Source organism: Eschscholzia californica, unplaced genomic scaffold (assembly GCF_041429995.1).
Source record: "Eschscholzia californica isolate CP2 unplaced genomic scaffold, dmEscCali1.0.p SCAF_1, whole genome shotgun sequence".
Classification (NCBI taxonomy): domain Eukaryota; kingdom Viridiplantae; phylum Streptophyta; class Magnoliopsida; order Ranunculales; family Papaveraceae; genus Eschscholzia; species Eschscholzia californica.
In genome coordinates, this window is record NW_028238198.1 from 6709338 (window position 1) to 6853516 (window position 144179).

General features: G+C 36.4%; 5 protein-coding genes and 1 pseudogene across 7 annotated transcripts in view; 2 read left to right on the forward strand and 4 right to left on the reverse strand.

Annotated features, from left to right (window-relative positions):
- Nucleotides 1-9919: 9919 nt before the first annotated feature.
- Nucleotides 9920-10606, reverse strand: LOC147563665 (putative inactive receptor kinase At1g48480 pseudogene; annotated as a pseudogene).
- Nucleotides 10607-15421: 4815 nt separating this feature from the next.
- Nucleotides 15422-17206, reverse strand: LOC147563666 (uncharacterized). The gene is made up of 2 exons (XM_086664976.1): nt 15958-17206; nt 15422-15661 (listed from the first exon to the last, which is right to left on the reverse strand). The coding sequence occupies exons 1-2, from the start codon at nt 17057-17059 to the stop codon at nt 15627-15629; spliced, it is 1137 nt and encodes a 378-aa protein (XP_086521102.1). The 5' UTR covers nt 17060-17206; the 3' UTR covers nt 15422-15626.
- Nucleotides 17207-39832: 22626 nt separating this feature from the next.
- Nucleotides 39833-42017, forward strand: LOC147563667 (PKS-NRPS hybrid synthetase cheA-like). Its single transcript, XM_086657220.1, has one exon. It carries the CDS (start codon nt 39894-39896, stop codon nt 42015-42017), a length of 2124 nt encoding a protein of 707 aa, XP_086513346.1. The 5' UTR covers nt 39833-39893.
- Nucleotides 42018-56689: 14672 nt separating this feature from the next.
- LOC147563668 (uncharacterized) lies at nt 56690-69437 on the reverse strand. The gene is made up of 10 exons (XM_086639536.1): nt 69346-69437; nt 69124-69228; nt 68408-68488; nt 68242-68293; nt 67956-68067; nt 67788-67842; nt 67642-67716; nt 57077-57130; nt 56908-56982; nt 56690-56814 (listed from the first exon to the last, which is right to left on the reverse strand). Exons 2-5 carry the CDS (start codon nt 69216-69218, stop codon nt 67969-67971), a joined length of 327 nt encoding a protein of 108 aa, XP_086495662.1. The 5' UTR covers nt 69219-69228; nt 69346-69437; the 3' UTR covers nt 56690-56814; nt 56908-56982; nt 57077-57130; nt 67642-67716; nt 67788-67842; nt 67956-67968.
- Nucleotides 69438-122613: 53176 nt separating this feature from the next.
- LOC147563669 (uncharacterized) lies at nt 122614-127150 on the reverse strand. Its single transcript, XM_086657389.1, has 8 exons — nt 126894-127150; nt 126769-126801; nt 126602-126645; nt 125811-125896; nt 125529-125560; nt 124869-124934; nt 123813-123871; nt 122614-123126 (listed from the first exon to the last, which is right to left on the reverse strand). Exons 1-7 carry the CDS (start codon nt 127148-127150, stop codon nt 123862-123864), a joined length of 528 nt encoding a protein of 175 aa, XP_086513515.1. The 3' UTR covers nt 122614-123126; nt 123813-123861.
- Nucleotides 127151-138944: 11794 nt separating this feature from the next.
- Nucleotides 138945-144179, forward strand: part of LOC147563670 (uncharacterized) — a 7108-nt gene continuing 1873 nt past the window's right edge. Inside the window, exons 1-5 of one of the 3 annotated variants that reach the window (XM_086639547.1) lie at nt 138945-139133; nt 139197-139243; nt 140897-140965; nt 142292-142407; nt 144099-144179. The exon at nt 144099-144179 is cut by the window's right edge and continues 175 nt beyond it. In XM_086639547.1, the coding sequence (XP_086495673.1) occupies nt 144109-144179 (71 nt within the window). In that variant the 5' untranslated portion in view covers nt 138945-139133; nt 139197-139243; nt 140897-140965; nt 142292-142407; nt 144099-144108. The remainder of the gene's footprint in view (nt 139134-139196; nt 139244-140896; nt 140966-142291; nt 142408-144098) is intronic. The other 2 variants (XM_086639556.1, XM_086639563.1) reach the window with 2 other exon arrangements.

Here is a 144179-nt window from a genome sequence, read left to right on the forward strand (position 1 = left end):
AAGGTCCAATTGGCGGCGTTGCTGGTGTATGTGCTCATCAATTCATGCGTTTATTTTAATATGGTATCTTTGTGATTTATCAATGTTATACAATTAATATAATAATTCTCAAATACGTGTGCGAAAGAAAAATGGGAATGTCCCATTGTCCCAATTGAATCATGGGTTGTCCGCCTACATCACTTGTAATGTAATTCAGAACACTACAATAACAAAAGTTAAAAATTTGTGGTAAAAAAAGTTGGGCAGCAGCTTTCGAGTCGACAGTAAGTAAGACCTTAAGAAAAAACTAATGGATGTACAAAATAATATATAAACATGATGTACTAAAAGAAAATTTTATTTGGACGAAATCGTAGTCATGATGTTTTTATGACGTTTTTTCTTATGTATGATAATATACTTTACCTTAATGGCCTAATATAATTATCATGAACTAGAAGACATGAGTTTCCATTAGTGAGTAGAAAGGAATTAGGAAACCACTTTAAATTGGTCCAATTTAAGGCTTTTCATTTAAAAAATTGAGCAAAGTCAGTGGAAGTGAGGAGTACTTTGAAAAGCTCAGCTGCTCAGGCAGTTAGTTGGTCGGGAAGAGAAGAAATCCACTTGAGAGTCTCTGTCCTGAATTGCGTGTAAAATGTTAACCTATATAAGCCATTAATGATTAATACTGAGGTGTCGTTTGGCAATCAAAAGTAGAAGTACTTTTGCTTGTAGTAGAAGTTCTTTTGCTTTAAAAAAGTAAAAAAGTTTCAAAAGTATATTTGGCAAAAATGTTACTTATAAGTAAAAAAGTAAAAAAGTTAGTTTGGTAACTCAATTTACTTTTGATAATTTTATTTTCCTTTTTTATAGAGATACCTGATTTTAATTGAATTTATTTATGATTTCCACGATTACTCTTGTATGCAATGTAGTAGTGATATTGGTGGTGCCATGAAGGTATGGTTATGGGGTGTGCTGGTGGTTGAGGTTTGATGGTGGTGGTGGTGGTGGTAGAGAGGTAGGTGGCAGCGGTGGTGGTGGAGGTATGATGGTGGCGATGATAGTGGAAGTATGGCGGTGGTGGAAGTACGGTGGTGGTGATGGTGGAAATACGGTGGTGGTTGGGATACGGTGGTGGTGGTGGATAAGGTATGTGAGTGATAGTGACGGAGTTATGGTGGAGGTGGTACGGTGATGGTGGTAAAGGTGGTGGATAAGATATGTAGGTGGTAACGATGTAGGTATGATCGTGGTGGTGAAGGTATGTTGGTGGTGGTGGCGGTGAAGGATGGTGGTGGTGATGGTGGTGGTGGCGGTGAAGGTAAGGTGGTGGTGGTGAAGGTACGGTGATGGTGGTGGTGGTGGAGCTACGAAGTAGTTATTGTCGAGGTGTGGTGGTGTATGGTGGTGGTGGTGGTACGAATGTGGTGGTGGTGGTACGAATGTGGTGGTGGTAGTTGAGGTAGGGTGGTGGGGGAGGTGCAATGCTTGTTGTGGTGGTGGTGAGGGTAGAATGATATGGTAGAAGTTTAGTTGTGGTAGTGGAGCGAGATAGACAAAAAAAAAATTCGTCAAGTAAAATTCATGCATGTTTCAAAGAAAAGTTACTTTACTTTGAAGTCAAAAGCCAAAAAATTTAACTTCAAAAAAAAGTCAAATTTTAACTTAAATGAAGTCGATAATTTTTGCGTACCAAACTAACTTTTTGACTTTTCTACTTAAATAAGCAAAAAAGTAACTTATTTTAGTGTTGCCAAACGACACCTGATCATATACGTGATCTTGTTAGATTGTTGTCTATGTAACAAGAGCGGAATGGACATGATCCAACCAATTGTGCTTCGCCCCGATGAGTATGAGAGCTATATAATTGGAGTAATGGTAGGGAACAAGAAAAATTAGACAAACTCTGTGCAGAAATTCGATGTGGTTTGCTGTGATTTATGGTTCCGGGGAATGGACGCACGAATCACACCAAGTAACATAAGATTTGTCTGTAATCTATCTAGTTTTTTTTGTTCCAATGTATTTTTCATATAATGTATCCCATTTCGTCTTGATTGATCCAAGTTTGATTGACTAGCGAAAAACAAGTTCCTCAAACATTACAAGTGTCCAGTGTTCGAAAAATGGGATCCTACTTTATGACCAACTTCTCGCGTAGCTCCCTACTTTATCGAAAATACTCAGATGACCCCATTTTTTCGTTACCGTCACATGTCCGTTAAATTCTTTCTCTCTCTCTCAAAACTACCCTTCCGCGTGTCATCTCCCACACCTCCGTCTCATCACCTCTCTCTGTCACGTCATCCCTCTCACCACCTCATCATCTTCTCCGATAAAGTCGCCGACCAATCAAAATTTTCGGTGGCCGGTCGACGACCTTCATACTTAAATTTTTTTCTCTCTCTTCTTCTCCTTCCTTCTTCTCTTCTCTCTCCTCCTCACCTTTTCTCTTTCTTCCTCTCTTTTCTCACTCTCGATCTATTCTGCCTTCAGTATGGGAAAACTAGACCTTCGAGAAGAAGAATATAAATTACTCCGATTACAATAGCAATAATGGAAGAGACTATAAAGATAGACTTATATTACAATAGAAATTAATTGTCAGTAGAAACTCTGAAAGTGAAAAAAATCTATCAGAAGGGAGGAAAAAGAAAGGCCAGCGCTTTGGGGAAAGCTAAATAGTTTCCGGGGTGTGAAATTTTAAAGGGAATATGTAGAATTTTAGAAATTTTCTGGGAAAATAAATTTTAAGGGGAAATAAAAAAAACACTTCACCTCACTCTATCTCCACCTCACCTCACTCTCTCTCCACCTCACCTCTTTGTCTTCTCCGATTAGGTTGCCGACCGGAAAATTTTCCGGCCGGCGACCATGAAGACAAAAAAAAAAAAAAATTCACTCTCTCTCTCTCTCTAGAAACTCCGGCGAAGGGGTTTCCCTTCGCCGGAGTTCCGGTCTGTTGAAGAACAGACCGAAACTGGTCTGTTGAAGAACAGACCGGATCTGTTCTTCAACAGACCGGAACTCCGGCGAAGGGAAACCCCTTCGCCGGAGTTTCTAGAGAGAGAGAGAGTGAAAAAAAATATATTTTTTTTTTTATGGTCGCCGGTCGGCGACTTAATCGGAGAAGAAGAGAGAGAGTGGTGGGTGGAGACAGAGTGAGGTGAGGTGGAGAGAGAGAGAGGTGAGGTGGACAAGTATTGTGCTTTCCCCTAAATAAAATTGTCAAACAAAATTGACCAATTTTTGACCAAGTCTTCACACCCCGGAAACTATTTAGCTTTCCCCAAAGCGCTGGCCAAAAGAAAAGGTTTACTCAAAAATAAAACTGTTTACTAAATAAGTTATTGACTAGTATTATTTCTAAGAACAAAAAAAAAATTATTGACTAGTAGTGTTCTTCTGAGAAGGTCAGGAATTGCGAGGGGACCACCACCAGCGATTTCCGAAAATAAGGACCGGAGGAGTACTTATTAACCTGTAAAAGAAGGGGCACAGTTAGGCGGGTCCCCATGGGCCCGACTTTTTCCCGTATGTATTCTTTAATCTTTGTAGCTATTTCTCTGGAATCTGTGTCACCCCTTTTCCTTAAAAAAGAACAGGGTCGGTCCAAGATGTGGGTCACCCTATCTGGATCACTTTAATATCTCCTTCAGCCTTCTCAAAAACAGTGTAATTTTATGAGTTAATTCCTATATGGCCCCCTACTTTGTGACCAGCTTCCTTTATGACTTTTTTTTTTCGTAAATTCAAGTATGACCCCCTATTTTCAAGTAAATGTCATTACTACCCTTCTTAATTCCAAATTTAAAACATTAAATAAAAGTTATTTCCACCTCACCCCTCTCTCTCTCTCCACCTCATCTCTCCCTACACCTCACCCCTTTCTCTCTCTCTCTCTCCAATTCACCCCTCTCTCTCTCCAACTCACCTCTCTCTCTCCAACTCACCTCTTTTTTCTCCGACAAAGTTAATTTTCCGGCCGGCGACCTTCAAACCTAAAAAAAAAAAAAAATTCTCTCTCCTCTCTCTCTCTAAATTTTTTTTAAAAAAAAAAAATCTCTCCACCCTCTCTCTAAAAACTCCCATTCGCCTTCTCAATTGATAACCAGAGAAACAACAATCTTAAGACATTTTATAACGATTATTTCTCTGGTTATAAGATATTAATTTGGTTTACTTTCTGTGTGTAGAGGTGCCCATAACATTGCAAAAGATACTTCTACAATTTATCAGTTGCATTTAGCAAACACATTAACTGACACTAACATTTTAACTTGCGCATTTTTCAATTTACCTTGAGAAAAATAATGATTTCTGTATTTTTTTTTTGCTTTTGATAAACACTTTATTGTTAGGTTAATCCCACTTTAGGTGTGGAAGGGACACAGGATGTGTTAATAAGTATAGGAGAGACCTTACCTCTTGAGCTAGCTATTGGAGTGAGAGGGGCCTAAGACCACCCAACACTGGTATCAGAACCCGGGCAGTGGCGTGGCTGAACATTTGGAGGCCTGGTGCGAAATTTTGATCGGGGCCCTTTATATCGCAATAAGACGGTAACAAAAATATCACACGCCCCAAACAATAAATATTCATTATAATAGTTTCCATAGAACAAACTAAACATATGACATCAACAATAAACATCAATTATTTTTGCTGAAGGATTAATAAAAAAGAAAAGAAAAAAAAACTAATTTGATATAGAAAAAATTATACCTATTAAATCAAAGGAGTGAAAGAGAATGAAAGATAAGAGGATGTCGAGGAAGAAAATATGAAATGTCAAATATTTAGTTTCCACAGAACAAACTAAACATATGACATCAACAATAAACATCAATTATTTTTGCTGAAGGATTAATAAAAAAGAAAAGAAAAAAAAACTAATTTGATATAGAAAAAATTATACCTATTAAATCAAAGGAGTGAAAGAGAATGAAAGATAAGAGGATGTCGAGGAAGAAAATATGAAATGTCAAATATTTAGTTTTGTTATTTTACTAGGCATAACCCGTGCCTTTGACACGGACGGGGTCGTTTTGGATTAAACTTTGAACCGGTATAAAAAAAAACTGTCCTTACCAGTTAGCAACTACCTTGTCACATTGATGAGAAGTGTCAAGAAATAACAACCAAAACCCAACTACATCAGTAAAAGAAATCAGTCTATGATCGTAAGTATGATATTTAGGTTTGAACTGACAAATAACTATCAGAATCAAAGATAAAAAACTAATAAATATTTATAGGTAACAACCATCAAATTCACATAATTTGTTTTTTTCATGCTTCTGGACAACGACCAATAAAATTATTACAATATAAACTCAAAGTAACGAGTGAATCATCACTGAAACTTTTTACCCGTCATAATAACTTAACCCCTACCTAAAGAAGACTCAAATCATACAAATCAGAGAACTCTTATGTTTCTTGTTATTGTTTTTTATTCCTTCACTCAACACCAACAACGCATTTGTGATTCTTAGCCGTGAACATATATTTCGAGAGAGATCCACAATGATGAATACGAGTTTTTGCTATGAAGAAATCAAATGCAAAGAAAGATGAACTTCAATAATACATTTAGAGTCACCCTTCCCCCCTCTTTTCAAGTAAATGTCATTACTACCCTTCTTAATTCTAAATTTAAAACATTAAATAAAAGTTATTTCCACCTCACCCCTCTCTCTCTCCACCTCATCTCTCCCTACACCTCACCCCTTTCTCTCTCTCTCTCCAATTCACCCCTCTCTCTCTCCAACTCACCTCTTTTTTCTCCGACAAAGTTAATTTTCCGGCCGGCGACCTTCAAACCTAAAAAAAAAAAAAAAATTCTCTCTACTCTCTCTCTCTAAATTTTTAAAAAAAAAAAAAAAAAAATCTCTCCACCCTCTCTCTCTAAAAACTCCAGTTCACTGGAGTTTTTAGAGAGAGAGGGTGGAGAGATTTTTTTGAAAGAATTTTCAACACTTAGTCACTTACTAAGCTTTAAGTGTTCAACTTTGACATAGTGGTCATGCAACTCAAAGCTAATCGGTAATGGGTAAAAAAACATTGACATTATACTTCTTATTACTAGATCACATTTTTCTACATGCAACTATTTTCACACAATCTGCCTATTTAGCTGCCTCCATAACCAACAAGTCTATCAAAAAAGCATTATATTTTTTCTTATTTCTTCCTCCTCAAAGAAAATCAATCTGGCAAAAGAGTCCCATGGCAGACGCGAGCCGAATGGGAAGTTCCATTTGCCAGCTTAAAATTCAGTACAAGAAATTGTAGTTGAGAGACAAGTAGAATATGAAGATTAGGATGGTAGTGAGGATGATCCAATATCCATTGACAGCTTTGGTTGCCATGTGCCCTAATCGAATTTCATCTTTCATCTCTTATGAGGTCGGCTCCACCTAAAAGAAAATTGTACATAATGGGATCAACTTATTAATGTTTGTTACCTTGGTTTTCCAATATTTTATATATTTCCACCACACTATAAGTAGACCACATCACATGAACTTATGAAAGTAGGTGCAACCGACAGATGCTTCACCTTTTCTTCTACATGGAAAAGCAATTTGGTTTTATTTTCATCCAATTGTATTAATACTAGGTTTGATTCTATTCCTAAGATTTTTCTTAATCAAATGTCTAATGGAATACGTTCATCAAATTGAAAAATGAAGTTCTCAACGGTTTTTGTCGAAAACAAACAATGAAGGAATCGAGTACCATCGAAATCACTACAAGCAAGCTGGAGTTGGAGCTTGACCCAATCTAGTAATGGTTTTTTTTTAAAGTACTGTTGTTCCTATGGTTATCAATCGACAAGTCGATTTCTCTCTGTCTTGGCTTGATTTAGACAGAGTTTCATTTCTCTAACTTATAGAGAGATAAACTATTAAAGAATAATGATTTATCAATTTTCCTTCTTTCGGACTAACCGAGATAGATGTTAATGTAGTCGAGGCAAGAATAAATTCTCTTTCCTTAAGACATTTTACGCCCCCGTAACAATACCAAACGTTAGGGTGTATACCTTCGGGATACAACGACTTTCCTTTCAAAGTTTTAAGATGATACTTCTTTATTCTGAAAGCGGACGAACCTTTATAAGTATTATGAGCTCTTGGACTAATGCGGATGATCTTCTAGATGCTTCGGAAATTCAAACTTCACTCGAAACTTCTTTCTTCCTTTTCTAGATATTCTAGTCAAACCAGAACCTCTAGAAGTACTTCCTAATTAGATATTCTAGACAAACCAGAACCTCTAATTGTTAGAAGGGAAGAGAAGAAGAGAATGAATTGAATTGATGAAAAATGAAGTGGGTTTGGGTTGTTTATATAGGAGTTGAATGGATACATGTGTCTCTTGGTTTGAAGGGACATATCACTTCATTTTGTGGACTTGAAACGAAATCTGAGTTAGTTATATAGTCGGTTGGGTTATAGACCGTCAGATCTTGGTCAAATTCTCGGAAGGAACGCGCACCCTTAGATCACTCCCGACGCGCGCCCAACAAATCGCGAGAATGACCGTTAGATCAGAGATCTGGGCTTAGCCCACTGGCTGCCCGAAGCGGACGAGACCCGCGCCGTTGGATCGCTCAGATCCAACGATTCTCGACGCCTCCCGAAATCATCCCGAAGACCTAAACGCGCGACCGTTAGATCGCGCCAAATCCCGCGCATCGAATGCGCGCCGTCCAGATTTGGATGCGCGTGGTTCGCTCAAACGACCCCTGATCTAACTTGTCCCGTTTGACGTTTCAGACCCTAACTTAACCGATTTTTCATCCAAATTTTAAACTCGAATTTCTCATTCATCCGGAATCGGATTCGAGTAATTCTTTGCTCTAAATTGAAGAGCTCGACGAGACGAGCGCAATGGCGCATTCCGTTTCTTAGTTTGACGAGTCGATTCGGGCAAAAAAAATGTCTCCGATTCCAACACTTTGACTAGTACAATTTCTGTTTAGGCCTATACAACACAAGTCTGGGTCATTTATTTCAACAAAAAAAAGGGCCGGTAATTATAAGGCCCAAAATGAAGAAGTTAAAGAGAATCAGGCCCAATACCAAATAATAATGAGGAAAATACCCAGTAGGTAAAAATACAATTTTACCCTCCAAAATGAAATTTTCCGCCCAAATCAACGTCAAAAAACAATTTTGAACATTTCTGAACAATTCTTGGTTTGCTCTCGACAATTTTGTAAATTTCTGAACAAATTTTAGTTTGTCTCAACAATTTGTAAATTTTTGAACAAATTCGTTTTTGCTTAGACATTGTTTTGCCAAAATATTTCGCATTTTTTTCTTTTCCATTTTACATAGACAAACTAACACAAACATTTTGGCTACAACATTTTTTGATTTGTCTTGTGAAAAAATAAATGGTTTTCGCATTTTTTGTTTTGCTTTCGACATAAATATAAAGACTAAAGCATTTTTTATTTGTCTTTTACAAAAATTAAAATGTTATGCATATTATCCGTTGTATTTAACAAATCCGTTAACGAACAAATAATATCTTGACTAATACATTATATATGTTGTTAAGAACATAATTATATATGACGCCAACATTTTATAATAAGTCGGGACATTATTATAGATATTGTCAACATTTTATAACAACACAATGATATATGTTGTCAACATATAAGGGTAAAAATGGAATTATGAAAAAATATGTTGTTTTGTTAACAACATAATTACGTATGTTGTGAACATTTTGAAAAATGTTCAGAAAATGGGTTTTTTTGACATTATTATTTTTGAGTGGATTTTTTTCCTATTAGGGTCTAGATTTTTGGGTTTTTCACTCATTTTTTCCAAAAAAAAAGGTCATTTATTTCTTTTAAAACCCTAGATTTTTTCTAGTGACAAAATCCGAAACCCGTGCGCTCGAGTCCGTTAGAGCCCGATCTGTTATCGGGTAAAACCGGGCCGCGGGTACTAAATAGTGCGTATGTGTTCGGCCCGATCCGCCCGATAGGCCCGATCTGACACAATCTCATAGAACCCGATCGGCCCGAACCCGCGCACAAAAAATCCGAGCCCGACCGAACCCGCCCGATTCCCACCCCTACTCTGATGGAACTTTTTTTTCTAATCTCCCCGCAAATTTAAGTCCAAAAAGAACACCTTTCTTGTTATAAGTTCAACGGACAAAAGTCTTTAACCAATGCCCAAGTGGTGGGAAGAATGATTGTAACAATTTTTATGACATCATGACTTTAGATAAAACGTGCTAGATGTTTGCTTAATTTAGAAGCCGATATGAAAAAAAATATATGCCCAATGTAGAACATACAACAAACAAGTCAACAAAATTAAAACATCTCTCGTCAATTGGATAAAGGCATTTTTATGACATCTGTGACTATGATATATTCATCAGAGTTCTTTCATGACAAAATAAAAATCTGAGTCCAACCTAAGCTTATGAACAAAACTTAAAAATCAAAACCGAGTAAATATGAAAATAAAAATCATTTGAGATTTTGATGTTAAACTCCTCACAATGTTTTCATTTGCACCTATAATCATGTAGTGCTTGAAAAACATAAATATTACACTAATAACTAGATTTAATTTGCAACAACAAAAACAATTTATTATTCTCAATAATACGTATAGACTATATCTTAAACAATCGCAAAATAACAATTATGGAAGAAGCAAATACCAATTAGTAACTAGATTAATTTGAGGCAAAAGAAAAAGAAATCTTCTCAAGACAGAAGAGAAATAGAAAATTCATTATTCTCATGTCAAACTCAGTATCTACAAAACACAAAAGAAAAAGGTCGGAATTGATGTGGGCGTTAACGTATGACACGAAATTGGATGCCAACTAAAGCCCGACCGCAAACCTGGCTGGTCTGTAGTCGGTTGAGATTTTACAACTAAGGACAAGGACTAAGTGGTGCACCACAGAGTGAATTCCCTTCGAAAGCAGATGGTTTAAACGATCTTAGTGAATCCGGAATGGGACCTTTCAAATTATTGTGAGACACATTAAATTGAACCAGATTTGGTAGTTCCAGTTCCGGAATAGAACCAGAAAGTTTATTTACCTCCAAATTCAAACTCCTCAACCTTTTCAAATCACTAATTGCCGGAGAAATAATACCAGCAAAATTATTCCGAGCTAGATTCAATCGAACCAGGCCACGAATTCCAAACAAGAACGACGGAATCACGCCGGAGAAATTGTTATCGTGTAAGTATAATCCCCGGAGTTCAGTACAGAGAGAAAGGTCAAAGGGGAGTTGACCAGTCAAGGAATTGAAACGTAATGAGAGAAAACGTAAGTGGGTTAGATTTCCGATCACGCCAGTTGGAATTGAACCTTTGAGTCCGGCGCCGGGAAGTCGGAGACTTGTGACTGTGTTGTTTTCACAATTGACACCTACCCAAGAACACGGGGTTGATGAATTTGTTGTCCATTTATTGAGATGTTTACTACCTCCCCCAAGTGCTGATTTTAGAGAGAGAAGTGCTGATTTTTCTGAAGCAAGATCTGATTTTACCTGAGAGAAAAACAGAAAAGCTAGAGAGAGAAACAATATCAAGTGAGATTGAGATGCCATTTTGTAGGTGGGTTTTTAACTATCAAGGATTCAAGCAAATTATCAGGTTCAAGTTAGAAAGAGAGAGATGATTTTGTTGAAGAACTTGAAATGGGGAACCAGGAAAAATTGCTAATAAGTAAATGGATTCAAAGTCTTTTTCTATTTTGTAAATTGGGTTTTTAGTGTTGATCAAGTCAAGCTGAAAACTTCTTGAATTTTACAGATCCAATTGGAAATAGTAATAGAGTGATTAATTGATAATTAAAATCTTCAAGAGGCAAATACTTTTATTTTTCTTGATTTTACAATTGAAAATTTTAATCTAGCTAGAAAGAGAGTCCAAATGTGGAATAAGTCTGCAGTTGAAGATTTCAACTCCAATATCCGAAGGGATATACAATGTTAAGAACAACGCGTCAATGAATTCTGATAGAATTATGTGAACTCTCTCTAAATCCGGTCCACCCACATACAAATCCAGTCCACCCACATACAAAATCAGAAATAAACGAAGACGGTGGCCGTCTAGGCTTATTTTCCTATTAAGAATCCTCACATGTTTATGGAGTTCTTACTTCTTAGTAATTGTTAAGGGACATGTGCTGTAAGAATCAAATAAGTTGTTTAGAAATGTCTATTTTATAATGTCTTGAAAGCTCAATGAACAATTTACATGACGAAGACAGACGACATGTCTTAGAAATTGTCCAGAGTTATAGAATACTTAGTATAAGTGTATATAATACAAATGTATTTTGTTTATTTGTTAAAGGGTAGTTTAATACATTCACTTGTAATACTTTGGGTATATAATAGAAGTGTCTGCCCTTGTTTTAGGGCATCTTGACCTATTTCATCTACATGGTATCAAGAGCCTCCTATATAATAGAAGTGTCTGCCCTTGTTTTAGAGATCCACGTCAGGTCTGTGTGTGCTATTAGGCCCCAATATGCTTAGTTGGACCTCAAAGACCCAACCCACGGTATCCAGGTCCTCTACCGAGGCCGAATACCGGGCCATGGCCCATACGGCTGCTGAGGTTACTTGGATTCACAATCTGTTATGTGAACTTGGTTTTTCTCTAGAGGCACCTCCGGTGATTTTTTGTGACAATATAAGTGCTACGTACCTAGCAGTCAATCCTGTCCTTCATTCACGTACAAAACATGCAGCCATTGACTTCCATTTCGTCCGAGAACGAGTCAACAATGGTCAACTTCGTGTTCACTACATTCCTGGCGATGCAAATATGGCGGATGTATTTACCAAAGGTCTTCCAACTCCAAGATTCAACATGTTACGAAACAAGCTTACACTCGATAACCGATGTTCAGCTTGAGGGGGGATATAAGTGTATATAATACAAATGTATTTTGTTTATTTGTTAAAGGGTAGTTTAGTACATTCACTTGTAATACTTTGGCTATACAATAGAAGTGTCTGCCCTTGTTTTAGGGCATCTTGACCTATTTCATCTACACTTAGACTACCTTTGGGCCCTTGAGAAACATGAGGGCCGGCTTTGACCTTGATATCCAAATCTTACATCTTTTTTCTGACTAAATACAAGAGATGAAGATTGACTCAATTGGCTTTCACCCATTGATAATGTCTACATTTATCTCTGATTAGGAGTTAAAAAAGTTATATGCCATACATAAACATGTGATCAACCAACACATAAATGAACCAACTCATGTGAAGAGGATTCACCCTCTTAGTATTAATGGTGAAACCGAAAATAAGAAAGAGATATGGAGGAGAAGCCGAGAGACAGAGAGAGAGATAGATGTGAAAATATATTCTACTCACTTGATTTATTTGTATATGATAAGTACAATATATATAGATTACAAGGTGAATCAAATTCAAATTAGAAAATCTTAACCAAAAGCTATTAATTAGACTATTTACATTTGACCAACTCAAACCAATTCAAACTAAAACTTCTCATAACCGAAAGATGCCTAGTGAGGCCGAGTAGGGTCGGGTGGATCCATTCGTGGATCCTAATACTCCCCCTCAAGTTGGAGCGGCAATGGAGATGACGCCCAACTTGCCTATGAGCTTTTGAAATTGTTCTGCACCCAACGGTTTAGTAAAAATATCTGCAAGTTGCTCATTCGTTGGTGTAAATTTAGTCTCGATCGTGTGATTTTGTATCTTCTCCCGAACAAAATGGCAGTCGATCTCTATATGCTTCGTTCTTTCATGAAATACCGGGTTGTCAGCAATGTGAAGGGCTGCCTTGTTGTCACAATAAACGGTCATTGGAGAAGAATGATCAAAACCCAAATCCTTGAGTAAGTATTTTAACCACTGAAGTTCACAAGTAACGGTAGCAAGTGCCCGATACTCGGCTTCAGCTGAAGATTTCGCAACAGTAGGTTGTTTCTTGGATTTCCAGGAAAGAGGACTGGAACCTAGAAGAGTGAAATAACCGGTTGTGGATCTCCGAGTGGTCGGACAACCGGCCCAATCAGAATCACAAAAACCAGAAAGATGTAATGAACTTGAAGCAGATAAAAAGATCCCTTTGTCAAGGGAACCTTTTAGATATCGAAGAATACGATGAGCAGCGTCTAGATGAATTTGACTTGGAGCTTGCATAAATTGACTTAGATTGTTGACTGAATAAGCTATATCAGGACGAGTTACTGTTAAGTATAGTAATCGACCAATAAGTCTACGATATGGAGTAGGGTCGGAAAGTCTATCATTTTCCGAGGGTTGGAGATGTAGTCTTTGTTCCATCGGAAAAGGAGAAGGTTTAGAGGCAGTTAATCCTGAATCCTTGAGAATGTCAAGAGCATACTTCCTTTGACATAAAAATATGCCCTTAGAAGAGCGGGAAACTTCAATGCCTAGAAAGTACTGAAGACGACCTAAATCTTTCAGAGAAAAGGTGTTATCGAGAAATTTTTTGAATTTAGAAATTGCTAAATTATCATTTCCTGTGATGATAATATCATCGACGTAAACAAGAATGTAGATGGAAGTGGATCCAGAAAAGAAGGTAAAAAGGGAATAATCAGACTTGGATTGAGAAAAACCTTTAGAGATGAGAGCGGAAGAAAATTTCGAAAACCATTGACGAGAAGCCTGTTTTAAACCATAAAGGGATTTGTTTAGACGACAAACACGAGGCTCCCCCGTACTAGAAAATCCTGGAGGAAGTTTCATGAATACTTCTTCATCCAGATCACCTTGAAGAAAGGCGTTGTTAACATCAAGTTGATGTAATGACCATCCTTTGATGGCTGCAATAGACAGGAGAACCCGAACCGTAACTAATTTAGCAACGGGAGCAAATGTGTCGTGATAGTCCAAGCCTTCAATTTGGGTATATCCTTTAGCTACTAAGCGAGCCTTGTAGCGTTCGATAGACCCATCGGGTTTAAACTTTACTTTGTAAACCCATTTGCATCCAATGGGTTTTTTATTTGATGGAAGAGGCACAATAGACCAAGTGTTGTTTGATTCTAAAGCTCTAATTTCATTAGCCATGGCCTCACGCCAGTGAGGAAATTTCATAGCCTGAGAGAAACACGTTGGTTCCGAAGTGGATAGAACCGAAGATAGGAACACCCGATGATGTGAAGAGAACTCATTAATTGAAAAGGAATTTTCGAGTGGGTAAGTGACTGTGGAACCAGCAGCACATATGTAATCTTTTAAGTGGGAGGGTGGTCGTCGGTTCCTGTTTGGCCGCGACGCTGGGATGATTGACGAATCAGGAGTGCCTGAAGAGGAAGACGCGGTGGTGGGCTGGGAGCCCAAGTCAGGAGCGTTGGGAGTGGGCGAAGAAGATGGGGGTGCCTCCAGAAGCTCGGGAATGGATGGTGAGTTAGTACCCGAATCAGCGGCCCGATTAGAGGAAGAAAGCGCTGGGGGCACCGCATGATGAATGGGAGAACCGGACAGAGAAGGATCCCTCGTTGGGACAGTAGGTATGTTGAGGGGTTTGAAATGAAAAGAACCATTGTCTTCGATAGAGACAAAAGGTTTAAAAATATCGGAACGAGGTGACGAAGAGGTAGAAGTCATTGGAAAAACATCTTCGTGGAAAGTAACATCACGAGATGTGTATATTCGACGAGAGTGGAGGTCAAAAATTTTATAACCTTTTTGACCATGTGGGTATCCAATAAATAAACCCGGAGAAGATCGAGCGTCCAATTTTGTCTTGACTAAGGGGTTGCGAGCGTAACAAAGACAACCAAATACTCGCAAATGGTTCAAATTAGGCGGAGACCCGAGTAGTTTTTCATGTGGAGATAAACCACAAAGAATTGGGGTGGGAAGTTTGTTTATGATGTAAACGGCCGTGAGTATACACTCTCCCCAAAAGGAGAGGGGAAGATGAGCTTGAATACGTAAAGAACGTGCCACCTCAAGAATATGACGGTGTTTACGTTCTACCACCCCATTTTGTTGTGGGGTATACACACAACTTCTTTGGTGTATAACACCATGGAAGTGAAGAAATTCGCGTAACTCTTTGTTTAAGAATTCGGAACCATTATCCGTACGTAATGTTTTAATTTGGGAAAAGATAGGATCTCCATTCCCGGATGTGAATTTGGAGATATTAGAATTAAATTGGGTGAATACATAATGAAAGAAACGAATAATGTATTTAGTAGTTTCCGATTTGTTAGATAAAAAAAATACCCAAGTACATCTCGTGAAATCATCAACAATTGTTAAAAAATAACGACATCCCGTCATTGAAGGGATGGAAAAGGGACCCCATAGGTCCATGTGAACCAGTTCAAATGATCGAGAAGAGGAAGAGGTGCTTGTAGGAAAAGGAAGACGAGTTTGTTTAGATTGTGGACAAACATAACACGGAGTTTTATTCATACTAATTGAGCGCATACATGGGAACTTAGAAGAAAAATACTTGAAACGAGACAAAGAAGGGTGGCCTAATCGCCAGTGCCATACATCAAAAGATAAATTATTCGCGCAATTATTAATGGAAACAAAAGAGATTCTAGGCTCCGTGCGAAAGAAATATAAACCATCATATGGATCACCAAGACCAATCGTCTCCTTCGTTGCTCGGTCCTGAAATATACATGAATCAATGTCAAAACTAACACGGCAAGAGAGGGAGCGAGAAACCTCAGAGACGGAAATTAAATTGAACTGAAATGATGGAATATGTAAAACGTTAGATAAATAAAAACGTTTAGAAAAATAAATCGAACCAATGTTCATAACTCGAACCCTCGAACCATCGGGTAAACGCACGTAGTAGTTCGGTGGTGCCGGGATGTAATCACGGAAACAAGTAAGGTTAGAACATATATTCTTAGCTGCCCCGGAGTCTATTACCCACGGGTAAATGTAAGTTGAATTACCTGTGAGATTGATATGTGGGTCAGCAGGAGTGCCTACAGAACTGTTGACGTCAGGGAGAGTGCCCGAAGTGGAGGTGCCTGCAGCAGATTTCTGTTGGGCCAGCAAGGACAGCAACGTCTTGTACTCATCGGCTGAAAGAGAAGTAGCTAGGGGCACCTTTGAGGCTGATGAATTTTCTGAGTTACCAACAGAAGCAGTGACCGGTCCATTGCGATTTGGATTGCGAGGACGAAAACCGGTCTTTGGAGGATAACCATTTAACTGATAACAAGTAGTAACAGTGTGGCCATGAACTTGGCAATGATCACAGAAGGGTCTCAAACGTTTGGACCTCGGTTTGTCAAACCGAGAGTTGTTGTTGGTGTTTGGATGTCCAACCGCGAGGGCAGCAGCTTCAACTTCGATGGAGGGAGAGGAGACAATGTGTTGCTGGACTTCCTCTTGTTTCACGAGGGAATGTATTCGAAGTATGGAGGGAAACGGATCCATGATAAGAATTTGACTCCTAATGGCCGAGAATCGATCATTGAGGCCTTGGAGAAATTCCATGGCTCGTTCTTGATTCGAACGATCCATGATTGATTTTCCGTGTCCACATATGCACGGTTCGATAGCCAAAAGAGAGTTAAGTTCATCCTGCAAGGATTTCAAATGAGTAAAGTAAGACGACACATCCGAATCATTTTGTTTGAGAGTTGAAATAGCACGCTTGAGTTGATAGATTTTGGGTGCGTTTGTTTGATAAAACCGATCATGGAGATTTCTCCAAATGTCAGAAGCACTTTCATCATACAAAATCGATGATCGAATATCGGTAGCAACTGAGTTCATGATCCAACTTGCTACGAGATCATTGCACCTTTCCCATGAATGAATCTCATTGGGAGATGTTGGTTTTGGGATGGAACCATCCACAAATCCCAACTTATCCTTTGCTCGAAGTGCCATTGTCATAGCTCGAGCCCATGATGAATAGTTGTCGCCAGTGAGTGGAGGGGTTATGAGGACAGTGGTTGGGGAGTCGGAATGATGAACATCAAAACCTTTAGTGTTTTGAGTAGGAACATTAGTAGTTTCGGAAGATTCGCCAGGAGTAGTCATAGTAGAAAAAAAAAACCAAATAGCTCTTATACCATGTGAAGAGGATTCACCCTCTTAGTATTAATGGTGAAACCGAAAATAAGAAAGAGATATGGAGGAGAAGCCGAGAGACAGAGAGAGAGATAGATGTGAAAATATATTCTACTCACTTGATTTATTTGTATATGATAAGTACAATATATATAGATTACAAGGTGAATCAAATTCAAATTAGAAAATCTTAACCAAAAGCTATTAATTAGACTATTTACATTTGACCAACTCAAACCAATTCAAACTAAAACTTCTCATAACCGAAAGATGCCTAGTGAGGCCGAGTAGGGTCGGGTGGATCCATTCGTGGATCCTAATAACTCACACCATGACACCACTAAAACAAAAAAGCAAGAAAGATAAAGATTGATCCACCCTGTGAATGAAATGAGTAGCTCATTCATACTTGACCCAACTTTCTTCTCTCTCCTTACTGCCATTTCACGTTCTCCTCACCTCTCTCTCTTTATATCTCCATATGACCATATATGTGTATATAAAGCTTACTAAAAGATAGAAAGCTAAATGAAGACTCCAACAAAAAGAAACCCCTATATGATTATTAATTGGAATTTGTGAATAAGCAACAGAAAACATTAATTCCAATAACTTTAATTTGTTATCCCTATCCGTCTAAAGTGATGAATGATTTGGGGAATTCATTCTTATTCTCAAAAGTGGATAACTCATAGATGTAGTTCTAGCAGCAATGGGGACTCCAGAATAAAGTGAAACCCCACACTTGAAAAAGATAGTAGTTTTCTATGTGCTTTATTTAAACTTCTTTGGGTTTGCCCCAAAACTAAACAAGTAGAAGGTCTGCCGTTTCAGTTTCATGTTTTTTTGGTGGAAATAACAATTTCCATTCGACAAGATTAGCTTATGTAAAAGAAAAGAGGAAGTAGTGCCTATATCTATTTGATCTTCTGGGAGACTGGGAAGCTTGCCTGCTTATAGTTGGGGTCCAACTAGGCTGGACTGCATAAGAGTTTAGTTGGACAATAGGATAATTTGGGGCCCAACTAGGCTGGACTATGGAAGAGTTTAGTTCGGGCTGAGAAAACGGTCCGAAACCCCGCGATCCGACCCGAACCGTGAGAGACCGATGACCGAAGCCAACCCGAGCCGGGCTTACCCGGCCCGATATCTCGGGCTTATAGGGCCGGGACTCGGACATGGACTCAATTCCGAGTCCCGACCCGACACCCGAGCCCGATATCCGAGCCCGATTAAAACCCGCCACATTATCCCTTCAGATCTAGGGTTAGAGTATATAAGCCTTTCTTTTGCCTTACCCCTCATTAGGCCTAGGGTTTTTTTTCAGTTTCCAACCGAGAAAGAGAAACTCTTCTACCACAGAGAGAGAGATGGACACTTCTAGAGAGAGAGACAGAGTCTTCTACTAAGAAAAAGAAAGAGTATTATGGAAAGGAAACCAAAGAAGAAGATCCAAAGATGAAGACCCTTGCTTTCTCGGTTTTGATGAGGAAGAAAATTTTATCTTGACCCTTGCTTTCTCGATTTTGATGAAGAAGAAATTATATCTTGCTGTATCTCTATCTTTATTCCCTTGTAGTGTGTTTTTACATATGTTCTTTTATTTCTCTTTCTGCATTTTTTTTCTGTAAAAGACATGTTCATAGATAGTGTGTTCATAGATAATATGAACCAGTTGATGGTAAGTAAATCAGAGATATGTTCTCTCTCTCTCTTCGTGTTCTCTTGCTATTTCTTTATCTCTAGAATGTATATTGTTTCAACAGATGTGTTGAAATCATGAATGGATACCTTCATATCATTTATAGATCTATTCATTTCATCTACCCAGTAGATTTGGACATATATATTAATTCATTAAAAAAAACTTAGTATTGTTCATCTACAAATTTTTTTTTGTTACTAGATCTGTAAAAGTTAAGATCTATAGATTTAGGTGCTTCCTCATTAACTCAGGTAAAAAAAATCCTAGAATTTTTCACTTTTTTTTAGTCAAGTTCAAACCCTAAAAGTTCACGGGTAGCTCGGAGCCCGACCGGCGGAGTCCGCCAAAGCTCGATCGGGCAGCCGGGCTCGGACGGGCTACGGGCTCTGGATGGGAGTTTTTGGTCCGGCCCGATCCGCCCGGAATCTTCTCGCGGGCTCGGCTTACTCGAGCCCGATCCGCCCGAGTCCGGCTAGGAGTAGCCCGAGCCCGTCCGAACCCGTCCGATTCCCACCCCTATTAGTTAGATACTTGGATAATTTGGGGTCTTACTAGGCTAGAAAAAGACATGGGGCAATGCTTCTTGGCCCGATAAACGTGGCCCGACAAATCTATAGCAAGTTGTGGGAAAACCTGAGATATTAAACTTAATAAACCACTCTATCGTTACTGCCAAATAATTCAAATAACATAGAAAATAATTGTAGGATACATGAAAACACAAATGTTTTTTCACAACAACTCCAAGGGTTTGCTATTTTTCAATGGGCAAATATAAAAGAAATTACATACAAAAAATGAAATATTACCAAAGTTGTTATGTACATGGATATTTCATGAGCAAAGAACTCATAAATAAAACACAACCATTTTTTGGTCCTGTAAATTTATACCCAATTTATCATGTATATAAAGAGAAATTTGTTTCTCATCTATCAGTGCCCCTAGGTTTGTTATTTTATACTATGATTTTTATGATGAAGTCATCAAAAATAAGATATTAGAGAAAACTAAAACACACTGTCAAAAATCTATACAACCACGGTAACTTGTCGATTCTAATTATGTAGTTTTTAGTTAACGTGTCTATCAACAAACCTAAAACATACTATCAAAAATCTATTCTACCATAATCAATTATTTTTGTTAATTCACATTTGGTGAGGGAAAAAATTATAATGCCAACCTTTGGAACTCAAAGAACTAATAACAACCGAATGGAGGATTTTTTGGTTATTCTTTAGATTATTTGTGTTTGGATGAAATAAGCCATACGACCAAAGCTTATTTAAGCCCAAAATATTATTTGTGAGTTTTTTTTTTGTTGAAGTATTTGCGGGTTGACGGTTCTATATATTCACCTATATCACTCCATTATATTATGTACTTCATTGACACCAAAAGTTATGCTAATCTGTTTAGGATATTCCTAATTGAATTCGATTTTGTATAATCAAAAATACAAATTGCGAGTGAAACAAGCTCTAAGAATAACAGTATGCACATGAAAGACGTGAAATTGTAAGATACGAAAACGGAAAAAAAAATATATAATAATCCAATTTTTGCCAAGGTCTCGAATAAATTTTGAAAAAAAAAGCTTTTTTATTATGTTATTCCAAATAGTTTAATACCCGTAGTGCGAAACACTTTTATTTAAGGGTTTTAAAATAAAGTTATTGAGATAATATGTGTATTCAAATGAGGCCTAATTATAACAGGTATTTTATGCGTATAAATCCGAAAATCAAGCCTTCATGCGTACACTGCCAATTTAGATGTTTATATTGTAAAGAATCTAAGATTATGGAATACAGATGTCCATAACATCAACTATTTTCCCAACCCAACGGTGACAAAAGCATGTAGAATTTATAGATTTATAATTTTGTTTTTATATTTTGTGACTTTTTGAAACAAAATAGTTTCCGTCCTACTTCTTACCAATCTTCTTCAACACATCAAATGCCTTATACAACTTCACTTGGACACCACTACTATAATAAAAGTGGACGAAATTCAATATTTTTTCATGTGTTATTATTGTTTTTGGAAATTAAAATGATAAATTTAACTAAGAGCATCCCCAATGGTTAGCACCAAATTAGTCACCAAAAAGGAATCTTCACCAAATTATTTGGTGTTTTTAAATTCTTGAACCCAAAGGCAAACACCAAAACTCCCACTAAATCACTATTCATCACACTAGATTTCATTTTTAATACTCATTTTTTTTAAAATAAAATATGATGACAAATAATTTATTAAAATAGTAATTAAAATTATAAGATTTAAATTACAAATTAAGATCATTACGACATTTTATTATTTTATGAGGACCAAACAAAAATATTTTATGGACCAAATACAAACACTAAAATAAATAAAGGGACTAAATGAAAAACAATAACTTAAAAAGGATGAATTATATATTAAAAATTATGGGACCCACCGCACGCCAATTTAATGAAAGGTGAACAGTAGCCGGCCATATCTGGCCGGCTACTGTTCATGGCACGGGAGATCTTTGATGATCTCCCGTGCCATTGGGTGCAATATGCCTTGGAGATCACCAAAATTTGGTGATCTCCAGAGCCGTTGGGGATGCTCTAAGGAACTCATTACTCAAATTACTCAAAAGACACCTACAAAGTTAAATTGAAAAACTTCAAAGGGCAACAAGCATCAACACGAAAACCAAGAAGGAATATCAAATCAAATGTGGGAATCCTAAAAGAAGCTGTGAAATACAACTCATTTTCAATTGAAAAAACATGTCTTCACGGAAAAAACAACCTCAACTCTTCAAACTTCAACACATCTAATAAGCTGGTCACGAGGAACCCAACAAAGCAAAGAAGTCAAATTGTCAATTTTGCTTTTATTGAACAACCATCACCTTAAATCTCTCACTTCTCCAATCAGTGTCGAGGGATTCTAATTAGAGCTAACAACGTATCTGTTTAATAGAGCAAGATTGATTTTGAATGATACTTTATTCATCTCATATGAGGAGTATATATAATGTTACATGATAGACAGGAATAGAAATAGAGATTAGGTATATGTTAACAATTTCCGAATACGGGTAACTATATATTTACAGATAATACTATTTCCTATATAATAATATAATTTCCTATGTAATAATATTCTTTCCTATATGATAATATTGAGTGATTCACGTTTCCATGATTCACGCCAACACTCCCCCTCAAGGTGGTGCATAGATATCACCAATGCCCAACTTGACAAGTGAATCAGTGAAACTTTTACTGGGTAACGCCTTTGTTAGAATATCAGCTAGCTGTTCTGTTGACTTAACATAAGGAATTTCAATAATTTTTTCCTCTATCTTCTCGTATATGAAATTCCGATCAATTTCAACATGTTTAGTTCGATCATGTTGTACTGGATTTTCTGCAATATTAGCAGCAGCCTGGTTATCACAATATAATTGCATAGCTTTGTCAGGAGGAAACCCAAGCTCCCCCATAAGTATTTTCAACCATAACATCTCACATATACCTTTAGTAATTGCCCTGTACTCAGCTTCTGCACTTGACATAGATACGACCTTTTGTTTCTTACTCTTCCAAGTGACTAAGTTACCACCAACAAATGTGAAATAACCAGAAGTAGAACGCCTTTTTTCACCTTTGCCACCCCAATCCGAGTCTGTATATCCTATAATATTCGCGTGTCCATGGTTAGAAAACATAAGACCCTTTCCTGGAGCTGATTTTAAATATCTTAAGATTCTTACAACTGCCTCCATATGAACTTCACTAGGATTGTGCATGAACCGGCTAACAACACTAACTGCATATGCAATATCAGGCCTAGTGTGAGATAAATAGATCAAACGGCCAACTAGCCTTTGATATTTCCCTTTGTCAGCTGGTACTTGATCAGGAAGCTCTTCCATCCCATGATTTTGTTCCATGGGTGTACTTATCGGCTGACAATCAAGCATGCCAGTTTCTTTCAACAAATCAAGGACATATTTCCGTTGAGACAAAAATATTCCCCGTTTTGACCGAGTAACTTCAATACCGAGAAAATATTTTAAACCTCCAAGGTCTTTCATATCAAACTCAGAAGACAAGTAGTCTTTTAGCTTCCCTATTTCTTCATAGTCGTCACCTGTCACAATCATATCATCAACATAAATAATCAACGCAGTTAGTCTACCATCTTGTCTTTTTAGAAACAAAGTGTGATCAGCATTGCTCTGAACATATCCATACTTTTTCATAGCTAGCCGAAATCGGCCAAACCACGCTCTGGGTGACTGTTTCAAACCATACAATGCTTTCTTGAGCTTACACACTAAATTAGCATCTTCAGTAGAACTGTAACCGGGTGGGAGACTCATATACACTTCTTCATGTAAGTATCCATGTAAGAAAGCATTCTTCACATCATATTGTTGTAAAGGTCAGTTAAAATTCGCAGCAAGTGACAATAATACTCGAATTGTATTAATCTTTGCTACTGGAGCAAAAGTTTCCTGATAATCAACACCATATGTTTGAGTGAAACCCCGAGCAACTAGTCTAGCTTTATATCTATCTATGGTTCCATCAGGTTTATGCTTGATAGTAAAAATCCATTTGCAGTCAACTGGCTTCTTTCCTTCTGGAAGTGGTACTAAATCCCAAGTTTCATTCCTGTCAAGGGCACACATTTCTTCACTCATTGCCTTTCTCCAAGTTGGATTTGCCAAAGCATCCTGAACTTTAGTTGGAATAGTAATATCACTCATTTGATTTACGAAGGCCTTGACTGAAGTAGGTAGATGATCTGTTGACACATAATTAGCTATGGGATACCTCGTACTCTTTGAGTTGTCAGGTGAATATCTATCTGGAGGCTTACCTCTAGTGCTTCTAGGTGACAAACTATACCTGTCATTACTTAGAGCAACTGATATGTCATTGTTAGTTAAATTGTTAGTATTAAGACTCGGTTCAGTACATACCTCAGTTTCAGGAACAGAAGGAGACTCATTGGATGGTACCGCAGAGAAGGGAGTAGTATTAGTAGTGGATATATGAGTACTTGGTTCTGAATGAACAATCATAACTTCTTCTGCAAGATTCGATGCTAATAAATCTGGTATCGCAATATTAGAATCTTTATTTGACTGTTCTGGTTCTTCAATGAAATCTGGAAGTAGCTTCCTCCAATTCATCTCTTGGATAACAGTAGTCTCCCCCGGAAGAGAAGAATTGGATATCGATGAAGAAAAATACATCTCATGTTCAGAGAATGTTACATCCATAGTGACAAACGATTTACGAGTAGGTGGGTGATAACACTTGTACCCTTTCTGATGAGGAAAATAACCGACAAACACACACTTCAAAGCACACGGATCTAGCTTTGTACGTTGATGTTTAGGAATGTGAACAAATACTACACATCCAAACACTCTAGGTACCAAAGTCAACTGAGAAGGTATAGACACATATTGAGAAAGTTTCTCTAGTGGTGTTTTGAAATCCAACACTTTACTTGGGACACGATTAATTAAATAAACTGCAGATGTTATAGCGTTCTCCCAGTAAGTTGGTTGCATACTAGCACCAATGAGACTTGCACATGTGTAACGCCCCAAATCCAGATTTCCACGTCGGCCGCCATGAAAACCTAAACTTAAAGCATTCCTTCGCAGAACAGTAAACATATACGATATACTCATCAAGGAGACAAATAGTATCGAACATGAAGCTCAAAAAGTAACAATAAATCATCTACTGAAACTTTATCAAGTTTCTCAAAACTCATAGGATGTCTCTAAATCATCGACACAAATGTCGGATAAGATAAAACATAAATAACACCAAGTGTTTAGGAGATACAACTCCAAAAAAACTACCTAAAGAAAGGAAGAAAATCACTAAAGAAACTCCTCCCAGGCTAACTATGACTCAAGCAGGTGGCACTTCCCGATTTCCTTGTCCTGAAAAATAAAAGGTTGGGTCAGACCCCAACAAGTAGATTTCGAAACCTCTAATGCCTCAATAGACAGTTTCAAGAGCTACCAAAACAAAAAAGACAACCACTTATCATGAGGAGATGTCCCAGTATAGTATCCGATTGGTGACCATTAGAAATAAAATGTACCACATATGTAACAAACAACAAAAGCGACATGACGAGTTGGTGTCCACCTTATGTAAGAGTGTGGCCCACAAGGTCATCCATTGTGTTAGCGCCGACCCCATACGCTCCATACCTATATCACATCCGGTAGAGAGGGTCGAACCAACCACAATACTCTTACAACCCTTCACCAACTCCATCACATCACACATACATAATATCACACCATTTATAATAAACAACCAAAAGCAATATGACAAGTTAGTATCCACGTTGTATGAGAGTGTGGCCCACAAGGTCATCCATTGTGTTAGCGCCGACCCCATACGCTCCATACCAATATCACATCCGGTAGAGAGGGTCGAACCAACCACAACACTCTCACAACTCTCCACCAACTCCATCACATCACACACATATAATAGCATCACACCACAACATACATAAATCAAAATCATATTCGATAGCATATTACGACATACGAGTTCCATATTTGTAATTTTGCAAGTAATGAATCAATGATGATAATAGCCTAAAATTCTCATATCATGTTGAGTTCTAGGGCATGTTCATGTATCTATATAAAGAGTGTTGTCCAATAGTGAGAGACATATAATTATAGGAGCTATATACTAAAATCATGGCAAATAGAGAGGTTTAGCCCTAAATATCATTGTAATACATGAACCTAGCATGGGAATGTAAATGAAGGTTGTATGGTTCATCAAGTATGTCATTATAGCAAATATCCTCAAAATCTAACACATAGATGAGATTCAAAGTGACCAAGAAATGAGTTTGTACAACTATAGATCTACTACTTCTAGCATATATATTCATGTCAAGAACCCTAATCTATGTTCAAGTAATACTAAAATCTAGGGTTTGTGGTGTTATCTAGTTTGTCTAGGTTTTCTATAAAAATGGCTATTCAAGCCCTAGAGGAGTAGAAATCTACCTTAGTCCAAAGCCAAACAATGAAGAGAACCCCCACACACCAAGAACAATAAACAAAAGATGAAGAAACTCCAAGCTCCAAGCCCCAAACCCTTCTTCTTTCTCCCCTTCCTCCTTACTTTCTCTCACTAAAACCTAATACCCTATCCCTTTCTCCACTCACGGCTGTATGGGAAAGAAATGCCATACCAAAAGTGTTGGCAGTAGGGTATTAAAGGGGTAATAGGTATTGGTGCTAAAGGCACCCCGAAATTTGTTTAGGGGCACTACAATCTCCCCTCCTAAAAGGAAATTTCGTCCTCGAAATTGGGCGTACCTGATGAGAGGAAAAGATGGGGATAACGAAGTTGCATATCATCCTCGCGCTCCCAAGTAACTTCTTTATCATTGTGATGATTCCACTGAACCTTGACCATGGGAATAGTCTTCCGGCGAAGCACATGTTCTCTACGGTCAACGATGCGAGCGGGTTCCTCCTCATATCCTGCATCTGGTTGGAGTTCTAAGTCATCGTAACCAATAACTGAATGTTGCTCTTCATCTCTCACATGCTTCCGAAGCATCGATATATGGAATACGTTGTGCACTCCTGCCAAGCTTGCCGGCAAGTCAAGACGATAAGCTACTTTGCCTACCTTTTCAACTATTCTGAAAGGTCCAATGTATCTCGGAGCCAATTTTCCTTTCTTACCAAACCGTAAAACACCCTTCATAGGTGACACCTTCAATAACACCTCATCTCCAACGATAAACTCCAAATCTCTACGTCGTTTGTCAGCATAACTCTTCTGACGACTTTGAGCTGCTTTGAGCCTACTCCGAATTAATGCAATCTTTTCAGAAGTATCCCGAATCACCTCTGGTCCTTCTAGTTTAGCATCTCCTGCCTCTGTCCAACATAATGGTGATCGACAAGGCCTCCCATATAATGCCTCGAAAGGGGCCATGCCAATGCTAGATTGGTAACTGTTATTATATGCGAACTCTACCAAAGGCAAGTGATCTTGCCAACTACCACCAAGATCTAGTATCGAGCACCGTAACATATCCTCGAGTACTTTGTTGACTCTCTCTGTCTGCCCATCGGTCTGAGGGTGAAAGGCTGTACTGAAGTGTAATGATGTTCCCATAGAAGCTTGGAAACTCTTCCAGAACCGAGAAGTAAAGGATGAATCTCTATCTGACACAATAGACACTGGGACTCCGTGCAGCCTGACAATCTCCTTGATGTAAAATTGTGTCAGTCGATCTCCACTATCTGTCGTCTTCACTGGTAAGAAGTGAGCCGACTTAGTCAGCCTATCAACTATCACCCAAATGGCATCAAAGCCTCGACTCGAACGCGGTAAACCTGTGATGAAGTCCATTGATATGTTCTCCCATTTCCACTCTGGAATAGGCAACGGTTCTAAAAGTCCCAATGGATGTCGATTTTCTGCTTTCACCTTCTGACACACCTCACACTTCCGCACATGATCAGCAACATCTTTCTTCATTCCGGACCACCAATATTGCCTCTTCAAGTCTTTGTACATCTTGTTACCACCAGGATGAACAGTGTACTTACTCCGATGTGCCTCGTCTAATATATCCCGTCTCAAGATCGGATCTGCCGGTACAAATAACCTCCCTCGGAACCTCAATCCTCCGTCCTGTCCTGTACTGAACTCAGTTTCAGTTTCTTGCATTAACGAAACCTGTTTCTGGCACCACTCATCGTTAACTTGTGCATCCACCACACGGTTCAGCAAGGATGGCCTAACAACCATACTACCCAAAAATAACGAGTCAACTCCTGACCCAACCATATCAATGTCATATGTTGCCACATCCTCCAACATCTTCCACTGATTCATCATCAATGCGGCTATGATACCCCTCGGTTGTCGACTTAATGCATCAGCTACTACATTAGCCTTACCCGGGTGGTATTGTAGCGAGAAGTCATAGTCTTTCATCAACTCTAGCCATCTGCGTTGGCGCATGTTCAACTCCTTTTGCGAGAATAGATACTTGAGGCTCTTATGGTCGGTAAAGAGATCAAACTTTTCACCGTACAAATAATGTCTCCAAATCTTCAAAGCAAACACTATAGCTGCCAACTCTAAGTCATGAGTTGGATAATTCCGCTCATGCGGTCTCAACTGCCTCGAAGCATACGCAACCACCTTATCACTTTGCATAAGAACACAACCCAAACCCTGAATTGAAGCATCAGTGTAAATCACTAACCGAACACCACCCTCAGGAATGGTCAAAACTGGTGCAGTAGTCAATCTCTTCTTTAGTTCTTGAAATGCCAAGTCACACTCTATAGACCATCGAAATGGAACTTCCTTCTTAGTTAGGTTCGTCAAAGGACCTGCAATACTCGAGAACCCCTTGATAAATCGCCTGTAATATCCAGCCAGACCCAGAAAACTGCGAACCTCCGTCACTGAAGTAGGTTGCTTCCAGTTAAGCACTGCCTCGACCTTAGAAGGGTCGACTGATACTCCAATGTTAGATATAACATGACCCAAGAACTTCACTTCTTCTTGCCAAAATTCACACTTCCCGAACTTAGCATACAATTGATGTTCCATCAGTCTCTTTAGTACCTGTCGTAAGTGATCCTCGTGATCTTCCTTAGTTTTGGAGTAGATAAGGATATCATCGATAAATACAATGACAAACTTATCCAAGAAATCCCGAAACACCCGGTTCATCAAATCCATGAAAACTGCCGGAGCATTAGTCAAACCGAAAGGCGTAACCAAAAACTCATAAGAACCATAACGTGTCACAAATGCAGTCTTAGGAATGTCTTCCTCTCTGACCCGTAACTGATGATACCCTGATCTCAAGTCAATCTTCGAAAACCACTTGGATCCTCTCAGTTGATCGAATAAGTCATCGATCCTCGGTAAAGGGTACTTATTCCTCACAGTAACCTTATTCAACTCCCTATAATCAATACACAACCTCATCGACCCGTCTTTCTTTTTAACAAAAAGCACAGGCGCACCCCACGGGGAGCTACTCTGACGTATGAAACCCAAGTCAAGTAACTGTTGAATCTGGTCCTTGAGCTCACGTAGTTCAACTGGAGCCATTCGGTAATGAGTTCTAGCTATCGGTGCAGTACCCGGTTCCAACTCTATGCAGAAGTCAACCTCTCTGCGTGGTGGCAACCCTGGTATATCGCTGAACACCCCATGGTACTCACATACCACATCAATCATCTCTAGCGTCTTACCCATCACCGGATGCTCTATCAGTTCCACGTTACCCAAGTGCATCTCCCTCATCTGTCTCGTAAGTCCAGACACAACCAACACCTCTTCGCTCGGAAGAGAAAATGTGACCGTCTTGGCAAAACAGTCCACAAGTGCATGATATGAAGCAAGCCAATCCATGCCTAGGATGACATCATAGTAAACTAACTGAAGTACAAAGAAGTCTGAAGCAAACTCTCGTTCACCTAACTTAATAATGCACCCCCGACAAATGTGGTCTATCACTATAGACCCACCCCAAGGTGACGATACAACAAAAGGGCTCACACATCGATCTAACACAATAGGCAAAGTGCGTACAAAAGAAGTAGAAATAAATGTACCCATGGCACCAGGATCAAATAATACTCTTCCCAGATTACTATGAATAAGAAATGTACCTTCAACCACCTCAGCAGGTGCTCCAACATCCCTAGGAACTACGGCATTCAGCTGCAGCTGCTGACCCCGTCCCTGCAACCTCCCTTGTTGATTTTGATCATGTTGTCGCCCTTGATTACCAATTCGAGTCTCATTCTTCCTAGGACAATCAATTGCTCTATGACCCTGCCCATGACAAGTGTAACAAATTCCCTGGAAAGCTCTTTGTCTTCCCCAGTTGCCATTCAGTGGTTCTGGTTGTCCACCCGTTGCTACCACTGCTCTATCATCCCGATCTGTACGAGGCCTCTTGCCATCACGTTGTCCATGATAGGGGTCACTTCGATTCTTACCACCGTTCTTGTTGTTATTACCACTCCATTTCTGGTTATGTCCCATCTCTCCCTTGACACTCCTCTGCTTCCTCATCTCTTGAATGTAGTCATCTTGTGCCTTAGCACATGTCACCACTTTCTGATAAGTGTCAAAACTAGGTTGCCCAATGATTTGTCTCGCAATGTTAGGGAGCAACCCATTCACGAACCTCTCAATCTTATACTGCTCAGTAGGGATCAAGTGAGTTGCAAACAATGACAGTCGATGAAACTCCAGCTCATACTCTAAAACTGTCTGATTCTCTCCCTGCTTCAAATTTTGAAATTCTCTTGATACTTTCTGTTGTGTTGAATATGGAAAGTAATTTGCCTTGAATACATCCTTAAACTGTGTCCATGTCATAGCCATAGGATCTACTAACCGAGCCTCTGTATCCCACCAAGAAGCGGCATTTCCTTCCAACTGAAACACTGCCATTCTCTGCTTATACACATCTGAGCACTCGAGATTCTGCAAAATCTTATCCATCTTCTGGCACCATGCATGTGCTCCTAAAGGTCCCGCGGTTCCATCAAATACAGGTGGCCCCATCTTCTTGAAATGGTGATAATGCTGCACCCAAGTCATCTCAGTCGGTGGTCTCTGATTCACCATAGGTACCACAGGACCTCCTGTTTCCCGTGTTGGAACCTGAACCCGATCTCGCTCCCGCATTTTAGCCTCCGCTGCAATGTTGATCAAATCTTGCAATGCAGTTGCGTCAATAGTCACCGTTGCCCCTCCATTCGGATTTTGAACTGGAGTTGCACTGCTCTCAACTTGCGCCGTTGGACCCATAGTTTCTGTTGATCCTCTTTCCTCAACAAAGACTCCTCGACCTATTGCCCTGCCTGTGCCTCGGCCCGTCCCCCTGCCTACACCTCGGCCTGTACCTCGACCTGTACCTCGCCCTCGGATGCGAGCACTACGACGTCCCCTACCAATAACTCCATCTCCGTCCATGAATCTAATCAAGAGAAGAATAAGGAGATAAACTAAATTAATGTCACGCACAAAAACCAAGGAAAGATCAAAGTGCCACTACTGCTTCTAACTGTCTAATAGCCCTAGACACAATCCCTAGGATTTATGAACCTAGAGCTCTGATACCACTTTGTAACGCCCCAAATCCAGATTTCCACGTCGGCCGCCATGAAAACCTAAACTTAAAGCATTCCTTCGCAGAACAGTAAACATATACGATATACTCATCAAGGAGACAAATAGTATCGAACATGAAGCTCAAAAAGTAACAATAAATCATCTACTGAAACTTTATCAAGTTTCTCAAAACTCATAGGATGTCTCTAAATCATCGACACAAATGTCGGATAAGATAAAACATAAATAACACCAAGTGTTTAGGAGATACAACTCCAAAAAAACTACCTAAAGAAAGGAAGAAAATCACTAAAGAAACTCCTCCCAGGCTAACTATGACTCAAGCAGGTGGCACTTCCCGATTTCCTTGTCCTGAAAAATAAAAGGTTGGGTCAGACCCCAACAAGTAGATTTCGAAACCTCTAATGCCTCAATAGACAGTTTCAAGAGCTACCAAAACAAAAAAGACAACCACTTATCATGAGGAGATGTCCCAGTATAGTATCCGATTGGTGACCATTAGAAATAAAATGTACCACATATGTAACAAACAACAAAAGCGACATGACGAGTTGGTGTCCACCTTATGTAAGAGTGTGGCCCACAAGGTCATCCATTGTGTTAGCGCCGACCCCATACGCTCCATACCTATATCACATCCGGTAGAGAGGGTCGAACCAACCACAATACTCTTACAACCCTTCACCAACTCCATCACATCACACATACATAATATCACACCATTTATAATAAACAACCAAAAGCAATATGACAAGTTAGTATCCACGTTGTATGAGAGTGTGGCCCACAAGGTCATCCATTGTGTTAGCGCCGACCCCATACGCTCCATACCAATATCACATCCGGTAGAGAGGGTCGAACCAACCACAACACTCTCACAACTCTCCACCAACTCCATCACATCACACACATATAATAGCATCACACCACAACATACATAAATCAAAATCATATTCGATAGCATATTACGACATACGAGTTCCATATTTGTAATTTTGCAAGTAATGAATCAATGATGATAATAGCCTAAAATTCTCATATCATGTTGAGTTCTAGGGCATGTTCATGTATCTATATAAAGAGTGTTGTCCAATAGTGAGAGACATATAATTATAGGAGCTATATACTAAAATCATGGCAAATAGAGAGGTTTAGCCCTAAATATCATTGTAATACATGAACCTAGCATGGGAATGTAAATGAAGGTTGTATGGTTCATCAAGTATGTCATTATAGCAAATATCCTCAAAATCTAACACATAGATGAGATTCAAAGTGACCAAGAAATGAGTTTGTACAACTATAGATCTACTACTTCTAGCATATATATTCATGTCAAGAACCCTAATCTATGTTCAAGTAATACTAAAATCTAGGGTTTGTGGTGTTATCTAGTTTGTCTAGGTTTTCTATAAAAATGGCTATTCAAGCCCTAGAGGAGTAGAAATCTACCTTAGTCCAAAGCCAAACAATGAAGAGAACCCCCACACACCAAGAACAATAAACAAAAGATGAAGAAACTCCAAGCTCCAAGCCCCAAACCCTTCTTCTTTCTCCCCTTCCTCCTTACTTTCTCTCACTAAAACCTAATACCCTATCCCTTTCTCCACTCACGGCTGTATGGGAAAGAAATGCCATACCAAAAGTGTTGGCAGTAGGGTATTAAAGGGGTAATAGGTATTGGTGCTAAAGGCACCCCGAAATTTGTTTAGGGGCACTACAACATGTCACTTCAAGTAATTGACGATTTTTCCGTTCAGCTACACCATTCTGTTGAGGGGTATGTGGACACGTGGTTTCATGAATAATACCATGTTCTTGAAAATATTTTCTTAACTCATGATTAACAAATTCACCGCCGTTATCCGAACGAAGAATCTTAACCGTAGTAGAAAATTGTGTTTGTATCATCTTATGAAAAATTTGAAAGCATTCTTGTACGTCATTTTTGTGTTTCATAAGATATAACCATGTCATACGGGTACAATCATCAACGAATATTAGAAACCAACGATAACCAGATACTGTAGATACCGGAGCAGGCCCCCAAACATCAGAATGAACTAACTCAAAGGGTAACAAAGTTTTATTTTTACTAGAGTAATAAGAAGCACGATGGCTTTTTGCTAAAATGCAAGTCTCACAATTAAAATTTGAAATATCACAACCCGAAAATAGACGAGGAAATAAATATTGTAGGTAACCAAATGAAGCATGACCTAACCGCTTGTGCCATAACCAAATCTGATCTTCCTTAACATGAGATGATCCTGTTACTGCTAACCCTTTTCTGATGCAGACATCATCCACATAATACAACCCCTTTCTCTTAGTACCACGCCCAAATATCTCCTTGCTGTTGAGATCCTGAAGTAGACAAAAACGAGGATACATTAATACTAAACAATTTAATTGCTCGGTCACTTGTGCCACAGACAAAAGATTATTAGATAATGAAGGAACCAGTAATGTGTGCTCAAGTGACAACGAGGGTGTTAAATTAACAGTTCCGGATTTAGTAACGGGTACAGATACACCATTAGCATTATCAATATGAGAACAGTGAGGTGCACCAGGATTGAATAATATATTAGCATCATAGGTCATGTGATCCGTAGCTCCAGAATCAATGACCCAGCCAGGATCCTTTGAAGCATCAGAGGAGAGAAGAGCGAAACTACCTGATTGTTGTATCAATTTTGGATCAAGAAGAGAGACACCAGAAACCGATGGTTGTGTATCAGAAACAGAAATCACTTCTGGATATAATTGATGTGGTGTTGTTGCAAGAGCTGCTTTTCCTCCACCCTTCTTATTTTTCCCTTCTCGTTTCCGTTCATTGTAACTGTCCCACCAGTCTGGATACCCGTTCTTCTTAAAGCAATTTTCAATTACATGCTTAGAACTACCACAATGTTTGCATCCTCCTGACGGACCATTAGGTAAAGATGGCCCTGAAAGTTTAGCAACCATAGCCATATTAGTATCAACATTTAGCATCGTGTTTCGGCGTTGCTCTTCACCCCTAACAATTGCAAAAGCCGAATCTAAATTCGGAAATGGATCTGTACGAAGAATATCACTTCGAACACGATCATAGACATCATCGAGGCCTGCAAGAAATACATAAACTCTATCTTCCCAAATTTCCTTCTGTCGAGCAAGAACAACATCTGGTTGTGTAAATTGAATTGGTTTACGGTAATCCAATTCATCCCAGATAGCACGTAAATCAGCAAAATATGTTAATACAAGTTTACCAGTCTGTCTCATCTGCATAGATTTACGTGTTAAATTGTAAATTACTGACCGGTCTGCTCCTTCAAAATAAGTCCGAGAAACAGCTTCCCAAATGGCCTTAGCTGTTGGTAAACGAATAAATAAATTCATCACATCTGGTTCCATAGCACCAATAAGCCATCCTTTAACAATTGCATTTTCCATACACCATTTATCATAAATAGGATCTTGTATTTGAGGTTCAACATTTCTTCCATTAATATAACCTAGTTTACCTCGTCCAGCGATAAACGTCTCAACCACTTGTGACCAAAGTGAATAATTGATACCATTCAATTTTACACCATAAGGAATAGACATAGGCTCACTAGTATAGATAGACGATTGTCCGGTGGTCATAGTCTGAGAACCAGACGGAACTGTCATTGACATATCTGATGAACCAGACATCTTATAATGTAGGAAGTATATAATATATATTGATAATAATAAAAGATGATTTATAATCAATATATAACACAACTAACCTTAATAGTAGAGATAATGGATGACAAGCACTGTCAACGACACCAAAAGAAATTGAAGATGCCAAAAAAAATAACTTCGTACCTAATCAAGATTAATACAACCTAGATCCAGAAATACTCTAGATCTGGACACAACCAAACCTTGATGTTATGATAGTAAAAGTGACCGTTGGTGATGTATTCTCCGATAGTCGACGTAGCGGAAGCGTAAAATTTTTAAATAACCTGCACTGATGCCATGTTTAATAGAGCAAGATTGATTTTGAATGATACTTTATTCATCTCATATGAGGAGTATATATAATGTTACATGATAGACAGGAATAGAAATAGAGATTAGGTATATGTTAACAATTTCCGAATACTGGTAACTATATATTTACAGATAATACTATTTCCTATATAATAATATTATTTCCTATGTAATAATATTCTTTCCTATATGATAATATTGGGTGATTCACGTTTCCATGATTCACGCCAACAGTATCTATATTCATACTTTTGTGGTGTTTTTTTTTCGCTGCACTAACATATAAATCAACATGTAGTGAATTTCATAAATGTCGCAAACTAGTGTTGGTTTGAAATTGCAACTTCTCAATAAGTAGAAATTACTCCTAGTCACACCATAAGAACGTGTTGGATGTCAATTTACTTTTCGCGTGTATAAAGTTTTCGTTGCTCCACTGGGGTATCTCTTTTTTAGGCTTGCTAAATATATTGGATGGTGTTTCCTTTTTTCCTTTTTGTGTCGGTTGGGTTGACAGGTAGTTTAATTGTTTGTGAAAATCATAAAAGATAAACTCTCAGACAAAATAACAGAATATTTAGTATAAGTGTGTAACAACTCCAAAGAGTATGCCACACTTTGGCCTTTTGGCAAATCAATTAAAATTTAACTCATGCTCTCTGCGTTCATACTTGAATATGTCATGAGCACAAAACCCATACAAACATTTTCTTTTATCATGCTTTAAGTTCATATCTAACTGATCTATATAAAGAGAAATCATTTTTCATGTGTCTGTATCAATTCCCTTGTGTTTGTTCCTTTATAATCTGAATTCTACCATTAAATCTAAAGTGGTCTTATGAAATTAAGATATTGAAGGAAACTAAAACATTTTGTCAAAGACTTTTTCTTATCCTTCATAAAACTTTACTTTTAACTATTAAAGAACCGAATTTCTTTATCATATCCGTATAAGCTTTCACACATTTGAATGGAAAATTAGGATTTAAGAAATCATTAATAAAATCACATTCTCACTTTTACAACGAAAATGGTTGTGTGTAATTTATAAGAAGAAGAAGCAAAATAAAAAAAAATGAAGTAAATTTATTTTGTATTGATTGTCCAAAATGTTTATGTCAATATTGTTTATGTTCTTCGTATTTATTTTGTAAGCATAAGTGGGTGTATGGTAAGACATATTCATCGGGAAGCAAAGCAAGCGGCGGGATTCTTATCTAAAATGAGAATTCGAGATGTTGAGACAATCCTATTAAACAATTAATTGCCGGTGGAGCTTACTAATATAGCTAGTGGAGATACGAGAGGAACTGCACGAGTGAGAAAAGGGATGTGGCTGGTGGAGCTTACTAATATAGCTAGTGGAGATACGAGAGGAACTGCACGAGTGAGAAAAGGGATGTGGCTAATTAAGCCGATTGTATTTTCTCACATACTATTTTCTTGTATATTTTGTGTTTTTTGATTTTGGGGTTTTTGTAACAGGTCCGGCCCTTAACTTGCTTATGAATTAAAAAAAAAAAAGCATAAGTTTGTTCAAATCACCATATATGTTTATCATGATGTGGTAGAGAATTCAAGAAATGTAAAATCTTATGGATTGCTCCAAATCATACACATTAAATTTATCAAAGTCTATATTCTTACAACCTCCATTTTCAAAAGGATTTTTGAGTCAACAGTCCAAAATCTGGGGGGTACAAAAAAAAATCCACTCTTGCCAAATTAGTTGCAGGTCCAAACGTCAGTTTTTTTTTTATTCGCCTCTTGCCCTTGGACGGGACATGCTGACGTTTTCCTGAAAAAAAAATGCCTGGTAAATAAAATAGTTTACCAGTACACGAAAAATTCAAAGTTTCAAAATTTTTTGAAAATTTGAAATTCCCGCCCAGCAAACATCTATTACCGGTAAATAAAATAATTTCCCGTACACAAAAAATTCCAATTTTCAATTTTTTTTGAAATTTTCAAACGAAATCTTTTTTTCGAAATTTTGAAATTTTTTTGAAAATTTTAAATTCCCGCCCAGCAAAAGTGTCTAGTACAGAAAAAAATTTCCAGTAAATAAATTAATTTCCCGGTCACAAAATATTTTTTTTCGAAGTTTTGAAAATTTCAAACGAAATTTCAAATTCTGGCCCAAATTTTCAAATTTTTTTACGAAATTTCAAATTCCCGCCCAGCAAAAATGTCTAGTACAGAAAAAAATTTCCAGTAAATAAAATAATTTCCTGAAAAAAGTTTCGTTTCCTGGGAATTTTTCGGTGGCAGTTCCGTAAATTTCTGAACAGTACACATTCTGATGGACGGGTTGTCAGATTATTTTTCAGAAAAAAAAATCGTTTCCCGAGAAATTTCGATGGCAATTTTGTAATTTTTAATGGCAATTTTGTAATTTTCGATGGCATGAACGGTAAATACTTTATTTTCTAAGGGTCCTTTACGTAATTTTGACCCCCAAACTGACACATTGGACCTCCCTTTCATTTTTAGGCAACTTTGGGTGGGATTTTCATTTTGGTCCCCTTTTTGGACCAATGGCCCAATCCCTATTTTCAAAATCACCAAAATTGTTTAGTAGTGGCCCTGCGCCAAAATATGCAAGAAAATCTTATTATATCAAAATTAATATCGCTCTTGTTTAAAGTGTCTTAATTATGGATTGATGTCTTCGCCGGTCCATATTGTTTATCTCTACTCTATTTCAGTTGCAATTGTTTCTAAATCTAGATCGTTTCTATTCACCCCCGACATGTCTTGAAATTGTCCAAGAGTTATGCACTAACATTAAGTATTAAGACTACCTTTAGGCCCTTGAGAAACATGAGGGCCGGCTCTGACCTTGGTACCCAAATCTTACATCTTTTTTCTGACTAAATACAAGAGATGGAGATTGACTCGATTGGCTCTCACCCATTAATAATGTCTACATTTATCTCTAGTTGAAGTTAAAAAAATTTTATGCCATACGTAAATATGTGATCAAACCAACCCATAAATGAACCAAGTCACACCACTAAAACAAAAAAAGCAAGAAAGATAAAGATTGATCCACCCTGTGAATGAAATGAGTAGCTCATTCATACTTAACCCAACTTTCTTCTCTCTCCTTACTGCCATTTCACGTTCTCCTCACCCCTCTCTCTATATCTCCATATGACCATATACGTGTATATAAAGCTTATTAAAAGATAGAAAGCTAAATGAAGACTCCAACAAAAAGAAAACACTCTATGATTATTAATTGGAATTTGTGAATAAACAACAGAAAACATTAATTCCAACAACTTTAATTTGTTATCCCTACTGTTCTAAAGTGACGAATGATTTGGGGAATGGAGATTTTAAAAGGCCTCCCCGTTTTTGTTAAAAGACCTCCCCATGGTTTCGTTGACTTGGTAAAACACGTTTGACTTGGCTTGGTTAAAAGGCCCCCTCTTTGAATGGGTGAAAAAAACCCCCTTTAAGGGTGTATTTCACCCACATTAAGATTTTAGTTGTTAATTATTAAACTTCCTAAAACCCAAATCCCTAGAACCCCAAATCCCTAGAAATTCCTCTCTTATATTCTTCTTCCCTCTTCTTCCACCGGAATTGTCAACATCACCGGCGACCATCATCGACGGGGAAAGTTCATCGGAGTTGTGCAACAATCTCACATTGTTGTTGCACTCCTAAACCACTTCTCTATCCCTTTCTAAACTCTTAAACCACCATGGATGAAGCAAGTTTCAAAAGTTTTGGAGAAACATCAAAGGATCCTAAATCATCAATTTCTGGACAAGATTCAGTCTCCCAAGAGGTATATGAACATATCCTAACACTTTTTTCCAAGTTGTATGATATATTCGTTGGTTGTATGAAAATTTTTTGGTTGTTGAACACGGAGGGTATTTTCGGTCTGGTCCAACCGAATTTATGCCATTTTACGGCTCGAGTCCGCCGAAAATATGCACAGTAGCTACTGTGCAAAAATTCGGTGGGCTCGAGCCGAAAAATGTCAATTAATTCGGTTCGTGCCCACCGAATTTATGCATAGTAGCTACTGTGCATATATTCGGCGGACTCGAGCCGAAAAGTAATACATAAAACGGTGGTCTCGGGCCGTTTTGACTAAAATTCTCTTTTTTCCTTATAGGGCTTTGCTGTTGTGGCTTCTTCTCAACTTCCATCTCAAATTACTACAGACACTTGGGATTTTGGAAGTTCTAATACACAAGAAAGGTGGCATGATGCAGTCGAAGAAAACGAAGCATCATCGGAATTTGGATGTCTTAAAATTGTAAATCGTGAATGTGGAGAAGAAGAACCCAACATTGAAGTTCCAGATAAGAAAGAAGAAAATCAAGAAGAAAACAGACCATATGAAGGTTTTGTCAGCATTAATGTTAGTGAGTATTTTCGAACTGAACAAGTGTTTGAAACGAGAGACGAGTTAGTTAAATGGGCAAAAGAAATTGGTATAAAAAACAAGATGGTTGTTATGATTGGTAAGTCTGCTGCGCGGAAAGGTGGTAAAAAACCGAAGATGGATTTACGATGTGAAAGAAGTGGAGAGTATCGTTCTCATCTTAAGGCAGAAATAATTCCTAAAACAAAAGAACCGTCCACCAAAAAGAGAAAAACGAGTACTAAGAAATGCAATTGCCCCTTCAAGTTAAAAGGAATACCGATAGACGGAGACAAGTGGAAGGTGGAAGTTGTGTGTGGGATCCATAATCATGAACTTGCAGAGACCTTAATTGGGCATGCATATGCCAATAGATTGAATAATGAAGAAAAGGCTTTTGTTGAAGAACTATATGAATGTGGTACAAAACCACGACAAATTCTTTCTCAAATAAAGAAAAAATTCAACGATAATACCTCGACAATGCGTACCATATACAACGAAAGGATACGAATCCGGCATAGTCAACAAGAAGGTAGAACTCCTATGCAACAATTGATGAAATTGTTAGTTCAACACAATTATGTTTATTGGCATTCAATGAAGAAGGAAACAGGGGAGATTACTAACTTATTTTGGGCACACCCGGAATCTATCCAATTGCTGAAGTGCTTCCACACGGTGTTAATGCTTGATTGTACATACAAAACAAACCGATACGGGAAACCATTGCTTGAGATTGTTGGGATGACTTCGACTATGAAATCATTCACCGCGGCTATGGTTTTTATGGATGGAGAGGCAGAACATCTATACACTTGGGCTTTGAATCGTTTGAGGACATTATTTCCTCCTAACTCTATGCCGAAGGTATTTTTGACTGATCGGGAACAACCATTAATCAATGCAATAGGTGAAGTCTTCCCACATGCAGATCGTTTATTATGTACTTTCCATATAGATAAGTGTGTGGTTGGAAAGGTTAAACCACACTTGAAAAACAAACCATTCCGAAAGTTCATGTCAATGTTTCGACTAATCATGTTTGCGGAAACCGAGGCAGATTATAATCGCGCTGTTGAAGATTTCGTCACAACGTGGTCGAAGAGTAACGCCATTGATGTTATTTATGTTCAGAAGACTTGGTTGCCACTTAGGAAACATTTTGTAACGGCATGGACCGATAATGTGATGCATTTGGGTAATACTACAACGAATAGGGTTGAAGGTGCACATGCGAAGCTGAAAAGAAACTTGGATACATCCGAGGGTAACTTCGTCACATGTTGGGAATCTATACATTCAATGACTGAGACAGAGATTGTTGCGATTAAAGCTACATTCGAGAAAAGTCGTACATCAGTGAAGATGTCTCATCAAATCAACGCCTTTAGGGAACTCAGGGGTTATGTCTCACACAATGCACTTGACCTGTTGGCAGATGAGGTGGAGCGGGCAAAAACTATAGGAATTGATTCAAATTTGTGTGGATGTGTGTATAGGTCTGTGTATGGTCTCCCTTGTGCTCACGAGATGGAAATCATTATGAGAAGCGGTGAGGTGATATCTTTGTCACTCATTGACCCACAATGGACTAAACTCTCAATTATTCCTACTCCTGAGGTATATAACGAACTTCAGAGTTCTTACGAATTAGGATTGTTGTACTCCATGTGGGATATGTCGACCGGTCCTGAGAGAAAAGCCATATTAGAAAGGTTGAGGAGTATTGTTTGTCCTTCAATGACATCCATGACAGAACCTTTGGCAAAATTGAAAACCCGAGGAGCCCAAAAAAAACCAAGAAACAGAAAAGAGAAGGAAGCAGCCATATCTACTAAGAGAGATCCTTCTCGTTGGGAGTATGCACAATGTATTCCGGAAACATCGATTCCATCGGTTAAAAGTGCACGGAAAGCCAACAGGAGATCTCGCGGTAGTGGTGATTCATTTTTACGTCTAATGCCTGAGGTGATTTATCCGTTTATCAGTACTATTACAAACGTTCCAGGAGACGGTCATTGTGGTTTTAGAGCCGTCGCTCTTGGTCTCGGGTATCCCTCGGAGGTAGGTTGGATTGAGATCCGAAAAGGTGTTCTTAATGAACTCGAAACACGTCCAGAGTTATACAAAGCCATGTTTGGGTCTTTTTATGACGAATTGTTGGTTTCGACCAACAATTTTGATATACCAGCTGAACATGAGTTTTGGTATACTCACGGAGAGACGAGTTATTTAATTGCCACTCATTTTAATATAATGTTGATTCATTTGGCGAAATATGATTCAACGACATTTTTACCTTTAATCACCGGTCCACCAACACCATCTTCCGAAGGTTTGTCTCAACCACATACAATGGTATGCATTGGTTATGTAAACAATTGTCATTTCCTTAATGTTAAGCTACAAAACGAAACTATACTTCCTCCGATTGCTAGGCAATGGGCTCGATACGCTACTTCAGATGCAAGAAGGTGGTTGACTATTTGCGAACATAAAATTGACAGTGGCGATAATTTCAATCCGCAATTGGAAGAAACTCCATCAAGTATAAAGAAGGAAGGGGACACATCATCGAATGCAATAGCAATAGATATGGAATGAAAACTTAGTTGAAGTTGTTTTTTTTTTAGTACTAACTGTTAGTTGAAGTTGTTTTTTTTTAAACGTAAAGTTTTTTGATCAAAGGTAAAGTTTTATTTTTTAAAATAAGAACGGCTCGAGCCGATAATTTCAGCACCTACTGTGCAAAAAAACGGTGGGCTCGAGCCGTTTATGTTGCTCCTCCCTCAATACTTGGTGAAGAATTTCTTCCTGAACCCTCTGGGGTGCCTCTGGAAGTTGCTCCTCCCTCAATACTTGGTGAAGAATTTCCTTTCCTGCATCCACCCCAGACAAATCTAGTGCAGCAAGGGCATGCCGAATACCCTCTCTCTGAAAAAAAAATCAAGTCTGTTAACATGTATTTCCATCAATACTAAATAAAGTAGATTACATGCTTTATGTGTACTTACGTAGTAAGCAATCGAACCGAGTGAGCTTTGTGCTTGGTTCGTCTTCCGATGGTTTGGGTTTTGGACCTTCGGGTGTGAAATTCGACTAAACCACTCAGCATATCTATCATCGACCTCCCAAGCTGAACTAACCCGTTGCGACCTATCTTTCTCGTTGAGGACATGATGTTCCCAGTTCTCCCAATACCATGTATGTTCTCCATAATCCTTTGCTTCACTCCTTCTCTTCTTTGTTGCTCTCATGGGGGCAGACGGAATATGTTGAACCACACCAAATTGCCTCAACACCCTTTCGGGTTGATACGGCTCGGCAATATCATCAAATACGATACAACCGCTGTAGAAGGCGTATAGTGGGGGAGATGACTCACCAATGCCCATGAGTCTATATGGGTCCCAAATAACCTAAATAACACAATTATTATACTAGATGCTCATTCAATGTCAAATTAACATGCAAAATACCATAGTATATAGAATTTTACCTCTCGCTCCTCTAAATCGTCGATCATCTCTCGAAGGTTAACCAGTCTGTCATCTAGATTTCCATGTGCATCATGCTCCGTCCATCTACCCATCAGAGGCAAATCCGGCCTAATGTCGAAATCCTTTTTCAAATCCGACAGACCAAGCTTAAAGTGCTCGTCAATCCATGCCTAAACAAGAAAACAATTATTACTACCAAGAAGATAGACTCCTAAATTAATCAACTTATAATAATGTGAGAAATACCTGGAGGAGGGGCAGATAACCCGCCATTTGTCCACCCTTAGTGGAAGCATGACCGAGCTGCCTATAAAGATAAGAAAGTACAGCCGTGCCCCACGAATATTCAGGGACCTTCGTCAAGTCCATCAAATATGTAAGGTAGCAAACAGGCACCTTTGAACCACTCTTGTCACAAAAAAGAGTCGAGCCTATAAGATGGAGAAGGTACCCTCTGACGCAAAAGTCTTTCTTCCGTGCGTCATCTTTGTCTAAGCTACCCGAACAGATTTCCCTCAACCACAACATTCGGACACTCTTGCACTTAGTCGTCTTCAATTCTGCTTCCGCAGCCTCAGGTGTCACCCCTAAACCTTTCACCAGAAGATTGCATTCATTTACATGATCATTATCAAGATGAACCGAGTGACCTGTAATCTGAAGTCCTGTAATACGATGCACATCCTCTAGTGTGATCGTCATTTCTCCAAATGGCATGTGAAAGGTGTTAGTATCTTCATGCCACCTCTCCGTGAAAGCCGTGATAAGAACCCGGTCAAGTTTCTGGTAAGAGTATTTAGCGATTTGCAGAAGTCCTGATGCTTCCACCTTCTCACGAACTACTTTACACTCGAGTTCTATGTCCCAGACATGTTCCTTCTTTGAATCCCGTATACTTTTACTTTCAAGGGCCCCCACTTGCACACCACTTGCGTGATTATGTAGTTTCAAAACAGGACGATCCTACGTAAACAAACATAAAAGTTACGTTTATTGAAAGTTAACAATATATTATTATATTAAACATTGATAAGTGCGAAAAATAGAAAAACATACACGTACCTTGCCATTCCAAATCTGGTAAGCAATATGGTTCTCATAGTTCTTGAGAACGCTACGGTCCGTCGGCCCTCCTGGAAAAGGATCCGCACCTGCTTCACTTGTCGAACCGTCGACAATCTGCTTCCTAGCATCCTCCTTCCTCTTTCTCGCACTTACAGTTTGTGCGACACGTTGAGACATGACTAAAGATAAAATAGGATATATAAATAAAGTCAAACAACTTGAAAAAAAGAAAAAAGATGATTTATTCATTCTGAGGAGGCAAGGTTGATGATTCATATAGAGAGAGTGGGAGATTTTAAAGAGAGAGAGAGAGAGAGAGAGGAGAGATGCCTAAAAATTTGACCTACTGGCCAAAATACGGTGGGCACGAGCCGTGAGATGCCCAAAATTCGGTTCGAGCCCACTGAAAATATGCACAGTAGCTACTGTGCATATTTTCGGTGGGCTCGAACCGAAAATGTGCACAAAATTCGGCTCGAGCCAACCGAAAATATGCACAGTAGCTACTGTGCATATTTTCGGTGGGCTGGAACCGAAAATGAGCACAAAATTCGGCTCGAGCCCACCGTAAAAATGCACAGTAGCTACTGTGTATTTTTACGGTGGGCTCGAGCCGTAACTTGTCATATTTTCGGTCTGGTTCGACCGAAATTATGCTTGGTGAAGATAAAATTGGGGGTTTTCTATCTCTACGGTCTGGTACGACCGTATTATGATTTTTAAGCATTAAAATTACTAACTTAAACTAAATTAAACAAAAATCATGAACATTATAACAACTAATACAATCCAATCCAGAAATCAATCCAATCAAAACCCTATTACTAATATAAACTAACTATACTATTGGGTATGTAAAAATCAAACTTTCCCTAAATCAACATCAGAAATAACAGAACCCTATGTATTATGAAACTATCCCTCCTTCAACAAACCGAAAACCCCTTTCAATAAAAACCCTAAATTCAGAAATCAAATCTAGAGACATATATACAGAGAGAGAGAGAGAAAGATATAAGGAGAGAGAGAGATATACTAACCGTTGGTACAATGGTGAAGAATGAGAGAGAGGGCGAGAGACCTAGAGCACGAGAGAGACCTAGAGCACGAGAGAGAGAGAGGGAAGGCGGGAGATAGAAAGAGAGAAGGGATGAAACTGGTTGGGACTTGGGAAGGAGATGGTCTTTTAGGGTCAATTTTGGTCTTGGGTTAAGTTTGACCTAACGGCGTTAACTTTGCCGTTAGGTCAAATATAGAAGAGGGGGGTGCTCCTTTGCAGAGGGGGCCCTATAACCAAATGGGTTATAATGAGGGGCGCTTTTAGCGGGGAGGCCTTTTAACAAAAACGGGGGGGCCTTTTAAAATTTCCCTTTGGGGAATTCATTCTTATTCTCAAAAGTGGATAACTCATAGATGTAGTTCTAGCAGCAATGGGGACTCCAGTGCGTGAATAAAGTGAAACCCCACACTTGAAAGAGATAGTGGTTTTCTATGTGTTTTATTTAAACTTCTTTGGGTTTGCCCCAAAACTAAACAAGTAGAAGATCCGCCGTTTCAGTTTCATGTTTTTTTTTGGTGGACAAATTCCATTCGACAAGATTAGCTTATGTAAAAGAAAAGAGGAAGTAGTGCCTATATCTATTTGATCTTCTGAGAGACTGGGAAGCCTGCCTGCTTATAGTTGGGGTCCAACTAGGCTGGACTGCAGGAGAGTTTAGTTGGACAATAGGATAATTTGGGGCCCAACTAGGCTGGACTATGGAAGAGTTTAGTTAGATACTTGGATAATTTGGGGTCCTACTAGGCTAGAAAAAGACATGGGGCAATGCTTCTTGGCCCGATAAACGTGGCCCGACAAATCTATGGCAAGTTATGGGAAAACTTCAGATATTACACTTAATAAACCACTCTATCGTTACTGCCAAATAATTCAAATAACATAGAGAATAATTGTTGGATACATGAAAACACAAATGTTTTTTCACAACAACTCCTGGGGTTTGCCATTTTTCCAGGGCCGTGTGGTGGGGGTGCGGGCAGGGCGCCCGCACTGGGCCCCCCACCACCAAGGGGCCCACTTTCCGAAAAGACTAAACGTGCTATATAGGTGATGATGGCTAGAGATAGATATAAGGCTTGCTAGCTCCGCTGGTAAACTCTGCAAGTTTCACACACCTGATACAGGTTCGAGCCTCACCACCATCGAAGGTGGTTTAATTTTTTTTATTTTTATGAGGTTAAGAGTAATATCATTAAATCAACCTCTGTTATTGCTCCGTTGCACTTTTTCTTTGTCTTTTAGGTGCATTTTTTAATCTTCTAAAGTGATTTTAAGAAATAGTGGAGTTTTTTTGTAAAATTTCAACAATAGGTATATATATATATATATATGTGTGTGTGTGTGTGTGTGAAAATCATGATACGAAAGATTCCATGTTCGAAAAATCACCTTTAGATTCTAAATTTTACATTGTAATAAGATATTGTTTTGTTTTGTTTCTATCGTTTTAAGGTTGATATGCTTGCTAAAATCCTTCGTTCACACCTAGTCATGTTTGATAAGTTGGAAACTCAGTATTCAATATGGTTTTATGTTAAGATCCAAACATTCTATGAAAATTTAGAATTTCATTATGTTAAATGTAGTTATAAGTATAATTTAAGATAGAATAATATATGTATTTTTTGTTCACAAATCACAAGTGATAGTGGATCTTTAGACTAGATCTCTTATAAAATGATATTAAAAAAGTAATTTTTTTTCCTACGATTATTTTCTTCAAAATACATTTGGATTCTTCTGTAGTTTTCATCTATCTACTGCGCAACTATCTTGCATTTTGTTCACAATTTTTTATTGTACGACAAGCCGAGAACCAAATTTCGCACGGGGACCCGAAATTCTCAGGCACGGCCCTGCATTTTTCAATGGGGAAATATAAAAGAAATTACATATAAAAAATGAAATATTACCAAAGTTGTTATGTACATGGATATTTCATGAGCAAAGAACTCATAAATAAAACACGACCATTTTTTTGTCATGTAAATTTATACCCAATTTATCATGTATATAAAGAGAAATTTGTTTCTCATCTAGAAATTTTATGATGAAGTCATGAAAAATAAGGTATTAGAGAAAACTAAAACACACTGTCAAAAATCTATACAACCACTGTAACTTGTCGATTCTAATCATGTAGTTTTTAGTTAGTGTGTCTATCAATTATTTTTGTTAATTCACATTTGGTGAGGGAACAAATTATAGGAGTAATTCCGGCCATTCGAAATGAAAGAACTAATAACATTTTGAAGAGGCCTAATGGGGGATCTTTTGGTTATTCTTTAGATTATTTCTGTTTGGATGAAATAAGTCATAGGCAAATTCCTTCAAAATTTTCACGTATTTTTTCTTCCACTTATACCCTCATTTAATGTTCAAGATTTGTGTGATTCTTTTTTTAGACTAAATCTAAAATGATTTTCTTTACCGAAAATAGGTGGAGGAAAATTGGATTTCAATTTAATGGTCAAATTATTTTGGGTAACAATATAAATTGTTCCTAATATTAGATGATATTTTTCTTTTAAATTGGATGGTATTTTTTTTTTCCAAGTTAGATTGTTACCAATAATCAAGCAAATACAAATAGACTTCTACAGAATTCCTCCATTGACACAAATATTTTCACAAAAAAAATTGTTGAAACTTGAAATTTTTTTGGAGGTAAATTTAGATCCAACTTAAATTTAAATCTTTTGGAGGTAAAATTTGGTTGAAACTTAAATTTAATTTTTGAGAGTAAAATTAGATTTAATCAATCAAAAAGTATGCCGCCAAAACTTGATTTAGACAAAGAATACAAAAATTTGAGCTCTATATATGTCATGACTTTCATCTTCATACACAGTGTACCCTTTAGCTAGAGTAGTTTTTTGTTTACCAAACTGGAAATTCAAGTCCATACTTTCTAAATCTCTTTAGTTCTCGATGTCCGATCTCCACTTGAATCCCTCTAACTTTGGTTCCAAGAAAAAAGTTTCAAATCAAGAACGTCAAAATATTCTAGATTACCTCTGGATAAGAAGTGATAGTGGCAAACTACGGAAAGGTACAATTAGTGAAACGACAACTTTATTCTCGCGCGATAGAAAACAATGGAAATCTTCCTTCTCAACTTGAATGTGACCGTCTTTTACTAGATAATGTCTTAGAATTTCTTCAGAATCAAGTTTGAAACAATGGTCTGACAAAGTTCTTACTTCCACGTATTTGTTAGTCAATTTTTAAACAATTAATGTCATTGTTTTTTAATTTCATTTGTTTGTTTCTTTTTAATTCTTGTATGTATTAATCGAATAAAATCAAAGAACAAAATATTCATAGTAAAAAAAAAATTAAGTAAGTATTCTTAGTTAAGTAATTTTGATTTAGTTACCTTTTTGGTTGTTGGCCAATATATATTTGAGCACAAATGTGTAATATAGAGGTAAAGGTAAATGTTGGAAATTTAATGAATTTTATATGATAAAAAGGGAAATGAGTCTCTTATTTTGAGACAAACCAAAAGGGAAACTGGGTCTCTTAATTTGAGACGGAGGGATACTTCATTTACACCAAAAGTTATGCTAACTTGTTTAGGATAGTCCTAATTCAATTCGATTTTGTATAATAAAAATTACAAATTGCGAGTGAAACAAGCTCTAAGAACAACAGTATGCACACGAAAGACGTGAAATTGTAAGATACGAAAACATGCTCGCAGAACAAGTTTTATCATCAAAGTTTGCTTGAGTATGTAATAGAAGAAAAACAAAAATACATAATAAACCAATTTCTACCAAGGTCTCAAATAAATTTTGTCAAAAAAGGAAGCTTTTTTATTATGTTGTTCCAAACAATTTAATTAGCGTAATGCCAAGTACTTTTTTTTTTTATGAATAAGGCGACAACCTTAACATTTATTCATTGATTGGATCAAAATAAATGTTGGTTTTGTCTGTCACCAACTGGCTTACAATGCAATTTGGGATCTGGTGAAACTCCCACGAATTAAACAAGCCTACCATGATAGCTTCTTTCGCTAATATATGCGCCGCACGATTTAGATCTCGTGGGCAAAATGAGAACATAATATCATTCCGTAAACTACGTTCGGCATGAATTTCGGTTATTATTGACCTTATTTTCCAGGGTGGTTGTGTTTCAAACGACGAGCAGGATTTGATCACCCCAACGCATCTCCTTCAATAATAATTGGGGTTTGATCATTTTTCTACAGCTAGTCTAGCTGCCTTCCCCTCTGCTTCAAGTGCACTTGATGCCAATATGCTTTTTGTCACGACCAATACAAATTCTCCTTTGTGATCTCGAAACACTTTTATTTAAGGGTTGAAAATAAAGCTATTGAGATAATATGTGTAATCAAATGAGGCCTAATTATAACAGGTATTTTATGCGTATAAATCCGACAATCAAGCCTTCATGCCTACACAATGCCAATTTAGATGTTGATATTGTTTCAAGATTATGGAATACAAATGTCCATATCATCAACTATTTTCCCGATCCAACGTGTAGAATTTCTAGATTTATAATTTTCTTTTTATATTTTGTGACTTTTTGAAACAAAATAGTTTCCGTCCTACTTCTTACCAATCTTCTTCAACACATCAAATGCGTTATAAAACTTTACTTGGACACCACTACTATAGTAAAAGTGGACAAAATTCAATATATTTTCATGTGTTATTGTTGTTTTTGGAAATTAAAATGACAAATTTAACTAAGGAACTCATTACTCAAAAGACACCAACTAAGTTAAATTGAAAAGCTTCAAAGGGCATCAAGCATCAAAACGAAAACCAAGAAGGAATATCAAATCAAATGTGGGAATCCTAAGAGATTAGAGAAGCTTTAAAATACAACTCATTTTCAATTGAAAAACATGCCTTCACGACAAAATAATCTCTTTTCAAATTTCAACACATCTAATAAGCTGGTCACGACGAACACAACAAAGCAAAGAAGTCAAATTGTCAATCTTGCTTTTATTGAACAACCATCACTGTAAATCTCTCACTACTCCAATCAGTGTGGAGGAATTCTAATTAGAACTAACAACATATCTATATTTATGTTTTCATGGTGTTTTTTTTGCTGCACTAACATATAAATCAACATGTAGTGAATTTCATAAATGTCGCAAATTAGTGTTGGTTAGAAATTGCAACTTCTCAATAGGTAGAAATTAGTATTAATCACACTATAAGAACGTATTGGATGTCAATATCCTTTTGCGTGTATAAAACTTTTTGTTGCTCACTAGGGTATCTCTTTTTTAGGCTTGCGAACTATGTTGGATTGTGTTTCCATTTTGAGGTTGGTTGTCGGTTGAGTTGACAGGTAGTTTAATTGTTTGTAAAAATCATAAAAAATAAACTCTCGAGAAAATAACAGAATATGTAGTGTAAGTTTGTAACAACTAACAACTCCAAGAGTTTGCCACACTTATGGACTTTTGGAAAATGTAAAAATAATGGCAAATCAAATTTAAAACTTAACTAATGCTCTCTGCATTCATACGAATATGTCATGAGCACAAAACCCATACAAACATTTTCTTTTATCATGCTTAAGTTCATATCTAACTTATCATGTATATAAAGAGAAGTCATTTTCATGTGTCTATATCAATTCCTTTGCGTTTGTTCCTTTATAATTTGAATTCTACCATTAAATCTAGAGTGGTCTTATGAAATTAAGATATTGAAGGAAACTAAAACATTTTGTTAAAGACGTTGGAGCTTACTAATATAGTTAGTGGAGATAGGAGAGGAACAACACGAGTTTGAAAGGAATGTGGCTATACTATTGTTCCTTTATAATTTGAATTCTACCATTAAATCTAGAGTGTTCTTATGAAATTAAGATATTGAAGGAAACTAAAACATTTTGTTAAAAACGTTTTCTCACCCGCTAGGGCGTCATAATAATTTACTTTTAACTATTGAAGAACCAAATTTCATTATCTTTATATCCGTCTAAGCTTTCACACATTTGAATGGAAAATTAGGATTTAAGGAATCATTAATAAAATCAAATTCTCAGTAACACAGCGAAAATGGTTGTATGTAATTTATTTGAAAAAAAAGAAGCAAAATACGAAAAAATGGATATAAGTTTACAAAACAATTTTCTGATTCCTATTTTTGATCATAAACAAATAAAAAAGGATGAAGTAAATTTACTTTGTATTGATTGTCCAAAATGTTTATGTCGATATTGTTTATGTTTGTAAGCATAAGTGGGTGTATGGTAAGACACATTTATCAGGAAGCAAACCAAGCGGTTGACTTCTCCAGATGTTGAGACAATCCTAGTAAACAATCAATTGCCGGTTGAGCTTACTAATATAGTTAGTGGAGATACGAGAGGAACAACACGAGTGTGAAAGGGATGTGGCTATACTATTTTCCTGTATATTTTTTGGTTTTTTGATTTTTGGGCTTTTGTAACAGGTCGGTCCTTAACTTTTTTTTTTTGTTTAAATGCAATGCATTAAAATATAGAGTCTATTACAATAAACAAAGTAGAAAACAAAATTACAAGAAACAAAGTAGAAAAGCAAAATAACAGAATTGAGGAATTGCACAATATAACTTCTATTTGTAGAGCGTTCTTCATTCTGTAGCTTGCAAGTCTGATAGCTCTTCTTGAGAATGATATGAAATTTGACCTTGCGAGTCTTTCTGGTTGATTGACAGATGAAACTTGTACCTAACTTCCTGTAACATTGAAGATGTATTAAACATTCACCCAAAGTTTCAAGAAGAAACGAGGATGTCTGCAAGATGGAATCAATAGATGATTCCGGGTTACCCCACCAGTATTCTCCATATAAAGAGACCATATCCGCTCAAGTTCTACAAAGTATACCAAATTCTGTCAGGACACGTGGTTAGTAGAACTACCTCTATGTGTGGCTTTTCCTATTTTATTTCGAGTTTGTTCGAACAAGGACGGGATGATTACCGATTTCTATGATCCCGTGGGAGGGGTATGGACAATTCCGTTGAGGCGCAGTCTAAGAGATTGGGAAGTAGATGACTTCAATCGTTTAATGGGGTATTTGGGTAGTTTCTCTTTATCCAACGAGGCAGACACAATGGAATGGATGAACTCGAAGAATAAGAATCTATCCGTTAAGTCTTGCTATGAAGCCCTGTCTAACTTCTCACACCGAGAGGCTAAGGTGTTCTTGGATATATGGAAGCGGACCGTTCCTCAGAGGGTATCTTTCTTTCTTTGGGCGGCGTGTTTAGATCGGGTTCCTACTATTGACTTGTTGAGAAAGCATGGATGTTCTACCCCTAATAGGTGCCCAATGTGTAAGATAGATGAGGAGTCAAGCTCGCACCTTTTTATACATTGTGATATGTCGTACAATGTTTGGCGGTACTTTTTAGCTTCGGTGGGGGTGTCGTGGGTTACCCCAGCTTCCGTTGTAGATCTCTTGGCTGCGTGGGGAGGGCTAAAAGGGAGAAACCCGATCATAAGCATGATACCTAAAGCTATTCTGTGGGCAATTTGGATCTCTAGAAACTCAGTCATCTTTTCCGACAAGCAGGGGTCAGTGGAGGACATAATTTTTTCAGCTAAGTGCTTTATCTACCATTGGAGCCGTAACAATCCGAAGGTTAAATATAGATCGTTTTCGGACATAGTGGGGAATTGGGGGGCTTTCATTTCTTCGATGTAATATCGATGGGTTTTACTTTCTTCTTTTTTAGTTGTTTCTTTTTTCTTGTTTCTTTTCGGCCTTTTGGCTTGTACATAATTCGTTTTTCGTTCGTTTTATAAATTCAATCACATTATTCAAAAAAAAAAAAAAAAAAAAAAAGTTCTACAAAGTAGAAACAAGCCAGACACCTGGGATCACAGTCATAGCCCGAGTATAAATACCCAGCTAATCCGACAAACAATCGCAAATGAATTGCGAAAAGGGGTGGAAGTGAAAATGTTACGGAACTTGGATAAAGAGTTAAATCTATCTGATCACCAAAGACAAAAGTAATCAACAAAAAGTGAGCTGGAAGATAAGCAATAAAAACTGCACAACAAAGGTGGAGATTAATATTCGAAATATAGTGTAGTCCGGGTCGAAGGTAAAGTTGAAATAAGTGCTTTTTATTACTGGGTTGATTGAGAGGCAAAAGTGGCAAGCAATTGGATGATTAATGTTCCTAAACTGATTTCGGTTAAAGATGGATGAAACTAGAATGCATAGCTGATCGTTAGCGGGTGGACAACAAGGTAACACTATATAACGAGGAAAAGAAATATGAACGAAGTAGGCATTAATGTTTAGCATGACTGGTACACAAACAAAATCGAGATAAAGAAGTCTAGACCTCCTACCAAAATATTCACCTAATGTTTCTTTTTCTATGGGTTGTCTCAGAGATGATGAAGATACTAAAGTCTCTATTGGAGTTATTAAACTGTCAAAGATGATGATCTTTGAATCTAAATCAAACATTTGAGCCCAATATATTTTGAGAAGACTAACGAGTTGCTAATAAGACTTAGAAAACAACCATCGCGCCTAAATTAAAAATTAACATAGTTTAGAGTTTTTCCTTGGTAGAACGATTCAAATTATGCTTTGCATGTACTTCTCCTGTGCTCCTTTGCCTATGGTTGGTTGATTCCTTGTGATCTGCTTGAATGAAAGAAATAGAGTCTATGATTTGATATTTCGCGATCAAGCTTCTCGAGTCTGTTAGGTAATGGAGAGCCTTGGATCTAGGTTTTTGATTAAGTGTAATTAACGAAGGAAAAGTTGATCTGTTGAGGAATAGATTAAAGTCTTAGGTGTCTATGATCTTGAAGATGAACAAATAGATGAAGATGAAAAGGCTAGTGAGATGTTTATCCATGAAACCGATGAAGTAAAAATTGGGGGATCTTGAATCCTTATATAGAGAGGTTATCAACATATCTAATAGCAAAAAGAAGCTGAAACGATAGAGGGATTTTTATTTTTCCTAAAACCAGATGAAATAAAATTAGGGATCTTGAAGCTTTGACTCGGTAGATCTGAGTGCTAGAAGAAAGAGTTGGAATTTCTTCTCTCCGATCTCGAGTTACCGTAGCTTCATGGGTTAAGTTATGATCAGAAATTTGATATGTTATTGGGCTGAAACTCTTGTTGTGCCTTCTTTCTATTGATTAGGTTTATGGTTACTTGTGTAAAAGGTTAGGTAGAGAAAATCTCAATTGGATTACGAGGGTGATTAGGATGGAGTTCGACAAAAAAAAAGGTCGATTTAGAATGTTGAAATTTGTTTCTTCATTCTAGGTCTATGGGAACTTGAAGATGATGTCGTGGTGAGAGTCTTTTGGTCCTTAACTCTACTTATCAATTAAAAAAAACATAAGTTTGTTCAAGTCACCAGATATGTTTAATCATGACGTGGTTGAAAATTCAAGAAATGCAAAATCTTATTGATTGCTCCAAATCGTATACGTTAAGTTCATCAAAAGTCTATATTCTTAAAACCTCCATTTTCTATATTCTTAAAACCTCCACCTTCAAAATCATCAAAATTGTTTAGCAGTGGCCCTTGCTCCAAAATATGCAAGAAAAATCTTAGGGTTTTTTGGGCTTACACCCTTGTCACTAATTGGTAATTGAGTTTACCCCCCTCAATAATGGGTAATTGAGCTTACCCCCTTCGATTTACTATTAGTGACAAAAATACAAAGGCTATGTTTGGCGTACGTGAAATAATTGCCACTACCAAGAACAACTATTCTTCAATATGATTCATATTAGAGATTCTACCTCATTTTATTGTTTGATTTGGTCAGGAATATGATTAGTAAAGATTGATTTTGTTTATATGTTACTTTACTTTCTGACTTTATTATCACATCTTAAATATATCCTTAGTAGTTTTGACAAAAATTCTAAATTCAAGAAGGTAAGCTCAATTACCAGTTACTGAAGGGGGTAAATTCAATTACCATTTAATTCTGAGGGGGTAAGCTCAAAAAACCCAAAATCTTATTATATCAAAATTAATATTGTTTTTCGTTTAAATGGATTGATGTCTTCGCTGGTCCATTTTGTTTATGTCTGGTCTATTTCAGTTGCAATTGTTTCTATATCTAGATTGTTTTCGGTTCACCCCGATTTATATTATGCGATTTGAATAAAAAATCTAACTATTTCAAAAACAAAGCTTTCATTAGTACCAATATCCTTACTATTATCAATAAGATAACGTTTAGGCTTGTCATCCAGGAACTTCTTCGGAGAAACGGAAAAAATTGTTTACGAAAAAAAAATTGAAAAACAGTTATAAAAAAAAATTATGAAGAAAACGAAAGGTTCTCAAATGAAACGATATTTGAAAAAAAGAGTTTCGAGAACAAGAATTATTCAATATTTTATTTAAAAAAGCGTTTAAAAATACTCAAATAATAACAAATCATAGGATTTTTATTAATTTCCAAACAAACCAAAAAATATTACTCTACTTGGATTCATGATTCGGTCGTCCAAACACACCATCAAATTAAATTCTTTTGACACTGAGTCGTTATAGACTGGGACAATATTAAGAAAAATTATCAATTAATCCTTACAGAAATACGTGGAGTCTCTCTTTGAATCATGTCCGACTGCATACTTAACTAGAATTTAACGATTAAAATGGTTGAGCCGCTAGGATCCTTTTCCTAGTGAGCATCCTCAAATTCAAGTATTGCCTTAAACTAGTAATTTATGGACTTCTTACTTCTTAGTTATTAAGGGACATGTTTTGCAAGCAGAATTGAATAAGTTGTCTCCAAAATGTCTATTTTATGATGTATTGAAAACTCGATGAACAATTTAAAAACGCTAACTTTTTTACAACTTGTCCATGGAGAAATGTAAAACAAATCACATATAAAAAATAAAATATCACCAAAGTTGTTGCATACATGAATATTTCATGAGCAAAGAACTCATAGACAAAACACAACCATTTTTTAATTATGTAAGTTTATGAAATTGTAGAATTCTCTGATGTCAAAATAGGTAGTCAGATTTATATATTTATAGACTTTTAATAACTGATTTACATAGATAAGATTTAGACAGATATATACTTATCAAATATAATAGAAAATAAATTTAAACTTATCTTATGGGTTGAATGAGTCAATATGCTCTATTAGCCCCCCCCCCCCCCCCCCCCCCCCCCCCCCTCAAGCTAAACTTTGGAGTCGTAAAGTGAGAGCGTGCTACAAAGGAATTGGTGTCGAGATTTCACCAAACCTTTTGTAAAAATATCTGCAATCTGGTTTTGCGTTGGAATGTATTGAACTCGTAAAACACCTCGATTAACCTTTTCTAGAGCAAAGTGATTGTCAAGCTCCATATGCTTTGTTCGAGAGTGCAAAATCGGATTGTCCGCCATATACGTAGCGCTTATGTTATCACAATGAAGAGTATGAGAAATCTTCATAGTAATACCCAAATCACGAAGTAAAAACTGAAGCCATGCAATATCAATCGTTGTGGTTCCCATAGATCTATACTCCGTCTCAGTGCTAGATCTGGATACCGTCGGTTGTTTCTTCGAGGACCAAAAAATTTGATGTAAAACAAAGTAAACACAACCACCAAAAACTGGCCTAAGCGTGTCGGGATCACCCGCCTAATCTGCATCGGAGTATGCATTAACTTAAGAATTGAAATCCCTTACTTGAGAGTGTGATTGAGTGCCAAAATATAAATCACGACCAAGAGTGGCCTTTAAGTGTCGAAAAATCCGTTTAACTGCAACAAAAGTGTTGATCAGTTAGGACATTCATGTATTGGCACACTTGATTCAGAGAATAACTTGTATCTGGTTGAGTTAAGGATTAATACTGCAATCCACCAACTAGAGATTGATATAGGGTTGCATCGCCAAGAGGCTGACCATCAGTAATTGATAACCTTTTCCTGGTTGAACAAGGAGTGAAAACCGGTTTGGAATTAAGCAACTCAAGCTTATTTAATAACTCGAGTGTATAACGAGTTTGAGTAAAAGAAAGACCTGATTTCGAGCGATGTATTTCCATACGAAGGAAATGATGAAGCTCCTCCAAATCTGTCATAGAAAATTGTTGATGTAGGCGTGAAATTAATTCAGAAATCACTAATTAATCAGAGCCGGTAACTAAGGTGTCATCAAAATATAATAACAAGATTGTTATGGAAGTAGCAGTTCTGTATTTAAACAAGGAATCATGAGATTTAAAGGCCGTAAACCCAATTTAAAGAATATATGTGGTGAAACGATGAAACTAGGCCCTGGGAGCTTGCTTGAGGCCATATAATGCCTTGTTTAATCTGCAAACATGATCAGGATAATTCACATCAACAAAACCAATTGGCTGATTCATAAAGACAGATCTATCAAGTAACCCATGCAAGAAAGCATTTTTGACATCTAGCTGGTTGATTTTTCCAACCTAAAGTCACTACCATACTAAGTACCAATCTGATCGTGGCAGGTTTAACAATTGGTGAAAATGTTTTATCATAGTCTATACCATGTTGTTGGTTGAAACTTTTTGCAACAAGTCTCGCCTTAAATCTGCCTATCGAGCCGTCACTCTTGGTCTTAATACGAAACATCCATTTTGAACCAATAAGGTTCATAGAATGATCACGCGGAATCGAAGTCCAAGTCTTATTTTTCATCAAGGCATTAAATTCATCTGCCATAGCTTCACACCATCTAGGGTCCTTCCTTGCTTCACTTTAACAACTCGGCTTTTTTGGCAACTCAAGTAAAAAGCAAAGCAAAGCAAAGCAAATGAAACAGAATGCTTAGTTGCAATCATAGATTTCAAAATTTTGGGTTTCACCATACCTTCCTTTGACCGAGTGACCATAGGATGAGTTGGAAGGATCAGTGGTGGAGATTCTGATGGCTCCGTCGGTGTTTCCAGCAACGGTGCTATATCAGTGTGAGATTCAGATTGGGATTCGTTAGAAGATGACATAACTCTATCAACGATAGCATCAGGAACTGTTGAGGGAAGAGACATTATTTGGTGGTGAAAAAGGAAGTTGATTGGTAACCAAGGATTGTTGGATAAAAATTTCAGTAGGTGGAAGTGATGTATCTAAGAAAACCCATTAAGGACCTTCACTAACCGTAACTTCATTCTTGATATTTGATAAATCAGGAAGATCATAGAGAAATAAGGTTTCATCAAATAAAACATCCCTAGAGATATAAACGCGTGAAGTTTTGGGTTCTAAACACTTATATCCCTTGTGCGATTCACTATAACAAGGTAAGCTCTTATATTCAAGCTTATTTTTACGATAAGGTGTTAAAAGAGGGTAACAAAGAGACCCAAATACACAGAGAAAACCATAGTCAGGTTCACGTTGAAATAGTGTGTGAAAAGGCGATTTGTTTTGTAAAACAAAAGTCGGCATCCTGTTTATTAAATAGGTTGCAGTACTGAAAGCTTCGGGACGATAAGATTTTGGTAAGTGACTTTGGTGTAACAATGCTAGACCAAATTCAACATGTCTAATATTTCTCTCTGCCACCCCATTTTGTTGTGGGGTGTTAGGACAAGATAGATGTTGAAGAATTTCGTGTGTTGGAAGGTAGTTTTGAATACTATGCGAAGTGAATTCCCCACTACCATCACATTGAAAGATTTGAATTTTTGTGGGAGATTGTTTTTCAAGTAGATTATGAAAGTTTTTAAAGCAATCAAACACTTGTGATTTAGCATTAATAAAATACAACCATGTAAACCTCATGAAATCATCGACGAAAATAAGAAAATAACGAAAACCCAAGTTTGAAGTCACGGGTGAAGGACCCCATAAATATCCATGTATTTTTGAAATATGAGTCTTAGAATTATGAAAGAACGATTAAACGATAAACAATGATGCTTAGCCATATACAACTTTGATATAAACCATTTGAAATCGAAGGAACATGACTTTTATTAGAAATGATGCGAGAAAAGGCACGAGAATGGGGATGACCCAATCTCATGTGCCATACATTATTTTTGATATTTGAACCTTTTTTTTTTGTTGAAGAGTAATATATTAAGATAAAGAGTCTATTACAACAAACAAAGTAGAAACACAAAATTACAGTAAGTAAAGTAGAAATACAAAATAGTAGAACTGAAGAAATTCATAAGATAACGTCGATTTTTCGAGCATTCTTCATTCTGTAGCTTGCTATTCTGGCAGCTCCTCTTGGGAATGATATGCAATTTGATCTTAAGAGTCCTTCTGGTTGGTAAAGAGATGAAACTTCTATCTAACTTCCTGTAACATTGAAGATAGATTAAGCATACATCCTCAGTTTCCAGAAGAAACGAGGATGTCTGTAAGATGGAACCATTAGATGGTTCCGAGTTATCCCGCCAGTATTCTCCATATAAAGAGACCATATCCACTCGAGTTCTACATAGTAGAAACAAGTTAGATACCTGGAAAATGGGATCGCCGACATAGCCCGAGTATAAATACCCAGCTAATCCGACAAGCAATCGCAAATGAATTGCGACAAGGGGGTGGAAGTGAAAATGTTACGGAACTTTGATAAAGAGTTAAGTCTAGTAGATAACCAGATACAAAGGTAATCATCAAAAAGTGAGCAGTGAGATAAGAATTAAAAAACAACATGGCAAAGGTGGAGATTGATGTTCGAAATATTGTGTCGTCCAGGATCGAAAGGTAAGTTGATACTTATATTAAATCTCTTATATGATAAACGATATGAACTCATAAGCCACAAGGTTAATCGATGGATCCAAATAAATCTAATTTGATTCCGGGAGTTGTGAACTTTTTGGGTGCAGTAATGGAAGTTGGTAAGGTGATATCGAAGGTTGAATATATGTTTAGTTGAGATCGAGGAGATGTGTGAACCTAGGGTTAGGTCATTGGTTATTATGATAGGGATGAAAAAAACTGCTATTTGATGAGCTCTAAGCTCATCCACTATCGATGCACTGCTAATCGCTAAAAGAGGAAATAAAGTAGCCCTGCAAGATTGATTTAAAGGATATTTATGAGTCGAGATAGAGGTGTTGAAAGATTGAAAGAGAAAGACTTCAAATTGGTAGCGAGATGTGGTGTTTGTTCTCTATTGGCTAAAGATGTTCAATGAACCAGATCTGAGAACAGTGTTTCTGTGGTTCGTATAAACTAGTTGGAAGAAGAGAGAGATAATAAAGACAATAAAATTAAGAAAGTTAAAATTAGATTGACAGCCCTTTATGACTGAATCATTGAGGCACACTTTAACCCACGAGAAGATTAAGCATAAGAATGTTTAATAGGTGTAAAGTTGAGAAATTCTTCCCTGATTTCTAGATCCGTGCCAACTCCAACTGCCGATTCTAGAGTCTCACTGCTGCTGGTGATGCTTTGTTCTTGTCCTGTGTATTAGTTTTTTGTGAGATTTGATGATAAGTCTGAGTGGGTAGAGCTTTGATTTGGTGTTTTATGGATTTATTGAGGTATGCAGTGAGTAAAAGGTTAGTTGCATGTGAGATTTAGTGGTAGTATTGGTGGGATTTGGTGGATGTTTTAGTGGATTAGGGTTTCAATTTGGGGGAAAAGAGGGGGAGTTGATCTTCTGTTGTAGTACTAGGGTGAAATTAGTAGGTGGAAATGATGTGTAGAACTATATTTTGCTGGTTTTTTATGATAGATCAACTATGAGAAGGATGAAGATTAAGTATAGTGTTGGATTGAGCCAAGGGTTTCAGATGAGAGGAGAAGAAGAAAAAAATCGCCTGATGGGGAACTTCTCTCTCCTCTCTCTTCAGGAAGTTGGAACACTGATAAATACCACCTTTGTTAAGACCGTGAAGGATCAGCTTCCCCGTTTCCTGATCCTGCACAAAGAACATATCTTTATAAAAAATAACGAAGCAATCTTGATCTTTTGTTAACTGTGATACTAAAACTAGATTCTTTGTAAGAGATGGAACATGGAAGACATTTTTTAAAGTGATGGTGGGAGATGGAGAACAAAGTGTAACATTACTAGTGTTCGCAACGGGCAAGAGATCACCGTTTCCAATCGATACCTGGTCTTGTCCATAGTATGGATTCATATTTACCATCATTGTAGAATCACTAGTCATGTGGTTTGAAGCACCCAAGTCTCTATAATAATTAGGATCATATTATTCACCATTTGTTGATAGGCGGCGAATGTTTGAGGAATATCATTTGGCTGGAAATTCTGATCTCCTCGATGATCACAAAAGAAGGCAGTGTGACCACCCACATCCACAAATTTGACACACAACCTGCTGAAAAGATGAAGGTGAACCAAGAATTAATTTTTTTTGAATAGGCTGTGATTTATTTCCTTGAAATTGATTTCGCCATCTGCCTCTGCCACGACCACCTCTGTTAGTGAGCCGTCGCCCTCCATGACCTCTGCTCGAGTTATAATATTGACGAGCAAGGGTTGAATGTGTTGAAGCAGCAGGAAGAGACTTAGCTACTAAAGCTGTTAACTGCAATGGAGGCGTTTGTGTTTGTTGAACAAGACGCATTTCATGAGTAAATAAGAGAGGTAGAAGTTGAGAGAAGGTTGGTAAGTTATCTCGTGATTCAATCGCAGTCACAAAAGCTGCATAATCATGACCCAATCCTCGCAATGTATGCAACACTAATTCAACATCTGGTACTGGAGTATGGGAGGCAGCATTTGCATCGGAAACTTCTTTGATCACTACGTATTCCTTCATAGATAAAGAGTGTTTTTGAATAGTTTGAAGATGGAAGAGGTGTTGAGACTTACAGCACTAATCATAAAACTCGTTTGCAAGCTGAAACTCTAGAGTTTAAGCAAGAATGGCTGGGGATAGTGTTGTGTTTAACCAACTGATAAGGGTTTGATCAACCCTTGTCCGTTTCATAAATTCTGGATTAACATCTCTGCCTTGAGATTTTGAACTCAACAAGAACATATGTACATTATAAAGATAGAGATAGATAGAGAGAGACCAAGAGAGATAAAGAGAGACCAAGAGAGAGAGAGAGAGATACCAACAAGGATTTGCTAAATTATATATATCGACTATCAATAGTGTCGACCTTACATACCAAGCAAACTATAAATATAACTTACCACTTCAAATCAAAACTTAGAAAAAACCAACTACTTGATGTGTATAAAATTCATTTGACCACCTTCCCCCTAGTTCTAGGTTAACTAGTAACAGTTTCCCCACACCATCTTTTCTGCTTCTAACTACAACACCCAACCAAAAATCATCATGAACAAACACAAAATACCTCCTTTCCATATCACTTGTCAAGTCAAGACGGATTTTACTGAGCATTTGGTTCAACCCCTGCGAACCTGTCAGGACTTCGACTCCGACTACGGCTCCTCCTGCTCATGTTATAGCCTCCCCACCCGCCATTAACTCGTCACGGAGTGCTAAAGCAAGTGTAAATACTATTACCAACAGACTAAGCTTGAGAAACTTTCAAACCATAGTCAGATTCTTCTTCGGTTGTCTACTCGTGCTTTCTTTGAGGCTTGCCCAGTTTCTAGAAGGGCACTATTGTTGGGAAAAACGAGCACTTAGGCCCAGCGAAAATATAAGAGTTTTTCCCTTTTGTGTTAGTTACGAGGATAATATAGAAGAATAGTGGGAGCAATGAGCAAAGAAATTAAAGTAAATAAGACAACGATTTTTAACGTGGAAAACCTCCTCAATGTGAGAAGTAAAAACCACGGGACTCGTAGTCCAACCAAATCAACTATAATAAGCAAAGTAGTTACAGACTACGTCCACCCGAGACTCAGACCCTTCAGAAAAGAATCAATCTCAAACACGAAGAAACACGGAGAAACCCTCACAAGAAAGAACAAAACAGTCCAGAAATCTACAGCCCAAAACGACCCTAAATTCACTAGGATTCCGGTGACCAATCAACGATCCCTCCGTACAAATACTAGACGAATATGTCAAGAACAGTTCTGCCAAATTTCAGCTTAATCGGAGAAGAACTCACCGTCGGATTTTTCGAACAACGAAGACTGCGCGTGCTGAAAAAGTTCTGCCCCGCTCTTCTCGACAACCTCCTTCTCTCCCTTCTTCTCTTGTGCGTTTCTAATTGTGTTGCATACTTCTAATTAAGATTAAGGAAGTATTTATAGACTTACCCTTAACCCTAATTCCACCGTCATAAGTAACCGACCCAAAGAAACTCGACCCAGGCCCGGGTTTGGTTTCCTAATCCAAACCCAACTAGGTTTCCCCACTAGGAGGAAAACCCAACAAACTCTCCCTCCGACTAGGTGGGAGAAACAGCCAACCCTGTTGTCCCCTTGACAATCCTGAAAACAGCCAGCTCCGCTTTCCTCGACAGCCCTGAACAACTAGCCCTACTTCTTCTTGACATCCCTGGAAACATCCAGCCTTGCTATCCTTGACAATCCTGTAATCAGCCAGCCTTGTTGTTTCTTCCTGAACAACCAGCACCGCTATCCCTTGGCATACCTCCAGCTTCCCCTTCGGCAGAGCCTTCGTCATCATATCAGCTCCGTTATCGTCTGTATGAACTTTAACCAGCTCTAACTCCTTGGAAGCAACCACATCTCGTATCCAGTGATACCTCACATCGATGTGCTTCGAACGCGAATGAAACGTCGAATTCTTGCCGAAATGTATTGCACTTTGACTGTCACAAAGCAATACATACTTATCTTGATTGAATTCGATCTCCTCAAGATAATTCTTCATCCACAACAACTCCTTACAAGCTTCAGTTGCGGCTATAAACTCAGCTTCAGTGGTAGAAAGTGCAACGCACTTTTGCAGCCTTGACTGCCACGCTACAGCTCCCCCTGCAAATGTTACCAAGTAACCTGAAGTAGACTTCCTGGAATCAACATCCCCAGCCATATCAGCGTCAGTGTAACTGACCAGTAGTGGTCCATCACCTCCGAAAGTAAGCTTCAAACCAGAAGTCCCTCGAAGATATCTCAAAATCCACTTCACTGCAGCCCAATGTTCCTTCCCCGGATTAGAAAGAAACCTACTAACAGTACCAACCGCATGAGCTATGTCAGGTCTGGTGCACACCATAGCATACATCAAACTACCAACTGCAGAAGCATATGGAACCCTCTCCATAGCTTCCAGCTCTGAATCTGTACTCGGACTATGTTGACTGCTCAATCTGAAGTGTCCAGCAAGAGGAGTGCTGACAACTTTAAATTTGTCCATGCAAAACCTTTGAAGTATCTTCTCAATGTACTTCTCCTGAGATAAGTGAATCAACCTGTTCTCTCTATCTCTAACAATTCTTATACCAAGAATCTGCTTCGCTGGACCCAAATCTTTCATGGTGAAAAACTTGCTGAGCTGCTTCTTCAACTCCAGAATTCTCCTCGAATTCCTCCCCACAATCAACATATTGTCTACGTACAACAGTAAGATGATAAAATCACCTTCACTAAATCTATGAACAAACACACAATGATTTGAAGTAGTCTTGTTATAACCATGCTCCCCCATAACTGACTCAAACTTCTTATACCACTGTCTCGGTGCCTGTTTCAATCCATAAAGGCTTTTCTTCAAGCGGAAAACATAGTCTTCTTTGCCCTTCTTCACAAAGCCTTCTGGTTGCATCATGTAAATCTCTTCCTCCAAATCCCCATGGAGAAAAGCAGTCTTTACATCCATTTGCTCCACCTCTAGATCAAGGCTCGCTGGCAATTCAATTGCAACCCGAATAGATGACATCTTCACAACAGGAGAGAATATTTCATCGAAATCAATTCCCTTCCTTTGGCTGAATCCTTTCACAACCAACCTAGCCTTGTATCGAGGGAACAACATGGTCTCCTCATGCTTAACTCTATACACCCACCTGTTAAGCAAAGCCCTCTTACCTTGAGGCAACTTCACCAGCTCAAATGTATGGTTCTCCTCCAGAGAATCCATCTCGTCTCTCATGGCCTTCCACCATTCATGTTTATGTTCATCTTCCAAAGCTTCGCTAAAGCTTTCAGGTTCTCCTCCATCAGTAAGTAACACATATTCACTAGGATCATACCTTGTCGAACGTCTCAGACCTCTCTCAGATCTCCTAACAGTAAGGAGGTTCTTGGTAGTTGGTGTTCCATCATGATCGTCACCATGACCACCGGTACCATCTTCTTGTGCGGGAGCATCAGCACCGGGTGTATCAACTTGAACCTCAACCTCGACATGACCATCGACAGATGTAGAATGAGCAACCTCCAAATCAATCAAACCTTCATAACCCTGAGCTGGATTTCCGGACTTGTCAATGTCCTTAATAGTTTGATCTTCCATGAACACAACATCTCTGCTCCTGATGAGCTTCTTCTCCACTGGGTCATAGAACCTATACCTAAAATCATCCTGACCATAACCGACGAACACACACTGTCGCGATTTCATCTTCAGCTTCAACCTTTCATCTTTGGGAATGTGGACAAACGCCTTACACCCAAAGACCTTCAGATGACCATAAGAAATATCCTTACCAGTCCATACCCTTTCTGGACTAAAACCCTCCAACGGAGCACTGGGTGACAGGTTCAACACATGAACAACCGAGCTCAAAGCTTCTCCCTAGAAAGCCTGCGCCAAGTCTGACTGTGAAATCAAACACCTAACTCTCTCGACAATCGTCCTGTCCATCCTCTCAGCCAACCCATTCAACTGTGGATTCTTGGATGGCGTCTTCTGATGCTGAATACCGTGTTCTCTACAGTAAGCATCAAATGGTCCAGAATACTCTCCACCATTATCACTGCGAATGCACTTCAGTTTCTTACCTGTCTGTCTCTCAACCGATGCCACAAACTGCTTGAAATAACTCAAAACCTGATCTTTGGACTTCATAAGATAAACCCACAACTTTCTAGAGTGATAATCAATGAACGTAACAAAATATGATGCACCACCAAGAGATTTTGTCTTCATTGGACCACATACATCTGAATGCACCAGATCAAGTATCCCGGGTTTTCTAGAAGATCCAGAAGACTTGAACGAGACCCTGTGTTGTTTCCCTGCAAAACAATGTTCACACTTTTGTAATTGCAAACTAGAAATACCTGTAATGGCATCCCTCTTGGATAACACAGACAATCCCTTCTCACTGATGTAACCGAGTCTCTTATGCCATAACTCCATGGCATCATCATTCTCCACTGCATTAACTGCATCCATGGAGACCTTAGCTTTCATCCAGTAGAACGATGATAACTTATCACCTCGAGCTACCACCATAGAACCTCGTGAAAGTTTCCAATTACCCCCTCCGAATAAGCTATAGAAACCCTCATCATCAAGTCTCCCTGTAGAAATCAAATTCAACCGAATGTCTGGGACATGCTTAACTCCTTTAAGCAACAACCTAGTACCAATACTAGTCTCCAAGCAAATATCGCCAATGCCAACAACCTGAGCCAAACCATCATTACCCATCTTCACGGAACCATAACTACCCGAAGTATAGGAATAGAACAAATCCCGCTGTGATGTAGCATGAGTAGTTGCTCCACTATCAATAACCCAACTGGATTCATGACATGCAACATTAATAGCATCACTCTCACAGAGTATAAGAAACTCATCTTCAGTAACAGTTACTCTCTCTCCACTATCTTCTTGCTTCTTTCCTTGCTTACTCTCTTTCTGCAACAACCAGCAATTCTTCTTTAAGTGCCCTCTCTTATGACAGTAATAACACTCCATATTAGCAAACTTGTTAGATTTGCTTCTGCTTCTGTTCTTCTTCGATTCTCTATGTGAACTTCTCCCCCGCGATTCAGTAACCAACACATCTGAACTCAAAGAACTAGGATTTGACTGCCTCCTAGCTTCTTCATTCAAGATACTGTTCTTCACTAAATCCATTGAGATAACTCCTTCGGAAGTAGAGTTACAAAGAGACATCCTGAACACCTCCCAAGAATCTGGTAACGTACCAAGAAGCCATAACCCATGAATCTCCTCATCAAAGTTTATTCCCAAAAGAATCAATCTCAAACACGAAGAAACACGGAGAAACCCTCACAAGAAAGAACAAAACAGTCCAGAAATCTGCAGCCCAAAACGACCCTAAATTCACTAGGATTCCGGTGACCAATCAACGATCCCTCCGTACAAATACTAGACGAATATGTCAAGAACAGTTCTGCCAAATTTCAGCTTAATTGGAGAAGAACTCACCGTCGGATTTTCCGAACAACGAAGACTGCGCGTGCTGAAAAAGTTCTGCCCCGCTCTTCTCGGCAACCTCCTTCTCTCCCTTCTTCTCTTGTGCGTTTCTAATTGTGTTGCATACTTCTAATTAAGATTAAGGAAGTATTTATAGACTTACCCTTAACCCTAATTCCACCGTCATAAGTAACCGACCCAAAGAAACTCGACTCAGGCGCGGGTTTGGTTTCCTAATCCAAACCCCAACTAGGTTTTCCCACTAGGAGGAAAACCCAACAACTACTTGATTGTATCTAACGAAAATATGAATGGTACAATTTTAGGATAATGCTGAAACTCGTAGTATCAGAAGGGGATGGACATTCAGGGATTTGTTTACCTTATCAAGCTTATTCCGCACAAACTGATCTGTCGCGTTCATTGATTGTGATGGGAAGTAATCCTGAAAAATCACCTACACATACACCAAAGAAAATCGAAAAACAATCGCCGAATTGACAGTTCAATAACAACATAAGCACTAACCTCATTAAATGACACTGTTCTGAATGTAGTGTGATGAACTTGGTTCACGAAATTTCTGCGGAAGTAGGAAAACAAGACGTTAGTACCATCTCGACTTCGATATCACAACGGAAGCACTTGAAATGCATAAAAACGTTCTCAAAGTTAAAGTTGAACAAAATCACTAACCTTTCCGTATAGTCTATCTGGGTAAAAGTACTGGGCTGTGCTGGAGAAGGAAGCAACTGAGGCTTGAAGAGGTCATCTTGGTTGTGAGCTTTAGACCCAACGGTTTTTCTTGCTGCAATTAGGAAATATAGACATTAAGTAAAAATTTAAAAGCTTCTCAAATAAACAAAGATTGTACACCCAAAGAAGAAAACTCAAGATCCAATCGTGATAAAACTTCCTTTCTCCTGCATTCCAGTTTTTCCTTTGTGTCTAAAAGGGTTTCAAACTGAGGAGCATATGATACCTGTAGACAATTTCCAAGAAAACTGAACTCATCGAGTTTTCTCTTAGCAAATCTACAAAAGAAAAGATGCCCAGCATAAGATGAGAGGCGGGAAGCAGTTTGCACCCTAATGAGCAAGAATCTGGTCATAAATAACAGGGAAATATGAAGCTCCAAATTGTATTACCTGGCGTTGCTTACGTGTAAAAGTTTGGTCCAATAGACGTCAGTGAACGGTTCACAATCCTCTCCATCCATCGATTTACACCTAACAAGTTAACAGAATATGTTCGAAACACGACCCTGAACATGTTAAAAAATAAGACCCCATGTCAACTCAAGATCAAGCTCCGGGGTAACAGAAGTAACTACTTTAATCGATCAATAATCATTCGAACGACTCAAATCTAAAGTTTGGATCTACAAATCAGATTTTTCACTTCCTGTATCTTGGCCATAAAGAGACGTCACATAAGTCAAGACATGTCTTATATCACCTAAAAAACACCTAGAAGAGATTCATTTCTATTAGATGCAAGATCTTTATCTGAAATTTGTCAGACCATTATCTGTTAATCCTTGCTTTGTTCATAATTAAGAAGAAATCCTAAAAAAACTTTGTAAACTAATATTGTTCTTTTACTAAGTCACACTCCAAAGTCTAAGAAATTGTTTTAACATCATACTTAAGCTGCATTTTAGCCAAGCAAACACAAACTTTCGTCCCCCACATCAATAAACATGATTTCTTCTCTTCCAGACGGCACAGACACGATAGATCTACATTTGCCCATATAGTTTTCTTTACGTAAAAAAGGAATAAACTAATTTTTTGTTTCCTTCTCTTATTTGTATGAAAAATGTTAGGAAACAAGAGAACCCAGGTAAACTTTGGGCAGAAACCTTTGTAGGTTGGCGTGATTCGTGTTTCCAATGATTGTGATTTGCTGAACTGCTGATTGAAACAAGGTAATGTCGTGGTGTTCCTTAATAATCATACTAAAATCACTGGAAAGAAGAGTATTAAAAAATTTACACAATTAAAACAGTTGAACAGCATAAAGCAAACTCCGATTTTGTAAGTGAACATCATACTAAAATATCCCTATCTCATTAGAAAATTACCCGAACTACCCCTGGCTGGCAGTCTCCAAGTGCCTCCCCGCCCATTAAAATAGAATATGTAGTGTAACACATCCACGAGTTTGCCACAGTTGTGGTTTTTCTTTTTTTGTTGAAGCACATTTGTGGCCTTTTGGAAAATGCAAAAATAATGGCAAATCAAATTTAAAGTTAGCTTTTTTTTTTTGGTGAAGGAAATTACCATTAAAACCAAGCGTCTATTACATACCAACTAGAAATCCGAATAAAAAGAGACAACATCACTCCAAAGTTTCTTACACCCGTGAGCACGCCCCCATTTGGCTAACGCATCTGCATAATTATTACCATTCCTAGACACATGAGAGAATATAATTCCTGAAAAATTTTCCTTGATGTCTTTGATCTGTCGGATGATACTTTGAGATTGCCATTGAATACATCCTTCCTCACCATTGAGAGCTTGGATTATTGCTTTATTATCACTTTCTAAATGCACATAAGATAGTTGCATTTGCATCGCGCTAAGTAGTCCATATAATACCGCTAAACTTTCACATTCTTCAGCATTTTGCCCTCGTACACTATCTGCTACAGCCATTATAAAGTTGGCTTCTGCATCTCGCATAATGTAACCGATTCCTGCCTGTTCATGTAAATTAACAAAAGAGGCATCTACATTGATTTTAATATAAGGTGTCGATGGAGGTCTCCATGTTTGAATAACCGTTTGTTCTTGACCCTTCGTGGTAGTGCTATTCTCAGTTCTGAGAGGAGTAGTAGTGGTGTTGTTTATCCTTTCTATCATTTGCATTGGATTTTGTTTATTCGTCGTAAAGCAGTTTTCACATCTGGCTTTCCACAGAAACCAAAGAATTTTAGCATACAGATTAATAGTTTCTTCCTCAAGGGATTTCCATTGGTGTATCCATTGAATAGTGGTAATTATGTGATCAGTTCTAACTTGGTAATGAAACCAAATTGCTTTCGCAAACGGGAAATGCAACATAACATGATCTATGGTCTCCTCATCATTACAGTTCACACAGGAGTAATTATTACCGATGAATTTGCCAATCCTTGATTTTACTGGTAAGCTATTCGTACAGCATTTCCAAAGAAATAGTTTGATCCTAGGAATAGTATTCATATTCCATATGAAAAACCAATCCATCTGGTCATGAGTATTATAGAGTGTATTAGTGCGTAAAAAATTGTACATGGATTTAAGAGAGAAGTTACCTGATTTTGTCAGTGTCCAGATAGCTTTATCCTCATCATTCGGATTAAGGTTGATGCTAAGTATCGCCCTGCAAATCTCATTAGTAAAGTACATATTTATTTCAGTTAAATTCCACGTACCGTTCGTGATAAGTTGAGAAACCCGATCATAGTTACAACCTCTATCGTTCTGAATAGGTGGAGGATGATTAGGTATCCAGTAGTCAGTCCAATTATTGATTAGTTCTCCTTTGTTAATGTTCCAAAAAATCAGACTCTCACTTTGATCATAGTATTTCGATATAGATTTCCACGGCCAAGAATAATGATTCTTGGGTGGCTTAGGTTTATGAGAATTATGAAAATACTTCCCTTTAAGCACTTGGACCCAAATAGCTTTCGGGTTGCTGATAATACGCCAGTTCAGTTTGTGAAGGAAAGCTTGATTGTCGAGTTGAGGAAGACGAAGCCCGAGACCTCCATATTTGCGAGGCTTGCAAATAGAATTCCAGTTGATAGTATGGAAAGATTTAGATTTTCCCCACCAGAAAGTCCGTTGAATAGACTCAATGTCGTTGCTAATGCCTTTAGGAAGAGCAAAGCACTGCATTTGGTATCGGGGAACAGCCGCTGCGATGGTTGATAGAACTACCGAGCGGCCAGCTTGCGAGAGGAGATGAGTTTGCCATTTGGCAAGTTTATTTTTGATTTGAGTGACAAGGGAGTTGAAAGCTTGTTTCTTATTACGATCAATGAAAAGTTTAGTACCTAGGTATTTATCCCCAGACGAAGATTGGTGAACCTTAAGTTCTCTAATAATCATCCGTTTGAACTTAGGATGCGAATTTTTCGAGAAAAAGATATTCGACTTAACGTAGTTAATCATCTTACCAGAAGCTTCACTGAATTCCTTAAGAATTTGTTTAAGATTGAAAATATTCTCAAGAGAGTTTTGTCTGAAAATGATGCAGTCATCCGCAAAAAGGAGATGTTTGATCGAGAAGTTCGCGTTGGGGATGGGAAAGCCAATGAAAGAGGAAGCATTTTGATTCTTCTCTAGAAGTCGGCTAAGACCTTCCAAAGGAGAGAGTGGATCACCTTGCCTAATACCCCTGCTCACATTAAAAGTGCTACCCGGACGCCCATTGATGAGCACCGCCATCGAACTCGTAGAAAGACAAGTGTTAATGAGATTGGTCCATTTGCTAGAAAAACCCATCAGTTTCATAACATTCTCCAGATAACTCCATTCGATTCTGTCAAACGCTTTAGACATGTCTAACTTTAACCCAAAGTAGCTTTTGGCTCCCTTAACTTTCTTGAATGAATGGATAATCTCTTGACTGATTATAATATTATCAGTGATTTGTCTGCCAGGGACATAAGCTCCTTGAAAAGGGGAAATGATATCAGTCAGAATGGGTTTCAGTCTGTTAGCCAGGATTTTGGTAATGATCTTATACGTGGTGTTCAGTAGGCTAATAGGACGGTAGTCGGCCGGCGATTGCGGAGTTTTGGTTTTGGGCAGAAGGCAAATGTGAGTGTGGTTCGACATCTCAGGTAGAGTAGAGTTCTGAAAGAAGGAGTTAGTCATGAGATGAATGTCATCCTTAACTGTTTCCCAATTAGATTGGTAGAAATAAGGAGGGAAACCATCTGGACCTGGCGCCGCCCCAGGCTTGAGAGAGAAAGTTGCCTTCCGAATCTCATCGGAATGCGGAATCGCAGTAAGAGACTCATTTTGCTCATCCGAAATCTGAGGGTCGAAGCAACTAGTAATAGTCGAGGAGATAGTAGATCCCGCTGTGGTGGAAATCTGCTGAATATGTTTCGAAAAGAGCGTCGCAATTTTCACTTCATCATTCACCCACGTATTATCCTCCTTCTTAATGGCCAGAATCTTATTCTTACGAAGTCTAGTGGTGGCCTTGGCATGGAAATACTGAGTATTTCTATCTCCCAAGTTGATATTAGCAATTCGAGATTTTTTCCTTCCAAAGACTCTCTTGCTGAAGAAGGAGATGTTCGATTTGGGAGTAATTAGTTTTGAACTCTTCAACATTATTAATTCTCTGAAGATTCTGAGTGAGCTGCTTAATAGTCGTCTCCAGATTACCAAAGACTTCTTTGTTCCACTTAGAGAGCTTAATGGCCAGGGAATTAAGTTTGAGTTGAATCTGATTAGGAAGTTTAAGCCAATTGGTATTGATAAAACTAGCGCAATTGAGGCGAGACATCCAAGTGCGAATGAATTTGAAGGGTTTACGGCCTAGAGCCGATTGATTCTTGGTCGCAAGAAGAATAGGTTTATGATCAGATCCCAGAGTATCTAGATGATGAATTCTAGAATGCGGGTAACTGCTGATCCAATTATAATTTGCCACTGCTCTATCCAGACGCTCTTCAATCAGATTCCCTGTAAATTGTCTATTAGTCCAAGTATACGGATAACCAACATAACCTAAATCATGGAAGCCCAGATTATTAATCATATTCTTATGCAGTTGAATCGTAGGAAGATGAGCCGGTTGCCCACCCAACTTTTCCGAGGGATCAAGGATGCAGTTAAGGTCTCCTATAACTAACTACGGGAAATTGCCACTAGGGGCCAGACTAGCGAGATTTTCCCAGGGTTTCATTTTATTGCTTTTATATGGGCAACCATAGAAACCCGTGAGAAAAATCTTACTACCCGAAACCACCTGCGTAATTTTGACATGGATCATATTAATATCAGCATGAATAATATCCATGTCATAATTGGTATTCCAGAAAAGGGCAAGGCCGCCAGCTTTATTCACCGGATCAACAACATGCTTATTGTATATATTATTGGTATTCACCATTTTGTCTATATTAACGTTCATGCATTTAGTCTCAGAAAGGAAAATTATGTCCGGGTTGTGATCTTTGATAAGACTAAGAAGATGTTTTCGATTAGCAAAATTATTGCAACCACGTACATTCCAGGCCAACACCTTTAAATCCATAATGCAATGACCTCCCAAACAGACAGCAGGCTAGAGCCGAAACTTAAAAGCGCCTCTGACTAACCTACCCCACAGAGCAGCCTAAAACGACACGAAATAACCTCAGCTCTACTGGCACTCCTAAGACCCTACTAACTTAATATCAGAAGGGCGCCTATAAGATCCTACTACCTCACAAACAAACTAAGACAAAACAAAAACAGAGATGAGGCTAATAAACAATGATACTATCAACAGTGGAATTATGACACTTAGGGTTAGGGTTGCCGTCATTGCGACCGCCATGCGAGAAGGAAGCAAAGATACAATAACGGATCGGAGTAAGATATAAACTAAATTAACAAGAAACCGATCACATTAAGATTGAAATAGTAGAGTTGAAGAGATTGACTTCCCTGATTTCGGACTTAGATTTTGAGCTTTGTATCAGACATCCGATGGTACTACCTTGGCTATTGGATTGATCCTCTGGTCGTCTATGAGTAGAGAGATTTGGATGAATCCCATATGAGAGTTTCCCTGTCCAGATCCAGATGAGTAGCAGCTTGGTGTGGGAAACCCTAGTTAAAATTTCTTGGATTGAAACAAAATTAACAATTTGTAGGAGGTGATAATGATCTATGTTGTTGGTATGGAAGATTTTGGGTACTCTTGAAGCAAGAAGAATAGGTTGATTCGCAAAGTGAATAAAGATGAAGATCAGATTTGGGTACTATTGAAACAAAATTCACACTTAGTAGGAAGTGATAATGATCTAAGTTGATGGTATTGAAGATTTTGGGTACTGTTGATACTAGAAGTATGGGTTGATTAGCAAAGTGAATGAAGATGAAGATCAGATTTGGGGGTTAGGTTGAAAGGAAAGGGAGAAAAAAATCGCCAAAGATGATGACGTCACGGGAAAAATAGCCAAAGATTTTGGGTACTGTTGATACTATAAGTATGGGCTGATGCTCTCTGCCTTCATACATGATTCATGAATATGTCATGAGCGCTGGTTGGCGGAACCCATACACACATTTTCTTTTATCATGCTTAAGTTCCTATCTAACTCATCATCATCATGTGTATAAAGAAAAATCATTTTTCTTGTGTCTATATCAATTCCACTGTGTTTGTTCCTTTATAATGTGAATTCTACAATTAAATCTGAAGTGGTCTTATGAAATTAAGATATTGAAGGAAACTAAAACGAAAGTTGCTATCTTTATATCCCTCTAAACTTTCACACATTTGAATGGAAAATTAGGGTTTAATAATCATTAATAAAATCACAACAAAAATGGTTGGGGTATAATATATATGAAGAAGAAAAACCAAAATACGGAAAAATGGATGAAAATTAAAAGAAAAAGAAATTCATTCCTAGTTTTGATCATCAATAAATAAAAAAAATGAAGTGAATTCGTTTTGTATTGATGGTCAATATTGTTTGTGTTCTACATATTTATTTTGTAAATATAAGTGGGTTGTGGTAAGACATATTTATCGGGAAGCAAATCAAGCGGCAAACTTTTAATCTAAAATGAGAATTCGTGGTGAGACAATCCTAGTAAAAATCAATTGCCAGTGGAACGTACTGATATAGTTAGTTGGAGATACGAGAGTAACCGAGTCAGAATGGGATGTGACTAATTAAGCCAATTGTATTTTCTTACTTCTTTTTGGGTTTTTGTGACTGGTCCTTAACTCAACTTATCAATTTACACAAAAAAGAAACATAAATTGCTTCAAGTCACAACATATGTTTATCTTTTTTCTTTTTTTTTTTTTTTTTTTTTTTGTTGAGAATTCAATAAATGCAAAATCTTATTGATTGCTTCAAATCACACATTAAAATTGGTCAAAAGTCTATTTTGTTAAAACCTTTCAAAATCATCAAAATTGTTTAGTAGTGCTCCTTGCTCCAAGAAGATCTTATTACATCAAAATTAATATTGCTCTTGTTTAAAGTAGGGTGCTTCTAAAGGTACTGAGTCAAAAGGTTGTTAGCATCCATCTATGTTAGCACCAGGTCCAACCGCTTCTTTCTCTATTAGCACCAACCAACTATGTAGGCACCGGTCCTTTCTCTGTTAACCCTAACCCCTCCATGCATCTCTCACAAAACCAACTAGAAATCCCAATTTCAAACTTTCTCTCTCTCTAAGCAAACCGAACTCTACTCACCAAATCGCTCCTAATCTCACGAAGTTTGAAATTTATCGACTTCGTATATTTATTTCTTATGCTGGATCTCTTAATATCTATATGAGTTTCATGTACTATTTATACCATCCATGACAAGTAACACATGCTTAGTTTCAAAATTGTACTTAGTAATACTGCTCCAAGAAATTACTTCAAAGTAAAATTAGCTTCTACTCATGTCTATGCTGATTTGCTAGTTCTACTGACAATAACCAGGAAGATGTCTTTGATTTGGTAACTGTAATTAAGGGTGCTGCTTTATATCCGCGTAAAAGGAATTTTGACCACATACCAAATTTTGTTATTCCAACTCCTTCTGAGATGGAACTGGAGTACATACGATTCAAGTATCACATGAAATTCTATTTAGTGCAATATTTTTACTCTTAGCAATCTTAGTCAGAATAAACTGGGAGTGTGTTTGATAACCTTCATTTACATGGAAATAACAGTTTTTTAAAGAAAGAAACTTTTCTGATGAATCTGATATGAATTTTGAGGTTGGTTAAAAAATTCATATCAGAAACCCAAGCCTCAAACATCATTTGGTGGAGACGAAGGTGAACGTCACCCACATTAAAAACCGGTGCTTCTAGAGAACTCGGGTCAATGAGCCATTGACCCGAGTAAATAAAATTTCTGGATGCTAACAGCCTTTTGACCTGGTGCATTTAGAAGCACCCTTTAAAGTATCTTAGTTATGGATTGAAATCTAATTCAATTTGCGTTTTGAGAAATCGCTTTTAACGAATTTTTGTTTTGCTTGTCCATTTTGTTTGTCTGCATATTTCAGTTGCAAACTTTTCTAAATCTAGATCGTTTTCAGTTCACTCCGATTTATATCGTGCGATTTGAATCAATAATCAGACGATTTTAAAAACAAAGCTCTCATTAGTACCAATATCCTTACTATTATCAAATAAGATAACGTTTAGCCTTGTCATCCAGGAACTTGTTCGAAAATATCAAAATGGAAAAAGGTTCACAGGTCGTCACTAGGTATTTAAGCAAATATGATAGTTCCAATTCATGTAGAACCTACCACTACAAGTACCCCCGGAGGCAGATTGGACCTAGCGAGGCTATTTTTTTTTTCGTAATGTGGGAAATAGAAAGCCGTGCTTTGATATAATAATCACCATGAGTAAAACTTACAAAAAATTGATCCGTCTTTTTTACTACCTCCACAGAGAGCTGATTTTAGAGAGAGAAGTGCTGATTTTTTGTGAAGCAAGATCTGATTTTACCTGAGAGTAAAACATGAAAGCTAGGGAGAGAAACAATAGCAAGTGAGGTTGAGATGCCATTTTGTAGGGGGGGGGGGGGGGGGGGGGGGGGGGGGGTTTATAAAAATCAAGGCTTCAAGCAAATTATCAGGTTCAAGTTAGAAAGAGATACAGAGATGATTTAGTTGATAAATGGATTCAAAGTCTTTTTCTATTTTGTAGATTGGGTTGTTAATATTGATCAAGTCAAGCTGAAAACTTCTTGAATTTGACAGATCCATTTGGAAATAGTAATAGAGTGTGATTTAATTGATAATTAAAATCTCCAAGAGGCAAATACTTTTGTTTTCTTGATTTTACAATTGAAAATCTTAATCTAGAAAGAGAATTGTTGAGCTGCTAGGCTTCTTTCCTATTGAGCATCCTCAAGTTTAAGTATTGCCTTCAACTAGTAATTTATGGACTTCTTACTTCTTAAGGGACATATTTTGCAAGCCAAATTGAATAAGTTGTCTACAAATGTATATTTTATAATAATGTCTCAAAAGCTCAATGGACAATTTACATCACGAAGATAGACGACACTAACATTAAGTAACTAAACTACCTTTGAGCCCTTAAGAAACATGAGGATTGAGGGGTGGCTCTGACCTTGATATCCAAATCTTACATCTTTTTTGGGACTAAATACAAGAGATGAAGATCAACTCAATTGGCTCTCACCCATTTTTTTTTTTTGATGAAGGATGCTCTCACCCATTGATAATGTCTAAATTCATCTTGATTAGGAGTTAAAAAAGTTATATGCCATACATAAAACAAAAAGCAAGAAAAATAAAGAACCAACTCACACCGCTGAAACAAAAAAGCAAGAAAAATAAAGATTGATCCTCCCTGTGAATGGAAGGGTTAGCTCATTCATGCTTGACCCAACTTTCTTCTCACTCCTTACTGCCATTTCACGTTCATCTCACCTATACATCTTCATATATGTATAAAGCTTATTAAAGGATAGAAAGAGAAATGAAGACTCCAACAAAAAGAAAGCCATCTATGATTATTAATTGGAATTTGTGAACAAACAACAGAAAACATTAATTCCAACAACTTCAATTTGTTATCCCTAGTGTTCTAAAGTGATGAATGATTTGGGGAACAATAAGTCTAGACGACCAGTCATGGGGAACCGTCTGTTGGACCGTCTTGTCCACGTGGACAAGACAACGACACCCCACATGACGGGTGAGACTAATTGTATTGTAAAGAGAGTAAAAATGGAGAGGGTTTTCCTGTATAGAGACTAGAGAGAGAGAGAGTAAAACTTAATGAAGCTTCTTCTTTGGGGAAGAAGTTCTGCCCAACAAGATCTAATGATTATGTGTTCTTTCTTTGTGAGCTTGGAAATTGTTTTTTTTTTAAAGATAACTTGGAGATTATGGAGGGCGTTCAAATGCTATGGGGGTTTCCACTCGTGCAATTAAGAGAGAGAAAGAAAAATGAACAAGGGAAGTTAGCCAGTGCTATGATCACTAGTACTCTGGGTAGATTGGGTCGAGTTGATCTAATAAAGAAAAATTTGGAGAAGGCAAAGTTTGAAGGATATATATTGTAAACTTGTTTACTAATTTTCAGCTTTGATTAGTGCTGATGGGTGAAATTTGATTAGTGCTTATTGGAGAATGCAAATTTTGAAATAATTAAAGTGTTAGAATCCATGAAGGAATCGGGTTTGAAACCCATACTTGTTGCTACATACATGAAATTTTCATGTGCAAAGAACTCATACATAAAACACGAACATATTCTTATCATGTAAGGTTATATCCAATTCATCCTATATAAAGCGAAATAGTTTCTCATTGGTGCATATCGGTTCCCTCTAGTTTTGTTTTAAGTACCATGAATTTTACAATGAAGTCAAAAAGTAGCATTATTAAAATAAGATATTAGAGAAAACTAAAACATACCGTACGTTTTTTATAATACTAGTATACAAGAGGAGGCAACATGTGGCCTACCTATACCAGTGCCAAAAGCAATAAAGGAGGGTCAATGTGCCCACCTCCACCCAAACGTAAAGAAATGAATAGAAGAATAATTTCATTTTAGTGTAGCTCGAAATTTGGCTTGATCTTCATGCACTACATGAATCCATGCATCACTCACCTCTTCTGGTCCCAACTCTTAAGTCCCCAAGTCACTTCTCATTTTGGAAAGGTAGTCCACTGCCATGTTACATTCTCGAAGTTTCTATTCTACTCTTGTAATATGTCTGTGAGAACTAGGGTTTCGACTGAGAGAACTAGGGTTCGGCAGTAAGAGAAATGAGAAGATTAGGGCAAACTCTAATCACTTATATGGTCAACACCAAAGACCAGTCAAGTCAAGTAAGAGAAGTCAGTCAAGATGTCAAAGGCCCGTGAACTCAGCCCAAGCTCAAGTCCTATCACTTCATCACCTGTTAAAGGCAGCCACAACAAATAAAGATTAGTTAATCTTTCTGTTATTAGTTAGTTTTCTGTTATTCTGTTATGAAAACAGTTTTCTGTTTTCTCTTCTCTTTGAACTCTATATAAAGGAAAAATGTAATGAGAAAAGACATTGATTGGAAAATAAAATTAGAGTCAAGTGGAGTTTCTTACATGGTATCAGTTAGGTTAGAAAGATCCAACAAGCTAGGGTTTCTTCTCTTGAGCTCAAGAACAATCATCACCATCTCATTCATAACATTGAAACATCAAAACATGACAGAAGATTAATATTCAAGAAGATTAAAGATCAAAGATTTCTCAACATTACAAATTCAAGGAATTCAAATAACAATATTCAAGAAGATTAAGAATCACTTACTGTTTTTTCGTGCTGTTCTTCAAATTTGGCTTTCTTTTTTCATCATGGCAGCACAAATACAAGGTAATCTCCCTCCCATTTCATCTGTTACTAGCTTTATTACTGAAAAACTTGATGACTCCAACTATTTGATGTGGAGAGATCAAGTTGAGACCTTGCTAGCAACTTATGATCTATTAGGGTTTGTCACTGGTTCTATAGAAGAACCTCCTCAACTTAGAATAATTCAAGGTATAGAACAAGTAAACCCAGACTATCAACTTTGGAGATCAAAAGAAAGTTTTGTAAAATCATATCTTAAGAGTACCTTATCAAAATCTGTGTATTATGACACATATGGTCTGAAAACTGCTAAAGATATGTGGGACTATTTAGACCTCACAAACAATGAGGGTCTTGAGTCAAAAAAGGATCAATTAAGAAGGAAATTGCAGACTATAAAGAAAGGTAATGCCTCTATTGCTGAATATCTCAGAGAATTAAAGCAGATTGCTGATGCTTTAATCTCTGTTCATGATAGAATAAGTGAGCCTGAATTGGTAAGGCTAGCTATTCAGGGTCTAGGGTCTGATTATGATCAGTTTATCATAGTAATAAGAGCCAACAATGAACATTTAACACTAGCTCATCTCAAATCAAGACTCATTCAGCATGAACAGTGGTTACTTCAAAAGGAAACTGATCAAGAAGCCTATTATGTTAGAAGATTAAACCCAAAACAGTATAATAGACCACCAAATAAGCCTGCACCTTCTTACTACAGGAATCAAGCTTATATAAACAATAATGGGCCTTCTATGAATAATCAGGGTAATAGTAGTTCTTTGACAAATCAAGGAAATAATTTCATGAATAATCAGCAAAAGGGTAGGAAAGCTGATGATTTTGATTTCTCATCTGTTCCCTGTGGTCTGTGTAAAAGATGGGGACATGTTCCAAGTGTGTGTTATTTCAGATATAGACCAAATAAGTTTCAATCAGGATATCATACTGAGTCACATGATCATCAAGAAGAAATAATAGAAAATGACAATGATAATGCAGCATTCAAGTCCTATCTATATGAGGAAGAATCTATGTTAGAATGTAATAATGCAATTCTACTACCACATGAGCACAGTGATGATAATGATGATTTTCAGGAATGTCATACTGCCATAGTTATTGAGGATGAAGGAGAAGATGATATCTTTTATGACTGTTTATCAGATTATGAACAGTGCTATGTGTCTACAGTCTCAAATACAACACATATCAAAGATAAATCATGGCTTGCTGATACAGGGGCAAGTAGTCATATGACTCATAGTGAGGAGAACCTTAGTTCTGTTCAGCCTTATATAGGTAAAGAGGCTGTTATGGTTGGAAGTGGTAAATTCTTACCCATAACTAGTACAGGTACTTCTAAACTTGCAACTTCCACACATGAATTTGGTCTAAGCAAGGTTCTCTGTGTTCCTCATCTAAAGAGGAATCTATTGTCTATATCAAAGTTCACAATGGACAATTCCTGTTCAGTAGAATTTTTACCTTGGGGTTACAACATCAAGGATATTCATTCTCAGAAAATACTAGCTGAAGGACCTATCAAAAACAATCTATATCCCATTGAAGTTCATGTTCCTATGCTACAACAAAGGACTATCTCTGCTAATTTAGCTCAAACAGGAACAACATATGAAACTTGGCATGCAAGATTAGGTCATACACATAGTGGAGTCATCAAACAACTATCTCATGAAAATAAGATTACTATATCAAACAAAGTTGAGAATACCTTCTGTCAATCTTGTGAATTAGGTAAAAGTAAATGTTTACCTTTTGAGAGTTCCTCAACTACAACAACTACTCCTCTATACTTAATTCATTGTGATATTTGGGGACCAGCCCCTATATCAACACCTAATGGAGCAAAATACTACATTCTGTTTCTAGATGACTATAGCAAATTCAGCTGGATATATGCAATGAAAGTCAGATCTGACAGCATTAAGTGTTTTACTCATTTTAAGGCAACAAATGAAAATCTCTTAAAGGAGAAGATTGTCTATTTTCAATCTGATGGAGCTCCTGAACTAAAACAAGGAGACTTCAGGGTTTTTCTAGACAAGAATGGAATCATTTTCAGATGTTCTTGTCCATATACTCCTCAGCAAAATGGAAAAGCTGAAAGGAAGCATAGACACATCACTGAGCTAGGTAATACACTATCTTTTCATTGTTCTTTACCTAAAAGTCTATGGTTTGATGCATTTAGCACTGCAGTTTATGTCATAAATAGACTACCCACAAAAACTTTACAAGGAATATCACCATTTGAAACCTTATTTCATGTGTCTCCTGATTATTCCAATCTCAAAGTGTTTGGTTGTGCATGCTATCCTCACCTTGGTGAGCTTAGAACAGATTAACTAAGTCCCAAGAGTATACAATGTGTATTTCTAGGATATAGTAATGAACATAAAGGTTATAGGTGCTATGACCCTATATCCAAGAGACTTTATATTTCTAGGCATGTGATCTTTGAAGAAGACAACTTTCCATATGTCAACCTCTCTAAAAAACAGCCTAGTAGTGATCAGATAATGAAACCACATATTTCATTACCCCTGCCACCTATATGTCATTATCAGGATAATACTGAATTTGGGACACCTAGTATGCGTACTAGTTCACCAGCAAATTCAGAAAACAGGTGTTCTTCTACAAGTGTTTTGGGCATTACTAATGATAGCACACCAGCAAATTCACAAGTACAGAGACATCCTATACCATCTGATCAAATAACAACAAGGAGCAGGAATGGTATTATCAAGAGTAAACAATTACCTAGTGATTTTGTTGCACATTATTCATCACCTCACATTTTAAATGTTGCTTTTCTATCAATTTTGCAACTACCAATTGAACCCACATCTTATAAGGAGGCAGCAAAGCATACTGAATGGGTAAAGGCCATGAATGAAGAATATCAAGCTTTACTTGATAATAAGACATGGTCTCTAGTTCCTTATGCAAATCATATGAATATACTTGGGTGTAAGTGGGTTTTCAAGATAAAACAGAAAAGTGATGGCTCTATAGAGAGATATAAAGCAAGATTAGTAGCAAAAGGTTTTCATCAACAAGAAGGGGTTGACTATGAAGAAACCTTTTGCCCAGTGGTAAAGGCAAATACAATAAGGATGGTTCTCTCTGTAGGGATTTAAACCCTTCTACTAGTGTTTATAGCGGAAATAAGACATCTAATGTCTACACTAGTATTCCCAGGATCACATGCAAAACTAGTAATTAAACTAACGGAGATAGTAGATTACCTTAATCGCTTTTCCCTCGAACTAGTTGAATTGATTGAAGAAGACCAAGAGCTTCAAGTATAGCTCCTCTACTTGGGACACGAGCAATCAACTTGATCTCCCACCTTGTTGTATAGCTAGCACACCAATGGTGGTTGGATAGAAGAACACCTTCTTCTTTGACTAGATAGATAGTTAATGGGAATTAGCTCACTTTCTCCTCTCTACTTGATGTGGTAGAGTAAGAAAGCTTAGAGAGAAATTCCACACCTTATTCTCTGCCCTAAGAGTGTTTATATAGAACCCTAATAAGAATCCACCTCCTTTTAGGTTTCCCAAAACACCCTTTAGAATAAGATTTAGGGAAATAGTCGAAAATAGCAACTATTGGTATTTTCTCAATTCCCTAAGGAGATGACGTCCAAACCCAGCCAAAATTTTCAGATTTAATGTTCATAACATAAGGAAACGTTCCTCCAAAAATCAGCCCAATCCGAGCCCTAAAAGTGCCCGAATCGGCTAAGGCCCAAAAACCCTGTTTTTGGCCTTTTTGTACTATCTTTGCCTAATTCCTTTTTAGGCCTATGAGATATGTTTATGGGACACTCCCATGATTATATCTCACTCCCACTAGTCATATCCTAGATCAATTTGACACTCTTATGTGTAACCCGTTGTAGGATCCGATCGAAGTTAGCCGCGAATTACTTCGTAATTCGACGATCGTAGTTGGTCTCTAGCTACAACTCTAGGATCCCTAAATCAATCGGACTTGATGATCTTCCACATCAATTGTCCTATCCGACAAATTGTTCGCATTGTCACCTTGGTCGAAGGGCATCTCCTTCAACTCCTTCAGACTCCCACTTGGACTTAGAACAAGTGCAATGCCTCGATTCCCGTGTCAATTTAGTATCCCATCTGATACGTCACGTCATTCAGACTTTCTTGATATCCGAGTACAACTGTAAAAGACAAATGATTAACTTTTAATCCGTTTGAGCGCGGCCACGCATTTTCAGTTGCTACTCATCAAGTGGCCTTGAGACACTTTGTACCTAATGTGATTAGGGTGACACAATCCATTCTTGCGCTCCCACTTAACTTCATGTCTATCATGTCCTTCCCAGTATCCGTCTTTATAACCTCCTTTTACGGCGCGGCGTTTAACGGAACCAAAGTCGGGCATTCCTTACATAAGATGAGTGGAGCACTCATGTTTTGAGGAATCTCTCCAATTGTCTTTATGAGAAGTATTGACGTTCATCACGAGTGATGTACTTCTCATTTGAGGGTTATCCAGTGTATAAACCTTTTACACACCCATGTAGTCGAATAGAATATACTATTCCTATAGCCCATGAAACTGCGCTATCCCATCGACTCCAGTGCTAGTCTTCGTGAGTCACTGTTGTCCATGCAATGACCTGGACCAGGGATTTGATAATAAATATTCCAAGTTCACTTAATAGGGTTTCATTCATCAGATCACGTATCTGACAAACCTATTCGGAATGTTTTATCATCAATGGACTGTCGTTTAAACACTAAACCAAATTTAGACGACTGGTGAAATAACTCTATTATTTCTGATAACGAGAGTTGTAAATCTGAGCCTCTTCCGTAAAACTCTTTTTACCCACTCAGTTTTACTTGTCGAGGTTTAAAATTATACCTCATGCCTTAGACTGTGTATGAATCTCATACTATGTCTTAGGTGACAGTTTAGTTTGACTACCGTGGTAGTCGGTTTTAAACTTTGCTTATTATCAATTAATTTGAAGATTGCTATCTTCAACCTTGATAATATCTAGTAATCTTTTACTAGAGTTAAGGCCTTTAATTCTTTGTGTAGTATTTGCAACAGTTCCCGGCTTAAAACACTTTTAGCCTACTTTCCTTCCATGTCTGAAAGTTTGCTACGATGACATGTTCAACTTTTGTACTACTTCATCCTTTAGCCTTTTAGGATGTTTCTAAGTAGTGTTTCGGTTTTCAAATCCGAATTTGGATATTCAAATGCTAATCATATCCAATATGATTGACTTTATGTATTCGAACATAAATCTCTCTCTCATGCTTGTTTGCTACGTCGGTGTCTTTTCAAACTCCGATTTAGCAACGCTCTTAGTCATGAGTTTTGGGTCGAAATTCTTTTAGACTTTCCGAGTCTTAGATTTTCTGTTTCGGATCTCAAGCATCTCAGCGTACTGAGTCTCTCTAATCCCATCATCCTTTTGATCTATGCTTATAGATCTTCAGATGCCCAAAATGGCATTTTATCCTTTTGTGTGTGGTCCTTTATTGAGTCAGTTCGTTACTGTTATACAACATCTTATGTCGTACTCAATCTTTTGTATGTACTCAGCATACGGACCCGGAAGGTTTGTTTCTCCCACTTACCTTCTTGAAACTCGTGATTCAAGATTTTCTTCATTCCTCAGGAATCAAACTTCTTTGATTTCCTTTCTGAATCGAAGATTCTAACTCTTGCGTGCTTTTAATCTGTCGATAGATTTCTGAAGCATACTTATGGACATAACTTGATTGGAAGAATCTTATTCTTCTTGTCTAGTTTCGGGAAACATGAATGTTTCCATCCTTCTCAATTTTCTATTTTGGAAAACCAATTTAGGTCTTCTGTTGACTTAAATTATCAAGCTTCATGTCTTGACGAGATATGGATTCCACTATGATTTTGGCTTCTTAGCAAAAATCTAGAGTCAGTTTCCGTTTCTGCGCAGGTCTTTTATCTCTTCAGAAATAACCTTTATTTTCTGAGTCTTTAAGATTTTATTTTGACCTTTCTAGGGCTTTTGAACAACAACTTGGAGTTATCTCAACTACTTTGAGATATTCCTTTAGAGACACTTTCACTCGCTTTGAGAGTTCTCCTGCGAATGACATTCGCTTTTGTGCGGTGGGTTTACAAGATCATATCTTTAACCTTTCCTTTTCCGAGGAGCCGCAGTTTGTTGCTCTTGGTCGAATTTAATCGTCTTGTACAAGTTTTCATGATTGTTCTTCATGACTCTTCATGATTTTTCTCATGATCGAATTAAATCGACTTGTACTTTTTTCTCCCACTTATTCTTGTAATAATTAGTGCTAATTATTAGAAGAATACTATCATGATCAACAAACACTTTGTTCTCTTGATTGGTTATGGAAGAAACCCAAATTTCTTCTAAAGAAATTGCGTCAGACTTTAGCTAGTTTTGTAATGTTTTTACAATTTTTAGCTTTAGACGGAATAGGTTAAGTGTAAAAACAATCGTGTCTAGACTATATCCCAAAATATTCGGAAGACTGGCTTAAACCCATCTTTGATCGAATCATGCATAGCAATGTTCGATTACTCCCACTGAATCTACCATCCCACAGATGTGTTCCATGGAGCGAGTTGGGAATCGGTTTCTCAACTCCTTTGATGGTTATCAAATGTTTGACTCAAGTTTTTACCACTCCAATCTAATCGGGTGACTTAAACTCTCTTGTCAAAATGATTCTTTACTTCGGTTTGTACTTTGTTTGAACCTTTCAAACATTCTGACTTATACTTTATGATTTGTACGTTTCCATACTTCATGAAGTTATCAGCGTACATATTGGAGTAGCTCTCGTTAGCTTCTGCAAGTAAACTTATAGGTCTGCATAACACGGTATGAGTCCTAATAGATTACTAGTCTCTATGCCTTTTGAAAAGGGTGACTTAGTCAATTCAGTCTTTAAGACCTAATTGACAATGCTGAAGTTTAATGAGTTTGAATCTCTTGATTTTAGCCATTATCAATGTTAACCTTCAGTTAATTTTACCACTGGTTTAAAACATCATGTGTTTCTAGAAGAACAAAATAATCACTATTAAGTTCTAAGCTAGATCAGTGTCTAAAAGAAGACTTTCAGCATCCCTAGCATTACTGCTTCTACTCCCTCTTGGATCGTTACTTCTTTTAGTCAAGTATGTAATTCCCTTAAGCTCCCACTGAGCCACTCATCTGGTCTTAAATACCTGATGAAGGAATTTTACGATACTTGTTTTTAACTTTGTTAGCAAGGATACGGAACCGGAATTCATAATTCCATTCCTTTTGTCCTCCAGGTGCTAAAGGTAGTTTCCTTTTAAATGGTATAGCCATTGTTTTAGAAACATTCACAGTAATGAGGAATACTCTTGATCATGTACTCGGCAACTGCTTTTCTTTGATCAAATGTTTGTCTCACTTGACTGATCCTTTTGCCCTTTTGAATCTCAAGATATCTTTCTTAGATTCTTTGTACCAAATCTCAAGAACCTTTCTTAGACTGGATATTCCCGTATGTTCTGCTCAGTTTGTTTGTAACAACCTGAGTGACTCATCTAAGGTCTTTATCAATCTTTGTTCAATCGATATTGAATTGGGTGATAGATGTATTCTGTTGTCTTCCCTTAGGATGACTTTCAGATTGCCTTGGAGGTCTCGTACCTCTCTATTTATGACTTCTGTAGGAATTTCTTCCTTAGTTTGTCTTAATGGTTATGCTAGCATTCATTACTCTTCCAAAGAGAATGTTATACGATTGCTTGCAAATGGCTTTTGACCTTCTCTTGTATGAGTCAACATTGGGATTGGGTATTCTAGTGACCTTCCTTTTGAATCTGAGAACTATTCTCGGATTCATTCTTCCATTCTAGGAAGTGGATCAGCACCTCCCTTAGGTGTGATTCAATGTTGAAATCGTTTGTGTCATCTTAAAACTTCATAAAGAAATGGCAAAGTTTTAAAACTCGTTATCGTTTTTGAAAAACTTAGTTTTCCCACATTATTCAATAAAAATCGTCCCCGATTGAATAAGTGATTCCAAGACCCCAGTTATTCGGACTAAAGCGGACGAAGGCCCTACCCTTTGACTCCGTCGTTCCGGGTGAGTGAACTACTTCACTGATCATACCTTATGACTCTTGGTTGATAGATTTCATTAATGAATGACTAATCTATCCTTTTGCCTCGAGTATCCAAGACTCTCTTGCTGATCTCGTTGAGTAGAACCATTTAGACGTGTAGGCCTCTTCTATAGACCAACCCGCATTGTCCCAAGGTAGAGGAGGTACTCTGCGAAGGCCGACCCACCTTCCTCGAACAAGGGCGCAACGAGTGTCTTAATCTGGATAGGCGATTACTCAAGATTACATTTTGGGGACTTTTACGCTAGTCTGGCGTTTGTTATAGTGAACTATTTAGCCTAACTAACATCCACGACATAAAGCGTAAATAAGTAAGTAAATGCGCGCGAGAAAGTAAATCAAGCAGACATGGATCCTAGTATGGCCCCTAACCTAGAAGATCTAATCTCCTTTGGTTTTCTTCTTGTTTCGCCTTTTGGTTCATCTTAGATCGCCATCTTTGAACCTCCATTGATTTCTCCCACTCGCCTTTGGATTTCATCCTCGAGTTTCTTCAATGGACTCATAGACCCTATACTCTAATTACAAGACTCTAACGATTCGCAGATCGTATAAACTTGAAATTAAAATTAATTACAAAGCATGCACCCATCCGTGCTTAAAACAAGAATAAAGATATAAATCTATGGCCATACTAGTTTCCCGCATTCACATCACATGCAATCATATAATATATCAAGGCTAAGAATGATATAAATCTTGGGAGATACTTTAGTTGACATCACATGTCACATTACGGTCCTTAAGTCTAAATTCGAAGAATTTAACTAATGGTGCGTTCCGGTTTTATCTTTTATGATTTCTAAAATCATCTTTAAGAAAAACTCCGTTTTGGGTTCTGAAAGCCCGGGTCAATTTCGGAAAAAATATTGGTTCGATTCTTAATGATTTCATAAATCAATTTAAAGAGAAATCCGTCTTGGCCTTCTGGATGGCCCGGATTGATTTTGGAATTATTTGGTTGGAATCGGAAGAAAATTTGGCAAAAACTCCCACTCGAATGATGGTTCCTATTCGTGGTCCGAAAAGCCTCGAAAAATCCCGGGACAAGTCCTAGACAAGTCCCGGCCCAAGCCCACAAAAGGGCTCGGACAAGGTCCGGACATAGCACGGCCCATAGGGCCGGCATGTCCTGGCCGAGGCCTACCAAGGCCTGGTCTCGTCCTGGCCCGGAGCCAGGATGCTAGTCCATGCACCGGACGCGTCCTAGACGTGTCTGGTGCTGGACCGGACCAGCACTAGGTGTCTCGGACCAGTCCGAGACACCCAGAACCTCAGACGCGTCTCCAAGACGCGTCTGGTGGTAGCTACTGGACGCGTCCCAGACACGTCCTGGTATAGCTACTGGTCGCGTCTGGAAGACGCGACCACATTAGTGGGACGCGTCCTGGTCGCGGCCTTGGACGCGTCCTGGCCTGACCAGGACAGCAACCTTGAAGTTTCTAAAACTTCAAGTTTCCACTTTTTTTTTTTTTTTTTTTTTTCTTATGCAATTCTAAGTTGCTATTTTCCAATTTTAAAACTTTTCTAAAATTTTGAAATTCCTTTTAGAACACTTCTAAAATTTTTTCAAAACTTTTAGAAACTTTTAAAATTTTCCAAATTTGTTTTGGGAGTTTCCTAAACTCAAAACAACTCCTTTTAGAACACTTCTAAAATTCCAAATTTTGTTTTTCAAAAGTTTCCAAAACTTAAAAACAACTCTTAATCAAACCAATTTTGGATCAAAATCTAGGTTTTTGAAACTTTTGAAATAACAATTTTGAAATCAATTTGAAAAATCTTTGAATCCAATTCAAAATCAATCAAATTCTTATGTTTAAAACTCTTTTAAACATAACTATCAACTTAATCAAGCATGGATTAGTCCGAAATTCAATCAAATTGAGTTTTTAAAACACTTTCAATCATCAATTTGATTCTCAATTTGAAATTCATTGAATCTCATTCAATAATATCAAATTGTGAGTTTAAATAATTTTTTTTTTAAAATACTTTTAAAATACTTTTATAAACTCAATTTATTAAACTATCAATCATATCCAATATGAACTAGTTCAATTCTTAGCAAAAACTAGTTCATTGCAAGAGGCTCTGACGCCACTGTAGGGATTTAAACCCTTCTACTAGTGTTTATAGCGGAAATAAGACATCTAATGTCTACACTAGTATTCCCAGGATCACATGCAAAACTAGTAATTAAACTAACGGAGATAGTAGATTACCTTAATCGCTTTTCCCTCGAACTAGTTGAATTGATTGAAGAAGACCAAGAGCTTCAAGTGTAGCTCCTCTACTTGGGACACGAGCAATCAACTTGATCTCCCACCTTGTTGTATAGCTAGCACACCAATGGTGGTTGGATAGAAGAACACCTTCTTCTTTGACTAGATAGATAGTTAATGGGAATTAGCTCACTTTCTCCTCTCTACTTGATGTGGTAGAGTAAGAAAGCTTAGAGAGAAATTCCACACCTTATTCTCTGCCCTAAGAGTGTTTATATAGAACCCTAATAAGAATCCACCTCCTTTTAGGTTTCCCAAAACACCCTTTAGAATAAGATTTAGGGAAATAGTCGAAAATAGCAACTATTGGTATTTTCTCAATTCCCTAAGGAGATGACGTCAAACCCAGCCAAAATTGGCAGATTTAATGTTCATAACATAAGGAAACGTTCCTCCAAAAATCAGCCCAATCCGAGCCCTAAAAGTGCCCGAATCGGCTAAGGCCCAAAAACCCTGTTTTTGGCCTTTTTGTACTATCTTTGCCTAATTCCTTTTTAGGCCTATGAGATATGTTTATGGGACACTCCCATGATTATATCTCACTCCCACTAGTCATATCCTAGATCAATTTGTCACTCTTATGTGTAACCCGTTGTAGGATCCGATCGAAGTTAGCCGCGAATTACTTCGTAATTCGACGATCGTAGTTGGTCTCTAGCTACAACTCTACGATCCCTAAATCAATCGGACTTGATGATCTTCCACATCAATTGTCCTATCCGACAAATTGTTCGCATTGTCACCTTGGTCGAAGGACATCTCCTTCAACTCCTTCACTCACTATTGCAGTCACAAATTCATGGCATATTAAACAACTTGATGTATCAAATGCTTTCCTACATGGAACTCTTGATGAGGCTGTCTATATGATACAACCACCAGGTTTTGTTCAACCAGGGAAGGACAGCCATGTTTGTCACCTTCATAAGGCTTTGTATGGACTCAAACAGGCACCAAGAGCCTGGTTCAACAAATTTGCAACTTTTCTGTTGGAGTATGGGTTTAAGAAAAGTAGGTCAGATCATTCCATGTTTGTATATCATACAGAGACAACCAAAATGGTCTTACTTCTATATGTGGATGATATCATCCTCACAGGCAACTCACTGTCCCACTTATCAAGTCTCATAAAGGATCTAGGCAACAACTTTAAGATGAAAGACTTGGGTCCTTTGGCTTATTTTCTAGGGATTGAAGTTACACATGATCAATCCAAGGGTACATTACTACTCACACAGAACAAGTACACATTACAACTTCTACAGAAAGCAAATCTCCTAGATTCAAAACCCTCAAAATTGCCAGTATCAAGTGGAAAAAGGGTTTCACTTACAGAGGGGGATGCACTTTCTAATCCCACTGAATATAGAAGTTTAGTAGGAGCACTTCAGTACCTCACTCTGACTCGACCAGATATCTCCTTTGCAGTTAATTATTCAGCTCAGTTCATGCATCAACCATCAACAGTACATTTGGTCATTGTAAAGAAGATATTAAGATACTTAAAAGGGTCAATGGGGTCTGGAATCAACCTTTCAAAAGGTGATTTGTCTGTTCTTACAGCCTATTCTGACTCGGATTGGGCTGGATGCCCTGACTCAAGAAAGTCGACTGGGGGATATTGTATTTTCTTAGGCTCAAGTCTTATCTCATGGAGCTCAAAGAAACAGGCAACAATAGCCAAATCATCAACAGAAGCAGAGTATAAATCTCTATCAAATGCAGCCACTGAATTAGTTTGGATATCATACCTTATGGATGAACTCGGTTGTGCTCTCTCTCGTCCTTTTCACCTCTTCTGCGACAATATCAGTGCGAAATATCTAGCCTCAAACCCTGTTTATCACGCTCGCACAAAACATATAGAGGTGGATTTTCATTATGTTCGTGACTTGGTTTCGAATGGATCGGTGAAGATAACTCATATTTCCACCACAGAACAGTTAGCAGATATCTTCACAAAAGGTTTATCAGAAGATATTTTCAAGAAATTTCGAGACAAACTGATGGTTTTTCGTTCCTCATCACCATCGGTTTGAGGGGGGCTGTGAGAACTAGGGTTTCGACTGAGAGAACTAGGGTTCGGCAGTAAGAGAAATGAGAAGATTAGGGCAAACTCTAATCACTTATATGGTCAACACCAAAGACCAGTCAAGTCAAGTAAGAGAAGTCAGTCAAGATGTCAAAGGCCCGTGAACTCAGCCCAAGCTCAAGTCCTATCACTTCATCACCTGTTAAAGGCAGCCACAACAAATAAAGATTAGTTAATCTTTCTGTTATTAGTTAGTTTTCTGTTATTCTGTTATGAAAACAGTTTTCTGTTTTCTCTTCTCTTTGAACTCTATATAAAGGAAAAATGTAATGAGAAAAGACATTGATTGGAAAATAAAATTAGAGTCAAGTGGAGTTTCTTACAATGTCAGATTTTAACTCTTTAGTTTTTAGTCATATGTCAAGAAAATAAAACAATTAATGGTAGATACAAAGAATTACATTGAATCCGGGTTGAAGCTTTAAGACATCATACAATAGCACAAATTTGGATTTTGTGCTTAGTGTAGTTGACCATATATAATCAATTATTCTTTTTAACTCATATTTGAAACTCAAACAACTCAAAACACCTTGAAGGTGCCAACTGATGTTGGTTAAAAGGGAACAACTTATCTTCACAGGAGGAAACTAAACTAATGATAAGTTACCTATCAATTAGAACAGTACAAATTAAGTGATTTTATTACCCATGGGCTCCATTTTATGAATTTTAGATTAGTCTGAATTTTTTTTTTATATGAAAGGAGTGACATCTTCACTATGTTTTACATGACATGCCGACTAGGTTGGCACATCATGAAGCATCTATCATTAGATGTCATCATCTGATATTATTAATAAATGAAAAAGAATCACAAATAGAAGTGAGGACTTAAAGCCTGACCCTGATAACAAGAGATCTCATAACACACCTAAGAGTCAAAGTCATCTAAACCTATACGAAGAAATACCATTTACATCTTTGTGGACATAGGGTAAATTAAATTAGGCGCAACACTCCACCAATTAGCATTCGGCAATGAGCAACCTTCATTTGCTAGCCGATCAGCAACAACATTTCCTTTTTTGTAAATATGTGAGACTCGAAACTACATCTCTCTAATCCGATCTAAAATGTTCCTCCAATGGTTCTGCAGGCGCCAAGGAACTATGGAAGTGTTACTAAGTGCATGCAAAACTAACATTTGATTTATCAATAAATAAGATTGAATTCAATAGAACTAATGTGTAAGCCATCAACGAAGTTCACTCTGGTTAGTCATTCAATAAATAAGATGGTCAACATCATCGAAGTCTATATAGTTTGAATTCAGAACTAATGTGTAAGCCATTCATTCAAACAAACTTTTATGCTGACTGGGACAAATCGAAAGATAAATCCAGCCGTCATTGCGTTTTCGATAGCATCCTCCCCCTTTGATCGGTTACTTACCCTAGAAATAACAAATTTAGTAACCCACTAAACGAAGGTAAGTAAATAAAACCCTTAATCTACACGGCTAGTATTAGATAAATCTAAAATACACCATATTTTAGCTGGTGGCACATGCAGTACTTGCATTGAGTCAGGGTTGAAAATTTTAAGACAACTTTAGTACAAAATTCCATTTTAATTTATGTTTTTCAATGGTGTAAATGACCATAATCATAAGTTTGTAAACCTATCTATGTTATAATGTCTTGAAAGCCCAATGAACAATTTACATGGCAAAGACAAACGACATGTCTTGAAATTGTCCAGAGATATACACTAACATTAAGTACTTAGACTACCTTTAGGCCCTTGAGAAACATGAGGGCGGCGTTGACCTTGATATCCAAATCTTACATCTTTTTTCGGACTAAATACAAGAGATGAAGATTAACTCAATTGGCTCTCACCCATTGATAGTGTCTACATTCATCTCTAATTAGGAGTTAAAAAAGTTATATGGCATACATAAATATGTTATCAACCAACCCATAAATAAACCAACTCACACCACTACAACAAAAAACCAAGAAATATAAAGATTGATCCTCCCTGTGCATGAAATGGGCAACTCATTCGTACTTGACCCAACTTTCTTCTCTCTCCTTACTGCCATTTCACGTTCACCTCACCTCTCTCTCTCTCTCTCTACATCTCCATATGCATATATAAAGTTTATTAAAAGATAGAAAGAGAAATGAAGACTCCAACAAAAAGAAAACACTCCATGATTATTACTTGGAATTTGTGAACAAACAACAGAAAACATTAATTCCAACAACTTTAGTTTGCTATCCCTACTGCTCTAAAGTGACGAATGATTTGAAGAATTCATTCTTATTTTTTCAAAAGTGGATAACTCATTGATGTAGTTTTAGCAGCAATGGAGACTCCTGTGTGTGAATAAAGTGAAGCCCCACACTTCTATGTGCTTTATTTAAGCTTCTTTGGGTTTGTCTCAAAACTAAACAAGTAGAAGATTTACCATCAAATTCATGTTTTTTTTTGGTGGACAGATTTCACAAGATCAGCTTATGTTAAAAAAAATTGAAGTAGTGCCTAGATCTATTTTAATCTCAGGGAAGCATGCGGCATATTTATCTAAGATAATTTGGGGTCCATCTTGGGTGGACTATGGAAGAGTTTAGTGATATACTAGGATAATTTGGTGTCCAACTAGGCCGGGAAAGGACACGCCCCAGTGATACTTGGCCTGATAAATGTGGTCCGATAAACGTGGTATATCCATGGTAAGTTGTGGGAAAACCTAGATATTAAACTTCTACCAACATAACACCTCCTTGACCTTTAGGTCAGAACAAAATATGTAATAACAGTTGAATACATGAAAAGTGAAAACACTAATGTTTTTCCTCAACAACTCCTAGGGTTCACCAATTTTTTAATGGGAAAATGCAAAAGAAATGACAATAAAAAATGAAATATTACCAAAGTTGTTACATACACGAATATTTCATGAGTAAATAACTCATAAATAAAACACGGAACACTTTCTTTTATCATGTAAGTTTATCCAATTCATCATGTATATAAAGAGAAACGGTTTCCTCAAGATTTGTTTTTTTATATTATGAATCTTAAAATGAAGTTATCAAAATTAAGATATTAGAGAAAACTAAAACACACTGTCAAAATTCTATTCTACAGGGTTGAAGCTTTAAGAAAAGTTCAATTTTTTCTTATATCTGATTTTAGTAGGCAGGATTGCCCAGACTGGAATTTGTAGTTTCTCTTGTAGAAATATAACATAAATATATCTGAATTTGAAGCTTAGTTGTTGAGTCCTAATGTGGAAGATGTTTGAGTTTTTTTGAAAATAATTAGTATAAGAGTTAATTTCTGTTTGGCCCCCTACTTTGTGACCAGCTTCTTTTATGACCCCCTCTTTTCTTTAAATTCAAATTTGACCCATTTTTTTAATTCGGTCAGTTAACTTTAATGTTTCACATTTTTGTTACCAAAATTACTCCTCTTATAAATAACCATATAAATTCAAAATTGGCCCCCTTTTACACATAAGCTCATTCCCAAATAATTAGTATATATCTTTATGATTTATAAAAGCACCACCTCATCTTTCTCTCTCTTCCATGTCATTATATCCATCTTGCAGACTCATTACTCTCGCTACATCATCATCTTCTCCGGTAAAAGTCGTCGGCCGGCAAAATTTTCTGGCGACCATCAAATAAAAAAAAAAACATTATTCTCTTCTTCTTCTTCCTTCCTCATCTTCTTTTTCTCTCTATTCTCTTCTTTTTTCTCTATTCTCTCTTTCTATACTCTCTCTTCACTCAATCTATACTCTCTCTTCACTTAATCTATACTCTCTCTTCACTCAATCTATACTCTCTCTTCACTTAATCTATACTCTCTCTCTAAATAGCTCCGGCGAAGGGTCTCCCTTCGCCGGAGAAACCAGACCTTCATGGTCTGGTTCGAAACCAGACCTTCATGGTCTGGTTCGAAACCAGATCTCGATCTGGTTTCACATAACCAGATTTTGGTGTGGTTTGATTTTACCTCAAGAAGATATGAAATCATGGCGTTGTACGGACTTAGCCTGGTTTTTTCGTTTAGGAAGAATGGTTGGATTTGAAACTGTTTTCGTTTTCCATGCTTCGTTGATCTCAACCTGAATAAGAAATTCGAAATCATGATTCATTAATTAATAAGAACTAATTAAAATCGATCCACAGAAAGTAAGAAGAACAGAATTGAACTTGGTAAAATTTGAATTAGTACCACTAATCGAGTCACGTCATTTGTATTCAAAAATGATGAAGAAGCAATTAATATGGAGTGTTATTGATGAGGGGAGTGGTAGAATGAGGAGGAGGAAGTTGGTGTGTGGCAAGGAGTGATGCAAGTGAAAAAGAATTACATAGAGGTTTAGATTATGCATGTGGAGCTGGAGCAGATTGTATACCTATTCAATGTGTCTCTGTTTTCATCGTAATACAATTCAAGCTCATGCTTCTTATGCTTTTAATAGTTATTATCAACGCAACTCTATGTCTCCTTCTGCTTGTGTTTTTGCTAGTTCTGCTACTATTGTTGTCACTGATCCTAGTAAATTACTCTCTCTCTCTCATCCTCTCTATATCTCTCTAACACTCTTTCCTGTGAAGGGTTATAATTTATTTGTAAATGGTGTCATATGTTGTAGGTTATGGATCTTGTGTGTACCCATTATCTCCAAGGTATGGATTATGGAACTTCCTTATTTTGTTCATTATGGGTTAATGAAGAATTGGGGATTTAAAACAATTAAGTAGTTCAAAAGATTGTATTCGTGAATGTTAAATCTCAACAATTATGTACCAGACCATGAAGGTTTGGTTTCATTTTGAAACCAGACTAGACCTTCATAGTCTGGTTGCTCCGGCGAAGGGAAACCCTTCGCGTGGAGCTATTTAGAGTATGGATTGAGTGAAGAGAGTATAGAAAGACAGGAGAGAGAGAAAAAATAAGACAAGAGAGTGAAAAAGAAGATGAGAAAGGAAGAAGAAGAGATTAATGTTTTTTTTTTTAATTTGATGGTCGCCGAAAAATTTTGCCGACCGGCGACTTTTACCGGAGAAGATGATGATGTGGCGAGAGTAATGAGTCTGCAAGATGGATATAATGACATGGAAGAGAGAGAGAAAGATGAGGTGGTGCTTTTAAAATTTTTAAGATATATTTTCATTTTCGGCCCTAAATTAATTTTAAGTTGAGAATTATTTGGGAATGAGCCCATGTGTAAAAGGGGGCCAATTTTTTATATGGTTATTTATAAGAGGGTAGTTTTGGTAACAAAAATGTTAAACATTAAAGTTAACTGACGGAATTAAGAAAAGGGAGCCAAATTTGAATTTAAAGAAAAGAAGGGACCATAAAGGAAGCTGGTCACAAAGTAGGGAGCCAAATAGGAATTAACTCCTAATAGGCTAATATAACCATTAGGGAGATTTGCTGTTTGGACCCCCTTTCGTATAATTGACTTGCTGTTTGGACTCCCTTTTTCCAGAGTTGCATTTTGGACTCTCTTTTAACGGAATCATTTGAGAATATACCGCCTCTAAAGTTATATTTTAAAGAATTCCTAGTTTATCCTTATATCATCAATATTGCATTTTAGACCCCCTAGTTTATTTAACTCATCTTCTTCTTCTTCTATCTTTAACTCATTTTCTTCCTCACAAACCCTAATCCCTTAATTACTTAAATTGATTTTTAGGATTTGCAAAATATGTAGATGAAATAATGAGATAATGGTCTTGCCCTATTTGATGATTATCAAGAACTTTTTTTTTTTTGTTAAGATGATTATCAAGAACTTTTTTTTTGTTAAGATGATTATCAAGAACTTGGGTATTTGAAATTAGATACTCAAGCAACGACAAGAAAATCTCGGTTAGGCATTCTGTGTGAAACACTCCTCTCATTTCTAGAGAGAGAAACTAGAGAGAGAAAGAGGTTGGTCATCCTATTCTAATTCCCATAAGCACCACCACCCAAAGCCGAAGCTACTCCTGATTCCGATCAATTTTATTCACGGAACTTGTTGTGTGGATAATCAATAGCAAATTGAAATTACAAATTCCGGTGATTCAAAAATTGTGGGTGGTTTTGATTTTAACGCGAATTTGAAATCCTCCATGACTGCTCATCCTAAGGTTGACCTAGAATCTGTGAATTATTTTCTCTTAGTTATGATATTGTTCACAACCCTTAATTAAAATACTTCAGATTCTCTAAAAATGGTGAAAAGTAATCTGATATTGAAATCCCACTTCCTGAAGGCCATGAAATTACAGTTAGAAGCCATGTTTCAGGGTTTGCTAAAGGGTATTGTGCATTTGAATCTTTTAGTGATAAGGAAACAATTTTTATTTCTTCCATTTTGCTTAACAGTGAGAACTTCTTCCATTTGCTATAGTAAACCATAGCTAATGAGAGATAGTTTAATTTCATTAGGAGAGGATAAATATCAAGAAGAAGTAAAAATTGGATCCAACCATTGAATGGTACAGGTGCTATTCATCTCTCTCTCTCTAGAAGTTTAATTAATGGGTGTTTTAGTAGGAGGTGGGTTTGCCATTTATTCAATTTGGAATGAAATGATGGAATGAGTACTTAGATTTGAATCTCTCTTTTGTTTTCTTTCTTGTTCTCAAGATCATTTGAATTGTTAGTGAAAAAGAAATCATTTGAATTGGTTTTTTATATATTGGTGCATTGAGTGGAGGATAAAATAGTAATTTTCCTTCTAAGAATGTTATATTTAACTTTCTTTTTGGAAAAGGGAGTCCAAAGTGCAACTCTGGAAAAAGGGAGTCCAAACAGCAAGTCAATTATACGAAAGGGGGTCCAAACAGCAAATCTCCCTAACCATTACTCATTGATTCAAAACATCTATTATATTAAAACATGTCAGTCAGTTATCTAGGAGATAAGTCTCGTCCATTTTATTTTAAAGATTTGGTTGGGAACACATCCGACGGATGATATAAATTTTTTTTATGTAAATAGACTCCAAAAAGAAGGATGTAAATCAACTAAAATTGCTTAGAGTAACTACTACCCTTATATTTCTCTCTTTTTCTTTTTCTATTCAGTAGAAAAACGTGGGAGGATGAGAAATTAGTGGGGAGAAAATCTCTCTTCCACATTCTTGATCTATTTTTTTGTGAAAAACTTTCCAAAGTAACTACTTCGAAAAATATATAAATAGGACTCTTGCCAGACTGATATCTTTTCACTGTAAGAAAAAAATAATCTCTCACATCTATTTTATAGTTCAGGCTTCAATGAAATATTATTTTTCTTTTTTTAAATGTAATTATCTTTTTTTAAATGTACAATGAAATATTATTTTTCTTTTTTAAATGTTGTTCTCTTTTTTTAAATGTAAATAGCTTAGTATTTGATTGCTCCTCTTGGTTGTTTAATGTACAATTATTGTTAAACATTAAAGTTAACTGACGGAATTAAAAAAAGGGAGCCAAATTTGAATTTAAAGAAAAGAAGGGACCATAAAGGAAGCTGGTCACAAAGTAGGGGGCCAAATAGGAATTAACTCCTAATAGGCTAATATAACCATTACTCATTGATTCAAAACATAAAGTCACAAATTTAATATCAATAGCGAGAATCTGAAACTATTAATACTAAACAAATTTTTTTTTTTTTTTTTGAGAACAAAAGAAAACCTTTCAAAACAATTAATCTCTTCGTACTGTAGTGTTTTATCATATACAAAGGTAATCCCTTTCATTCACTAATTGCGTGGGTTAACAAAAGATGTGTCTTTTCCTTTAAAAGTGTCTGGCTTACCAAAGATAGTGTCCAAGCCTTTGGACCAAGTCTTGGTGTGTGCAGCTGGTAAAACTTATGGGAAATGATAGAGTGTCCAGCAATTTTGCCCATTAAAATGCCCAACTTTCCTTATTTAGAAATAAAAGCGGTCCCTACCGTAGTCAAACTTTGAAAAACCCTTGTCTTTTAGTGATTCCACATCAGCTGGGCAATTTAATGGGCTAAAAACTGGGCACTCTAGCATCTCCCAAAACTTATTGTGTCCCTAACCCTTACACTTTTTGGGGTTGACTAGGCTGGCTCATGAAATAGGTTAACTTGTTCAATGTGAATTCTCAGCCTACAGTTAATCAGACATCGAACTTTTACGAGTTGCAGTATATAGGAGATCTTCTCTTAAGAACTCGAGAGAAATAAATGTCTCAATTCCTAAGTTATTCCAATGTGCTCTCTAAGAAAGAACAAGTAAAACAAAAAAATCCAAGAAAGCTAGAAAATTTAGACCATGAAATTCGAAGATGCTACATTATATTTGAAAAAAAGAAGTTTAAAGACTAACTTTGAGGAACACTAAAACTTTCCTGACATACACCTAAGTTATCCAAACTTTGAGCTAAATTTCAAAAGCGAAACAAGAACGGAAACTCCCTATTATAGAAAAATGACAAAGTCTAGACTCACCATTAAACTCAATACACATGACTGACCGTGTTGAATAATCCAGAAAATGTGGAAGAAGATAACATTGATTTTATGGGAAGACTAATACAGATAAAAAGAAAAAAGTATATAGAACTACTTTCAAGGGACAAAACATAGTAGCAAGATTGAACCTAATAAGATCATCTCTAATGATTTGCATTTTCCCCAATGGCAAATATGGAAATTTCACTAATGTTACTGCATTCACACTTTGAATATTCCATGGGTAGAGAACTAACAAATAAGAAGTGAACATTTATTTCATGCTTAACTTCATATAGAAATCATTATCTATATAAACACAAGTATTTTCTTGTGAGTGCATAATCATAATAATGAAATACTAGCGTTCAGAAAATAAGATTTTGGAGAAAACTAAAATATGATTTTTTTTAATTTCAAGGTTCCCTATTCCTCTCTGTATTCTAGCAAAAATTTCATCTCTTTACAAGATATGTTTATTATGATGTGGTGAGAATTAAGAACTACTAAATCTTATTGATTGCTCCAAAATTCATACACATTAAATTCTTCAAAAATTATCTTTTTGAATAGCTATATCGCTATAAAGTTTCAATATTTTGGATAATTCATAATAAAATCAAATCAAGTTTTAGTATTTCTAGAATCCATTTCTAGAGTTTAGTAAGATTCGTAAAGATAATGAAACTTTAGATGAAAAATCTAGGTCAAACTATGAAAACTATTACTCTTCTGCCAGTTGTTGCAGCAATCAATATCTTTTCTTCTTTCAGATATCAATATCTATATCGATTCTTTCCTAATATTCATGTTTTCTCTAGTAATTATCTTTTTTTTAGTGAATATAACAAATAACAAAAATGTATAATAGATTCAAATGTAAAATAGTCCCAAATTAACAACTATCAATAATGAAAATTTGAAAATATTAACACTATTCAAAATTAAATGGGAAACCTCTCCACAACATTAGAAATCAAAGTGAAACAAATGAATGTAAAAGAAAATACTTATCTTTAATATCACAGGGTATTGAGATTTCAATTGATTAATTTGGTCTCTTCATCTTCTTTATACTTCCATTAAGTTGTTCAAAGACAAACAAGGTTTGTCACAGAATAAAGAAGCCAGTCGAAAACAAGAGCAACAACTATCAAGACACCGTTCCTTGGCCTATTCACGATGGATTTCTGGTCCAAGTATGTTCACTAGAAATGCATGATTGTCCTTTTTTTTTTTGTTGAACTATGCATGATTGTCCTTAACAAGGTCTTGTTTTGTATTTCCAGTAAATGTCCATTAATAAGAAAAAACAGAACTGTCCTACTCGTAGAAAAGGGTTTCAAATTAGAGAGATGCTAGAATCACAAAAGATTTTGACAAAAAAAAATTCACAGCTGATGTGGCGGTTGTGATTTTCATCTCTCAACGGCCTAGATTTCAGATTTGGTCAAAGTTTGAAACCACACCCGCCACATCAGCTAGGAATCTTTTTTTGTCAAAATATTTTTTCTTTTTGGGTTCCTAGTCCAAAAATCTACCCCTAAACACACATTTAGTCCCCCCTAATATTAATATAGGATTTTAAGCCAAAATAATAAGAGTTAATTCCTATATGGCCCCCTACTTTGTGACCAGCTTCCTTTATGGCCCCCTTTTTTTCGTAAATTCAAATATGACCCCCTATTTTCAGGTAAATGTCATTACTACCCTTCCTAATTCTAAATTTAAAACATTAAAACAAAATTATTTCCACCTCACCCCCCTCTCTCCCTCCACCTCATCTCACCCTACACCTCACCCCTCTCTCTCTCCAACTCACCTCTCTCTCTCCAACTCACCCTTCTTCTCCGGTGAGGTGGCCGGCCGGAAAATTTTCCGGCCGGCCACCTTCAAATTAAAAAAAAAAAAAAAAATTCTCTCTCCTCTCTCTCTCTAATTTTTTTTTTTTTTTTTTTAATCTCTCACCTCTCTCTCTCTCTAAAACTCCGGCGAAGGGGGTTTCCCTTCGCCGGAGGATCTGTTCACGAACAGATCTGTTCGTGAACAGACTTGCTGTTCACGAACAGATCTGTTCGTGAACAGATCTGCTGTTCACGAACAGAGCTGTTCGTGAACAGCTCTCTGTTCACGAACAGCTCTGTTCGTGAACAGAGTTGTTCTCTGTTCACGAACAGAGATCTGTTCGTGAACAGAGTTGTTCTCTGTTCACGAACAGAGAACTGTTCGTGAACAGAGAATTGTTCTCTGTTCACGAACAGCTCTGTTCGTGAACAGAGAGTTGTTCTCTGTTCACGAACAGAGCTGTTCGTGAACAGAGAGCTGTTCACGAACAGATCTCTGTTCGTGAACAGCAGATCTGTTCACGAACAGATCTGTTCGTGAACAGATCCTCCGGCGAAGGGAAACCCCCTTCGCCGGAGTTTTAGAGAGAGAGAGAGGTGAGAGATTAAAAAAAAAAAAAAAAAATTAGAGAGAGAGAGGAGAGAGAAATTTTTTTTTTTTTTTTTTAATTTGAAGGTGGCCGGCCGGAAAATTTTCCGGCCGGCCACCTTACCGGAGAAGAAGGGTGAGTTGGAGAGAGAGAGGTGAGTTGGAGAGAGAGAGGTGAGTTGGAGAGAGAGAGGTGAGTTGGAGAGAGAGAGGTGAGTTGGAGAGAGAGAGGTGAGTTGGAGAGAGAGAGGTGAGTTGGAGAGAGAGAGGTGAGTTGGAGAGAGAGAGGTGAGTTGGAGAGAGAGGTGAGTTGGAGAGAGAGAGGGGTGAGGTGTAGGGTGAGATGAGGTGGAGGGAGAGAGGGGGGTGAGGTGGAAATAATTTTGTTTTAATGTTTTAAATTTAGAATTAGGAAGGGTAGTAATGACATTTACCTGAAAATAGGGGGTCATATTTGAATTTACGAAAAAAAGGGGGCCATAAAGGAAGCTGGTCACAAAGTAGGGGGCCATATAGGAATTAACTCAAATAATAATTATAATGGATATTTAGTCCAAATTAGTTAAAGTATGTCTAGACTTCACAGTATTTTTCTGTTTAAAAATTCTTGTTTTGTTTCATAAATTACCTGTAATTTATTGTTAAAGTTTCATACTTTATTTCATGTTTTCCATACTTTATTTTATTTTTTTTATATGTGTCATACATAACACGTTATTTATCAACAATGTTTCTTCCAAAACGAAAAGGACTAAAAACCTATTTTCTGGGAAGATTGGACCTTAAACTTTTTTTGAACTTTATTTTGGACTTAAAACCCATGGACCCAGTCCAAAAATGAGGCCCCTCGTATTATCTGCAAATTTTAGTTTCACCTTAGACCTTCATGATTCTAGGTCGAACCCGATCCTATAGAATCTATGTAGAAACTAAATATGTTTCCCATCATTCAAAAACGCATACGTAATGTAAATTTTATCAATTTAATCATGGCTGAATTCATTGCAATAGTTAGCCAACAGACATGGGGAACACTTTTTTGCGATGCTAAAATGAGACCAACGGGTATTTGGGCGATTTTATCTTCGGTTTTATAGACCACTTGCTTTACGCGTCGAAGTTTTAAGACTTCATTCAATGACTTAAAGTGTGAGGAGTTCGGGTTCTCAGATTATATTTAGTACCTAGAGGCTAGAAGAAGAACTTATCGTTATATAACATATTTGAAAGTCAAGTTGCAACAAGACTTTAGTGATGTGTTTTTTTTATGTGTTTGTTATTCCCGTGGAGTAACTTAAAACATTGAGTTTGAGATCTTATAACATGAGGAAATTTCTCCCAAAAAAGAAGGTCATTTAGATTCATCTAGGATAAAATGAAGTTTATCAAACTAAAATTATATATTAAAAGGAAATGTCTCCCAACTCCTAGTGATGAACTCAAAATAGAAAAAGATAAAACTACATATGTCAAAATTTAAAAATAGAGTTAATTTGTTAAAGGAAAGAGTTGTACCATCAACAAAAAAAAAAAAAAAAAAAAAAAAAAAAAGAAAAAAAAAAAGGAAGTTGTATATTTTGGTGGGGCCCATTTATTGAAAAGAAGGAAAACTTCTTCAACGTCTTAATCGTGGGCGCTCCTATCTAGTTACCTGGTGTTGGGCCAGACTGAAATCATTTAATTGGCTGGAAATTCTTATAGACACTCCCAAAAATTTGGCCCCAAAAATCCCCAATAATTTGGTGGCCCTTAGGCTTGTCATTGGCGAAATTACTCATCAATGCGGTAATGGAAAGAAGATAGAAGTTCGTCGTCTAATATTAGGTACAAATATAATCATTCAATTCCTATAAACCAATCACTAAAATACCCAGATGAGGGGGATAGGTTGAGTAGGACGAAAATGCTTTTCCATAAGATGGAAAATGAAAACGATTAGGCCCACACAATGTTGGTGAATAAGTGATTTTTTGACAATGTTAAAAATATCTGTTTTCTACTCAATACAATTACTGAAGTCATAATTCGTCAGATACTTTTAACAAATGTCAACTAAATTTCATTAGTAAATGCATCTAGTTGCTCAATTATTTGATTACCAGATTCAGTATTTGTTAAATGATCGTTACGAGTCGAACTCAATAGAATTTGATCAACTATAATGTCTTTGAGAATTGAACCAAGGCTTCAACATCAATCAAATCACCTTTCGGGAGAAGATTCATTTTTATCATCAATCTATTCAAAGTTCACACTTTTTTTATATTTCTTATCAATGAATATATCTATTTACTTTTACGACCTAGATGTCCTGTATTTCACGAGAAGTGATTTGGTAAGGTCATTGGCTGACTATTTAAGAGGGTGCATCTCTCTCCCCAAAACTACAATTCAGTGAGTGCATTTCTTTCCCCCTCTTATCTACTCTCTTTTTCTCTAATCTCTCCTTTAACGTGAATTTTTAGCCTAGAATTAATAAAACATCGGACTTCTGTGAGTTACACTCTATAGGGCATCTTCGCTTAGCGACCATAGTATTCTGAGAAGCGAGAAATGAATCTCGCAAATCCCAAGTTTATTCCAGTTCAAGCTCTTCTAGAGAACAAGTAAAACAAAGAACTTCCAAGAAGGATAGAAAATTAAGACATAAATTCGGAGATACTACATTAATCCGAAAAAGAAGTTCAAATACTATAACAAGCCGGAAAAAGTAGAGATGGACTTGAGGAACACCCAAACCTTCCTCAGATACCCCTATGTTATTCGAACTTCAGGTCCAAATTTTTTTTTAAAACAAAACGGACTAGGAACCCGAATATATAAAAATGATTGAACCTGGACTAGCCATGCATTGAACTTAATAAACACGTGACAGAACAAGTGAAATCTATTACTATAATAAAACTGCTCAATCGGTTGCACAATCGGATAAATGTGGAAGAATATAATATCGATTTTGTGAGAAGACTAGTGTAGAGGATTACTTAAGAGAGATCAAATAGAGTTGCAAAATTAAACCTAATAACAATATCCAAGTTCATACATGAATATTCCATGGGCAGAGAACTCACAAATAACATGTGAACATTCATTATATGTTCAATTTTTTTTTTTGAGGCAATCGTAAGCATGGTATTATTTATAAAACCAGGAGTTTACAGATGGAAAAGCAAAGTTACAATAAAGGAGCTAAAAACCGTGAAGTGCAACATAAAATTAATTCTCCTAAGTATAACTCTCATGGCTACTTGATAAGCCGTCGGCCGAACTGTCTTAAATCTAACAGCGGTCCAACCATTCATGAAAGGAAGAAGAGTAGCAACCGAATCCCACAAGTGTGTAGTAGAGTCAGAGTCCGTTGCAGCTCATTCGAAATCAAGTGTGAGGTCTCAGGAAACCAGTGCCACTCCATAAAACTTTTAAACAAACATGTCCACTTTTGTCTCGGAAACACAAAGAAAAACACCTCCCAGGTAGGATGAAAAAAGGAATCTAGTGTCTCCAAAGAAGACAACTAGGTTCCAGAGTTTGGAATCATCAGACTCCAGGGTTACCCTCCAGACTTCTTTCGATAGAGAAATAATATCCAATTGTCCGCCAGAGGAGGAAAGATTGAATACCTGGTGATTACGGTTGCTGGTCCAGATCAAGTCAAAAGACCTGATTGAATCAATTAAAAGAAGCAGCAAAGCTACTGATGGTGGAGAGAGTGTGAATCCCTTTGTGTTCCATGACAAAAACCAAACAAGTTTATATCGAATAGCCATTAAAGAGATGTAACCAGCTCTAGAGAAGCAAACAGTTCTAGTAGCAGCTTGAGGAAAACCTTTGACCAATTTACCAGGATCATACAGTTTGCCTAACAGGAATAAAGCCCACGCCCAACTAGATGCTCCAGGGTCAAATGGGTGCCCCAAACAGTAACATAAATAGGCCCGAAGTAAGTTGGACCCAGAAAATAATGGGAAACAGATGTCCAAAGCGAGACCCAAGGTCGTCTTTGAGTGGACACATGTCGAGAGACTATCCCATTCCCAGTAATACGTGTAAGCCAGAGGAGAAAGGGAAGGTATGAGATTGACATGTGTGACGGCCACCAGAGCCCTCTCCGTTCCCTCCGATCGGCCGGAAAAGCACCATTCAGAACTTCCTGATCTTGGTTTCAAAAGACAGTGAGGGGAATTATGATACATGACTTTCATCTCAAAGGGAGGCATAGGGTCCAAGAAATCGCCCACATAAAGAGAAATATCCCGGAGACTATCATTGTCATCTGAGATGTTGAGCTCGACGACGAGGAAACCGTGAAGGTAAAAATCAAACAACCTTAAAATAAAATATTGATCTATAACCATCTTACTAAGATCATCACATCATAGAAAATAATTGTTTAAATGAAAGAACCAGACTTTCTGTAGATCAGAACAAGAAGATGTCCCCAAAATACACTTTTAACTCTAGAATTCTAGATCTAGAAATAAACATGAAACAGGTTCTTGAGAAATATTAGACAGAAACCTTCTCCAAACGTTTGCTTGCACTGTCGTTACCCTCAAAACTGGGTTTTCAAACCTATATCTATTTTCTCTCTCTAGAAAGTTGAAGATGTTAATGGAGGACGGAGATGGTTGAGTTGGAACTAGTGAGATCGATTGTTTAAATTCCTGCAATTGGGTCATGAGTCCCTTATCTCCGATTACCGATGTCGATTGCCGGTGACCAAGATCAAATTACTGAAGTTTCATGACGTCACTTGAGAGCTTCTCTCTCCTCTATTGTGTCTTCTGCTACCAAATCGGCACCAAGCAATGTTCAACTTCGTACAGAAATCACTATCTATAAACACAAATTTTTTCTCACAAGTATATAATCTTCCTAACGAAATCTGAAGTAGTTTTGGGAATATGAGATTTGGGATAATACTAAAATACATAATTATAAGTTTCTTCTTGTTAGAGTATTAGGATCTAGATGATCGAGATGCGAAGATATCAAATTTCAACCGTGAAGATATATGAAGATTTGAAAGATATTACCTTGTACTTATCCTAGATAGAGTCCTCGGAAACTAAGATACCACAGTCACTCTATAAATAGAAGTGACCTCTATGTATTTTATTCATTGAGTTGCATTGAGTCTTCGAGTCTGTAACCAATCAATCCCAGGATTGTAAAGATAATATAATACAGCCACTAATGACTTTCTCCGTGGATGTAGGTCGTGATCCTCCGACTGAACCACGTAAACTATTGTGTTCTTTATTCTAGTTTGTATATTCTAATCTATCAACACACATGAACTTTCACATGGTATAAAGAGCAGATTTGTTAATCCTGTGTTTTTTTTTTGCTTCCACTATTTCTGACGATTTTCTAGCATCGTGATTCTACCTTTCAGTTACTTTGTCGATTTGTTCGACTCTTCTTAAAACCTTTTTTTTTGAGTTAATTCCTATATGGCCCCCTACTTTGTGACCAGCTTCCTTTATGGCCCCCTTTTTTTCGTAAATTCAAATATGGCCCCCTATTTTCATGGAAATGTCCTAACTACCCTTCCTTTAAATCTTTTTTCAAAATAAAATCAAAAAAACAAGAGTTAATTCCTATATGGCCCCCTACTTTGTGACCAGCTTCCTTTATGGCCCCCTTTTTTTAGTAAATTCAAATATGGCCCCCTATTTTCAGACAAATGTCATTACTTCCCCTCTGATTAATGTTTTTTCAAAATAAAATAAAAAACAAAACCTAAATTCCACCTTACTTCCTTCTCCACCACGTCACCTCTCTCCACGTCACCTCTCTCTCCAACTCACCTCTCTCTCTCTCCAACTCATCTCTCTCTCTAACTCACCTCTCTCTCTCTCCAACTCACCTCTCTGTCTCTCTCCAACTCATCTCTCTCTCCAACTCATCTCTCTCTCTAACTCACCTCTCTCTCTAACTCACCTCTCTCTCTCTCTCTCTCTCCAAGTTACTCCTTCTCCGACGAAGGTCGCCGGCCGAAAAATCCCCTTCGGCGGAGAATAGACCTTGAAGGTCTGTTCGTGAACAGATCTTGAAGGTCTGTTCTAGAATAGACCTTCTCCGGCGAAGGGGTTTTTCTAGAGAGAGAGAGAGAGAGAAGAGGTAAAATTTTTTTTTTTTAAGGTCGCCGGTCAAAAATTTTTCGGCCGGCGACCTTGGTCGGGGAAGAAGGAGTGACTTGGAGAGAGAGAGATGAGTTGGAGAGAGAGAGAGAGGTGAGTTGGAGAGAGAGGTGAGATGGAGAGAGAGAGAGATGATGTGGAGAGATATGTGTGGGGGAGTAGGAAGTGAGGTGGAATTCAATTTTTTTTTTTTGTGTTGAAAAAATATTAATAAGAAGGGTAATCAGGACATTTACCTCAAAAAAGGGGGCCATATTTGAATTTACGAAAAAAAAGGGGGCCATAAAGGAAGCTGGTCACAAAGTAGGAGGCCATATAGGAATTAACTAAAAAAACAAACATAATTCCACCTCACTTCCCTCTCCACCACTTATCTCTCTCCACCTCACCTCTCTCTCTCTCCACCTCACTCTATTTTCTCCGATGAAGGTTTCCGGCCGACGACCTTCAACCTAAAAAAAATTTTTTTTTTTTTTTTACTCTCATCTCTCTCTTTAAAAACTCCGGCGAAGGGGGTTCCCTTCGCCGGAGTACGGGTCTGTTGAAGAACCCCCTTTGCCGGAGTTTTTAGAGAGAGAGGGAGAAATTTTTTTTTTTTTAGGTTGAAGGTCACCGGCCGGCGACCTTCATCGGAGAAGATAGAGTGAGGTGGAGAGAGAGAGAGGTGAGTTGGAGAGAGAGAAAGATGATTTGGGAAGAGAGGTGAGGTGGAGAGAGATAAGTGGTGGAGAGGGAAGTGAGGTGGAATTATGTTTGTTTTTTTGATTTTATTTTGAAAAAAGATTTAAAGGAAGGGTAGTTAGGACATTTACATGAAAATAGGGGGCCATATTTGAATTTACGAAAAAAAAGGGGGCCATAAAGGAAGCTGGTCACAAAGTAGGGGGCCATATAGGAATTAACTCTTTTTTTTTCGTTGTGATATAAGGATTGATCAATCACTCTGATATAGATTCCCAATTTATTCTTGTAATTATCAAGTTCCGACGATCTTTTTTGTCGTTGTGATTAAGTAATCGACTTTCTCGATATTTTTTTCTTAAGTATCTCCTTTGACGGGTGGTGTAGATTTATGGTTTCAAACAAACTTTCACGCAAGTAATCGATATCACTTTGTTGATATTTTTTTTGTCCAAGTTATTCTTGTGATTCTCTGAGCAGGTTAATAGACCCTCATTCATGTTTCCGCACTTTTCCGACGAGTTTTTTTTTTCAGATCGTTGTGGTTCCATTATCAATCAACTGGTCAATTTTTTTTGGAAGCATTAATGGATCAACAACAATTGCGAAAGAGGCAAATCGTAGCATTCTTTCTCCTTTAGATTTCTTAAACCTTAATTTCAATGAACTTAGTAACAATGAAATCGGGGGATGAGATTTAAGTCCAAAATCGCATGATCAATGAGTCTAGAGACCAAAGATAATCTGAAATAGAAAATAAATCTACTCAAAGTAAATTACATGTCTATCCTCTTATTCTCTTTTACTGACTAACCTATCCTAAGTTAAAAAAAAAAAACAAGCCAAAATAAAAGATACAATAATATATAGAGATTCATTACATTTATTTCTTCAAAAATATACTTTTTTTCCCCGGAAAAAGTTGTCTTTTTCGTTTAACATAACAAAAAAAAGTAGCCTTTTCTGTTTCAAAAAAATAACCAAAAAAAAAAAAGTTGCCTTTTCCTCAAATATCAAACTAAAGAGAGAGAGAGATAGAAAGAGAGGGAAACTCTTATCTTAAACACGCCCAAAATAAACCTAACAGAGAGAGAGAGAGCATCGAGTGGGAGAGAGGGAGAATCCATTGTTGGTTTCTTTCATCATCATCAACAGTAAAGAGTAAGTTATTTTGGTTTTCATCATTTTTGTTGTTCCTTCAACTTTGTTTATGATTTAAATTGATTTCTACAACAGAAAACGAATTAGGTTTTGATTTTTACAACTTTAACTATGATTTATTTTTCTGAAATTGATTAGTTAATAAGAAATTTTTAGGGTTTAGTTTTTTCGAAGTGATTTAATGGAAGTTATTTTCAAAACCCTAAATCAGTTCAAAGTGAAGAGTATGTTTCTTTTTTGCATGCAACAAAAAATTTGTATTGTTACCTTGTCTCTGTTGTTGTGAAATATCTTTGAAGAAATGGTTTCTGCTTAAATTTTTTATTTTAGACCGACAATTTAGGGTTCTATCTAATTTAGGATTTTGTATTGTAGACTTTCAAGCATAGTGTTAGATCCAGAAAATAGTTACTTTCAATAAAAACTTAATATTTTGTCTAGCATTGTTAAGTTTCTTATAAAACTTTATCAATGGTTACCAGTCAAACTTGATTTTTTGACAACTATAGAACATTACATGGTGTAATATGGGAAAAAAATGAGAGAATAAATTGGATTGTAAAAATAATGTCATTTTTTTGTCTAGCATTTTTGAAGTTTATCATAGAACCTTGAAATGGTCACTGTTCAAAACTGGTTTCATAAGAAAAATGACTTGTTTGACTAGCAATTTTTAGTTTCTTATAGAAACGCATAAATGGTTACAACCCAAAGATGTTGAATTGGTTTGTTGTTTGAACTTTGACAGACCTGATTGTAGGTTGTATGTGATTTCGCATATGGAAGAACTTTATATCGAATCGAACTATAAACATTTTCCTAACGAGATGCAAAAATATGATTGGACAAAACTAGCCGCAAAGGAAGAGGGGTGAACTAACTTGGTTGTTGCTGAATGAATCGAATGATATATGGAGAAAAAAATGTTTAAGTACTTTAACTTGTATTTTGTAACGGACTATGTGATAAAACGTAGCAAACATGTTTATGTTTTAAGTTTGAATAACATCTTGAGCAGTTATGGGATTATTTATCAATGTTCTATAATACCACAATTATATTATATTTTAGATGTCGTTCAACAGGTTTATATATACGATAAAGATGTTACTCAAATTTCTTGGACACTACTGAAACTATACAATTATAATACGTGGTAGCGCAAAAGCATGATGAACTCAAACACTTAATGCTGAATCCATTGATAACATATATAACTAAGGAAACAAATAGTGCGTACACTTAATGCTGAATCCATTGATAACATATATAACTAAGAAATTTGGGTATGTTTCCTGAGCTCTCTCTTCTTACTGTCCTTGGTCTTCCCGGTTTTCTCTTTGTTAACGGAGGTAGTGTTCTTGTTTCATCGATGTACTCCATTGGCTCATCATAATTTGGTATTGGGTAGACATAACATTGATAAGTGTTGACGAACGCTTGTTTGGTGAAAACAGAGGCGGAGCCAGAAATTGGCGCAGGCCCGGGCTAAAAGGTTAACGTCACGTGAGATCAATGAGATTGACAGAGTAGAATACGAATGTAGAAAATGCTAGTAGATGTCACTAGAATCGATAAAATGCTAGTAGAATACGGAAAATGTAACAAAAACAATTTCACCTTATACATTTTAATTACTAAAAAGTATTTGTTAACCTATTGTAACAAATGCATTCAACAGATACTGATAGAATGTAGAATATGCTAGTAGAATCAATAGGATGCTAAAAAAATAGTATTTGCATTTTAACCTACTGCAATAAATACATTCAACAGATGCTAATGGAATGTAAAAAATGTTATTAGAATCAATAAGATGCTAACAAAATAGTATTTGCTTTTTAACCTATTGTAACAAATTCATAACAGGTGCTAATAGAATGTAGAAAATGCTAGTAGAGTACCGAAAATGTAGCAAACACAATTTCACTTTATGAAACTTTTTTATGAAAAAAATATTGAATTAATAGATTTCAACATTCACTTTTTACCAAAAAGTGATAGTAAAAAATGTTACATATAAGTTTTTTGTTAGAATAAATAATTTTTTTAAGAAGATCGTAGTAATAGAGATTTATAGATTCTGACGATCAATTTAAGTTGGACATACCTCACAAACTAATTTGTAGATGTCTAATTAGATCGAGGTAGAGATAAAATGCAAATCACAACTTCATACTTTCTTGAAGTTCAAAGAACAAAGAGTTACAGAGAGAGAAATTCGTTTTTGGGATTGAGCATCTCGTTTTAGGTAAATATCCATTGATTTGGTAGGTTACTTTAATCAAATACCAAATACAACGGATTTAGAAATAATATATTTTCTTAAATTCAAAGAATATAGAGTTACATAGATAGAAACTCATTTTTTTGAGAGTGCAACTCATTTTTGTTAAATATCCACTGATTTGGTTAAATATTTATGAAGTTTATGGAAATAAAGATTGGTATTAAGAATCCAACATAAATATTCTTTCATAAAATATATGGAAAGAGTTATTAACTTAACCAGTATAAACCTTTGGTTCACCAATGGTTAAAAAATATTTATGAAAGGGCAGAAATGAGAGATAATTAAAGGATTGATGCATGGGGCCCACCAAATAGTTAATTTTTGGACTTATTTTACATTTTCGATTTATTTTGGTTTTATTCTATTTATTAATTTAGGAGTGGATATATGACTCATTACTCCCCCTATTTTTGGACCTTAAACTCAAAAATCCTAATGAAATTCCCATGTTGATGAGTGGATCTGGATATGAGGAACTCCTCCACAAACTCCATGACATGCAAAGATGCTCGCGAGCTGAAGGAAGTTGGGAGAGGAATAAGAGTGAATTGGATTACGTTTAAGGTGTGAAAAAAAAAATTTGAAGATTGATTTACCGAGTTTCTCCACAGCTTGAGCGCTTGAGGATTGAGATTGAGAGGTGAAATCGAGCTATAAATGTTGTACAAAGATCCAAACTTAATATAAAATAAGTAAGGGTTATTTCCCAAATAGCCCCCAACGTTATGACTAGCTTTCTGCCTAGCCTCCTACTTTATCAAAAATACCCAGATGACCTTCTTTTTCAGATTCCGTTATAACATCGTTAACTAGTCATCATCTCTCTCTTTCCTCCATCTCATCACCTCTCTCTGCCACCTCAACTTCTCGTCACCTCATCATCTTCAACGGCAGAGGTCGCCGACCAGCGAATTTTCCGGCCGGCAACCTTCAAAACAAGATTGCGTAAAGTTCAACAGTAAAATGTAAAGGGTTATTTTCCTTTTGTGTAACGCAATAAGGTTTCCCTTCATCGGAGTGTTAGAGAGAGAGAGAGGGGAAGAGAGAATTATTTTTTTGTGTTTGAAGGTTACCGACCGGAAAATTCGCTGGCCGACGAACTCTGCCGTTGAAGATGATGAGATGGTGAGAAAATGAGGTGGCAGAGAGAGGTGATGAGACGGAGGAGAGAGAGAGATGATGACTAGTTAACGGTGATAACGAAATCTGAAAAAATGGGTCATCTGGGTATTTTTGATAAAGTATGGGGCTAGGCAGGAAGCTGGTCACAAAGTTGGGGGCTATTTGGGAAATAACCCAATAAGTAAAAAATTCCATTTTTTTTGAATATTTGTTTTTGCCTCGTACAAATACACCAATGTAGTATAATGGTTGGTTGTTTAGTGAGTGTGTAGATATATGTAGGAATATGTTTGTTTTGTACGCAAGACAAACTAAATTGCGTAAAGTTCAACTGTAAAATGTATGGGTTGTTTTCCTTTTGTGTAACGCAATAAGGTAACAATGTCATATAAAGATGATTTTTTTTGTGAGTCCCAAAAATGGTATATACCGAAATGATCTGTTTGGTACATTTCAAAATTTGAAATTTTTTTGGACTTTTGGGCTATTCATGTTAATAGTGAAAATGTAACAATAGAGAACCTGTCGTGGGAAATGGAATCTTCAACATAAGTAAATCAATGTACTTTATCTTTACTCCAATGTATCGATATTCTCTTAATGGTTGCAATCTTTATATAGATTTCTTACCCTATAATCAGGTATTGAAGTTAATAATGCTTTCCCATTTATGAATTTTTCATTCGAGTTTTCTCAATCAATTTCATCTAACCCTTTCTGATGAGATCATGTGTAGAAAGAGAAAGATCACAGAGATTGTCCACAGAGATGTTATAGTTACAATTGATCAAAGAAATTGTTTTATTCCTTGATGGATTACAAAAGAAATACATGACTCTATTTATAGAGTTATAATACTACTAGTTTCTAACTTTACTAGTTTCTAATATTTTACTGGTTTTTTAATAGTTTATACTAATATATTTACTAGTTCCTAATTCTTAGTACTTTCTAATAATTGATATTTCCTAATATCTATTATATGGGATATCTTAATATTTAGAAAGATATTTCAACACTCCCCCTCAAGTTGGTGCATAGATATCGCACATGCCCAACTTGTCTACCATTTTCGAAAATATTCGACTTGAAACTGCTTTGGTAAGAACATCAGCCAATTGATCTTCAGATCGAACCTTTGGTAACTCTACAATGTTGTCTTCCAACTTTTCTTTAATAAAACATCGATCCACTTCAACATGCTTTGTGCGGTCGTGCTGGACTGGATTGTGAGCAATATCACATGCTGATTTATTGTCACAATACAATTGAATTGGTCTTTCAGAAGGATATCCTAAATCATCCAACAGGAGTCTTAACCATAATGCTTCACATATGCCATCAGCCATTCCTCTAAATTCAGACTCTGCACTTGAACGTGCAACAACGTTCTGTTTTTTACTTCTCCATGTAACAAGATTTCCACCAACAAAGGTAAAATATCCTGCAGTTGATCGCCTACCATTTACTTCCCCGACCCAATCTGCATCAGTATATACATCAATAGTTCGACAACTCGAATTTTTAGTAAACAAAATACCTTTTCCAGGAGCCGCCTTCAAATATCTCAAAATGCGTAAAACAACATTCATCTGTTTTTCACCGGGATTGTGCATAAATTGACTAACAATACTTAACGCATATGCAGGATCTGGCCTCGTGTGCGCCAAGTACATCAACCTTCCAACCGGCGTTGATATCTTTCTTTATCAACCGGTATCTGATTAGGCTCCACTGACAACTTTAATCCTTATTCGACAGGTGTATCAATCGGCTCACACGCTGACATACCCACCTCATGTAACAAATCTAAAGTATACTTTCTTTGGGATAAGAAAATTCCATTACTAGATCGAGATACTTCAATTCCAAGAAAATATTTCAATGGACCAAGGTCTTTCATCTCAAACTCTTTAGATAAGTAATTCTGTAAAGCCTTTCGTTCTTCAAGATCATCCCCAGTAACCACCATGTCATCAACATATACAATAAGTGTTGTTGTAGTGGCCAATCTAAATTTGCTGCTAACGATAACAAGACGCGAACAATGTTGATTTTTGCAACTGGAGCGAATGTCTCTGTGTAATCGACTCCATAAGTTTGAGTGTAGCCTTTTGCCACTAGTCTCGCTTTGTAACGTTCAATTGTACCATCTGCTTTATACTTCACTGAATAAATCCACCGACATCCCACTGGATTTTTATCTTCTGGACGGTCAACTAGCTCCCAAATGTCATTCTTTTGTAAGGATTTCATCTCCTCATTCATAGCTGCTTTCCATTTTGAATCAGATAAGGCTTCATGTACATTGTTAGGAATATATACCGTAGATAATTGATTTACAAATGACTTATTTGATTCTGACAACTGATGATCTGACACATACTGACTCATAAGATATTTGACTCTACTAGACAGCTCAGGTTCATATGTCGGTTTAGGAATACCTCTGGTTTGACGCGACGGTAATATTTTTCTAGGTGGTTCGGAAGGTGCTTCAGGAACATCCTCGACAACTAATTGGTTTGGCATATTACTAACCCTTGGTTCAACGACTTCAATTGGAGGTGAATCCACAATTTGTTCAACGATTTCATTAACACTTTCTTCCATTACCGATTCAGGTGTTGGTAATTCTGGAATTTCAATTTCAGCTCTAATGATTTCTTCAAGAATCAAAATTACTTCAATATTAGATCCAATTTTGTTCTCTTCTACATGATTATCCGTTTCTTCATAATCAAGAGTCAGAACTTCCTGCTTAGTTTTCTCCCCCTGAAGTTCAGACTCAGGTGAAAAATACTTAGAATCTTCATGAAAGATAACATCCGATGTAACAAACATTCGTTTAGTTGGAGGATGATAACATCTGTACCCTTTCTGATTTGCACCGTACCCTACAAATACACATCTTAATGCCCTTGGAGTTAATTTTGTACGTTGGTGCTCATGAAATGAACAAATGCTACACACCAAAGACACGGGGAGGTAAATTTGAAACTGTCAGAGAAGTTGTAACATCCGATAGAGCTTGAAAAGGAGTCTTAAACTCAATAGTACTAGATGGTACTCTATTAATTAAATAGGTTGCAGCAAGAAGTGCTTCTCCCCAATAAGATAATGGCATATGTGTTTCGATCAACATAGCCCTGATAACTTCTAACAAGTGACGATTCTTTCTTTCAGTGACCCCATTTTGTTGAGGGGTATTTGGACAAGTAGTTTGATGAACAATACCATGAGAAACCAAATAAGTTTGAAGTTCATGATCCATATACTCTCCTCCGTTGTCACTACGGAGTATCTGAACATTTGCGTTGTACTGAGTACTAAACAGTTTATGAACCTTCTGAAATAATAACTTTACCTCACTTTTAGATTTCATTAAACACACCCAAGTCATCCTAGTACAATCATCAATAAAGGTAACAAACCACCGTGCCCCACCCAAAGTAGAAACCTTAGATGGACCCCAGACATCGGAATGTAAGATCATAAAAGGAGTTGGACTTTTATTTAAGTTTAACGGAAACGATGCACGATGACTTTTTGCAAGTGCACAAACATCACATTGAAAACTTGAAACATCGCATTTAATAAATAGCGATGGAAATAATTTCTTAAGGTAACCAAAGGAGGCGTGCCCCAGATGGCGATGCCATAACCATATTTCATCTTTATTTTTTATTTCAGAATTGTTCACTACTAATGTCTGACGCAATTTATTAGAGCTTTCCGATACTAAATCCAAGTAATACAACTTTCCTTGCCTAACACCATAACCAATTGTTTGCCTTGTCCGGATGTCCTTAAAGACGCAAAATTCAGGCCAAAAGATGACAACACAAAATAGAGTGGTGGTTATTTGAGACACTGATAATAAATTATGATCTAAAGATGGGACAACCAAAACAGAGTCTAAGTTCAATGTGTTCGTTAGAGTTATAGGTCCTTCCCCTACAACAGTGGCTGAGGTGCCATTGGCAGTAGAGACATATTTATGTGAAGATTGGTTTATGGTTGAGATCTGTCTAGAATCAAAAGTCATATGATCTGTAGCACCAAAATCAATTATCCAGGTACTATTCGAAAATTGTGTAGACATATTTAAAGTCTTGCCTACATTACCTGTAGTGGCTACCGTCGATGAAGTTTGCTTAACAATTGGATGTACAAGGGTCTTCTTAGAGTTTTTCTTTTGATTATGATCCCACCATTCTGGATAGCCTAATAGTTCATAACAATGACTTGTGGTATGACCAATTTTGTTGCAGTGAGTACACTTATATGTAATTTTGCCAGATTGACCAACAACTTTAGCAAAATTTGAATTTGCCTTATTGAGAGTCATTATTGCGGAAGCATCAGTTTCCCTTCACTTTAGCTAAACCAGAAAAACAAAACGAAGATGAAAGACTCTTCTCTTTCAATCAATATAAATTCCCAAACAAAAATTTAAGACTTTTGGCTCTGGTACCAAGTTGAAATTGATCAAAGAAATTGTTTTATTCCTTGATGGATTACAAAAGAAATATAAGACTTTATTTATAGAGTTACAATACTACTAGTTTCTAACTTTACTAGTTTCTAATATTTGATATTTCCTAATATGTATTATATGGGATATCTTAATATATAGAAAGATATTTCAACAGTTATTACTGAAGAAGTGCTCTTTAGTGAGGAGGAGTTGAAAGATATGTATGAGGTGAAGATAGAAGAAGATTATCTTGAGGTAGTGTGTGGGTGTACAAGTAAAATTGTTGATTCTTGTGGTAAACTTAGGGTTTATGAAAATGGTAATCTCTTCGTAAGCTGTAATTGTACCATTGGTTGCAGGGAAGGTCAGTTCTTTCAGTTTGATCTTTATTGAGTAATGGGGTTTCATAACCTACTTATATGTATGTCCATTTTTACCTTCAAAGTTTGAGCATATGATACTGTGTTTTCTTGTCTAGCTTCAAGCTTCAAATATAAAGCTCTTTTTGTCATATCGTTAGGGTCTCAGAGGCTTCTCAACAACAAGAAGGCTTTATTTTTCTTGGCATGTGAGCTGATATCTTCTTAAACTAAAGTTTTAATTGTTCTTATATTCAAGTTGGATGTATAGTTCAAATTAAGGTTTTCATGATCTTTAGTTTATGATTAATTGATAAAAAGAAAAATTTGTTTTTTCTTCATTCCGGTTTGTACCATAAAGTAAGTGATATGAAGTCTATGATTGTTGTTTTGATAGGACCTTGACTCACTTTTCTCTAAAATTCATGGTTGAGATGTGTTTTTCCTTGCTTATATCTGATTATGATAAATAAAAACATTGGGTTAGGTAGTGTTGTTGTTTTTTTTTTTTTTTTTTTTTTTTTTTTTTTTTTTCTGAATATTGTTAACATCTGAATTAGCTTCGTGAGCTAAATATAAGCTTGCGTGTTCTATTTATCTACTGTGTTAACTGAGTTAGATCTCAAACCTAGTCTCTGTAAATGTTTCAACTATATAATATGTCTGGATTTAATAGGAAACGTTGCTTTAAGTTGTGATGTTGTTAAAATGTAAAATTATAACTTTGTTTAGAAAATCATATGCATCATTTCATATAAAATATATGAAATATACATAAATATGAATCATATTCAGATAAAGTTTAGACGTTTAAAAAACAAACAGTACCTTAATGTGATTTTTTTTTTGGATTGATGGATGTTGAGCTGTAGAGATACGTGATACATGACACGACACGTATCTCATTTAATATGGTGTTATTTATTTCCTGTCTTCATTCCTCACCATATTAAAATCACGATTATGTTATAAATCATACATATGAACATGAAGTAAAGACATCGTATTTAACGAGGTTCTGTCGGATATGCACGACCTACATCCTCGGAGAAAGACACAACAACACATAATTTATTCCTCACTATTGTGGTGAATCGTTACAATAATTGATTAGCAATACTTACACTCCTAAAACCCATCTCTTATTTATAGAGTAAATTAGGGTTTAGTGTTTCCTAGTTTCTTCAAACTAAACTAGAAAACTAGATAATGTTTATCTATTACTTCCATTATATAGTTACAAGAATAACCTGATATAAGAAATTATATCTCCAATATCTTCTAATATCCCAGATTAGTCTTGATCATCCGATCTTCGCCTTCTCGATCCGTCTCATGTATCACGTATCTCAACCCCCCCTCCCCCAAGTTGGAGCACGGAAGATATGAAGTGTTTAACTTGAAGAGGAAAAATCAAAATATAGTAAAAAATTCGAAGATCAAAATACTATAGATAGAACTTCATGTTGAAGTAAACTTCTTTTAGATTTTGTAACGAAAAATAAGGAGAATCGTCGTCTTGAATCAAACTTGTAATCTCGATTGTACGATACTCACAATTGTAGAATGAAAAAGTCACAAGATTAACTTGAAAATGTAAAAAGAAAATCGACGAAGTGATTTATCGATTATTTAATCACAACGACTACAAAATCTTATATTGCAGAAGCTTAAATCAGGATTTGACTACCTGCTCAGATACCATATTAAATTCACGATTATATTATAATCGAAAATAGATGAACATGATGTGGCTTGCTTTGACAGGGCCGTGTGGTGGGGGGTGCAGGCAGGGCGCCCGCACTGGGCCCCCCACCACAAAGGGGCCCACTTGTTAAATGGCTTATTTAGATTAACTTATTATAATCACATATTATTATTAAAGACAATATAATCAACAGTAGTTGGGAAGTAGCCCAGCTGGAAGCACCTTGAATTTGACCCAAGAGACGCCGGTTCGAATCCCATGGCTGACATGTGATGTTTTTTCATTTTTATTAAATCAACTTTTATTTTTACTCCCTTATCCTTTTTCTTAACTATTGTATTTTTTAGGTGAATTTCTTATATCTTCTAATGTGATTTTTGAAATAAAAATCTTAGAATTTTGTTACAAATTTCCAAGAATAGGTAAATATTTATACCTTCAACAAAAAGAACAGGTAAATACACACACACAGACATATAAGAATCGAAGTTCTATAAAACTTTAGAATTTCATCGTATTAAATATAGTTATAAGCATAATTTAAGATATAATAAATTTTTTTTTTCATTAATCACAACTGATAGTGGATTTTTAGACTGAATCTCTTTTGAAAATGATATTAAAAGAGAAACAGAAATTTCCTACAACTATTTTCCCCATAATCCATTTGGAGTCTTCTATAGTTTTCATCTATCTACTGGTCAACTTTTTTTTACGAAAGGTTTATAATCAAAGTTCGCAATGGGGCCCCGAAATTCTCAGGCACGACCCTGTGCTTTGAACACATTATAACACAATCTTCTCTGACCCTGCTCGGTTGATGACAACCCAAAATGGACAAATATAATCTTCACAAAACTAATACTTGATGAAATTAGTATAAAACCAAAATGGGTTCAGTCGGATACCATGTTAGAATTACGATTCTGTGATGGACATAAATAAATAACACCATATTTAACGAGGTTCAGTCGGATATTCACGACCTGCATCCTCAGATAAAATCACAAAGGTTACATACTATATTCCTCAAAATTGTGGTGACTCATTTCAATGATTGAATAGTAATCGAATGCTTAAACTCCTAGAACCCATCTCTTATTTATTGAGTAAATTAGGGTTTAGGGTTTCCTAGTTTCTCCTAACGAAACTAGGAAACTAGATAATATATATATATATATGAGGGTGTAACCCGTGCCCATAGGGCACGGACAGTATTTTCAAACGTTATGTGAGATGTGTATTTTTCTCTTTCAGATTGATGGTATAAACTGACAACTAAAATAAATAAAACTAGTCGTGTTCTATTACGTCTAACAAAAAAATAGAATACTTTAATGGTTATAGTCAATACAACAATTAACTCAACACGTTAGAAAAATCTAGATTTCAATTTACACAATTCAGTATTAGAAATCCACATAATCACAAAAACTGAGTACCACAAAATACACTTCAATGGAAATTCAAATTAAGAGCTACATTTTAAAATAATTTGAAACAAATTAGAATACATGACCCTTTTGAATCTAGTTTGTCGCTTCTACAACCACAACTGTACGATCTTCTGGAAGAGGTTCTTGTGGCAAACAAACATTACAAATTAGAATACAGGACCCTTTTGAATCTCGTTTGGCGCTTCCCCAACCACAACTGTACGATCTTCTGGAAGAGGTTCTTGTAACAAATCTTTTCTGATTCCTTCCGCTACCATAGTCGTACAATCTTCACTCTTGTAGATATACTTGTGAAGATATTTAATTGTTGAACTTCGCTCAGATGGATTATGAACCCCCATGAGTACTGCAGGAGGTTCTTTTTGTAATAAATCCATTCAATAATCCCTCGAACAAACCGTAAGTTGAGTTGATGAGTAAAAGAGAACCTAATCACAAACACAAAAAATGAGTAACTCGATCACAAATTCAGTAAGCCTAGAGTTTGAATCACTAACACATAGAAATTTGAATAATTTCAGGAGACAAAATCAACAAATAGTAAGCTTAGGTCACACAAATTTCTTCAAAGAATATAACCCAGCAAGATGCAAGCTTCAATATATAGATTTCTCCTAAGTTTTACTGAAGTCTAAGTGCCAAATGATAATAGAACAACAAAATAATGACTTAAATCATATTGAATCCTAAGAGGCCAAAAATTCAGTAACAATGTTACAAAAAAAAAAAAGTGATAAAACCAACAAAATCACATTAACATTGACAGACAAAAAATTTCACCAAAACTGTAAAGAGAAAGAGGGAAAAATTAGCAAACTATATAAAGAGAAGTGACGACATTAGAGATGTGAATGTGAATGTGAATCTATCTAATAAGAAGTTCAACCATTTTTATACCTAAGTTCAAGCATATTATGCAATTCGATTCGCATTGAGTGAATGTGAGTCTATGTAATAAGAAGTAAAGAAAAAACATTAGGAATTATCTACTCCAACCATTATAAATACCAAGTTTCGTAGACCAAACTTCATTAACCAAGTCTCGACACTTGATTAACAATTATAAAGAGGGGAATATATACAATCAGTGATCAAACCCGAAGAAATTACTCACTCGTAGCAGACAAATCTGACGAACAACACCTATAGAAGATCGTTCGAAGTTAGAAGAACCTGTAAATTAACAAAAAAAAAATTAACATGGTGACATAATACGAAGGGCATACAAACTATAATAAGCCAAAAAATCCAGCTATAATAAGGCAAAACATTTTAGCAACCAAAATCACACAGTTCAGATTAACATGGTGAGATAGACAAAACATCAACTAAACACAGACAAATGAAAGAAAATGAAGTAGAAGGAACAAATGAAACAATTAAATATGAACTAAAAGATGACGTATATCTCGGTCTGGAGGCCTTAAACCGAAACCTTATGTTGAGAGAGAGAAAGAGGTTTTGTTTAGAAGCTCTTAATCAAAGACGTTATGTGTATATGTGGGAGAAAGAGATACGACTGTGAGCGACAGAGAGGAACAAAGACCCATGGGTGGTGATAGGAAGCCCAAACTCAATTTTTTGTAAGAGTGTGCATGAGAGAGGGTTAGGATGCTCACACCCGGTCTAATCAACCTACACTTAATTATCAGTCCAACGGGCAGGTCAGACTACTTAAAGATACCGGGCACAATGAATCTTATAGTCACATGCCTCATTTGAAAAAATACTGAAATCAAATGACAATCATAAACATTGCAGAATAAGGAGACTATAAGTAACAGAACTATGAATCATTAGGTAAAATCTTACCTCAGTAAGTTCTAGCATTCGGCATAATTAGTATTGCAAATTGTTGCTTCAGGTACTCTGTGTGGCTTGTATTATCTTAAGAGTAAGGAAAAAAGGATTTTTCCTTTCCCCCTCATACCCATATAAACTCTTACTCCGTTAGATCATTCGAGATAAACTTAGGAGCCCATATTTGACCATGGGAGGATGGGGAAACATACGTTGTTTCCAATCTCTCAACTATAAATTTCAAACGCTTTATAAATTTTTTAATATGTAGTTTCAAGTCTCTCAGCTATATAAAAAAAAGGATAACGTAATAAGTTCAGTTGTGCATATTATCAAACAGTAAGTGTGTGTCAAATATTTTAGTTATTACCAGTAATTGTAGCAGCGAAACCAATTCGAACGATTTTCTTCAACGACTTCTTTCATTGCAACAAACCTGGTAAAAAACCAAGAAATTCCCAATCAGGGGTATCCAATTCATAATCAACTTAACAACCTAAATCGAATGGTAAAGAATTTCATTCGGAGCTAATCCCGAAGCATAAAGAATTTTTATAATAAAACTAAATTGCGAACATGTTAATGCACCAAACTAAATGCTTATGGTCAAATAAATTTTGAGAAAAATTGAACTGCAACACAATACAAAATATCAACCTAATTAGATAATCAGAGTACCTAAAAACTTATAAATATCAAGTTGCCAACCAACTTAATACTTATTGAGAACTGCAATCAGAAAATCAGTCACACAATAAAAACCGTTAAGTTGAATCATTTCAAAAGGAAAAATCAGCACATTGTAAGCTTAAACCACATAAATTTCTTCAAATAAGAAAATCAGGAAGATGAGAGCAAAACTGTAAAGATTTCTCCGAAGTTATACTGACTCTAAGACCAAGATAATAGTTGAACACCAAATTAATGACTTAAATCATATTGAAGCATAAGAGGCCAAGAATCCAGTAACAATGTAAAGGTGAAAAGACAATAAAATCAAACAAACTGTATAGAGTGGCAAGATATTTACCTAAGAGAGTTGCAATGAAGAAAGAAGTAACACTATATGGAAAAAAAAGAGGTAATTAGATTAGAAGACCCATATAAGAAGTAACACTAACATAGCAAGTTAACCTAAAAGTTTACTTTTTGTTTACCTAAAAGTTAACCTTAAAGCTTCAATGTTTACATAACCTAAACCCAAACTATTATCAAATATCATGAAAACTAACATTGCAAGTTACCCTAAAGGCCTAAACAACAAATTTAATCTCGATTTAGCATAACACAAACAATTTTTAAGAAGAAGCACCTGAAAGGCTACCCTTAAAATCCTACAGTCAGATCCAGAGACTTGAAAACTGAGAGAGATTGTGCGTGAGAGAGATAGAGAGATACCTGCAAGTGGACAAATTGATGTGAGATGAGAAGATGAGAGAGATCATGAGATGGGAAGGAAACTCGAATCAATTTTTCACGTAAGAATGTGTGTGTGTGTGCGAGAGAGGCGAACATCAATTTTTCATGTGAATGTGTGTGTGCTAGAGAGGCAAACATCGAGTAACAAAGAGAAAGATGTTTTATCTGGTTATTGTTTACAACAAAATTGTTTACAACAAAATAAAAATCACCACTGATAAGTAATAACCAACCAAAAAGTTCTATAGACACAATATCAACAAAATAAAAATCACCACTAACATGGGAGAGTAAAACTTTTGGAAGCCATACTCGATGAGAGAAGATGTTGAGAAAGAAGCAAAATGGTGGCAAAACCGTACATTGAGAGAGAAAAATTAAATTTGTGTACAGAAGTGTATTGGCGAAACCTAGAAATTTGACAGTTAAATTAAGTTCTAGATAACCTTCTAGTTCAAGATAACATATCAAATCATTGGGCAAAATTGCAAAACAGCGGGTACACTCCATTATTGATGGTATTTGAAACCTAGATGTGATATCATAGATAAGAAACCTAGACATAAACCCCAATAACATAAATCAGGTTGAAAACCTAAATAACATCTCAACACCCATAACAAATAACATAAATCAGATTAGACAGTTATTTAAGAAATCTTCAAAACCCTAGATTTAACATACCTTGAAAGCTTGAAAGAAGGTTAACTATCTCATTCCCAGAAACCCTAATTTAAAAAATCATCAAATTATATGAACCCTAATTTCAGAACTTATAAATTTAAACCCCTAAATCGAAGTCCTCAATCAAACCCCTAATTTCAAAACTTACAAATTTCAACATCAATCACCTGTATGAACCGAGAGCGATAGAGAGAATGGTTCTGTGTGAGCGAGAGAGGGACATCAAGAAACAGAAATAGAGAGAGCAGATAAAGAGAAAAAGATAGAGAGAGAGAGAGAGAGAGAGACGTACCTGTGAGAAGAGATGAGCGGGAAGGAGTTTTGGAGATTTTTCAAAAAAAAAAAAAGAAAGAGATGAGAGAGGGAGTCAGAGAATGTCCTGAGAAGTATTGGAAGAAGAGTGGACGGGAAGATGAGGGACGCAAGGAGTTGTTTGGGAGGGTATCTTTGAAAGATGCTCTTTGCTTTCTTCTCTTCCTTTGGATGAAAAGTAATTAGATCTAGGCCTTCCAGTTCTAAAAACTCAATCCTCAACCACTTGATATACATTGGTGAGGATAAATCCTAACCATTGGGAGGAGGGAAAAAGATACCCTCCTCCCTTATTATATAGATATAGATATATATATATATATATATATATATTATTTCCATCACATAGTTACAAGAGATATCTTGATATAAGAAATTATATCTTCCATATCTTCTAATATCTTGGATTAGTCTTGATCGTCGGATCTTCGCCTTCTCGATCCGTCTCATGTATCACGTATCTCAACATGAGCAGATAAGATTAAACCAGCTGAATTCGAGAACTGAAAGAAACCAAAACAAGAATTGGAAAAAGAATATTTGGGTAACGATTAAGAGTGATAAGTTTCCGCTTGAAACGACACCTCCTTAAGTATTACAAACGGGTCCATCCCTAAGGTTCGGGCGAGTTACACATCGAGACGAGTTTCTTACTTGTCCAGAGTGTCACAAGTTGCATAGATTTCATTGTAGAAATGTGGAAGAATGCAAAATATATCATGATCCTCGTTTTTTGTTCGATCACCGTGCTGTTTACTCACACCCTAGTAGCACATGCAGAAATCCTCATAGCTCTTATAGTCTTTTTCTTTCACTTTCTTAACAGGATCGAGGTATTTTAAGAAGGTTCCAACCTTCCCCAACAGCATCGAGGTATTTGAAGATATTTCAAGTACACTAAGAGGTGGTCATTTTCTCAAGTCCGAATCATGCTGCAAATAAAAAGAATATATATTAACTGAATTTCATTAATAAACATGATATTGTGTTATATATTACCATGTTATGCATGCACATATGTGTAATGTACTTTAACCTAGCACAAAAACAAGTGAGGCACTTATATTTATCATGCATGCATTTAAGATTAAAATAGAGTATCGTTTACCTTGGAAATTGAATAGATAGTTTGGAATCGAATCGTTGACCTTACAATCTGCAACAATAAAATGAACCTCTGCAACTTCAAATTTGATGACGACCATTTCTTCCATGTGAGAAACTAAACTCATAAATCCAAAAAAAATTTGTGAAGTTAAAACAAGATGAAATTTTTTTAGAACAATACAAGAAGGAGCATACAATGGAAGAAAAACATTAAAGAAAATTATTGCTCAATGAGAACATATTATATATGGAATTGATGATCTCATAACACATATAATCAAATTTACATGTAAACATTGTAGAACTCATACCTAAAGGAATGGATATTTAAGATCCTAGATTTACTTTATCTTTACTTCAACAGGGGTAATATGTATCGAAACTTATGCCAAACTTGTTACATGGTTTATTTCTTAAGTCTATTTTAAAGATTATAAGTTCTAATGACGGTATTGACTTCGGTGTTATTAGGGTAACATTTCCAACTATACAAAGTTTACTAGAATCTAATTTGTAATACGAAAAACATTTAAAGTTTTACAAAGTTAAAACATAAAAATATTAACTATAACAGTACGTAATGGGGAGATATCGGATAGTATGACAAACGACATTGATATGCTTTCAACCTCAACAGCTGTGATTTATCGAAATCCAAACTGTATATTAGATGGTAAGAGGTGAATATTTGAGTCATTGTGTGGGAAACCATAACCTTAACTTAGAAATATATATATATATATATATATATATATATATATATATATATATATATATATATATATATATATATATATATATATATATATCTTTGTGTTTTTTTTTTCTCCAGCCACCTCCCCCCTGCTAATCCATTTCTTCATCTAAACCTAACAGGGTCAGTTAATAAGGGGTAATCCTGTTAAGAGTTAAATAAGTCAAATTAAACCAAGCAAATGAAGATGTTTGAAGTGTTTTAAAAGATTGGCTTTGTTAGTTTGTTTCCAAAATCTTTTGATGAGTTTGTCTTTAAGATTTACTTTTTTTTTTTTTTAAATCTCTTTTACTTAAGATCTATGTCCTTTACAATTAATTTTTAGATGTGTTTTAGCGAGTCTTCCAAGATCTATCTTCTTCAGATATTCAGATATATTAATTTTAATCTCTTTTAGACCCATTTTTTTCGATAGTTTGAGCTATTTTAGGCTTTCAAGTGGTGGTACGGCCTTGGTTATCTCTATTTCTTTGCGGTTACTCACAAGTCACAACTAGTTAAGTCATGTTCTTGTCTGTTGTTGAAGGTTATGGTCGAAGGTTGGCTGGTAGGTTCCTAAATTTAGATAATAAGTGTGAAACTTATCTACAATGTTGCAGGTTACCGTTAGGAGTGTGTTTTTCAAGTTATATTATTTGATTTTATACATATCTGTTATAGCTTTCCTTCACATCCTCTAAACTTTTGATTTTTTAATGTTACAGTTAAAAAAAAGTGAAGCAATTGAAAATGCACATCAACAAGAAAAAAAATGAAACTAACGGTCCATACCTACTTCATCAATTGACCTCAACCCCAAATTTCACACGTTTTATAGAAAAATCATGCAAAGAAGATAAAAACACAATAAGAAAAGATATAGCCTCAATAAATTGCAGAAAAGAACAATAGAAAATCAAACCTTGATTTTAGATGACCTTCTTTCTTGTACCACTTATTGAAAAGATAATAAATTGAATAGAGATCTAATGGTGAACCAGATGAAATTGGTGAAAAAAAAACCTAGTTGGGTATATATAGCCATGGTGTCTCGTAATTAACCCTCTTCTAGAAGGTACAAAGATTAGAATGTGACCATGTTACTATTTCTTTACCATACCATTTTTTTGGATTTGGATAGTTTTGACTTTTAAGAGAGAAGAGAAAATTTGAAATCCTTTATTTAATCTTCAAAATTAGAAAAAAAATTAATGGAGAAATCATTTTTCACAAATATCCTATATTTGACGAATATAATAAGTATTTAAGTTGTTTGAGATATTATGGTGAAAAATTATCCTCTTTTAACTTTTTACACTTGAATTACCTAAAACACTTAGAATTAAAAATATAATGCGCTACACAAAAAATTAATTGTAAACAAAAAAGGTGAAGGTGAATAATATAACCTAGCAGAAACACAATTTTGTATAGCAACTGCTAAACCAGAACAAGTCTATACTACTATAATTATAACTTCATATTTTATTTTAAGATATAGAGTTGAAAAAAAGAATTATGCCCTTTCATTAAAATGCTAAAAATGCTTAAGTACAATTTTAAAGTTATCCTTGATAGAAAATTTAAGACTAAAATATCCCGAAAACCAAAAAGTAAAACACACTATGTGATATGAAGCAACTTAACTAAAAACGGATAGGTGTTAATGAATAATAAAAACAAACATAAATGTAACTTCAATCAACAATTACCAAATAACCCCAAGTCTTCACTAACCTAACTCTAGGATTCCCAGTTTCGTCCAATGTGACTTTAACCATCAAATATACGTCTTTGAGCCGTTCAGTTTTTTTTCACTCGTTTCGATAGAATTAGGGGTTGATTTTGAAAATCTCGTCCAATTTTGGTAACGAATCGAAATTGATTGCAGTTTTAATTGGAGATAATTACCTCAATTTATTCGCTACTCGAGCAAAGCCGAAATGTTAGCAATATCAATTGCCAACTGACTTACAATGCAACTAGGAGTCTGATTGATCTCCATAGTTTGACTTAGGTTCAAATTAAATGCATACTTTGCAAGTACGTGCGCTACATGATTCACTCCACAATTACAATAATTAAACGAACAATTTTGTAACTTTAACCTTTCCATCTTGATCTCCATAATAAGAGGTCGTATTTTCCAAGGTGCCATTACAATGTTGTCTGACCAAACCCTAATTATTGTTGACGCACCCCCCCTTTTTTTCCAAGATAAATTCATAATCGGAAATATTAAGCGGCGATTGTATTGTCAATGGCGTTGCTCTAGCTTCCGCCTCCATTGCTGATGTTGCATGTAGTTTTCCTTAAACTCACCCCAAGTATTTACTATTGTAAATCTAGGACTCTCAAATTTTTTCATCCTATCTATATCCACCAACTTACTATTTTATTTCCAAATATGGAGTTATGCTTAAACTTTATACTCTTTGATTAAAATGTTAAAAGTCAAAATTTTATGATGAAAGTTGTCCTTTTAATACAATTTAAACATTGATTTAGAGGAGGTATTTTTCTTTTAATCCAAAAATTGACTTGATCAAATATTGTCACCCTAATCTTCATCTTCTCTCTCACTCTCTCTTACTTACCCTCTCTCGCTCTCTTACTTACTTACTTACTTACTCTCTCTCTCATTCTCTCTCACTATCTCTTTCGCTTTTACTGACTATCTTTCTGTCGTTCTCATTGTTGATCTCTCTTTCATTGTAGATCACTCTCATCTCTCTCGTTGTAGACATATCTCTCTGTAGATTAGTTTCTCTTTCTCTCTCGTAGTCTTTATCTCTCTTTCCCCAGTCTCTATCTCTCCCTCCCTCTCTTACAGTCTGTGTAGATCTATCTGTGGAGATCACAGAGTTCGTGACCACAAAACCTTTTCTGGCCACTAAGTGGTTAGGGACACGAAAAGTTTTGTTGTTACTAACTATTTCTTGGACACAAAATAATCGAAGAGTTTCACCAGAAACCCTCCTCGAAGACTAGTTCAGGCGAAGGGAACACTTCCCTTCGTCGGAACAGTGCCTGTGAGAGAGATCGATCGAGAAACAATGAGAGATCGAGAGAAAAATAGTGAGAGATCAAGAGATAATGAGAGAGAGAGAGAGGGAGAGACCGAGAGAGAAAGTAACAATGAGTGAGAGAGGAGAAAGAAGAGATGACAATGGTGGTATATGGAAAGTTGTGGTGTTGAAGGTGACGGGGAAGATGAAGATTAGGGGGCAATGTTTAATCAAGTTAATTTTTGGGTTAAAAATAATATGCCCCAAAAAACGTACAAAAAAACATGGATTTCGAGAGAATTTATTCCCCGGAGAGTATTCTTTATGTCCCAACGCCGCGGCCTTAGATTATTTGGAAAACCAAAAACTAAAACAGGATGTGATAGAAAGCAACTAAATGTAAGAAAGGAAAGGTGATAATGAATGATAAAACTAACAAAAACATACATAATTTTGTTTTGTTATTACTAAATAGCCCCTCGTCTTCACCAACCTGGTCCTTGGGTTGTTGAGTTGTTTTTCACTTGTTTTGATCCAGGGTTCGGTCATTTTAAATCTTGTACAGTTTGGTAATGAAATGAGTCAGTTGCATTTTAATTGATTCTCACATTTGGCATTCAACAATTAAATCTAAATAATTTGTTCAAATAATTAGTAATATCAATCTTTAACTTCATATAAAAGAAGAGGTACATTTGGGTAGGTTGGCAATTTCTTGCTTTGATTTTCTTATGAAACAATTTGTACAAGTACGTTGACTGGTACAACATTACAAGGGGATGTTTGTATATACAAGTAATTCATTCAAGAAAATATGCTCTCTTCATAACCCAGTTATTCTTTAACATGCCGAAGGTTGAGTCGAAGATGGAGTCGAAATTTGAGCTGAATATGGTGTCCAAATTTGAGTCTAAGACAGAGTCGAACGTCATGCTGAAAATAAGAAAAGAAGATTTTATTTTGTTCATTTATACAAAATTACAAATTGTTACTGGGTCAGAGTCGCAGTACTTTTTTTTTTGTTAAAGGAGTGGCAGTACTTTAGGAGTTCATTTTTCTTCTTTTCCCCCCGACAAAATCTTCTCCTTCCAATTCATCTAGGTGCGAGACAAATTTCATTTTCTTCCTTGTGAAAGTGAATTTTCTTCGGAAAAAGAATAATCAATACAGAAAGCCAGCCATGCAGGGACTAACAACTTTCTTATTTGTACTAAAAAATATTGGGCCTGATATATAGCAGTACAACATAGTGAATGGGTCTGACTCTTTGGTAATATGCATTTAGAGAAAATAAATTAACTCTTATACAACTTGGACAAAATCTCTCTCATCCCTTCTGCCATCTTCTTCACCATTACCACCATCACCGACGACCATCGTTACAAATATGCGTATACAACACGCAACACATATATCTACAAATAAAAAAAAAACTAGAATGTACCAACGTTCACAGTATTACAACTGGACCATGAGATTCTCCGGGTTATAAGGCAACTCACGTTTAGATAATCTGCAATTCACAACAAAACAAAAACTAATCAACGTAATTCACCATTGAAAGAAACAATTACCCAGCCTGCAATATTCAAACCTAAAGAAAATTAAATGAACTAACATTTTAAATAGATCTAGTTTAAATCCACCAATAATAGCGTTATACTCAAAGCAAGAATTGTACCTCTAATTGAAGTTCTTGAAGGAATGAACATTCCTAGTACCTTTAATTTGTCGTATATTCGCTCCATGGTATTTCCTTCTTTCCCAAATTACTCCTTCTGGACGATAATACCATCTGGTATATCAAAACTAGGATCTAGTAAAATCGGGCAATATCAGGGCCGGCCCTGACTTTTCGGTGGCCCGAAGCGAGGTCTGAAAATGTGGCCCTTTCTATCAAATTGTAAAATGTATTACATGAAAACCGTAAGTACTGCAAAATATTTTCATCATATTTATAAACAAATTAGTTTTTTTGATGATTACAATCACTGAAATTTTTTTCTTCTGAAATTTTTCGATGCAAAGTCACTAATAATCGTCGAATAATCAAAACTGTCAGACATATCCTTCTCAATAAATAATATAGTGAACCCGTTTAACCTTTCTTGCAACACAGTAGATCGAATATAAGACTTAATCAACTTCAACTTAGAAAAACTTCTTCCTGCAGAGGCAACGGTAACTGGTATAGTCAACATATTTTTATAAGAAACTCATGTGTTCGGGTAACAACCTTTCTTATCTTTCAAAAAATCTAGCACTTCAATTTGTCTTTTGATCTCATTTGGTAAAAGACGTTTCAACACTTTCAGTTTAGAAAATAAGTCTAGTCCGTCTATGTCATATGCCTCATTATGCTTGAAAAAGGTTTCAAGGCAAACACATGAATCTCTCAAATCACCATCATCTTGGGAGTTTAACTTTTTTAACTCAAACAGAAAACTAAATATTTCTTTGTACTTCTGAAATTGCTCGAATCTGCTCTTAAATGAACAAAGAGCATAATCTAATATGTATATGAAATAATTAACTCTAAATGCTTCTGCAGACGACATTGATGGATCTTCACACACATTCTCATCGAATTGTTTGTTTCTTCGAATAATACGTTTTTCTGAAATGTTGCTTCAACTCCCATCTTAATGGCAATCTCTTTAGCTTCAATCATGCCTTCTTCAAACCCCACTTCTCTATAATCTTCAAGATAACGAATGAGTCCGTTCAATTTCTCTAATGCAACATCAGTATTTATATCTTTAGTTTGAAGTGTTTTGCTGACAGAGTTTACCGCAAACAATATATTATGCCAAATAGCCATGCTCAAAAGGAATTCAAAATTTTCAAAGTCTTGTTCTGATATATTTTTGGCATTATGAACTGTTTTTGAATCATTACTTGTCTCCACCAATTCTTCTAAAGCTTCTAGTAATTAGGATTAAAGATTAGGCTTTCATCAATAGTTTTTCGTTAACTTAATAAACCCTACACCATCTAGATATTGTCAATCTTGTTATTATATATAACAAGAAAGAGAGGGAGTAAATAAATAGAAATTTAGATTTAGATGAATTTAATAAACTCTGCAACATCTAAAGATCATATATTCATATATAATAAGGAGAGAGAAAAAGTAAATAAAGAGTAGAAAATAGGATTTGTTTTATCCTAAATAACGCAATAACTCGATGACATTGAAGAATCTAAGAAGGGAAGGTGACTAGGTGAGATGAGTAGATGACAATGGATCTCTCATCCCGTAGTGGAGAAGAAGAGGGTGTTCTCGGGTCCGGTTTGACACTTTAGCTTGAACAAAGAAAAGGATATTAGGATTGCATGATTTAGATATTCAAATTTTAAAAAACATTTTTTTTTCATGTCAAACAAACTGTTGGGCCCACCATTCATTTAAAAGTCATCAAATTTGGTGGCCCTTTTTACTTAACATTTGTTAAATGGGGCCCTTATAATTTTCTTAGAGAGTTAGGCTTCTTGTATATTTCTTAAAGAAATTAATGTCTTTGGTGGCCCCTAAAAGTCGGTGGCCCGAAGCGACGCTTTGTTCGCTTTGCCTCAGGGCCACCCCTGGGCAATATAATTATGAGAAGCAGCATTTGTTTTCCTCATGAGTTTGAAGAGCCTCTCTATATAGATTAACAAGATCATAACTAATTTGGTCAGGGTATACAGAGAGAAATGGAGTTAGTCAGTTAGTGGACTCCGAAACAACTTTTACAAAATAAAGGATATTTCAAAGTCTATCCGACTAAAAGAAAGGGAAAAATGATATTTACCATTTCTTTACTGCAGTACATGCTATTGCTAACTAGTTCCTTGAAATAACTAGCCTCATCTTGGCGTATATTGGAGAAGTTAGTACGCACCCAATAATCAACTCGACAATTAATGTTGTTTTTTGATCTGTTTGAAAGCAAAGGTGTTGGAGATTTGGGATTTAGAATCAAGGTTTGAAGGACATTGCAAAACATAACACAATTAGAATGGCAATAATATTCGATTTGGGGCATTTCGTGAGCAGGGCCGGCCCAAGTATATCGGGGCCCCAAGCGAAATTAAAAGTTGGGGCCCCATACAATGGATATTAGAAAAAAGTTTAATAAAATTTAAACAATGTAAAGGGTAGGAATCGAACCCTTGACCTTTTATCCAAGATTTAAACTCTTTACCACTAAGCTACGTCTTAAATTATTTTCGAAATTAGTTTGAAGTACAATTAGTTTTTTAAAGTTACATACGAAACAGGAAATATGAGGTCCTTGATTATTTGGGGCCAAAGCGACCGCTTTGGTGGCTTTGGTCACGGGCCACCCCTGTTCATGAGAAGTGAAAGATTGGATTCATTTTCATTTGACTTATATAGACATCATAATAAATGTGTTCTATAGGATGATATGCTTCCAAAGAAGAATGACAGAGTGGATAAATGCCACATAAGGGCCATTTTGAAAGGCTGGACAAATGTGAGAGCTAACATTTTTAGCTGTCAGTAAAAGACTAGACTTGAATCAACTCAAAGGTAAATGATGATTTAAATTTACTACCAGATAAGCAAGTTTAGATATAGTTAAGTTAGAGTGAATAGGGGGACCAAATAGTAATTAACACTAGAGTTACCATATATGTATGCATGTCTTACATACATTGAAAGGTGTAGATCTAGATAGAGCAAAATTCAAAGTGACAACTCCACGTAGGTAATTAGTGTATGTGAGTGATGACTCAAGATCAATAGAAAGGATATCAAGACTTCAAAACAAGACTCTTAACAAAAAAAAAAAAAAAAGACTTCAAAACAAGAAAATCTATTGAACAAAATTAATTTTTTTTTTTATGAAATGAAATGAACAAAATTAGTTGATATCAAGAAATAGTAAACTATCCGAGAAGTTGATATTTGGGAACAATGAAAATAAGTTGAAATCGAAACCGTGACCTCAAGTTTAGGAAAATGTCACTAAAATGAATTTCCACATACTCAAATTTCCATGTGAAAAACTTCACCAGTGTACTGAGAACAAGAAGCTTATAAGGAATTCATTTTGTTTGTAACGTCATCCAGAAGAATTAATTCCAGAGGAAAATCAAATAGGTTCTGCCATGATAAATATTCCATACTTGCAACAAAAAATAATAATAATAAATATTCTGGTGTTATAGGATGGCGCAGACCAGCCTTCCGGGCTGCTAGTGATACTGTCCGCTTTGGTATACTTGGACCTCACGGTTTTAAAAGGCCTCGCTAGGGAAGGGTGCTTAACCTTTTAAGAGGAACACCACACTCCGTCTCACCACCAATGTGGGATTTCTTTACAACACACCCTCCAAGACCACATCATAGTAGTGCGAATCGTGCTGATAACGTGTTATTGGATGGTGCGGACCAGCCTTCCCGGCTGCTAGTGATACTGTCCGCTTTGGCACACCTGGGCCTCACGATTTTAAAAGGCCTCGAGGGAAGGGTGCTTAACCTCTTAAGAGGAGCACCACACTGCGCCTCACCACCAGTAGGGGATTAATTTACAACAAATTTGATTTAGGGAGATTTTCATGAGATATTCCAACTATCTAGCATATCTTAAAATCTAGTTATTTTAGTATTTTAATTTTTTTTTAGTAGAAAATTGTTAGTTTTAGCAGTTTTATATTTTTAGGAAATCTTTTAGGTTTTAGATTCAAGTATTTTATTTATTTAGAAGTTGTTATTAGAATTTGATTAGGTTTAAGAAAGTAATATTTTATTTATTAGAAATTGTTATTTGAGTTTGATTAGGTTAAGGAAACCCTAAGTCTATATAAAGGGGGGATCTATGAGTTGTTTTATTCATTCAATTGAATCAATAAAAATTCGGTATTTTAGTATTACTTCTTATAGTTTCGGTTCTATAGTCTTTAGACGTCTTTAGACGGAGTTGTAAGGCTTTTTCTTAGTTCTATAAGTTGGTCAGTCTCCTCCACTTCAAAGAAACTCGCATCGAGTTTACTATTTAACTTGAATGTTATCTTGATTGGGACTCCCTTGATATATCCTTCTCGTGAACTATGCATAGGAATGACCAAATTTTCAGATTTGACTGGCGATTTTACTAGGCCATAAAATATTTTCTATCTATAATTGTAATGTGACTCAAACTCTCTTTTCACCCTAAAAATAAACTTGTACAGATCATGAGTATAGGGATTGGACATTATGAACTTCGATGAAGACTTCCGAATAAAATTACTCGTCAATCCATGTGAAACAATTTGAGATTCGCAAAATTCTAAGAACGAATTTTCATATGAAGGAAAATTAATTGGACTATAGTCTAACTTGCGAAAATTTTCACCTTCTTTTGAATCAACTTCCCTTAACTCAATTTTCTGAACAACTCTCTTTGACTCAATTTCTTGAACAACTTCTTTTATCACAATTTCCTGTCCCAATTCTTCAGAAACAATTATTTTATTGTGTAAATTGATATTAGGAGACTTATCCTTGAACACAATAACGTTTGATTTTGCTTCATGAACAATATTGTTTGAATCGTCTATGGAGACAGTTCGTGGTGGTTCAACATTCTCTAAGGGAGTCGTTTTTACCTTTTTAATAGTTAAGTGAGGTTGTTCTTCCCTTCGAAATCCAAACTTCCTATATTCCCGTTCCTGAACTTCAATTTTTAGGGCCAAGTTGTACGCATCTTGAATAGTCCATAGTGTAACTGTCCCCACTTTTTCTCGCAAACTAAATTTCACTACAAAGTGACGTGCTATTTATGACGGACTATTTCCGACGAAAAGAAGAAAACTGGTCGGAAAAAGCTCATATTTCCGACGGAGTCCGTACTTACCGTAGGAAATTCAATTATTTCCGACAGTGTTTCTAAATTCCGACGAAAGTATGTGGTATTAATGACGAGTTTACACTGACCTTCCGACGAAAATACTTAATTTGTTATTTGGAGAAATGACATTGTTCCGACGGCTCTTTATGTCGTCAGAAAAATACCCAAATATGACGGTTTTAGATTTTCTCCGTCGGAAGAGGAAATGATTTCCTGAGTTTCTTGGCGCGAACATTTTCCGCCAAATTTTCGCGGAAATATTTTCCGCGAAAATTATTTTCGTCGGCTCGTTGGTCGGAAGTAGATGACCTTAGACCCAAACTCTACTTTCTCTTTCCTTCCCTCTTTCTTCTCTATTCTCCCTCCACGAAAATTATTCTCGTCATGTAAACCAACGCCCTCTCTCTCTCTATCTTTGTTTTTCCATTGTTGATTTTTAGGGTTAAGCTTGGATTTTCAAGTTGTACTACTAGGTTAGGGTAGTTCTGTTCGTCAAGTTTCGGTTTCAAAAAAAAAAAAAGTTCGTCAAGGTAAACCAACGCCCTCTCTCTCTAATTTTTGGTTCTTCATTTGATTTTTCCCTAATTAACCAGGATTGAAGTCTCTCTCTTGGACCTGGTTCTGCAGATCTAAATAGCAGGTTAGATTTTCTCCTAAATGTTTCCTATTTTGATTTCTAGTTCTTAGGGTTTCGATTGATTATTTGTCAATTTTGATTCTGAAATTTTGTGGGTATTTCAAGTTTTCTACTACTTTAATTAGGTACTTCATCATTAGGGTAGCTCAGTTCACTTCTTTTTCCATTACATGTGAATTATTAGTACCAAAATCTTGTTGAGAATTTAGGTTATAGGTTTTTTTGTTGAGAATTTAGGTTATAGGTTGGGAATCTATTAGTAGTATGTAAAAGATAGAAGTTACCATTCTCCCTCTAGGTCTCTTTTTTTTTTTTGAAGTTGACTACAATCTACATCATAGTCATTAGAATTTACCATTCTCCCTCTAGGTCTCTCTGTTTTTTTTTTTTTGAAGTTGACTACAATCTACATCTAAGATAGTCATTAGAATAAATTTTAGTTTTGCTTAGTTCAGGAAGATGAAGAAGAAGAAGAAGATGAGGAAGAAGAAGAAGACAGTGAATGATATTTATTTTAGTTTTGCTTAGAGTTTTAGTTTAAGCTTCATCAAATTCATATAATGATGAGAATCAGAAGGTGAGAACTATTACTGCACTGTCTTGAAATCATAGAGCATGGTTTGAATGATGAGAATCAGAAGGTGAGAACTATTACTGCACTGTCATCCCCTGATCTTTTTCGCATTAATTCGATTCAATGGGGAGTCAGATGTTCGTATTGGGTTTGGGGTGTGAACAATCTTATGCGTAATTTGAAACAAAATTGCCAGTTCTTTTTCTGGTCTAGTAGTAACTACTTAGCATTATTCTCATTATATTTGCAGTAGACATGGGAACTTTCAGTGTTTAGGCACTTATCTTGGTCAAAAGGATCATTCTGAACTTGTATTCTTTTCCAAATTGTGTATGTCACAAGGGGCTAGATGTCTTTATGCATTCTAATTTATATCTTTACTATATGTCCCTATTATGATAGACATCATCTTCTCCACTATAACCCAACCGGCATCATGGTTCCACATCTATGCCCACGATCGACTAATAATTTCCATTTATCTGTTGATTCTGTTCTCCTCTGGGATTTTGGCAGTTGGTTTTTTTGTCTCTTATCCACTTGTTTACTTGCTAATTGACTTGCTTCTGTATTGACTTCGATAGTAAACATATACATTGTTCACTTTTTTTGGCAGATATCATGTTTAGGTTTTTGGAGATCGAGGTTATGCCTTTATCTCCTTATGGTTACGCCTCTCCTTTGACACACTTGTTTTCGTTTGTGATTGCTGCTATATCTTGATTTCACTATAGAATTGGGGAAGATTATCTGTTGATTCTGAAACATTTTGAAGTTCTTGAACTGCTTGTCTTAATTCATGAAGGGTTTGATCCAACATTTCCATACAATCTTTCAGAGCATTCTTTTCATGAGAACAAGTCACCAATCTTGTAACTGCTATCATATGAATTATAATACCTTTATGTATAAGAAGAACGTTTGAGATTGTATAATGGTTACAACAGTTTTAGTTCATATTATAAACATGAAAATAAAGATACACATACCAGGCGAATGCTTCATTTTTATGTTGACAACAACCTTTAATTCTATGTTTGAACTATGTAATACTGATGAACCCCTTTGGTGTCCTTCTACAGCGGTGATTCTCTCCATAGATTCCACTACAGGAAAGCAGCATCTAGTGAGTGGCCTTCCTTCTCTGGTTGGTATGCATATCTTGTTACCTTAGATTGAGTTACTAAGTCTCATTTTTCTTGTCAGCCCTATGAATCAGGAATTCGCTTCATCTTACTGATAAGTTCTATAAATTAATTAGAATGTACTCATGAGATATCTTCTGATTAGTGATTACCCTCCCTTGTGTAACTAGTTTGTTTCTTCCTTGGATCGAGCATTTCTTGTTTAGTTGTACCCATCAGGCATTACCGTGATAGTTATATATTTGCACAATCGTAAAACAGGTAAAACATAGGCCAAGACAGAAACCAATGAATAGATAGATGATGGCTGAACATATTTCTTAAACCTCAAAATATATGCACCTATAGGCAGCCCCTGGGTTTAGGACAGCTTTGTCCGTCACATTCCAAATCCACATAGCCAAGCTTATATTGTTAGATGGAACTACATATATCTAAAGATCAAATTATTCCATGAAAGGAAAGATCGACTTTGATTTTGTACTCATATATTGTTATTTGTATCTTATAAGTACTTTTATGTAGAGACTAGTCCTGAAATGTTCATGATTAAATATAAACTATTTATAATTTGTTGGTTTTTATGTTTCCATTGTTTGAATCTTTGAAGTCTTTTGCGTAGAACATGGACAAGTCTTGGATGAGTGCTAATAGGATTACAAAAGAGTACGAAGATGGTGTAAATGCATTCTTAGATTTTGCATTCGCTCACCCAAGATGAAGATCCTTATGTGTTGGCATCGCAAGTTAGACAAGTTTTTTATGTTCAAGATCCGACTGAAACAGATTGGCAAGTTGTGGTAAAGAATAGACCAAGGGATACTTTTGACATGAGTAACGATAAAGATGATAAACTACTAGATAGTGAGTTAATCCTTAATCCTACAAATGTCTATGATGGTGATGATGAGATCAACCATGTAACAGAACAGACATATGAAGATGTTGAAATGAGTACTTATGTAGGTGATGAACATGAATACGATTATGAAGAAGAAGAAGATCCTAAGAATGATGAGGACGACTATGAAGAAGAGAATTATGAAGACGACGATGAAGAAGAGAATGATAAGGACGACGATGACGAAGAAAATGAAGACGACTTCGATGAAGCTTAAGAATTACTTTGTTATTTTATCCTTTTAAAATTTTGATTTTGTAATTGGTTAACTGTTTCAAATAATTTAAAACTATTTCTAGTTAGCTTGATATTTTAGCTTTTTGAATCTGATTCACGCTTACACTTTTGCGTTTCGATTGAAAACTATTTCTAGTTAGATTGTCATTTATCCTTGCCTAAGTTGTAAATTGTGTCATGACTATTATTTGTAGGTCTTACATGGTGGAATCGGAAGTTTGAGTAAGAGATTTGTTAACCAGATCTGGAGCGGTAGCTCTCGAAATTCATCTCAACTACTCCCTTCTTCAATTTCTCCTGTCATAATCAGGTAATTAGTCTCTCATTAATTAACCTCATCAGTTAATCTAATCTCTGTTCATTCCGTATCTTTGATCTGATTATGCTAATCTACTTTTATACCGTATGATTTCTGTATTTCTGGAAAAAATTAAAATCTAGTTTCAATATCATTTTACAGATCCAACTTTGTAGAACTAAGACTTGTAAAAACACATACGAAAAAACATAAGAACTCTCTGCCTTGAGTACTTATCATCAGGGGAGAAACGAGCTGCAGTTCAAAAGCAACGAAGAGTTATTATAATGAGAGAAATAGGCTACCAAATACGTTTCTCTTTACAATCGAACAACCAAAAGCAAACTAGAAGAGTACAAATACAAAATAAGAAAACAAAGATATATAGTTAAGGCCTAAGGCTGTATATAAATCGAGGAAAATTACCTAGTACATTTGAATCGCGTTACGATTCATAATACTCTAGGTTTACGATTTCATAATACTCTTCCGTTCTCCTGTTAGTAGATCACTCGTCTTAAAACTTCACTCTTTATTTTCGTTCAGTTCATTCTTCGTTTGTTTCTGAAATTTATATGTTAGGATTGTTTCATTTATATTGAATCGCGGATCTGGATCCGTTTTTATTGGATTCAAATGATATACTCTATGAACAATGGTGGATTTTGCGTCTATCGTTTTATATATTAAAATTGAATATCAGATCGTGCATTTAGTGGTTGTTTATTTAGATTTGAGAGTTAAGATAGAGTTAATCTGGTTTAAGATCATTTATTAGATTGGTTTTTATGTCCATTTGATTTAAAAAACAGAAATCTATAATGTGTAGCTGATGAATATCGTGACGGCTCACTAATCACTTGCTCTACTTACTCCGATTAAGTTGCATGAATGTAATCATGATCAAACAATTTCTTGTTCTTCTATTAAGGTCCAGTAGACCTGCTTACAAAGTTCTTTTTTTTTTGAAAAATGAATATTGATGGTTTGGGAGAAATATTGTTTTTGCGCGATTAGCCCGTGGTATCATTATTTTTCCTATACCCAGAGGCTTGAGACTAACTCTCATTATGATAGTATATTAATTTGTACTAGTCAAACTAAGACCAATATCTGGTCAGTCGAAGTTTCGTTGATTGCTACCAGTATCAGTATCATTATCGAAGTAGTGGTATCATCTTTCATAGTATCATTTGATTTTTGGCTGCAACTTCTCTAAGGCTATTTGGCATGCTGTTTTGAGCCTCCTTGCTGTCCAGAAACTCCCTTTCCTTGACCAACAGGCTTGCTGATATGTTGGCTAGCACACGACCTAGTATAGGTGAGGAGGAGATTTATAATAGATTTTATGAGACATTTCCCAAATGCAGGTCACATTATTCCAGCAAGGTACCATACCATGTGTCTCAAATGATGGTAGATTTATAATAGAGACTCCATACAGCGTAGGTCGATTTTATGCATATATATTCCAGCAAGGTACCATACCATAAAGCAGCGTCAATGATTTCTAATTTGTTTCTTGTACAACTGCAAACTAAACTATGCTAATTTGTGTTGGCTGAAGTTTTTGTATTGATAATGCAATAAAGTTAATACTCGTTTTATATACACGAGATGACGCATTGATGATTCTCTATCTCACTACATTAGTCGTATCTGTTTCATCATTCCTCTGACGACAATTGAAATTTTGTTTGCAGTTTATGAGAAATGGGTGATGAACAACATCAAAAAAAGAGAGGAAGGGGAAAGGGAAAGAATGGGTGGTTGAAAAAATTGAA

Excerpts from the sequence above, each read along its gene's own strand:
- LOC147563667 (XM_086657220.1), top strand. The coding sequence starts at position 39,894 with ATGCGTACCATATACAACGAAAGGATACGAATCCGGCATAGTCAACAA.
- LOC147563669 (XM_086657389.1), bottom strand. The coding sequence starts at position 127,150 with ATGTATATCAAGTGGTTGAGGATTGAGTTTTTAGAACTGGAAGGCCTA. Across the intron at positions 126,802-126,893 it reads CCGCTCATCTCTTCTCACAG|AACCATTCTCTCTATCGCTC; the intron begins GTACGTCTCTCT and ends TCGCTCACACAG. Across the intron at positions 125,561-125,810 it reads TTTTAAGGGTAGCCTTTCAG|TGTTACTTCTTTCTTCATTG; the intron begins GTGCTTCTTCTT and ends TTTTCCATATAG.
- LOC147563666 (XM_086664976.1), bottom strand. The coding sequence starts at position 17,059 with ATGACTACTCCTGGCGAATCTTCCGAAACTACTAATGTTCCTACTCAA. Across the intron at positions 15,662-15,957 it reads CCCACATATCAATCTCACAG|GACCGAGCAACGAAGGAGAC; the intron begins GTAATTCAACTT and ends TGTATATTTCAG.
- LOC147563668 (XM_086639536.1), bottom strand. The coding sequence starts at position 69,218 with ATGATTATTAAGGAACACCACGACATTACCTTGTTTCAATCAGCAGTT. Across the intron at positions 68,489-69,123 it reads AATCACGCCAACCTACAAAG|GTGTAAATCGATGGATGGAG; the intron begins GTTTCTGCCCAA and ends TTAACTTGTTAG. Across the intron at positions 68,068-68,241 it reads TTCTTGGAAATTGTCTACAG|CAAGAAAAACCGTTGGGTCT; the intron begins GTATCATATGCT and ends TCCTAATTGCAG.